This window comes from Pelophylax lessonae (assembly GCF_965119305.1).
Source record: "Pelophylax lessonae genome assembly, chromosome: 12".
Taxonomy (NCBI): Eukaryota; Metazoa; Chordata; class Amphibia; order Anura; family Ranidae; genus Pelophylax; species Pelophylax lessonae.
Window position 1 is genome coordinate 136,608,496 of NC_138779.1, and position 144,179 is coordinate 136,752,674.

Below are 144,179 nucleotides of genomic sequence, written 5' to 3' on the forward strand. Positions count from 1 at the left end.
TGGACTACCAGGTGATGTTACCAGGTAGGCCTGCCCCTTACCTACTTAAGAACTGTAAAACGATGAAGCAGGCATTCGGCGGTCAGCCTTCGTTGCGAGTGGAGCTTTTTTTTCCGGGCCGGCAGTGGCGGTGGGCATCGTGATTGATGATGGATCGCCATTGGGCGGACTTTTGTTTCTTAATTTTTTTAAAGAAAGGATTTGGCAAAAACCTGTGTACTGTTTTTTTCATTTTTTACCCTTTTGTGGTGAATGAGTAAGGGAACAATGCAGAGGCCCCCCCCCCCGCCCCATGTTGAGGGCATGTGGCCCCCCCTTTCCTGACCTGCATGCTCGGATAAGGGTCTGGTATGAATTTTGGGGGGGGGGGCACTACGCCATTGTTTTCAACATTTTTGTATTGCTGGCATTGTTTTGTTTACATTTCTGCTGTCAGTGGAGAAGCCCGCTGACAGCTGAATAGTCATTGGTTGTTATAGACGCAGTGGCTGGCTTCCTGGCCCGCTGCTTAACAACCAGCTATTCTTCACACAGAATTCAAATCAATCAATCATTTTTTGACTGATCTGAATTCTAATATTCCTGAAAGTTTGGAATTTGTTAGAAAATGAAAAAATTATACAAATTTTAATGAATTTTAACAAAATTTGTTACTGTTTAATTAGGAGATTCCGATGTATCCATCCATAAACAAAAATTAGTCCGATGATTCATCCTCCCAGTTGCGTGCCTTGTGCATGTCCCCGGGGTGCTCAGTGGTGTAATCTGTGATCAATGTGTCTGCTGAACACAGCTGAACTGAGCGATTGGTACTAGACTGCTGTGATCGTCCCAAGTGCCATGTGATTGCTCTCACCAATCACAACGATTACATGCTCACCAAATAAATAATGGTCCTGAATGGCAGCCATTCATGATTAATTATTTACTACTGTAATCTCTGTGATTGGTCACAGTGATCACATGGTGTACAGAGCCAATCACAGCAGCCCTGTACCATGTGATAGCTGAATCCAATCACAGCATCACAATAGAAAACAAGAGTAAAACAAAAGTCATGAAAAAAAGTCCTTCAACTGTTTAAAATGATTGCTGTTACAGAGATCATCACTGTAACAAGCTATCAGACAGTAGAAAAAAAAAATCCTGATCATCTTCCCATAGGACAATGTCACTGTATTGACACTGCACTACTCTGGTGACAGTATTAAAAAAACAAAAAAATGTAACAAAATAAAAAATGTAAACAAAAAATATATAATTTTTTTCCCCGCATACTGTCACCAGTCAATGTCTCAGTGTCCCAAATCACTGCCACACCAGTTAGGCCCTTTTCACATGGCCAGGTTGAAGCAGCTGGTTTGGGACAAATGTCCAAGTCTAGATGCAGTGAGCTGCGTCCAGGCTGATTGAAGTATAACTAAAGACAATACTTTTTTATTTTTAGTCTTGGATAGAGTGGAGGGAGATTAGAACACCTGTTAGGTTTTTATTGCTGTCTGTATCCCCATTAGCGAAATTCAACTATAAAGCGTCGTACACACGTAGCGATCGTCGGCCGAACGATCGGCCGTCTTTTGTCCAGGGCTGTCGTGTCTGTTGAAAACTGCAAAAGACTGCACACGAATTTTGTCGGCCAACAACAGCCGACTGCAGAAGTGATGTCATGTGATGGTTAACTTTCCTTGTCTTTTTTCTTTTCTGAGCATGCCCAGTCTTGCTAATCTGCTGTCTGTCGGCCAAAATCTGTACTGACTGGCGAACAATCGGCCGTTCTGGTGTTGGCCAACAAAAATTTTAATGCCTGCACAACAGATTCTGTTCGGCCGAAAATGCTCTGTCGGAAGCATCATACTAACAAGCCTACAATCGGCCGATCGGTCGTCGGCCGAATATTTACGGCCGACAATCGGTACGTGTGTACGGGGCTTTAGTCTTATCAGTAAAGTTAAGAAAAAAAAACATATTTTGGGTTGCCACCAGGACAGGAATAGAAGGGAAATCTTTCAGATTGGACACAAGCTCTGGTGACAACCAGGGATTCCCTGAATTTGGAGGGATTTCTGCTCACTTCCTCTTTTGGCTATGGGACAGGAAATGAAGAAAAATCTCCCTAAAGGGACACAGATGGAAAAACTGACAGGGGTTTTAACTCCCCCTTGCTCTATCCAAAATGAAAAAAAATGTCCCTTATTTCTGCTTTGAAGCAAAGTTCTACTCATTTTTCATAATTACCTCCATTGTAATATGCACCCATAGTAATCTACTTTTAAAATAGTGAAATTTGTAAAGAAAGTATCTTTTTTTAATTAAGCCCCATACACACGTACCGATCGTCGTCATACAAACGTTCGTCTTTTCTCCCCGGGATGTCGATGTCTGTTGAAAAGTGCAAAGACAGCACAAGAATTTTGTCCGCCGACTTCAGCTGACTGCAGAAGTGATGTCATGTAATGGTTAACTTTCCCTGTGTTTTTTCTTTTCTGAGCATGCCCAGTCTTGCAAATCTGCGGTCTGTCGGCTGATTTCTGTACTGACTGGCGAACAATCGTCCGTTCTGGTGTCGGCATACAAAAATTTTCATGTTTGCAAGAAAGACTCTTGTCCGCAGAATGTGCGCAGACAGCTGTCGGAGGCACCATACTAACAAGCGTACAATCGGCAGATCTTTCGTCCGCCGACGTTTGTATGACGACGATCGGTACGTGTGTACGGGGCTTTAGTCTTTCTTGTGACTTCCAGTTGTGGCTGCCTAGCCGACTACTTCTACTAGGTGCTGGGAAAAACTCTTCTGTCCCTGGGACACGACGCATCACCAATCTCTGTAAGGAGCTGATGACGAGGCTCTTTACCCATGTGATCAGCTGTGTTCAATCACAGCTGATCACATGTAAACAGGGAAATGTTGGTTATCGGCATTCCTCTCAACTGACAGCGTGGGAGGGGAGGAGAGCCGATCAGCGGCATTTCCTCACACGGGAGATCTGCACGGATAATACGGTAAGTGTAGCCCAAGCAGTGATGCCAGTCAGTGCTGCCTTTCAGTACCCATCAGTACTGCATATCAGTGCAGCCTCATAAGCACAGTCTATCAGTGCCGATCAGTGCAGCCTCATAAGCACAATCTATCAGTGCCCATGAGTGCAGCCTCATCAGCACAGTCTATCAGTGCATTCTCATCAGCACAGCCTATCAGTGCCCATCAGTACAGCCTCATCAGCACAGTCTATCAGTGCCCATTATTACAGCCTCATCAGCACAGTCTATCAGTGCCCATTATTACAGCCTCATCAGCACAGTCTATCAGTGCCCATTATTACAGCCTCATCAGCACAGTCTATCAGTGCCCATCAGTATAGCCTATCAGTGCCCATTAGTGCAGCCTCATCAGCAGTCTATCAGTGCAGCCTCATCAGCACAGTCTATCAGTGCAGCCTCATCAGCACAGTCTATCAGTGGCCATCAGAACAGCCTCATCAGCACAGCCTATCAGTGGCCATCAGTACAGCCCCATAAGCACAGTCTATCAGTGCCCATCAGTACAGCCTATCAGTGCCCATCAGTACAACCTCGTTAGCGCACATCAGTGAAGGAGGAAAATTACTTATTTTCAAAAAGCTATTTTTGTGTGAAAAAAATATCACATTGGTGCAGAGTTCCATGTCCACGCAATTGTAAAGCTAAAAGCTGAAAATTGGCCTGGGTTAATGTTGTCACCATGTATGCAGCACTCGTCTTTACACCAATTACCACTGCTGTCAGAGAACATTGCACTCTCACTTTGATAAAAGACATCCTGGAGTTTTCACTTCCAATCCTATCAAGTCCCAAATTCTAACCCAAATCCCAGTAGCGTCAGCACTGAGCACTGACACCCACAGCTCAGCATCTGCATAGGGTACGCAGGGCTCCGCACATGCGCACTACACCTCCACTTGTCCGCCGCACTGGCGAAGCTCTGCAGCCTCAGAGTGGGCGTGTCCACACATGTACAGCATTCCCATACCTTCCCTGTGCATTCCGACCACGCCCGCTCCGTCACTTCCGGGAACAGCCCCTCCTCCGCTCTGTGTGTGTGTCTGAGGCGGAAGCGGGCCTGGTGAAGGTGGGCGAAGAGAGAGAAGCAGAAGCCGGTGTCAGAATGGCAGGAGCTGACGGAGACGACTCGCTGTACCCTATCGCGGTTCTCATCGACGAGCTGAGGAATGAAGATGTGCAGGTGAGGGGGGAGCTGCAGAATGAATGGATAGAGAGAGTGCGGGGGCCGAGTATGAGGGGGGGAGCCGGGGATGGAGGTTATCACCGAGCCTTCCACCCCCCCCCCCCCCATCAAACACTTCTCCCTCTAGTGGTGCTGGTGTGGTGACCGTCCAGCTGCGGAGCGGGACACTGTGTGTGTGTGTATGTGTATATGTGTGGGGCCTTCCTCTGTGTGAGGTGCTGGGCACACCTGGATGGAGCAGAAACGCAATACGAAGGGCCAGTTCACACCTGAGCGATTTCTGGCTTGTAGCTCTAAAACGCTCAACAATTCAAATCCATTCATTTCAATGGCCCCTGTTCACATCTGAGCATTCTGTCACCTGAGGCAAAGTGCTTAGGCTACGTTCACATGTGAGCATAGCAATCGCGGGCAGAATCACTGTGATTCTGCCCGCCATCCGGAAAGCATTGCAAATCGCGGGATGCCTGTGCGTTGCCTGTAATTTGCAATAGCACCCCAAACGCTGTGCGATGTTGCCGCAATTTCCGCCTGCCGAATCGCGGTAACATCGCGCAAACAACGCATGACTCCCAAAAAAGGTACAAGAGCTTCTTTGGGGCGTCATGCATTGTTTGCGCGATGTTACCGCGATTCGGCAGGCGGAAATTGCGGCAACATCGCACAGCGTTTGGGGTGCTATTGCAAATTACAGGCAACGCACAGGCGTCCCGCAATTTGCAATGATTTCCGGATTGCGGGCAGAAACGCGGTGATTGTGCCTGCAATCGCTATGCTCACATGTGAACGTAGCCTTATTGCTTAAAGTACATGAGCTTTTTTATTTTATTTTTTTTGCAGTTTACATTCATTTTTGGCCTTATAGACTGCATTAGGAACACTTGAGCATTTTTTTCTAGCGTGCTGCTCAATCGCTCTCCACCCCTGTCCCCCCCCCCCCCCCCTCCATTTAGTGCTTTTATATGTAAAACGCTTGTAATGCACTTCTAAAACGCTTGCAAAAAGCTTTAAGGCTCCATTCACACCGTGGAGTTCTGGATTGCAGGTGGAATTGCTGTGGTTCTGCTCGCAATCACCAATCGCTGCAAAAAGTAGGAGGTGCTTGCGCTCCCCTTAACTTTCAGTGACACCCAAATCACGGTACGATTTTGCCTCTGTTGTCCGACAATCCAGAACTGCTTTTGGACGACAGGCATCCTGCATTTCTGTTTGCACAGTTTTTACTGCTATGTTGGGCGGCACAATTGCGCCGCGATTGGGGGGGGCATTGAAAGTGATAGGGATAGCGGACAAAATTTCAGCGATTCCGCCTGTAATCTGGCACACCATGGTGTTAATGGAGCCTGAGGCCTCATGCACACTGGACGTTTTCACTGCTGGTTTTTGGCTTTAGGCATTTTTTTTCTGCAGCCAGTAAATTCCCCAGCATGTTATCCTATGTGTCTATGCACACGTAGGTTGATATCAGCATTTTTTTGGCAGGGGCGTTTTCTGGCTGGAAAAAACCCAGAACTAGTGGATTAAAAAAGGAGTTTTTGAGCTGTAAAAACGCTCCAAAGCCTCATGCACACTGGGCATTAAAGAGGAAGTAAACCCTCCTCTGACACTTTTACCTATAGGTAAGCCTATGATAAGGCCTCCCTATAGGTACTGTAAATATCTCCTAAACATGTACCGTTTAGGAGATATTTACCTTACATGCAGCCAGTGATGTCACTGGCGCATGCGCTCTGAAGGAACGGCCGCTGGTGCCGTTCCTTCAGAGCCCCGTGCCGTTACAGTCGGCTCCCGTGCGCATGCGTGGGAGTGACATCATCGCGACTCCAGCCAATCAGATGGCCGGATGCCGCAGACCCGGAAGAAGGGCGACTGGACATGTCGCCCATGAGACAGGTAAGCGGGCGGCACTGCGGGGGCTTCGTTCTTGGGTAAGTATTTCATAATGAGCTAGTATGCGATGCATACTAGCTCATTATGTGTTTTTCTTTCAGGTGTTTGTTTTAAAAAAATTCGGAGGTTTACAACCTCTTTAATAAAAAAAAAAACGCCAGTAGTGTTTGCTGTAGAATGAGTTTTGCAGCGTTTTTGCATTTGCCTTTTTTTTTTTTTTTTTTTTTTTAAGCTAATGCTTCATAAACACCAAATAGCTGAGTATTTTAGTTTTTTTTTTTTAGGTTTTCTCAGAGTTACAGCATTTTTTAGACCTCTTGCACACAGAGCGCTTTAAGAAAGGAGCTGCAAAGCCAAAATTGACTCCAGGAAAAAACGGCTGTGAAAACGCTCTTTTAAAAATGTTTTTGCATTGGTGTTTATGCGTGTTTAGCTGCAGATCTCTGCCCTGTTCTATTTTCCACTCCCAAATGCATTTTCTACAGCTGAAAATCACTTCGTCAGGCGTTTTTACAGCTGTAATGCTGCTGTTCTAGAAGGCACTGGCCCTGGGTTTTACTTGTAGCTTGAAAACGCCTATGCCGCGTACAGCGCCTACAAGCCTGTGTGCATGAACACATAAGCCCCAAGCACACAGGGCGTTTTTACAGCTGCTTTTAGGAGCATCAAACATTTTTTTTTTTTTTTTGCAGCTTAAAAACGTCCCCCTGTTATTCTATGGCCTCGTGCACACACAGGCATTTAGGAGCTCTAAGTGGCATAGGCCTCTTACTGTAAAAAAAAAAAAAACCAAGGCTAGTGCATTCTGAAGCAGCAGCGTTAGACTGTAAAAACGCCTGACGCTGCTAAACACTGTATACAGCGTTAAGCCCACGTCAAGCATTTTTAAGTTGTAGTAGTTGGATTTGAGGTTGGAAAATAGAAGAGGGCAGAGAAAGGCTGCTAAACGTGGCTAAAAGCCAATTCAAAATGCCTCTAAGCACGTTTTTACAGCTGCTTTTTCCTGGCGTCAGAACTGGCTTCGCAGCTCGTTTTTTCAAATGCCTTGTGTGCATGAGGCCATAGAATAACATGGAGAGGCGTTTTAAAGCTGTAAAAAAAAAAAAAAAAGCCAGACGCCCCCAGGAGGAGCTGTAAAAACCTCCAGTGTGCACGAGGCCTTACTGCTGAAAAAATCCTCTTCAAACCCACTAGTTCTGTACCCAGCCAGAAAACGCCCCTTCCAAAAAAAATGCCGATAACAGCCTATGTGTGCATGGATACATAGGATAACATGCTGGGTAGAAAAAAAAAACGCATGAAGCCAAAAACAGCAGCTGTAAAAACGCCCACGTAGGCCTTAGACTTCATACACACTGTACACACTGCCTACTTGGATCGCAGGAAAACGCAAAACCGTGCTTTGGTTTGCGCTTTCCGGCAGTGAAAACATTCCTGTCCTGAACATTATTCTTCCATATTCAGGTTGAAGCTCCCCTAACCACAGCAGCTTCTAAACTCTAGTAAAAGCCTATGTGTAGACACACAGGCTTTTATGGCCAAAAAAACGCCAAAAGCTAAACTCCACTTTTAGAAGCTGTAGTGTACATTAACCACTTCAGCACCGGAAGATTTACCCTCTTTCCTGACCAGGCCATTTTTTGCGATTACTTTAACTGACAGGTCGTGTGACATTGTACCCAAATAAAATGTATTATCTTTTATTTCCCTACTAATAGCTTTCTTTTGGTGGTATTTGATCATCTCTGCAGTTTTTTTTTTTTTTTGCACTATAAACAAAAAGACCGACTATTTTGAGAAAAAAAACAAATATTTTTTACTTTTTCAGCCATGAAACATATTCAATAAAAAAAAATGAAAATCAAATTTTTTCATCAATTTAGACCCATATGTATCCTGCTACATATTTTTGGTTTAAAAAAATCCCAACAAGCATTGATTGGTTTACGTAAAAGTTATAGTGTCTACAGACTATGGGAAATATTTTTGGAAATATTATTTTTTTACTAGTAATGGCGGTGATCAGTGACTTATAGCAGGAGTACGATACTGTGGCAGACAAATCAGACACTGACATTTTTTGGGGGACCAGTGACACTAATACAGTGATCAGTGCTGAAAATATGCACTGTCACAGTACTAATGACACTGGCTGGGAAGGGGTTAACTGTGTGCCTAGTCTGTGTGTGTATTGTGGGAGTTGCTTTTACTAGAGGAAGACATGGATCATTGTCCCTGCTTTGCAAGCACAGGATCAATGCCTTCCCTACTGACATAACGACAATCTGCCTTGTTTACAAAGGTAGACTGCATTTCTGCCTCTGTAACGAATGATCAGTGGGTACCGACAGACATCAAGTCCAAAATGTCTTTGTATGCGAATGCCTTTGAGTTCCCTTCACTGGAACTAAGGGACCAAGTCCAACTCCACACTGTAATCCCCCCTCCCCCAAATGATTTGGACCAGTACACATATGGTCCATAAAGACATGGATGAGTGAGTTTGGGGTAGAGGAACCAACCTCAACCCGAAGGAACACCATTGGGATGAATTTGAACGGAGACTGGAAGCTAGGCCTTCTCGTCCAACATCAGTGCCTGACCTCACAAATGCGCTTCTAGAAGAATGGTCAAATGTCCCCAAAGACACACTCTTAAACCTTGTGGACAGCCTTCCCAGAAGAGATGAAGCTGTTATAGCTGCAAAGGGTGGGCCAACTCAATATTGAACCCTATGGACTAAGACAGGGATGCCATTGAAGTTCATGTGTGTGTGTAAAGGCAGGAGTCCCAATACTTTTGGTAATATTGTGTGTGTGTATAAAGGGGACTATTTTTGTCACACTGGGACAGCACATTCTAGCCTGGTAAAAGCACACCGGTGTGATCGGGGTTTTGGGTACAGAGGTGAGGACAGGTCACCTCATATGAATATACCAACTGTAAATCAGTGCAAAAATGGTGTTCTAATCATAAACATTTAAAATAAAAATCACGTGGCTGCTATCGCAAGAAAAATGTTTTCACCACATCAAAATACCATAATAAAAATTGACAGTTATGCTACTTGAAATAAAACAAAAAAACATGAGATTACTTATCCAATCTTATTGCAAAGACTAGTGCAAAAAAATAAAAGAGATCTGTGATCCAAATTTCATAAGTGATCCATAGAACTGTAACAATTCATAAGTGCTAGAATATCAAGTCCAACAAAATATATCCCAAAGTTGTGCAAAAAATGTAGAAAGTGCTTGTCCTCTCCTCCACCAATAATGGATGGCTGCTCACCTCCCGCTCTGACCCCTGTTTTACCAGCAGGTCAGAACTAGCAATTCCCCTCTGGGGATATAAGGTGTTCCTCAGTGTCTGTTGGCGTTAGGGATTCTAATAATCCTCGTCAATCCTCTCCTGGCAAACACAACCGTAGGTGTATAAAAGAGGGCGAGATCTAGTGCTCTCCATTTAAGAATGTATTGGTAAAAATCAAACCCTCACATAGACGGGACATAAAGCTGTGCAAGCTGGATACACGGGTGTAATCCCATAAAGATGCCCGTAGAGTCATGTCGGGGAATGGGCTCCGCCCCATACGCGTTTTGTCAGGCGTAGACTGTTTCAGTAGGGTTTGGTTCAGTAGACCTCTACTGGAGAGGATTATGGGAATCCCTAGCGCCAGCAAACACTGAGGAACACCTTATATCCTCAGAAGGGAATTGCTAGTTCTGACCTGCTGGTACAACAGGGGTCAGAGCGGGAGGTGTGGGGCCATCCATTATTGGTAGAGGAGAGCACAGGCACTTTCTACATTTTTTTTTTTGCACTTGTTTTGCTATTTTGCTCAGCTTTGGGATATACAGTATCTCACAAAAGTGAGTACACCCCTCACATTTTTGTAAATATTTTTTTCTTTTCATGTGACAACACTGAAGCAATGATACTTTGCTACAATGTAAAGTAGTGAGTGTACAGCTTGTATAACAGTGTAAATTTGCTGTCCCCTCAAAATAACTCAACACACAGTCATTAGTGTGTAAACTGCTGGTAACAAAAGTCAGTACACCCCTAAATGAAAATGTCCAAATTGGGCCCAATTAGCCATTTTCCCTCCCCGGTGTCATATGACTCATTAGTGTTACAAGGTCTCAGGTGTGAATGGGGGGCAGGTGTGTTAAATTTGATACCACTCTCCCATACGGGTTTCTGGAAGTTCAACATGGCTCCTCATGACAAAAAACTCTAAGGATCTGAAAAAAAGAATTGTTGCTCTACATAAAGATGCCCTAGGCTATAAGAAGATTGCCAAGACTCTGAAACTGAGCTGCAGCACAGTGGCCAAGACCATACAGTGGTTTAACAGGACAGGTTCCACTCAGAACAGGCCTCACCATGGTCGACCAAAGAAGTTGAGTACACGTGCTCAGCTTCATATCCAGAGGTTGTCTTTGGGAAATAGACGCACGAGTGCTGCCAGCATTGCTGCAGAGGTTGAAGGGGTGGGGGGGTCAGCCTGTCAGTGCTCAGACCATACGCCGCACACTGCATCAAATTGATCTGCATGGCTGTCGTCCCAGAAGGAAGCCTCTTCTAAGGATGATGCACAAGAAAGCCCACTGAAGACAATCAGACTAAGGACATGGATTACTGGAACCATGTCCTGTGGTCTATTGAGACCAAGATAAGCCTATTTGGTTCAGATGGTGCCAAGCGTGTGTGGTGGCAACCAGGGGAGGAGTACAAAGACAAAGTGTGTCTTGCCTACAGTCACTACGACACTGGGGAGCTACAGTTCTTTGAGGAAATCATGAATGCCAACATGTACTGTGACATACTGATGGCAAATATGATCTCCTCCCTTCGGAGACTGGGCCGAAAATAACGAACCCAAACACACCTCCAAGATGACCACTGCCTTGCTAAAGAAGTTGAGGGTGATGAACTGGCCAAGCATGTCTCCAGACCTTAACCCTATTGAGCATCTGTGGGGCATCCTCAAATGGAAGGTGGAGGAGCGCAAGGTCTCTAACATCCACCAGCTCTGTGATGTCATCATGGAGGAGTGGATGAGCAACCTGTGAAGCTCTGGTGAACTCCATGCTCAAGAGGGTTAAGGCAGTGCTGGAAAATAATGTTGGCCACATAAAATATTGACACTTTGGGCCCAATTTGGACATTTGCACTTAGGGGTGTACTCACTTTTTGTTGCCAGCGATTTACACAATAATGGCTGTGTTGAGTTATTTTGAGGGGACCACACATTTACACTGTTATACAAGCTGTACACCCATTACTTTACATTGTAGAAAAGTGTCATTTCTTCAGTGCTGCCATATAGCTGCGTAATTTATTCAGTTACCTGCGATTTATGAACTACGAGTATCGTTGATCACCGCAGCCTCAATGGTACTTCATCAACGCAGCAGTTCTGAATGAACTGCAAGGTCACCGATGAGCCCCCTTGTTCATTCAGAAGCCCCGAAGCTTTCAAATTGACAGCCTGCATGGAGATATAGGCTGAAAGCTACAGGGCTTGTCTGCAGAAGCCTGATCCACTGATCATGGAAAAAACATTTTCTAATGTGAATAAGCCTTAACACTGATCATGGTTTCAAAATCAAGGAAAGCAAGAAAAAACATGCCTACAAATCAATGGAGTCCATGCTGTCTTTGGTGGTGAAGCCGAGGTTCTCCCTTCACCCCTCTTCATAGAAAGCAGTTTGTGAATTGTCAAGCATGCACAGACATGCTGCGAGGTCGCTGGCAGATACCTGTGGCATATCTGCACATGCAGGTGGGCCACGAGTGAAGGGCTACATGCTAGATCTACTATTACTTCTCCTTTGGAGCTAATGGAAGTAAGCCCGGTGGACCTGTAAAGGACAATGGACTCTGTGATTAATGTCCATGAGTATCGGATATCCTGTGGATTGCATGGGGGTATCACGGAACATAAATTGAACATTCACCATGAACAGACTGGATGAGCTGGAGTTGACTGCCAGTAACGCCCCAAGTTGATTACCCTTTCATTGGATTGATCCCAGCATTGGGTCAGATGTGGTAAGTTCGATTTGCTCTCCACTATCTATCAGTATGTTCCCCTCATAGACTACACCTTAAGATAAACCTATTGGATGCAGCCCTTCCACTCTCCCCTCGCTCTTCATTCTCGGTGTACATCTCACATGTGATGCTCCTGTCATCTGTAATTATCTGAGTGAGTTGTCCCTCACTCAGGGACACAGTGAGCGGTCTCATTATGCAATGGGAACGACATTTCCCTATTGCCATCTATGTTAGGCCATACAAGGGCTAAATGCAATATGCAGTCAGCATAGAATTGTGACATTTTTTCTACACGTATACGGCTATGCTGCGCTTACTTACATATTCCACATACCTCACTGCATCTGGGCGCTATACAGTGATATTTTGTTTTATGTTCATTGTTGTCTGTTTTCTGTGGGTCACATTACGTTTGGCTGTTTGGGACACTGTAATTTTGATATACTGTGGTATTCAGAGCTAGATTTGTATTGGCTCCCTTTAACAAAAATAATCTAATAAATCTATGCACTTTAGCCATCACTACCCGTTTATCTTGTCTTATACTAACAACTTCTTTGTATCACTGGGGGGGTTTTACCCTCCAGGAGAATACAGATCCCACTTCTTTTTTTTTTTTCTGCATGACATCATCCCGGCATGGACCACATGTCAAGTCGCACAGCAAGTCAAAAGCCATTGATTTCAATTCGGCCCGTTTCCACTGCCGCGACTTGAGTTGCGGCGACTTCAAAAGTAGTTTGTGCACTACTTTTGAGCCGGCTTCAGTGCGACTTCCCTCTATAATGAGGGACAAGTCTCACTGAAAGCCGCAAACAACTTTAGCTACGAAGTCGCGCTAGAAGTAGCACGACTTCGTAGCCGCGGTAGTGGAAACAGAGCCTTAGGGAGGTTAAGGTGATATTTTAGCAGCTTAGGAATAGGGGAGAGGTTAGGACCATGGCACGTGGTCAGACGGTTACTGAAAGTGAAACGTCACCCAAAAAGGCTGGTGGGGGTTGTGGTAGGGGAGTGGAAGGTAAGGACTGCTCCAAAGTAACATGTTACATCCTAAATGTTACTGTATCATGTTACAAAAGGTGAACTTATCCTTTAAGGCCATTTAGTGGTAAAGACCATTCCCCAGTTATTGGCAGTATTTTAGGTATTTTTTTGGCACTAGAAGTACTGAACTGTTTTGGGTGGTGGTAACTGAAAGCTTTCAAGGTTACTTAAGTTTTTTTTTCCCTAACTTCTACCTGGCTTTAATAGCATTTGGAAGTAGCTTCACAGCTTTTCTAACTGGTGCTATAGCCAACTCAAAACAATAGGTGAAATCAGTATCTAAGCTTCTAATGCCATCAAGGCACACATGCTAAATCAAAATGTCTCCTTGATTTATCTTAATCTCCGTCTTGAATAGTCCTCTTTGATGTAGAAGTTTAGAAGATTAAGAAGTTCATATACAGTATATGTGATTACCACTATATCCAATTACAGGAAGAAAGTGGATTTCAAAGGATGAGTGCAGCACTAAGTAAAATCGGGCCCTTGAATCTACTCTATAAACCTCTGAATTCTGCAAGGTTTATTTCAGCTTATGCCTTGTAACCTGTGTGTAGCATACTCTTACATGAAGACTTTGGTAAGGTGGCCAGAATTTTCTATGTGCCATTCTGGCAAAGAACCTGCCCCCAGTCTTCAGGTCTGTGTGCCTACCCCAAAACCCAGAATGCACAGTGGGAGTTGGAGGAAATACTGGCCTCATATGCAACTCCTTGAGCAACTAAAAGGTTCTTTTAAAGCAACTCAGATGTGAATCAAAGCAGCTTTGAAGCAATTAAAAGCTCACTGTGTTGATTTGCTTATGAATTTGATGTAAATATACATGGGCCCTTTCAGATTCCTGAAGACCTGTACAAGCCCAACATGGTGCAGAGGTAGTTGGGAAGTGATGGCACATGTACAGCACTGAGATGTATAGTTGTACTGTATAAATGTGTTTGTCCCTTTGCTCTGGCATCCTTTTGTGAGCTTCTTAGAATGAAAAGGAAGGTCAGTTCACTAATGCATAACTGGTTGGTTGTTACTATGAGGTCTTTAGAGCGATTGTAAAGGTATTTTTTTTTTCTTTATTAACAAACCTGTAATACTTACCTGCTCTGTGCATTTGGTTTTGCACAGAGCACCTGGATTCTCCTCTTCTCGGGTTCCCCACTGGCTCTCTGGGCTCCTCCTTTTCTCGATGTGCCACCATAGGAAGCAGCTTCCTTTGGCAGCACGCATGCGGGCTCGATCCCCAGCAATGCTCTGTGTGTCCATTGATGCACACAGTGTGACTCAGCCCCACCGTGTGTCTGACACGCACAGTATGGCTCAGCCCCACCCCCTGGGGGGGGGAGGGGCCAGTAAATGTCATGTACTGACCTCTTTCTTTTCTGAACGAACACAGTGACTGGTACCAATCACTCGCTGTCTTCATAACTGAAGCATTGCAAACTGTGTTGGCTATGCTTCAGTTTGTGACTGAATAGGAAGAGCTCTTCCTGTTGATTTATTCTGCGTTCTCAATCCCCTTTCTTTGTCTCAAAATAGTGATCGACTGATATCGTTTTTTCGTTGCCGATAGCGATATTTTGTCCATTGCATATCAGTATGGGCCGATATTTTGAACATTTAAAGTTTTGCAAAATAAACACAATTTTCGAAACAAATCTGTTACTGAACATGTTAATGTTTATTTGTTAAAACTTTTAACACTGCAGTCAGTGCAAATTAAACTGCTAGAAAAAAAGCTAGACAACAACAAACAGCTAGACAGTGGATTGGAGGAGTCAGTGGACTGCTGCAGTAGTGCACTCACTGCAATGTTTTTAAATCACTAACTGTAGTCGGTGCAAAACTGCTAGAAAAAAAGCTAGACAGTGGGGAGTCAGTGTACTACTGCTGCAGTAGTACACTCTCACTGCAACAATTTTAAATCACTACTGCAGTGACTGCACTGCAGTAGTGATTTAAAACTATTGCAGCAGTGAGTGGCACACTTCTGCAGCAGTAGTCCACTGACTACAATCCATTGTCTAGCTTTTTTTCTAGCAGTTTTGCACTGACTGCAAAAAAAGCTAGACAGTGGAATGGATTGGAGTGGAGTGGACACTGGTACTATACTACTACACTTTCAATACTCTCAGTTAAAGCGGAGTTCCACCCTGGATTTTTTTTTTTTTTTTTTTTTAATACCCCCGGGACAGTCAGGGCTAGTGCATTCCACAATGGCTAGCCTCTGATCTGTCCCGGGTTGCACTTACCTGTTAGGACAAATACTTACCTTGCAAACATCTTGTCCAGCGCTGCCATCTCAGATGTGGGCAGCTTGAAGCCAGCGCGTCCTCTTCGGCGTCTTCTTCCGCCTTCTTTGGTCCCACGATGCTCTGCGCCGGCCCCGACGTCACTTCCGGGTCGCGCGCGTCATCCCTCCACAGCTTCTGGGCATGCCCAGAAGCTGTTTAGAAGGGGATGACGCGCGCGACCCGGAACTGACGTCGGGGCCGGTGCAGGCGCAATGATTCCTGGGAGCTATGACGTCCAGCTCCCAGGAATCATTGCAGAGCCAGGAAGTGACGGCGGGCCGAGGAAGGAGGAAGAAGGAAGTAAGGTAAGTATATTTTCTTCGCTACGAGGTAAGTAAAAAAAAAAAAAAATATGCGATTATCCATTTCTTTTTCAGGTGACCCGGAGCGAGAAGATGGAGGTAAGTATAAAAATAGGGTGGAACTCCACTTTAAGTAGAACAATATTATAGTGCAGAAAGAACAATATTATAGCGCAGAAAGCATAACATTTCAGCATTTTGACCAGTTAAACGGCTTCTGTTTTTTTCATATATTGAAGCCACTTCACTAAAAACACGCTCACTTGGTACTGAGAAAGGAGGAGCAGAAAGGTATCTTCTAGCATGAGAAGCACGTCTTGTGTAGCGTGCCTCATTTACTTTCCACCACTGAAGGGGATCACTACTTCTGTCAATTACTGGTTCCTTCAAATGCAGATTCAGAAGAATCCTCCACATGAAGAATCCTCCACATGAGGCCCCAATGAAGTTTTTCTACTGTCCGTTGTCTTTTTGGAAATTTTTCTCCTGCATCCTGCTCTTCCACATTAGAAACCTGCTCTTCTTGACTTTTTTCTTTTCGGCAGGAACCTCCTTTTGAATATCTTCTGTAAGCCATTGTTTTGCCTTGGCCAATACATCATCAGAAGAGAGAGGACGGTTCTTGTATTTAGGATCCAAAAGACATGCAAGCACAACATTTTTATTCTCTTCATGCTTCTCAAAAGGTTTGGCGAGGCTGTCCCTCATGGCCTGCCTATATCTTTTAATGCCACGTGTGTTGGGTCCTTCATTCTCTTGAAGAAGCATCTTCAGCACTCTCGCACATGGGATGACCGATGACACAGATGAGTCGTAATAACTCACCTCTAGTGTCACTTCTTCCTCTATGGGGAGGAGGGGCTCAATGACACTGGCTACAGTGTCCCACTGATCAGCATTAGGACAAGAATATCCTCCATATTCACCTAAATATATATTAAGAGCTTGCTTGTGCTCCAGCAATCTTTGCAGCATGTGAAGTGTTAAGTTCCATTGTGTTGAAACAGCTTTAATCAAGTGGTTTTTGGTAGGCCAAGGTCTTCTGAATGCACCTCAGTCGCTGCTTGGAAAGGATTGAATGGTGGATATAGCCTGCGCACCTCTTAAGCATGCTAATTTATGTTGGGTTTGACAGACCATAATTTACCACAAGTTGGAGGGTGTGTGCCATGCAACAGAGGTCTGACACTTCAAGTCTCATTCCAGGGTTACAGAGAGGGGAACAGTTCCTCTCCCTCTGTACAGGGCAGCCACGTGATGGGGCCAGGGAGGTGGCTGGGACCCCCTTGCGCCACCTGCAGAAGTGATTGAGTGGCTAATTAGATCACTTTTGCCTTGTACAGAATCGCTGGCTGAACCAAATGATACCGGAATGCCTGTCTGTGCAGGCATCATCCCGTTATAACCACTGAAATCGGTTAACAGTGGTTAAAATTTGTCTCTTGGGCCTTGGTTACCAAAAAGGACCATGAGTAAAAATGAATGACTTCTCTGTCCTCTGCTGTAATTTGAACATTTAAGATCGAATGCCCATTTAGTTATTCCGGAAGGTCAGGATGGTGTTTCACCTGAAGTACCTTTTATATATACCCTTTGAGAGAACATGGTTCGTGTACGAGCTTGCAAGAGAAGGGTCTGAAATGAAAAAGACAACAATTGGCGATATTCCCACCAATGCTTAAGTGAGGGCTGCTGTATAGAAATCGGATTCAATATGGATGGCAGAGTATCCTGACTGAGGATTTGGCTCAATCTTCGATGCAACTCTTTATTCCAAGCTTAAAAAACGTGTCCAGGCCACCGCAGGTGGGAATTGTGGATTGCCAAACAGAGGAGTCATTGGGTCTACTTGTGAAGAGAGCCCCATATGAGATAACAATTTATCCCAAATCTTTAAGAAAGACGTAAGAAAGGGTAGAGAAGAGGATGGACCACGGAACAATGGATCCATATAAGGGAGCGCCTTAAGGTCATAGGGGGTAATCGACTGCTATATAAAGACTCACTGCTTAGAATGAGAGTGGTGGAACCAGTTAAAACAGCCGCAGCATATTGTTATAAATCTGGTGCCCCTGCACCTCCTTTCTCTTTTGGTAGGGATAAAATTCGTCTATGTAGTCTAGGTTTGCTACGTGTAAAGGCAAATTGTATGAAAGTAAAAAAAAAAAAAAATTGGGGAACCACAATTGGTATAGTTTGAAAAAGATAGAGAAAACGGGGTATTGTGTCCCTTTTCCCATCCTCCTGAACCACGAACATAAAACCTGATCATACTTTTAAACCAATTGCCGGCTGCCAGCAGTACATGTACTCGGGCAGGTCGGCTCTGTCCCTATAAACGACATAACTGCAAGCCCATCTCTGACACAGAAAGCAGCCCCTAGGGACACATTTAACATGTGACCCCTACTGAAGAATTCAATGTCTGACGCAATGCGTATAGGGGGTGAAGCCTATTTTCCAACGTCTCTTTGCGTCCTTCCGCCTTTTGATTTCCTGTATTTCCAGCCTGCACAGCTTGATGTGCCTTGTATGTGAGTGTTTTTTCATCATTTCATGTAAATAAACTTTTAAAATGGAGAGCACTAGATTTTGTCCTCTATATTCCCCATATTTGTGCTGAGAGAGCTCAGGGGAGCACGGAAGGAATGTGAGGATTGGTGTTGCCTTGATCTGCATAAACCTACTGATACCAGGATTGCCTCTTATTCCCAGAGGGGAACTGCTGATTCTGACTCGCTGGTAAAACCGGTCAGAGCAGGAGGTGAGCACCAGCAACTTGAGTGTGAAGGAGAACACTCACACTTTTCTAGATTTTGCAAATTTTTGCCACTTTGCACATTTTATTTGGACAGTTGCAATTGACTATTAGTCTGGTTATATATTTTTTAAACACAAATGTATCACTTTTATGCGCGGCTTAGTATATTCATATTATGATTTTATATTTATGGATTTTTATCATTAATTTAAAATGGCAAAGCACTGTTATTGAGGATTTGACATTAACCCCTTGATTGCCCCTAATGTTAACCCCCTATCCTGCCAGTGTCAGTACAGTAACAGTGCATATTTTTAGCACTGATTACTGCAGTAATGTCAGAGGTCCCCTAAAAAGTGTAAAAAAATGTTAGGTGTCCGATCTGTCTGCCGTAATGTCACAGTCCGGTTAAATATTTCTGATCGCCGCCATTACTAAAAAAAAAATAGATTAAAAACAACATAAATCTTTCCCCTAGTTTGTAGACGCGATAACTTTTGCGCAAACCAATCAATATACACTTATTGGGATTTTTTTTTTTCTTTCCAAAAATATGTGGCGGAATACATATTGTAAAATAAATAGAAGCAGTGCCAGTAATGAGTACACATATAAAAATACATGCAGATAGATGCAGCCAGGAAAATCAAAATAGGCGGTATGTTAGGAGGACCCCTCTTATCTTCTGATCAGAAAGGGGGAGAATGCAGAAGGAACCAAGCCTGAACCTCTCTTGTTCTCCAGTAGCAGTGCGCCACCTTTCCTTTCCAATCTGCAGCTGCTGTAATTTTCTGAAAATGCAATGCAATATGGCTAGTTACCTGGAGTTATTCTGTTCACAGAATGTGTACTGACCACACCCCAGAAACAAAATTTCCTGCTTTTATGATTGGCTCACCAATTTTCCCAGAAGTCTACACTTAAATGCAAGTCAGATTTCAGGCATCCTCTCTGATACCAATAGCGTGGCGTTTGGGAGTCACTCCCAAAGAGAGGGGTCCTTCTAACATACCGCCTATTTTGATTTTCCTGGCTTTGTCTTACCGCTCTGTAGCAGGAGGGTAAGCGGTTTGGCTGTCGCTATTGGGTGATTCCATCTGTTCCCCACTTTGTACACCGATGTTTGGACGATTTGGATCTGCTTTTCCTCTCCTCCTCTTCAAGTACTTGGGGACTTTACTGTTTTATGATTTAAAGCGGTAGTAAACTCATCCAGGAAAAAAAAAAAAAACCTGCAAGACAAAGGCATGACCTAATATGCATCGCATACTAGCTCATTATGAAACCCCTTCGAACGAAGCCCCAACACGAACCCCCGGACACCGCTGTGGGCGCTGACATGATCCCACCGCTGTGGGCACTGTGATTGGCCGGAGCCGCAATGACGTCACTCCCGCGCATGCGCGGGAGTGATTTTCCGCCAATTCCCGGCAAGGAACTCTGAAGGTCCCCCTGGACCTTCAGCGCGCATGCGGCGCACTCGTCAGCGGCTTCATGCAGTGGTAATATCTCCTAAACCGTGTAGGTTTAGGAGATATTAATTGTACTTACAGGTAAGCCTTATTATAGGCTTACCTGTAGGTAAAAGTGAAAAAAAGCGGGATTCTACTGTTTTAAGGATTATCTATCTGCATGTATTTTTATATCTGTAATCATTACTGGCGCTGCTTCTATTTATTTTATTGTCTATATAATTATAATCTGCCTTTTTAGCTGGCTGCCTACATTTCTACAATTTTTTACTGGTTTCTTTTAGGTTCTGAGCGTAGATATCTCTCTCCCCTTTTTCGGAATACATATTGGCCTAAAATGATAAAAATTGATTTCTCTTACGTCCTCCGACAGTCGCCGCCTCTTCATATTCGTCACATATGGGGTATTAGACTTTGCTCCGAAGGAGTAGCTAGGCAACAGAATATGTTAACAATAAAGCTTTAACATATCCCACCCTCAAGGGGTGGTCCCCTCAGTCAATACCCTCCTACTTCCTGCAACCATATCTCAGTTTTAATGTCTAGCTTGTCAGGAGTGGCTGGCTCTCTCTGTGCTGGGACTTTCTGTCCCAGACTCTTTCTTCTTTTTAATATTTTGTTTGAGTTTTTCTCTCTACCTTTATTTAGCTGTTATTTTGTCAGCGTTAGTTAGTTCTTCGGACGAAGAGGATCACGCGGACTGGGTCTCGGGCTGATCCCCCTGGTCGCAGGTCGTGGGTCAGTGGCTTCCCAGTCTGCCATCGAGCGTTCAGCCAGGTAACGCTCCTGGCATAGTGAACGACCCATCCCTGTTCGGTGCAGGGATGATTGGTGAGGTGGCTACCTCACTGGACGCTGTGCGGTTTCTTAACCCCCATTTTGTGCGTCTTGAATTGCGACTCTCCCTGCCTCATGTGCAGCGGCTTGTTCGCCTGTGCGGGTCCCCCACGCCATGTGAGGTAAGTGTATTTATGTGGGGACCTGTCTGTCTGGGGGGGTGTCAGTCTGGGACTGTGTAACCTGCCTCTATTCACACTGCTTGTCTCCCTATCTCTCGGCTGCATGCTGTGGGCTGCAAGGGGGGGGGGGGAGCTGTATGACACTGTGTGTGTCAGACTGGTCAGTGTGAGAAGCTGTGTGCTGTGGGGCATGTTTTTTTTGGCATGTTTGGGCATATACAGCGATCGCTGCGGCGATCTGACATGTATTCTGATATTGGAATGTAATGTGTGTTTTAATGCACTGTGGAGCGGCGGTTTCGGCGCCAAACGACGCCATTTTTGCCTAAACCCGCTCCGGCCGCATGGTTTACATGCATGGCGGCCATTTTCTTGTAGCCTCCATAGGCTTACATAGAGCGCCCTGGCAGCATCACTTCCTCTTTCCAGGAACACCGATCGAGGCAGCAGCAGCGGCGAGGGTCTCAGGTTTTATCCTTCTGTTCTTGCTATCCATTGCCTGTGTTCAGTTTGCATATTCCCTGTGGGGGGCTCATTGTGCTTGAGTGTGGTGCGGTGGGCTGCGCTTGCCGCGCTTGCTTAAAAGGGGCAGTTAACCCTTGGTTGTCTGGCATTACAGGGGCAATGGATTCTCAGGAGGGCAAATTTCCTACAGTATTGGTGGAAAGCCAGGGGACCGCTGTTTCCCCCCCAGGGGGGGATTTAGCCACTATTGTGGCTGGCCTTGCTGCTCAGGTGCAAATGCTGGTGGCTGCTCAATCTACTAAAAGGCCCAGAGTTGCTCTTTCCTCTGATTCTGAGGGTGAAGGTGATGGGGCTGTTCTGGCAGGGGCCTCCTTATCGGGGTCCCGCTCCTCTCTTGATCTAGTGGGGTCTGAGGTGGAGGCTGAAGTTGAGGGGGTTGATAATTCTCCCCCTGGCTCGCCTGAAGAGCTTGCAATCATGGATGAGTTGATTGCTTCCATTAAGCAAACGCTGCGTTTGCAGGACGAAGTGTGTCCCCCCGCTGCCTTGGCGGCTTATGGGACGCAGAGGAAACGCAGGACGCCGCAGGTTTTTCCCTGCAATGCTGATTTTCAGCGCGCTGTTAAGGATCAATGGCGCGATCTGCGCAAACCTTTTGCGGTACCAAGTAAATTCAAGCTGCGTTATCCTTTTTCGCCTGCCACTGATGAAAGGTGGTGTGTGCCTCCTCCAGTGGATCATGCAATTGCGGTTTTGAACAAAGCCACTGCGATTCCTGCAGAGGGTTCCCCTGTTTTCCGTGATGCCACGGATAGGAGACTGGAGTCTCTTGCCCGTCATACTTATTCTGTTACGGGTTCTATGCTTAAGGCTCTGTTTGCTTCTCTCATGGCGGCCCAGGCGATCGCAAGTTGGACGCAGATGCTTAGGCGCGTCCTAGTGGCCGACTCGGCCTCGCCGGCGACCCTGGATATGGTGGATCAGATCCACCAGGGTGTCATGTATCTGTGTGATGCGGACCTGGACCTGATTCCGTTGGCTGCACGTGTGCACAGCGTGGCGGTGTTGCCGCCTGGTTTGGTTAAAATGTTGGTCGGTGGACCAATCTTCACGTAAGACCTTAGCCAATCTGCCTTATGATGGGTCTCGCCTTTTTGGGGAGTCCCTGGATGTGTTGATTAAGGGGATCACCGGGGGTAAGAGCACTCTCTTGCCCCATTTCCCCAAGGCTAAGGGGGCTTCTGGGAAGAAGCATGCTAATTTTCGGCCCCCTCAGGGGTCCTTTCCTGCCTTTCGGCCGCACTACAAGGGCAAACCGTTCAAAGGTCAAGGCTCTCAGAAGAAGCCCTGGTCTGGTAAACAGAAGTCCGGCCAATCCGGACCTGCAGCCCATAACAGTTCGGCCTGAAGGGGCGCCCTCACCCAGTTTTGGGGTGGGGGGACGCTTGCTCGGTTTTCTTCAGCCCTGGTTGGCCCGTGTGCGGGACAGATGGGTTCTGGAAATCGTTCGATCTGGTTACAAGATCGAGTTTCTCTCTCGGCCGGAGAGCAGATTTTTTCCCTCAAATCTTCAACTGTCTTCAGAGCGCTTGCGGGACCTGCACCTGGCGGTGCGGGACCTGAGGGCTCAGGGAGTGGTGGTTCCGGTGCCTCATCGGGACAGGTTTCGGGGGTTTTATTCCAATCTGTTCACCGTGCCCAGAAAGGAGGGCAAGGTTCGTCCGATTCTGGACTTGAAGGCTCTGAACCGCTCTGTGCGGGTTCGCAAGTTCCGCATGGAATCCCTGCGGTCGGTGGTGGCTGCCCTGGTTCCGGGGGAATTCATGGCCTCCATCGATTTGAAGGATGCGTACCTTCACATCCCCATATTCGAGGGTCATCAGAGGTACCTTCGATTTGCCATTGCGGAGGATCACTACCAGTTCGTGGCGTTGCCCTTTGGTCTCGCCTCGGCTCCGCGGGTCTTCACCAAGGTGCTTGCACCGGTTCTGGCATTATTGAGGGCCCAGGGCGTTTCTGTCCTGGGGTATCTGGACGACATTCTGGTTCGGTCTGCGACCAGCCAGGGTCTGGAGGAGGACCTGTCTGTCACGATGCAAACTCTGCAGGAGTTTGGTTGGACGATAAATTTTCCAAAGTCGACACTGAGTCCGTCGGTTCGTCTCCCCTATCTGGGAATGATACTGGACTCGGTGCAGGCGAAGGTCTTCCTGCCGGAAGACAAACTCAGGACTCTCCGGGAGGAAGTCAGGTCCCTCAGGGACGTTCCGAACTCGTCTCTGCGGACGTGTATGAGATGTCTGGGATTGATGGTCTCGGCCTTCGAGGCGATTCCTTTCGCACAGTTTCACACGCGGGGTCTCCAAGCGGAGATCCTGTCCAGGTGGGACGGGCGACCTCAATCTCTGGATCTTCAAATCTCGTTGAGTCTTCGCACCAGGGAAAACCTTCTGTGGTGGCTCCAGTCCCCGTTGGTGTCCGGGGGCAAGTCGTTTCGTCCGATCTCGTGGACGGTAATCACCACGGATGCCAGCCTGTCGGGCTGGGGTGGAGTTCTGGGCGTTCTGTCCGCTCAGGGGACTTGGTCGGAGGGGGAGTCTTCCCTTCCGATCAACATTCTGGAATTGCGTGCGATAAGTCTCTGTCTTCATCGCTGGACGGACCGGCTGCAGGGTTGCCCGGTTCGGGTGCAGACGGACAATGCCACGGCGGTGGCCTACATCAACCACCAAGGGGGCACCAGGAGTGCCCGAGCGGCTCGAGAAGTGGCCGACATTCTGTCTTGGGCCGAGACTCATGTCCCGGCGATAACGGCGGTTCACATTCCGGGAGTGGAGAACTGGCAGGCGGACTATCTGAGTCGCCAGACCCTGGATCAGGGGGAATGGTCTCTCCATCCGGCTGTCTTCCAGACGTTGTGCGCGAAGTGGGGTCTTCCAGATGTGGACCTGTTCGCGTCTCGCCTCAACAACAAGGTTAGAAGGTTCGTGGCAAGGACGCGCGACCCTCGGGCAGACGCGTCGGACGCGTTAGTGGCCCCGTGGCATCAGTACAGGCTGATGTACGCGTTTCCACCGATTCAGTTGCTGTCCAGGTTCCTTCGCAGGTTACACTCGGAACGCAACACGGTGATTCTTGTGGCACCGGACTGGCCTCGCCGGTCCTGGTACGCAGACCTCGTGAATCTGGCGGTCGACGCCCCGTGGCGTCTGCCTCTTCGAGACGATCTACTGTCTCAAGGACCGATATACCATCCTGCTTTACAGTCGCTGGCTTTGACGGCCTGGCTGTTGAGACCGAGGTCCTGAAGGAGAGGGGTCTCTCTCCGGAGGTCGTTCATACTTTAATCAACGCGAGGAAGTCTTCCTCGGGAAAGGTTTATTACCGTACTTGGAAGGCCTATTTTGCCTGGTGTGAGTCCAGGGGGTTTTCACCCCGCACGTACTCGGTGTCCCGTGTGCTGTCTTTCCTTCAAACGGGTGTTGATCAGCGTTTGGCGCTGGCTACGATAAAGGGTCAGGTGTCTGCTCTGGCCGTTCTGTTTCAACGTCCCGTGGCTTCCAACCCATTGGTTGGCACCTTTGTTCAGGGTGTGTGGCATCTGGTTCCCCCGAGGCGGGATCCTCTGCCCCCTTGGGACTTGAATCTCGTTCTATCTGTGTTACAACGTGCTCCTTTTGAACAGATCAGGGAGGTCTCGTTGTCTATGTTGTCCAAAAAGGTCGCCTTTTTGGTGGCGATCACTTCGGCTCGCAGAGTGTCGGAGCTGGCGGCTTTGTCCTGCAAGTCTCCGTACCTGGTTATTCATTTGGATAAGGTGGTCTTGCGACCTAATCCTTCTTTTCTTCCGAAACGAGTTTCGGACTTCCATCTTAATGGGGATATTGTCTTGCCTTCGTTGTGCACGAAGCCTAAACATCCAAAGGAGGTGAGATTGCACTCTCTGGATGTTGTTCGGGCGATAAGGGTTTACCTTAAATCGACTGAGTCTTTTCGAAAGACGGACTCCTTGTTTGTTCTTCCAGAGGGTCCTCGGAAGGGCATGGCGGCTTCGGCCTCTACCATCGCCAAATGGATCAGGCAGACCATTGAACAGGCCTATGCTTTGCAGGGGAAGGTTCCCCCTGTGCCTGTGAAGGCGCACTCTACTAGATCTCTGAGTACGTCTTGGGCCTGTCGTCATGGGGCTTCTGTAGCCCAGGTGTGTAAGGCGGCGACTTGGTCGACCGTGCACACTTTCACAAAATTCTACAAAGTAGATGTTCAGGCATCGGCGGATGCTTCCTTTGGCCGCAAGGTTCTTAGTGCGGCTGTTCCCTAGGGTCCCTTGTTGGGGACTCCTGGCTGTTGGGATAAGTTTTGTATCCCCTGGGTTTTTTGTCTTTTCCTGGGTTGTTGCTCCTGTTGAGCACTTGTTTTTTGCTGTTGCCCAGCTGGTTTCCTTCCTTTGGTAAGGTTCCTTCTTTGATGCGGAGACTGCGTTGCCTTTCGGCGCGGATGCGTTTCCCACCCCTCATGTTTGCACTGCTTTGGGACGTCCCCATATGTGACGAATATGAAGAGGCGGCGACTGTCGGAGGACGTAAGAGAAAACAGAATTTTTGTAAAATCTTACCTGTAAAATTCCTTTCTCTGAGTCCTCCGACAGTCGCCGCCCCCGCCCCTCTTTTGGGGTTTGATTGTATACTCTACTGCTATTCCACTAAAACTGAGATATGGTTGCAGGAAGTAGGAGGGTATTGACTGAGGGGACCACCCCTTGAGGGTGGGATATGTTAAAGCTTTATTGTTAACATATTCTGTTGCCTAGCTACTCCTTCGGAGCAAAGTCTAATACCCCATATGTGACGAATATGAAGAGGCGGCGACTGTCGGAGGACTCAGAGAAAGGAATTTTACAGGTAAGATTTTACAAAAATTCCGTTTTTTACTATTTATTTATTTTTTTTATTGGGAATATTTTTGTAGCAGAAAGTAAAAATTTTTTTTTTTTCAAAACCGTCGCTAATTTTTTTGCTTATAGCGCAAAAAATAAAAATCGCAGTGGTGATCAAATACCACCAAAAGAAAGCCCTATTTGTGGGGAAAAAAGGATATAAATTTTATTTGGGTACATCATCGCATGACCGTGTAATTGTCAAAGTAGCGCAGTGCTGTATCTCAAAAAAATGGCCTGGTCATTAAGGGGTTAAAACATTCTGGTCCAGAAGTGGTTAAGGTCTTGCAATGTACGTTGCATGAGGGGAAAGATAGTTCTGCACATATAGATGGGCAAGATCAGAAGTGATTCTAATACCCAAATATTTGAGTGCAGAAGAGCAGAGTTTAAATGGACAGTTACTTCTAAAGGCCTGGACAGGATGTGGTAAAAGGGACACGTTAAGAATTTCTGATTACAATTAACCTTAAAATTAGTCAAGGCACCAAAACACTGAAATTCATGTAGGAAAGAGGGCATGGAAATGTGGATTGGTAACATAAGTAGCGCGTTATCGGCAAATAGGGCAATAGGGAGGATAGTGGACATCCCTAACGGGTACCATTTTGGATTGACCAAACTAGACCAAATGCCTTCTCTGTGTCAACAGAAGGCATGCTGGTATTTTTGCTGTTTGGCTTGTCCCATAAGCAACAAAGATATTAGCATATTGTTGCATGCTTCTCTCCCTTGAACAAAACAGACCTGGTCTGTATGTACCAAAGTCGGAAGGAGGAATTGAAGATGCGCCGCAATCCATTTAGCATACATTTTTACATCTAACCCAGTTAAAGAGAACACTGCTTTGGTGTAGAACTGGACACTACTGTAGGGGGTGATTAGAGGATACTACTGTGACACCACTGGCTTTGCTTTACTAAAACTGGAGAGTGCAAAATCTGGTGCAGCTGTGCATGGTAGCCAATTAGCGTTAAGCTTTGACAAAAAAAAAGAACAGAAGCGGTTTGGTTTCTATGCAGAGCTGCCGCAGATTTTGCACTCGCTCTTCAGGCTGGGTTCACATTAGTGCCAATTGGATGTGGGGTGTTCGGTTAGAGATCGACGATGTGTATTTTCATGTTTTCTTGTTGCAGACAGAGAAGACCTATAACTTGTAAGGAAGCCAGCTACTCCTACTTAAGGAATGAGTGTGATCTTATTCTGCTTCCAGAAGATGACTTGCTGGTATTAGTAGATGTTCTCGGCACTGCTTTGGAGTTGATGACTGTTATACATAGCAGCTTCTTTGGTACATGTACCCCAGCTGGTACATTTTCCCATTTGAGAGCTTGCCGCTGCTGACAAATAGAAAATGATGATTTGTTTTAGAATGCTAGCATGGCATAGAAGTTGCACATAAAACAGATCTGGGGAAGTAAATTAAAGGAGATGTACAGCCAAAGCTTGTTTGGCTGTACATTTCCTATGGATCACAGGAGTGCAGTACGTTCAAAGATATTAAAAAACCTGCTGCCCTTTTAATTGTTAAATAACAATAAATAGATAAATGAGTAAATGAGTGGTAAAAAGGCGCTGGTATTCTTAAGTGTGACAATCTTAGATTTGTTAATAAAATTATTTGAAAAATGTGGTCTTATTTAAAAACCTACTAAAAATTCACATAACTTAATATAAATACCAGTGATACATACATATACAGTATATATAAAAATCGATATTTAAAGTGCAGGTGATATACAACTGATTATGCAAAATAAATAAGGTGCTTAGGTATGCAACCACGAATATATTAAATACCATATATAAATGTACAATATATGTTATTTAAAAAAATAGTGACTTCTATTTAAGTGCTTGAGTGTTATTTAAAGTGCTTATAAATAATTTATAGTCCAAGGCAATTCATGCAAGGGAAACTGGATATATTATTGCTTGGATCTTGGGTGCTCCGGTGATGGGGTGTGTCACTCTTTACTTCTTACCAAATTGAAGCAGGTCGCAAAGACCCCCAACGCCTGCGATCCCTTTATATAGGTGGATCAAACCTTACGAACTCCTCTTTTATAAACAGAATATACTGCTCCTTTCTCCTACTTTTCTATTGTTTAGTACTCATACGGGTGAAGGTAGAGCCCACATATAGGAAGACACATAAACAGCCAAAATAATGTAATACTGTTGGTTTAATTCAGGTACATAATAATTACAACGATTGGCTCCTTACTTTTAGTTGTGCCCTCCTGGCACTGGGCAATTCACATTGGTTGCTATGGGTAACAGGAAAAAACTCTGCGAGGATCTGCAGTACCCTCTTTAGTTCCTTTCCCCCTTTCTAGCGTGCGGCGGTCGGCGTGCGTCCCAGCCTGCGCTCCAATGCTGTTACTCGTTACTTCCGGGTTTAGCAGAGACCACAATGCATTTCTCTATGCTTGCGTCTTCAGGCGGTCAGGCCGTTCTACCTTCACCCGTATGAGTACTAAACAATGGAAAAGTAGGAGAAAGGAGCAGTATATTCTGTTTATAAAAGAGGAGTTCGTAAGGTTTGATCCACCTATATAAAGGGATCGCAGGCGTTGGGGGTCTTTGCGACCTGCTTCAATTTGGTAAGAAGTAAAGAGTGACACACCCCATCACCGGAGCACCCAAGATCCAAGCAATAATATATCCAGTTTCCCTTGCATGAATTGGCTTGGACTATAAATTATTTATAAGCACTTTAAATAACACTCAAGCACTTAAATAGAAGTCACTATTTTTTTAAATAACTTATATATTGTACATTTATATATGGTATTTAATATATCCGTGGTTGCACACCTAAGCACCTTATTTATTTTGCACAATCTGCTGTATATCACTTGCACTTTAAATATCGATTTTTATATATACTGTATATGTATGTATCACTGGTATTTATATTAAGTTATGTGAATTTTTAGTAGGTTTTTAAATAAGACCACATTTTTCAAATAATTTTATTAACAAATCTAAAATTGTCACACTTAAAATTACCAGCGCCTTTTTACCACTCATTTATCTTTTTATATTAATGCATAGAATGCATTCGGATGATAATTCTTCTACCTTTACAACCACTTTAATTAATCAAGCCAAAGTTAGAAGCTGACTGGTTACCATGCACTGCACAAGATTTTGCACTCCAATTTCAGTAAATCAACCCCTATGAGATCAAAAATGCTGTGTACCTTTCTTTTGTCATGTGTGCTTCTAACCAATAATTCTATTTGCAACACTCCAGAAAGCCTCATACGTCATTTTATGTATCAAAGAGTCAGTTCTAAGAACTGTTCTTTTACAACAGCAGTCTTAAAGTTTAGGTGTGCCTTATTAAAAAAAAAAATAGTTGGAGGTGTTGGAATTTTGAAACAGCAGCACTTTTTTCCCGGTGACATGTTGAAACAAGTGCATGGAGCCCGTGTGTGAGAACTATGCTTGGTATTGGATTTACAATTATGGGTTTTGGGGGGGTAGTATGCAGTTTTACAACTCCACTGCTCTTGTGAAAAGTATACTTATAAGCAGCTATGCTCTGCAATTCTAGGTTATTGAAATTGGAACTTTGTTCAGACGCATAGAAATGAAGGGCACAGCGATCAAAACACAAGCTCTAATTCTTCACCTTTTTAAAATAAATCCTTTTTGAGCTAGAGTTCTACTAAAAAAATAAAAAACAAAAGATCCCTTTTATGCAATAATGTATGTGCATGTTTCCCCATTTTGTTTTTATCTTTGAAAACATTCCGATTACAAACTAGTGAGGCAGAAAACCTGTGTGCTCTCAACACAGCCTCTGCTACATATAAAGTACATGTAAGTTCTACTTGTTTGGACTACAGCACACTTACCCGTTTATGTTAAGGATATGACCAGAGGAAGAGGTGTTCCTTACACCATCCGAGCAGAACTCAAAGAACCAGTCAAGGCACTGGTTGTGATTTCAATGCAGAAGAAGCAGAATTGTTCGCTCACCGCTGGAAGTGGGCTGCTGTTTTTACGGCAAAATCAAAATTTATTTTCTGTACTTGCAATGTTTTCTCTGTAGTTTGGACACAGCGCTCCATTAATCATGACTATAGGGTTATATCACCACCTGCAGGAGTAGGACTAGGCAGAACCAAAAAAAAAAACTTGGCCCATAGGCTGCCCTCAGATGGTATTTAACCCACTTTCTGCTATAGGTATTCAGTATTTTTCAAGCTAATCAGGAGTAAAGACCTAGGCTCCCTGCTGCATGCATCTTTTTCCTTTTTTTTTTTTTTTTATCGTGGGAGATTTCCAATCAACTGCCGGGATGGGTGACAGTCCAGCCAGCCAGCGAGCGCAGACAGACCGCAGTTATGCGCTAGGTCAGCTGCAATATAGCTTTAGGAACAGAGGCTGGCCCGCAAGTTTAATGTCTCGCAGGGTCGCATACGACCGGGCGCTGGTCTGAGTCGCAGCACCTCCTTGGCCGACAGCTTCCCCACTTTGGATGGTGAGTATTTCTGTCTGGAGCATCACGCGCACCATGGATCAGTAAGTACAGTCCCTCACCCTAGGTGCGGTTTGGGGTGGACGCGAGTACCCTCCAGGGGTGGTCTGACCTGCCTGCAGGTTCCCTCCTCCCATCCTCAAGTCCCTAATTTAAGCTGGGCTTCCCCCCTCGTGAATGTTCCTCAGACTTTGAGTCTGGTGGGGGTCCCAGTGCAGAGGACGCAGCGGAGACTCCTGTGACAGTCTGTCATCATTCCTGCAGCGTTTGGTGGCCATGTTTGTGTAGTCCATGACGTCACTGCAGCCATTTTCTCTTGGTCCGGTGTAGGGAACGACTGATATTTGTTTTTCAGGGTCGATACCAATTTTCTGGCTACCCCTTAGGCCGATATTAGGTGCCGATATCCTGCACATTTTAACATTTTTTTTTTTTTTTAACACTTTCCTTTTTTTAAAAAAAAAAAAAAATATTTCTCTTACGTCCTCCGACAGTCACCGTCCACTCACAAGTCTTCACCAATGGGTATTGACCTTTGCTCCGTAGGAGTAGCTAGGCAACAAGAATTGTTAATACAAAGCTTTTAACATAGACACACCCCTAGGGGCTGTCCCCTCAGTCAATACCTCCCTGCACCAGCATTCCCAACTCAGTTTGACTTTGCCTAGCTTAGGAGTAGCTGGCTATCCTGTGCTGGGGCTCAGTCTCAGCCTTCTACCCTTTCTTTGATTTTATTTCAAGTATTTTTCTCTTTTCCTTGCTAGCTGTTATTTTGTCAGCCTTAGTTTAGGGATCTTCTGATGAAGAATCATCATGCGGAGCTGGGTCTCGGACTGGCCGCCCTGCATCTCAGGGCTGATAGCCAGATGGATCCCCAGCCTGCCATCGAGCGTTCAGCTTAGGTTTTACCCTCGCACATTTGAACGACCCATCCCTGTTCGCTGCAGGGATGCTGCCTGTGAGTTGGCTACCTCACTGGACGGCATGACTGCGGTCCACAAGCGTCCTGGCTGCGGCACTCCCTGTCTGCCCTGATAGCGGTTTGTCGCTGGAATCGGCTCCCCACGCCATCTGGTACGGTAAGCACCTTCTGTGTGGGGACCTTTCTGTATGGGTGTCAGTCTGTGGCTGTGTATTACCCTCCATGTCTGTGTAACTGCGGGCTCCCTGTCAGATCCCTGTGTGGCTGCATGCCTGTGGCCTGCGAGGGGGGGGGGCCATCCTGCTCTGCTGTTTAATATGCTCTGGGTGCAGTTTTGTGTGCAGACGTGTGTGTGCAGCGATCGCTGCGGCGATCCGCCATTTTATTTGCCTGTATACTGTAACCGGCCCTGTCTCTATGCAGCGCCGTGTTTTGGCGCCATTCGCCGCCATTTTGGCGGGCGATACTTCTCATGCACATGGCGGCGCCATTTTATTGTAGCCTTTTTCCCTCTGCCGAGCGGCCATTTTGCTGGAGCCTTCCATAGGCTATATCAATCAGTCAGCATTGCATCACTTCCTCTTTCCCCGGGAACAGCGATCGGTGGCAGCAGTCTGGTGTGCTCTCTCCAGGTTTTTACCTTTCTGTCCTGTCATTCCTTGCTCAGTATTTGTCTATCCCTGCGGGGTCAGTGCATACAGCAGTGTGCGGTGGGCTGCGCTCGCCGTGGTTTTAAAGGGCCAGTACCTTTGTTGCTTTTCTGTACTGGGGCATGGATTCTCAGGATAGCAAGTTTCCCCCCGCCCTGGTGGGGGACCAGGGGGCTGCTGCACCCCCCGAGGGGGCCGATCTGACCACTGTAGTGGCTTCCTTGGTGTCTCAGGTGCAGATGCTGCTGGCTGAACGATCCGCAGGGTACGCCAGCAGCGTTCTGTCCGTCCAGGGAACTTGGTCGGAGGAGGAGTCCTCCCTCCCGATCACCATTCTGGAATTGAGAGCGATAAAGCTTTGCCTTCTGAGATGGACAGACCGGCTTCGGGGCCGTCCGGTTCGGGTTCAGACGGACAATGCCACCGCGGTGGCTTACATCAACCACCAAGGGGGCACCAGGCGTGCCCGAGCGGCTCAGGAAGTAGCCGACATTCTGTCTTGGGCCGAGACACACGTCCCGGCGATAACTGCAGTTCACTTTCCGGGGGTGGAGAACTGGCAGGCGGATTATCTGAGTCGCCAGACCCTGGACCAGGGAGAATGGTCCCTTCACCCGGATGTCTTCCAGATGTTGTGCGCGAAGTGGGGTTCCCCAGATGTGGACCTGTTCGCGTCTTGTCTGAACAACAAGGTGGAAAGGTTCGTGGCAAGGACGCGCGATCCTCGGGCAGACGCCTCAGACGCGTTGGTGGCGCCCTGGCATCAGTATCGTCTGATGTATGCCTTTCCACCGATTCAGCTGCTGTCCAGGCTTCTTCGCAGGTTAGCCTCGGAACCGCACACGGTGATTCTGGTAGCGCCGGACTGGCCTCGCCGGTCCTGGTACGCAGACCTCGTAAATCTGGCGGTCGACGCTCCATGGCGTCTGCCACTTCGAGAAGATCTCCTGTCTCAAGGGCGGATATTCCATCCTGCTTTAGTCGCTGGCTTTGACGGCCTGGCTGTTGAAAGCCAGGTCCTGAAGGATAGGGGTCTCTCCCCTGAGGTCATTCCCACTTTGATCAAGGCTAGAAAAGCCTCTTCGGGTAAAATTTACTACCGTACTTGGAAAGCATACTTTGCCTGGTGTGAGTCCAGGGGGTATTCCCCTCGATCATACTCGGTGTCGAGAGCGTTGGCTTTCCTCCAAACTGGAGTGGACCAGCGTTTGGTGCTGGCCACAATTAAGGGTCAGATTTCTGCGCTGGCCGTTCTTTTTCAACGCCCTGTGGCGTCTAATTCATTGGTTAGCACCTTTGTTCAGGGGGTGCGACACTTGGCCCCTCCTAGGAGGGACCCTTTACCTCCATGGGACTTGAACTTGGTTCTGTCCGTGTTGCAACAGGCTCCCTTTGAAAAGATCAGGGAGATCTCGTTGTCTCTATTGTCCAAGAAGGTTGTCTTTTTGGTGGCGATCACTCGCAGGGTGTCGGAGCTGGCAGCTTTGTCCTGCAATTCTCCCTACCTGGTGGTCCACAAGGATAAGGTGGTCCTGCGGCCTAACCCATCTTTTCTTCCAAAAAGGATATCGGAATTTCACCTGAATGAAGACATTGTCTTGCCTTCGCTCTGCGCAAAGCCTAAGCATCCGAAGGAGGTTGCCTTGCATTCCTTGGATGTTGTCCGGGTGATCAGAGTTTACCTGTCGTCCACAAAATCTTTTCGCAAGTCGGATTCCCTCTTTGTCCTTCCTGAGGGACCTCGGAAGGGCATGGCGGCGTCGGCTGCGACCATCGCCAAATGGATCAGACAGATCATTGAACAAGCCTATGCCTTGAAGGGGAAGGTTCCTCCCTTCCCTGTGAAGGCGCACTCTACCAGGTCTTTGAGTACGTCTTGGGCTTTCCGGCATCCGGCTTCTGTGGCCCAGGTGTGCAAGGCGGCGACTTGGTCGTCCGTTCACACTTTCTCAAAATTCTATAAGGTGGATGTTCAGGCATCGGCTGATGCCTCCTTTGGCCGTAAAGTTCTCAGTGCGGCAGTTTCCTAGGGACCCTTGTTTTCATGGGTCCTTGGTTGTTGGGGTGTTTTACCCCTGGGTTACTTGTTTTTCCTGGGTTGTTGCTCCTGTTGAGCAAGTTTTTTCCTGTTGCCCAGTTGGTTCTCTTACTGTGGTAAGGTTCCTTTCTCTGATGTGGGTACTGCATTGCCTTTCTACGGTTGCGTCTCCCACCCCTCATGTCTACACTGCTTTGGGACGTCCCATTGGTGAAGACTTGGGAAGGGGCGGCGACTGTCGGAGGACGTAAGAGAAAACGGAATTTTTGTAAAATCTTACCGTAAAATTCCTTTCTCTGAGTCCTCCGACAGTCGCCGCCCCCCGCCCCTCTTTTGGGGTTTTTGTGTACTCTTACTGCTATGCTACCAAACTGAGTTGGGAATGCTGGTGCAGGGGGGTATTGACTGAGGGGACAGCCCCTAGGGGTGTGTCTATGTTAAAAGCTTTGTATTAACAATTCTTGTTGCCTAGCTACTCCTACGGAGAAAAGGTCAATACCCATTGGTGAAGACTTGTGAGTGGGCGGCGACTGTCGGAGGACTCAGAGAAAGGAATTTTACGGTAAGATTTTACAAAAATTCCGTTATTTTTTTCAATCACTTTTATTGCTGTGACAGTAATAGGCTGTGACAGGTATCTGCTGGGGATCTGCTGTCTATAAGACCCCAAACCTCTCCTCTGCACATAAAGGCATTCAAAACGCCAAGTTTGGCTGTTTTTAACACTGTAATCTTTTAAAAAATCTGGTCCTTTTTAAGGCTCCTGTAAATTAGAAGTAATGTCATGGCATCTCTCCCGGGTTACTACATCAGAGACCCAATCCGAGCCGATTCCGGCTTTGTTCGGGTCTTTGCCCAGCCGGCGTACATGCCAGTTGGTCGTTTGGGCCTCCCGGTGGCTACTAAACGGTATACCTGTAGCAGAGAGGGGGTCATATACTAGCTGAGGACGGCCCATGGGCGTAGCTAATTTTTTTTTTTTGTTTTGCCTAGTCCTACTTCTGCAGGAGGGGATATAACCCTATAATCATTATTAATGGAGCGCTGTGTCCGTCAAACTCTGTGAAATAGATTGGTGAGTACAAAAATCCCAATTTTTTTTTTTTTTCTAATTTAAAAAGATAATGCTTTCTGGGGAAATCTGTAGAGGCTGGAATTATGCAAAAGACAAATCAGGAAATGGTTGCTTGTATGTTTTTCCACATATTATACAATCTGATTATTCAATCTTGTTTAGAGATTCTGTGTAGTGCAATATTCTGGAAATAAATTTAGTAAGAACTGGATCAGATTGCAGTGTGTGTGGTTAATAATAGTATGGACAGAAGAGATAATTGATATCCTGACAAATGTACTTTTCTTTATGGCTGTAAACACTTGCTATAATGTTTTACTCTATGATTTGCTCATTTTTATGTTTCTCCCACAGCTGCGTCTTAACAGCATTAAGAAGTTGTCTACTATAGCCCTGGCTTTGGGGGTTGAAAGAACTAGGACAGAACTGCTGCCATTCCTTACTGGTAGGTATTTTTATGTAGCCATGAGTGTTGTCCCTGCTAGATGTCCAACATAGTAAAAGAAAAATGCAGGGACAAAAAAGGGCTGCCTTAATACTACTGTTACATGGTTGAAAGTAAAAAATTGTCAAAAATGTTAATGTATTCTGTGACATTACCACTCCCCTTAACTGAAAGCACCCCTCATTAATGTGGAGGGGTGTCCACATTATTTTTGGTCATATAAGTCAGTGTAATAGTGAGGTATTTGCAACCCTTTGATCATATAATAAATGTTGGGTTATATTGACAATATCCTATATTATATTCTTCCTTTAATATCAAAAGAGACTCCGAAATGTACAGCTTTACATTTTTTATGTATTTTTTAACGTTTAAGTTTAGCAAAACAAAAATTGGTGGTTCAGGGGCATTACTTAACATTACTCCAATGTGTCCCATGTGCTGCTGGCTCTTGGTTTCCTTTAACCCAAGACTCTCTGTAATCTGTCTAGTGTAGAGGTTAAAAGCAGTGGCAGGCACTTATAAAGAGTTCCCAACTATGCATGCCTTTTCACACATCTCCTTCTTTCATAGAAGCCCATACTACAACTTTTTTAAATGAATCACAATCTATTAATGGAGGACAGATGGGTGATTAAAAGGTCTGTCTCCTCTATTCATAGAATGTTTCATCCATAGAAAGCTTTAGTATGGCCTCTGTGAATGGAGGCGCAAGATGGGCATATTTGGGCATTCTTGATAAGTGTTTAACAGCTCCCTGTCCCTGGATGAGACGAAATCGGAGGAGAAAGATTTCAAGAACACCAAGAGCCAGCACCACAAGGGACACATCAGATTAATAGTTAGTCTTGTCATCTTGTACTGACTAATATATATATATATATATATATATATATATATATATATATATATATATATATATATATATATATATATATATATATATATATATATATATATATATATATATATATATATATATATATATATATATATATATATATAAATATAAATTTTTTTTTTTTTTTTTTGTTTTGTTAAATTAGTGCTTTTAAGCTCAACCGTACAAAAATGGTTTTGCAAAAAAAAAAAACCCAGCCAATTTTTTAAAAAGGTTGTAACATGTAGCAGCTTTTTGGTTTACAGGTAATTGAAAACTCACCAGTATATTCAGTCAGTGTTTTAATGGTATCGTCTCTAAATTCTATGAATACACTTTTAATAATATGACTTAATTTGATAGGTTCTACAGATTGTGTCATATTTAGTAGACTGTCTTCCTTAGACAGAAGGTGGAAAGGCCGCACACTGGAACCCAGCCACTATAAAGAGAGGTAAAGATATGGCTTCAGCCTCTAGAGCAGGGATCCTCAAACTACGGCCCTCCAGCTGTTGCAGAACTACACATCCCATGAGGCATTGTAAAACACTGACATTCACAGATATGACTAGGCATGATGTGAATTGTAGTTCCTGAATCACTGGAGGGCCGTAGTTTGAAGACCCCTGCTCTAGAGGAGCATAGGCAGGAGTAGTTCAGGCTGAAACCAAAGCTTTACCGCTCTATATAGTGGCTGGGTTCTGGTGTTTGGCTTCTCCACCTTCTGTCTTCTGAGCTATTTCAGCTAGTCTGGATGTGCTTGTTTGAACTTTGGCACCCGACCTGTACTTTGGACTGCAGGGGCAGTGCTTTGAATGGCGCTCTGTTTTTACGAAGATTTACCCCTCTTTATGACCAGGCCATTTTTTGTTTTTGGCGCTGCGTTACTTTAGCAATTGCGTGGTCATGCAATGCTGTACTCAAACGAACGTTATAACTATTTTCCCACAAATAGAGCTTTCTTTTGGTGGTATTTGATCACCTCCTGCATTTTTTAATTTTTGCGCTGTAAACGAAAAGACTGAAAATTAAAAAAAAAAAAATTTAAAATCAAATTTCTTTATAAATTTAGGCAAATATGTATTCCGCTACTTGTCTTATAGTAAAAAAAATCCCAATAAGCGTTAGATTGGTTCACACGAACGTTATAGCGTCTACAAACTATAGTGTGTGTATTTATACTGCAATATGTTTTTATAGTAGTAATGGCAGCGACCAATGACTTATAGCTGGACTGTGCTTTTTCAGACAGTCTAAAACGAACTGACGCTTTGTGGGAACCAGTGACACTAATACAGTGATCAGTGCTAAAAATATGCACGGTACCTGTACTAATGACACTGGCTGAGAAGGGGTTAAACATCTAGGGCGGTCAAGGGGTTAAATGTGTGCCTAACCAGTGTTTGTGTGTACTAAAAGGAATAGTAGTGTCCCATTGATGGTATCAGTGGGAGTAATAGTGCCCCATTGGTATCAGTGGGAGTAATAGTGCCCCATTGTTGGTATCAGTGGAAGGAATAGTGCCCCATTGTTGGTATCAGTGGAAGGAATAGTGCCCCATTGTTGGTGTCAGTGGAAGGATTAGTGCCCCATTGTTGGTATCAGTGGAAGGAATAGTGCCCCATTGTTGGTATCAGTGGAAGGAATAGTGCCCCATTGTTGGTATCAGTGGAAGGAATAGTGCCCCATTGTTGGTATCAGTGGAAGGAATAGTGCCCCATTGTTGGTGTCAGTGGAAGGATTAGTGCCCCATTGTTGGTGTCAGTGGAAGGATTAGTGCCCCATTGTTGGTGTCAGTGGAAGGATTAGTGCCCCATTGTTGGTGTCAGTGGAAGGATTAGTGCCCCATTGTTGGTGTCAGTGGAAGGATTAGTGCCCCATTGTTGGTATCAGTGGAAGGAATAGTGCCCCATTGTTGGTGTCAGTGGAAGGATTAGTGCCCCATTGTTGGTGTCAGTGGAAGGATTAGTGCCCCATTGTTGGTGTCAGTGGAAGGATTAGTGCCCCATTGTTGGTGTCAGTGGAAGGAATAGTGCCCCATTGTTGGTGTCAGTGGAAGCAATAGTGCCCCATACTTTGACGCAGTAGTGGGCTTGAGCACGATATGGCCATATGGTGGGACCAAACCCCCATTTTTATTTATGGATTGTCTTCAGATTTGGTAGCAATTTCTTTTGCATTTGCGCGCTATTCTTTTTTAAAAATAGTGCCCCATTGTTGGTGTCAGTGGAAGCAATAGTGCCCCATTGTTGGTATCGGTGGGAGGAATAGTGCCTCGTGTTTCTAAGGTATGTGGCGGTTTTTATTCCCTGCAGGGAAACAAAAACCGCCACATGTATCCCCACATGTATCCCCACATGTATCCCCACATGTATACATATGCACAGCTCTGTCCTGTCTTCCTCCTCACTAGAAGTGATGCCGGAAATGACCTTTCAGGTTACAGGTAACGCTATTTCTGGTTGCTCTAGGATATTGCACTTTGCAGACAATCATTGATTACTGAAGCTTTGTTGCTCTTCTCCGACTGTTACTTCTCGAAGTAGACATTTTTACGCCCTTTTTTTTTTTTTTTTTTTTTTTTAAGTTTGTGTAGTTTCCTACATTATTATCTCTATGATGACGTTTGGCAAATATTTGTAAAGAAAGCTTAGTTGTTTGTGGATTAGGTGGTAATCTTGTTTCTATGGAGGCTGCAGAGAAATACTGCTACCCTCTGTGTGGAAACAGGGTTCTCTTTTCAGCAGCTCTACATGCCCCCTGCAGGGTTGGAGCCAGTCGGGAAAGCTTGTTCTTTTCTGTTTGGAGAGCTTTGGGTCTAATTCAGGAGGGGTGTATTGGACCATAGCAAAGAGAACACGGCTTACACACTGATGGTCATAGTCCCTGTCCTGCAGCCTGCTGGTGGGGACGGGCCTTTTTTCTCTGGTTGTGGCTGCTTAACAGTGTAAGACTCTGAACATGACTGTTTTACTGCATTTGGAATGTTTTTACAGCATTTAGGCCCCAAACACAAAAACATAAATAGGCATTAAATATGCATAGAATAAAAAAAAAATTTCTTGTGACTGGGGAGCTGCATGAAAGGTTTACAGCCTGTCATAGAAGTGAATGGCTGTACGACCCTCTGTGTTTACCCACGCATGTGCGTATGGCATATTTTCCTGAAGGTGACACTACAGTGTTCAGGAAAGCTGATGTAATGCAGAAATGTGAATAGAATTGTATCAATTCCATCTTTGACAAGCTGTATAACAGCCCATTCAGACTGGCGCGATCCGACTTTGTGGGGCGCCCTGTGAAGTCTTTGGCGCGACTTGCAAGGACTTCATATAATTGTAGTCAATGCAAGTCTCCTCCAGGTCACCCCAAAGTAGTACAGGACACTTTTTCTAAGTCGGAGCGGCTTGTGTCGCTCCTATTAGAACGGGTCCTGTGCTAATCAATGGCAAGCGACCGAGCGCGATTTGTCAGGCTGACAAGTCGCGCTAGTCTGAATGGACCCTTACCCACCTGCAATTTTTTTTTACACAAGGCATATTTGTCTGTATATGTCTACATTTACCCTTTTTGAGGGCTTATTTAGGCTTTAGAAAGGGGAAAAAACTTTGGCTACTGGTTCTAAACTAGTATTTAATTTTTTTTTTTTTTTTTTTTTTTTCTTGATGACCTGAAAGTTTGAGATTTGAAGTAATGAAGGATGGTGAGAGGGGTAATACATTTTCATGATACTTGATTACCTATTCAGTGTATGCTAATGGCAGTGGTACTTTTAAGAGTCTGCACTAAATTGTTGTGGTTTGGCTTCAAATATTTGCTTTACTAAAAGCTGAATGAATAAGGCCCAGTTCACACCTAAGTGTTTTTCAGCTCATTTTAACGCCAAACAAGCAAAATCCCATTCGTTTCAACAGCCCCTGTTCACATATGAGCGTTTTGTCGCCTAAAGCAAAAACGAAAAACACCTGAAGCTCAAGAAAAGTACACGATCCTCTTTTTTTGGCAGATTCGTTTTTGTTAGATGTCAATGCCTGCCTCCAAACACCTGCAAAATACTCCTGAAAAAAACGCAAAAAAATAAAATTGAAAAGCCTAAGGCTCGGCTCACACTATGGTGACACAACTCCTTACTACTTTGGGGGTGACTTGTGCATTACCATGCACCACGACTTCGGAGCAACTTGCATCGACTTCACATAATGGAAGTCTATGCAAGTCGCTCCGAGGTCGCCCCGAAGTAGTACAGGACCATTTTTCTAAGTCGGAGCAACTTGTGTCGGTCCTATTAGAACGGGTCCTGTAGCAGTCAATGGACCGCGAGGGAGCGTGACTTGTCAGGCTGACAAGTTGCGCTAGTGTTGATAGAGACTTAACGATACGTATATAAATATTTTTGTTTATAAAGAGAAGAATGTGGTACACTTGTTTACATGGTGTGTTGTTAATTCCAGACACTATATACGATGAAGATGAAGTTCTTCTGGCCCTCGCTGAACAGCTGGGAAGCTTTACTTCTTTGGTTGGTGGACCTGAATTTGTCCACTGTCTTCTTGTAAGTATATACGCGCTTTGAAAACCTTTAACAGTAACAAAGTTAACTCTTCAGCTTGATACAGTTGTATTTAAGTTCAATATATGTTCTCCTAAAGGAAAACTGTCACAGTCCTATGAAGCAACTGTTGGTGCCCTGAGTGTACAGTGCTTGGCATGCTAAAAATCATGCTGATGTCCTGTTTCCACTTCCCTTCTTTTGGAGAGAACCTGCCATTGTGATAGATGCATGTCTGCTAGAAACTTTCCCTGTCTTACTGAATATGTGGTTAAAAAATCTATCTGACTTATTTCAGCTACCAAAGGATTTTTTTTTTTTTTTATCTTTAGCTAAATTACATACTTAGGTCCTGGACTTCTGTTAATCACTATTGCCGTTAAACAATACAGAGTGGTGAAGGGCCCACCTGTATCTGTATTTAGATCACAATCTTTAGGTTTTACCTCTAGGTAAGCCTATATTAAGTTAGTGTAAATATATCCTAAACATGCACTGACCTAGCAGCCAGTTACGTCACTGGCACATACACTCTGAAGGAGCGCCGTTTTTTCAGAGCACTGTGCTGTGACTGGTGGCTCCCGCACACATGCTAGGGAGTGACGTCATCGCGGCTCCGGCCAGTCACAGACCAGGAGCCGTGAACCTGGAAGGAAGACTGGGTCTAGATGGATGCATCCTCCAGGGATGGCATCGCTGGAACACTTCATTTTCAGGTAAGTTCACCATAATGTGCTAGTTTGCGATACATACTAGCACGTTTTGCCTTTGCCTTGCAGGTAAGTAAAAAAAAAAAGTGCAGCGGTTATAACTGCTTTAAAAAGCAGCAGCAGATCACCCAGTGTTCTACTCCAAGGGTCTCCAAACTTTCTAAACAAAGGGTCAGTTTACAGTCCTTCAGACTTAAGGAGAGTTGGCGGAAGTAGATCCTTTTTCCAACTCATTGATTATGTTTTTGAATAGTTTTTATCTGATATGTTGGTGTTCTCTTTCATTTGGGAGTTCCAAGTTGCACTTCGTAAATGGCTATACAGCTAGATAAAACAAAACTGTATCTGCCTTCATTTCAGATGCAAAGCAATCAAATGTGATTAATATTAAAGTGGGTGATTCGTTTCTATACCAATTATTACTGTTCTGATTGATAGAAAACATAAACCAATCATATGGTGCATGGAACAGTCATACTAGACAGAATCTAGAAGCAAGTTGCCTACAAAGTGGGAACCTACTGACCAAGGTGGATAGCTTTTGAACTGTAACTCTTAACCATCTAGGTAAAATATACACTTTGCAATAAACTGAGGCTTTGCCTTTGTTGTTATCACCTAAATACTAGTATACATATTGTAATGAAAAGCTGTATTGTCTGCATCCCTTTAGAAGTAGAATTCAGGCTTTACATTGGCAAAATTGATGTTTTCCCATTAGAGAGACCTTTGGGATTTTTGATTTTGTGGTAAGGGATGCAGGGGCGGGACATTATCGCTTCATTCTTGTGGTTTGGAGGCTGCTTATATTTGGTGTTCAGCTTCCTCATATTATCCCTAGGTCCAGCAATAAGATTTTTTTAGCTTCATCCCTGTTTTTGACTTTCTATGATGGTGAGAACCAAACCCTTCTAGGTCTGCATTTTAGCTGCTCTAAATTGGTGCCGTTCTACAGCTGTGTCTGGGCCTCTTTGGTTTTAAACCATATAAAACATATAAAAAGTTGTTTATTTTAATAGGGCCAATATTAGACTTGCTTTATATTATCTTTATTTATATTGGTGTCACATACTCTGCATACCAGAACTCAGAGGGTGGCCCAGCTCTGTCCCAGTCAAGCTCTTTTCTGCTCCAGCAGTGCGGTCATACCTGGTGACTGCATTATCAGAAGGCATGGAAGTTATCAAGCTGTAATAGTTGTAGTTGCCTGGGCACACCCCAATCGCCCTGTGTGGCGCAGATTCCCTCTGTTTAAACCCCTAAAATTTCGGCAAAGGCTCATTAAAAAAAAAAAAAGTGGTACCAAAATAAAATAAAATTGTAAAGAATACAAAATTAAAAATTACTGACACCTTCAGTATATGTACATACATATATATACACATATACACGCACACACATGTGTTTGAGCTTTAAGGTGCACACCCTAATGCAATAGACTGTGCACACCTATGGTTATGCCAAACAGTTTGTATGTTTATTTAACTGTATATTTACTTGTATGATTGGAGTTTATTGCTAGTTACAATTACTGATATCTAGTGGTTAGTATTAATTATAGACACATTTTGCAATTAAAAAGGTTGTAAACCCACTCTTGTAACTTGTACCCATAGGTAAGCCTATGATAAGGCTTACCTATAGGTACTGTAAATATCTCCTAAACATGTACCGTTTAGGAGAGATTTACTTTTCATGCAGCCGATGGCGTCATTGGCACATGCACTCTGAAGGAACGGCCACACGTGCCTTTCCTTCAGAGCCCTGTGCCGTGAACGGCGGCTCCCCGCACGCATGCGCAGGAGTGATGTCATCAACCCTCTGGCCAATCAGATGGCCGGAGGACACGAACCAGGAGGTAGGACGGCCGAACATACCGGCCGTGTCGGTGGTGAGCCGGTGGCAATGCGGGGGCTTTGTTCTATGGTATGTTTTCATAATGAGCTAGTATGCGATGCGTACTAGCTCATTATGCCTTTTTGTCTTTTAGGGTGTTTTTTTTTTTTTTTTTTTGAGTTTACAATCTCCTTTAAGATTGGTACATCCCTTAATCACGTTCATATTTGTATCACACTGTGAGTTTTGAGCAGGTACTATTCAGTGTGAAGCCAAGACATACTACAGGATTTAAAAAAAAAAATCTTCCACTGTTGCGCAAATTGCGCTGTTTGCTGAATTAAAGCAGTAAGGCTGTATTTACACCTGAGTGTAGCATCTGGGCTTTTTATGAGCGAATTTGGCACATTTTCTTTCGCTTTAATGTGGCGTTTTTGCTCTTTGGTTATTTTTTATTTTTTTTTGTTATTAGTCAGTAGATTAAATATTATCTGTTTCATCATTTGTTGCTATGTTCATCTATTTCCCTGGGTCAGTAAAATGTGCCAAATACTGCTCAAAACACGCAAAAGCACATAACACGCAAATCGCGCATTTCTATATACTTATGTGGGAATAAAACGTGCCAAAAACGCACAATTCTGCCCGATTTGAGCTACAAAAAAAGCTCCAGAACTTTTTTGAGCTTCGGGCATTTGGCTTCAGGCGACTTGAGTGGAGATGTGAACCATCTCCATAGCGAAGCATTTATTTTCTCCAGCATTTTGTAACTTTGAGCTTCAAGCTACAAAACATTCATGTGTAAATGAGGCCTAAGGACACTGACATTAACAGCGGGATGAGAACTGGGTGGTGCAGTAGGTCTGCAGCTGATACACAGGCATACTACTGAATAAAGTGGTAAGGCACACTACTGGGGGAACAAATGGATGGGGACACTGCTGAGGGGTGTAAGTGAATGGGGAGATTCATGTAAAACCTATTTCTTTCACTTTATTCATTTATAAATTAATCTTTGCTTTTTTTTCAGCCTATAAATATTTGTAAAATAATGTAGCCCTCATACTGTTATATCTGAAGTAATTACAATGCATATAAGACCTCCTTAATCACAATTTGAAACAGTGGTAATCTAGGAATTTAAAAAAAATAAAAAGAAAAAAAAATTCCCCCATCAAGGCAATATCCTAATGTGCTAGTATACATTGCATATGAGCACATTATGAAAGGCTTATCTTAAAATAAAGCCCTCAAGCGGTGCGCTGTCAACGCTGCAGAGGTTTCCACCTTCATAGGTCTTCCTTCTGAGTTCGCAGACTCCAGCTGTCTGGCCAAGTCGCGTTGACGTCACTTGTGCTGGAGTCTCAGCCATGGCACACAGCTCTGAAGGATGGCACGGGTAATGCCATTCCTTCAGAGCGAATGCACCAGTGACCTCATTGGCTGGTACTGGCTAGAATATCTCCTAAACGGTGCACGTTTAGGAGATTCATTTTATCTACAGGTAATCCTTGCTTTTATTTTCACCTACAGGGAAGCTTATAATAGAGGCTTTACTGCCGCTTTACCAGATGAGGTCCAACTTTTTGGGTGTAGGAAGACTTGAAGCCTCCTTCAGCTTCTCCTATAGCCTCCTTAGATCTAGTTATTGCATGCTTACATCATCACTTATTAGGCTTCTGACTCCTATTATTTGCTGATGAGGTTTCAACACTACATTCTGCTACCTGATGCTTGAAGCTGTCAAATGAAGACGATTGTATTGCGTTCTGACTGTCAAGGATTTGAGAGAATTTCTTCCCTATTTCAGCCTAGTCCATCAAGAAACATGAAAGTTGTTCTTTGACTGATGCCTTGTCCTTTTTTGTCCTTTGTTGGCTTCAGCTACAAAGCTTGCATCTGGCTCCCCACTTCCCTGCCAATCTACTTTGTGCGTCAGCAAGTAAAGCTGCCAAAGTCTTAGATCTCTTCTGAGCATTTTCCGCCTTGTGAAATGAGCGGCCTGCAAGCATTGCGGATATTGAGACATTAGGTGCCATCTGGGGGGCCCTTCTCTCCTGGCTGCTGTCCCAAACTTGTGTTCAATTTGGCAGCTCTTAAATATTTTTATCAACGTCACCAGCTCAGTTGAAACTCATTTATGTAGGTTGGGAGCAGATGCTGCTTGAACAAAACAGGCCGCACCAGGTGGTCTTGTAAGTATACACATAATAAGCTTATGGTGCAGCAGGATTTATAGTAATCAGTGGCTGCTCAGAATTTATGTATATTCTGTGAAAGTGGCTCAAAGTTCCCTTAAAAGACAATCTGTGCTGAGACAAATATAGAGGTCTCCGCAGCCAACCTCTCCCTATGAAAATGCTAATTACCTGACATACTGCTCTGGTATCATCCATTCTCCGAGTCACTGGGGCAAGTATGTAGACCAGGATTTCTGCCTTCACTAGCTGCATACTTCTGTGTCAGTGATTCTGGAAACATTGAATCCAGATGCTGCCAGGCAACATTTTCAGCAGGAGGTCAGCAGTAGCCGTCTTATTTCTCTGTTTTCTTTTAACTCAAATGTATGGAAATGGCACATAATTGGCCTGTATTCTGAGCTATTTCTCCTTTGTTCTTTTGATTCCTGTCCTGCATCCGAATGTAGGTAAAGGCCCGTACACACGTACCGATCGTCGGCATACAAACGTCGGTGGACGAAGGATCTGCCGATTGTACGCGTGTTAGTATGGTGCCTCCGACAGATGTCTGCGCACAATCCGCGGACAAAAGTCTTTCTTGCAAACATGAAAATTTTTGTATGCCGACACCAGAACGGACGATTGTTCGCCAGTCAGTACACAATTCGGCCGACAGACCGCAGATTTGCAAGACTGGGCATGCTCAGAAAATAGAAAACACAGGGAAAGTTAACCATTACATGACATCACTTCTGCAGTCGGCGGACAAAATTCTTGTGCTGTCCTTGTGCTGTCTTTGCACTTTTCAGCAGACACCGACATCCCGGGGAGAAAAGAGGAACATTTGTAAGCCGACCATCGGTACGTGTGTACGGGGCTTGAGAGCAGGAACATGCCAACATGAGATTAAGCAGCTGCAATGCTTGTTCCTTTCAAAAATAGATTTCCCGCAGCAGATTATAGGCTATACTCCTTGCCTTTTTAATAAGCGTAAAGATGGTATTTTTATGTGAAAATGTTTTAAAGGTGTTTTGAGTAAACTCTTGTATGTGTGGCATTTATTCTTGATCACACAAAAGCCCATAGACATCACTGGCCTCAGCAGATCCTCCAACTAATGGGTCCTGTTATTTGGCTAGGTTTGGTTCTTCTGGCTTATGGAGATAATGGAGAGGATGCTGGTGCCTGTTGAGCACATGGACATGTTTTGCTTGTGTGGCATGTTAAAGCTGGCATGTAACCATCAATCCGAAAGCGTTTAGCACTATATGAGGCAAGTGCATGTAATTTGTTAGGTCTGCACAAGGGCAGAACTTATTTGTTGGTAATCAGGCAGCTTAGCCTGATTATGAGCAGAACTGTATGCCCATGTAAAATACAGATAGTGGTTACCACCGTTATGTATTAAATAAAATATTTTTTAAATGGCATGTAACAGTACATTATTTTTTTGTTCACTTCCTGTAAGACATTGCAGTCTTTGGATAGCAGTATCCAGAAGTTTCAGGCAGCAGCCCACTGGCATTTCACAAATCATCAATTTAGTCTAAAGCCTCATACACACGCATCGATTATTGGCCGGGAATTTTCGGCCAACATCCGATCGGCCGATTTTCGGCTTGTTAGTATGATGCTTCCGACAACCGACTGCGACTTTTCGGCCGCAAAAAATCTGGTGTGCAGGCTATAAAATTTTTGTTGGCCAACAACACAATGGCCGATTTTCCGTCAGTCAGTACAGATTTCGGCAGACAAAAATCTGATGAGCAAGACTGGGCATGCTCAGAGAAGAAAAAACACACGGAAAGTAAACCAGCACATGACATCGCTTCTGAAGTAGATTTTTGTTGGCCGAGAAAATTCGTGAGCAGTCTAGGCACATTCCAACCAACAAAACACCACTCTGGACAAAAGTCGGACGATCGGTCGGCCGATAATCATTGCGTGTGTACAAGGCATTAGTCAGGAAACAGTTAAGGAGAGCACAGAGAGATCATTGTCCTGCTGCATATTCACTATCCAGTCTACTGGATGGTGTCGAGGTGACATCACTGTATTGTTTGGCGATAATGCTGAGAGAGGTGTACCTGTCGTTGATATGCATTGTGGCAGTGGTGTGTGTGAGTGGTGAATGAACAACACTGCAGATTTTTCTGCAGCCAAGCTGGTTACACACATACTGTACGTATTTCAGCTTTAAATACATGGTAAAGACTAAGGGTGTGAGAGGAACATCCTGGAGAATAGTAAAAGGGGTTCTGTTGAGTGCAAACTAATATATTAGACACTGGAATTCCATTTTAGGGTTTTATGCCAAACAATCCTCAGTTAAATACTTTTTTCTTTTCTGTCTTGTAAGTGCTCTTTTGTTAGGCTGCTGTAGTTCATTACTGTGTTCTGCCTCCAGTAATTCATGTCTTTAATATACACAGCCTCCATTGGAAAGCTTAGCAACTGTTGAAGAGACAGTAGTTCGTGACAAGGCAGTGGAGTCCTTGAGGAAGATCTCTCATGAACATTCTCCTGTTGACCTTGAAGCTCATTTTGTGCCACTAGTGAAACGTCTAGCCAGTGGAGACTGGTTCACATCACGTACATCGGCTTGTGGGCTCTTCAGCGTATGCTATCCAAGAGTTTCTAGTACCGTCAAGATGGAAATTAGGCAGTAAGTCCAACTTGGATTTAATCAGTTTAAAAAAAAGAAAAAAAAAAATTATTTGTATTTTTTTGATATGCCGCTTAACATAAAAATGTATTAGGAAACACTTCTGGCTGGAATAGTTTACCAAAATCTCATGTATGTATGCATATATTTGTGTGTATGTATGTGTAGATGTATATATAAATGATTGCATTTTTTCTTTTTTTTTTTTTTTTTTTTTTTTTTTGTATGTAGACATTTCCGCAATCTTTGCTCTGATGACACTCCAATGGTACGACGTGCTGCTGCTTCAAAGCTTGGTGAATTTGCTAAAGTACTTGAACTGGAGTATGTGAAAAATGATATCATTCCACTCTTTACCAACCTAGCCTCGGATGAGCAGGTGAGTGATGGATCATGCCATATGGATAGATTTTCATAGAATATTGGAGAATTAAAAGATAATGAAAGTTTTGAACATTCTCTGTATGTACCCTGCATTTGTTATATTGATGTACTAAAAACATTTTTCCCTGATATAGTACCTGTCAGTAGGGATGTCCTCAGGCGTGTTTAAAATCGTACCCGCCAGTGACTGCTTCCTGGGTGGGTACGATCCAAACACGCCTGAGCCCATTCCTACCTGTCAGGTGATTGCTTTCAGAGTATGAGGTATATTGGACGTTTATATTTTTAAACTCCACTACAGAATGCCTTCAGGTCTGATTTCACAAACGGGACATTTACATGTTAAGTGATCAAATAGGGTATCTTATTCATTTATGGGCATCCTTTTTTTTTTTCTTCTATTTTTTGTTATGGGTATGATATCAAGTATCTTTTTGTTGAATTTGTGTTGAGTGTTTTTGGCTACATTTTTAATGTGTGTAATGGCTCTTTCACACGGTCCACCTCCGTAGGCGGATCCATGCTGCTCAGCAGGGATCGATCCGCCGATCCCCGCTGAGCCGGCGGATGACAGCTCCGTTTCCGCTTGCAGTGCGGAGATGGAGGTGTCACAGCCCCCGCTGCTCTCTATGGGGGATCGAATGAAAGCGGACCGCCTGTCCGCTCTCATCCGATCCCTGAACGGATGGAAAAATAGGGTTTCCATCCGTCCGGATTTCATGGACAGGATCGGATACGGATGGCAGTGGGTGTCAGCGGAGGTGTCTCCGCTGACATCCGCTGCCCCATAGAGCTGCATGGAGGATCCGATCAGATCCACCTAAAAAACTGACAGGCGGATCTGATGGGATTGCCCGTGAGAAAGAGCCCTAAGAGTGTCTTCACCTAATGTGTAGGGAGGGATATTTTAAGCATTAGGAGAAACAGTCAATCAACAACAATTAAAGCATAGCTTTAGTCAAAATGTAAAATCATATATTTCCCTGTTGTATTTCAGTTATCTCTAGCCTAAATCTCAATATTCTTAAAGTTGGCAAACTTAAATTGTGCATATCCCCACTCACTTAGTTCCTTTAAGCTCAGTGACCTATTCACTATGCCCTGTTAGTAGGCACTGTTGTGTCACACATTTCACAGACCCTGCTTTCTGAACTACAAAGGAGGCGTTTTTGTTGAATGAGTCCATGCAGGTATGCTTGCAATGCTACCATTGTATAAACCAGTCAGCCGTAACTTTGACTGAAATTTATGTGAATAATCATTATTATCTTGTTACAATGGCATCTGAAAGTCAGTGGGATATATTAGGCAGCAAATAAACATATTGTCCATAAAGTTGATGAGTTGAAAGCAGAAAAAAATGGGTATCGCCGTTTGCTGTGTATGGGGCTGCTTAGTAGCAGACTGGTCAGTGTGCTCTTGCTATCCACAGCTAAAAGTTCCTACAATGGTTATGCCAGCATCAGAACTGAACCACTCAGCAATGGAGGTGACCTGGCCCCACAAATCACATTTTCTTTTACATCATGTGGATGGCCAGGTGCATTGCTCACCTGAAGAAACGATGGCATGAGGATGCAGAATAGAAAATGGGCAAGCAAGTGGAGGCAGTGTGTTGCTTTGAGTAATATTCTGCTGTGAACCCTTGATCCTTCCATTCATGTGGATGTTACTTTGACAAGTACCACCTACCTATACATTGCTTTTGGCCACGTACACTCCTACATAGAAACGATATTCTCTAATGGCAATGGCCTCTTTGAGCAGGATAACACGCCCTGCTACACTGCAAAAACAGTACAAGAATGGTTTGAGGAACAAAACAATGAGTTTGAGGTGTTAACTTGCCCTCCAAATTCTCCAAATCTCAATTCATCAAGCATCTGTCAGGTGTGCTGGAAAAAGAAGCCCAATTTGTGGAGGCCCCGCCTCAACCACACAACCAACACAAGACTGAGGCTTGGTTTACACTACTGTGATGCGATTTTTAACTCCCATTTGCAGTGTGACTTTGGTTGTGTTTTTGATGTAGTTTGCGCCTGTGGGATCAAATCACACTATAAATTGCACCAAAGTAGCTTGTGAGCCTTTTCCAAAATCGCACCACACAGTTTCATTGATGTGAATAGGTGCCATTTGAAAGTAGTGGGATTTCTCTTGTCATGAGATTGTGCAACTCAAGTCATATCTGAAATCTTACTAGTGTGAACGAGGCCTTAAATAATCTAACTGACAGCTTGGTGCCAGATACCACAGCATACTTTCAGAGGTCTAGGAGCATCTATGCCTCAGCAGTTCATGGCTGCTTTGGGGGCAAAAAGGGGTAACCTACTCAATATTAGATGGGTGGTCATAAAGTTATGGCTGATAGGTGTATATATAGTCCTTAGAAATTGAAAGTAAAGTCGCAAAGCATGCAGAGAGTCCATGAAGTGGGCGAAAGAGATGGCCAGCAGAGAGTCCACACTCGCAATATGAAAGGAGATTTTTCAAGTACCCCCTTATGCTGGAGTGTCAAAAATAAGTATGGTTTGTATTGCTGTTAAAATGATGATATAAAATGAAAGTGTATGCTGTGACCATAGAATTACCTTACAGCGTAAAATGTTGTTCTAGTCAAATACGAACTAAGCCTAAACCTTCTCCCACCCCCATTCTAAGTCCTATTCTAACTACCCTGTAAAGAAAAGATGTCTGTACTTATATTGAGGACGCTCCCGTCTAGTCACCTTATTGGGTCCCAGTGCCAGCTTAAGTGTAGTTTAGGGACAGCCGACAACAGCTGCGCTATAGTAAGCATATGGGTGCACTCAATGTCGGCGATCTTCTCTACTCTGAACCTGGTCATTGAAGAGATAATGTGACCGGACCAGAGCGCCCTCAGCAATAGGGTAAGTATAGATTGCTTTCCTTTACAGGGTATTACGAATAGGCTTAGAATAGGGGTGGAAGTAGTTTGTTAGTATTTTATTGGAATTGCACTGTAAGCAGAATAGCCAATGTCCAGCTACAATTCCCATGATTCCCCACTTTATTTTTTTTAACTTGATGCATAGATTTGTGTTGCAGACCATTGGTACCATTCGGCTAGCATGTCCCTGAGTGAAATCACTGCATCCAGAAGCTGAGGAAAGCTGTGTATTGGAATGAAAACAGTGCCTCAACAATTTGTGTTTTTTTACTATTGCATATTAGGAAGACTGGTTGTAAATCTGTATGAAATAACATTGTTCTCCCATAGCGAACATAAAAAATCCTCATCTTATCTACGATTTTTTTATTGCTGTAGGACTCTGTGAGACTATTGGCTGTTGAAGCCTGCGTTAGCATTGCTCAGCTTCTTCCAGAAGAGGATCTTGAAGCTTTGGTGATGCCTACTCTTCGACAAGCAACTGAAGATAAATCTTGGCGTGTCCGCTACATGGTGGCTGACAAATTTTCAGAGGTAGTGAAAAATATACAGCTGAGTGTGAGGATAATGCTTCTATCACCAACCAGCTAATGTCCTATAAATGTTGGTGTTTTTTTTTTTTTTGTTTTTTTGGTAAGCTGAGCTCCCACAGATAAACTAATGTATTTGATAAAATATTTGTTAAAATATTTTTAATCAAACAATTCAGCCAAGCGCTCACTCCGAAGGGGAAGACCGGCGTGCTGCTCTCCTCAGGCAGGGAACTCCAACATGGGTGCATAAAAGAAAAGGAGGCGCAAACACCTAGTGCATTACCTGTGGTCACCGTTTAATGGTGGTTGTTTCCATGTGACCATGGTAACAGGCAGAGGTGGGTCTCACACTGAGTCGCTCACCCGGCCCACGGATGTGACACAGCACGGGTCTTGGAACGCAGAGCGAGTGGCGTGCGTTCCAGGACCCGGAAGTAAGTCTACCCGAAGAGCGTCTACCCAAAAGAGTATTAGCTATTACTAAGTCTGCTCAGCTTTGGTATTCTACAGAGTGCTGACACATGAGGACAGCATGTTTTGTTTCAGCAGCAGACAGGGATTTGCCTTTGATGCTGCCTGAGCACAGCTCTTCTTACTGTATGTAGTTGATGCTACTACAGTATGATACAAAGCAAGAAGAATAACTTGGTTATGGAAATAGTTTATTTGGGTCAGCTTTGCCCAAACTAAAGTGAAAAGAAGCATGGACCTAAATGTAATCCGCTTTAAGGACAGGTGTGATAGTTGCTACCTTGAGGGTAAGTTCTTAGTAGCTGACATCTTATTTTCTTTTCAGCTCCAGAAAGCTGTTGGGCCAGAGATCACAAAGAATGACCTTGTTCCAGCATTCCAGAATCTCTTAAAAGATTGTGAAGCAGAAGTTAGAGCTGCAGGAGCGCACAAAGTAAAAGGTAAGCCAGGCGTTACTAGATTGGCTCTTTTGGAATTAAATCTTATTTTTTGCTTTAACATACAGTATGTTCTTTTTACTGCTGAAACTGATGCTGAGATAGTGTATCGGGCAATAAAGTGGTATTCACCACTGAAGCAAATATTTAATATATTGCAGCTTACAATTTAATAGATGCGGTGGCTGAATTGGTATTCTATTTTGGCTTTCTTACCTTTTTCACCTGAACTAGCCAGTTATTATTTTTCAAAAGAACAAGCTCTCCTGCAAAATGTATAAATTAGTGATGGGAAGAAACCATTTAACACTAGCAGTGGTGCTTACAATGATCAGCTTTTAAAACCTTTTATCCCAAAAGGAAAAAAACGATTTGCTGTAACTGCTTATGAAGTATTAGCTGGAGTTTGGCTTCAGTTTTAGTATCTAAATCTGCTAGTACATCGAACAGTGTTTCCCAACCTTTTTACCTTCAAGGAGCACCTGGCAAAAAATCCTTGATCTTCGGGAACCCCTGAACTAAGGTTTACATCTACAGCTCATGGAACATTTGTATGATCAGCAAGCTGTAGATATAACAAGAATTATTTTTAGAAGTGGCATTAAACAATAGAATAAATATTAAAACATGCCTCCCTAATGTGAAACTTGTTTGCTTTTTTTGCACAGATGCTCAATTCTGAGTCAAACTGGAGATGAGCAGTATACAGGGATACAGGAGAGAACAGTATTAGGGAGGGAGAGAGAGGGGAGGTGCACATGGGGGCCAGGAGAACACAGCACAGTACAGGGGGGCAAGAAGTAAACTGGAGGATGTGTGGTACTGGGAACTGTAGTGGTATACCTCATGCAGAGTAGCTCAGGGAAGCTGCTGGATTGCAGTCGTATCTCACACTGATTCCTGCCCACCCTTCTCTCCCGAGTGATGTCCTGCGCAGGCTCCTGGGATGGACAGGAGGAGAGGGCCAGCTGGAAAGACTCTGGACAGTGATGTCAGTTGTTTTCCCCTGCACTATAAGGGAATGTGATCTACAGTTTTTCCTGCTTCTGATGAATAGTAGATCGTGGAGGACCCCCCCCCCCCCCCAAATGTAGCCACTACATCTAATGATTGGTAAACTTCTATATGTTTTTGGTTTAATGCTGCGATATGATTTACACCTAAAGGCCAAAAAAAGCAAGAATGTAATATCCTTGCTTTTTTTTTTTTTAAATAAATTACCTACTGAAAAGTGTAGCTGCAGCTTTCTTTCATTGTTTAACTTTTCTTTTTCTTGCAGCAGTTTGACCTTTTGAAAATAGTGCCTTTTGGTGGTCATTTTTAAAATATACATGTATCTCATTCTATTTCAACATATTTGTGTATATTTGAGTTTTTCTCTTTTTTTCTTAGAGTAGCGAAGTCGAGATTTTGTGGTTCTTTGTGTTCCTGTTTAGAGAGATTCTTTCTTGCATTCTCTTTCTGTCCTGGCTACCATAGTCATCCACTTTATCCAAAAATGTTGCTGGAGTTGGGTTTTACTGTTTTCTATAGTCAAATGCTTTTTTTTTTTTTTTCCCGAAGTGTGCTAAGTGTTTTTAATGTGAATACAGTTCAGAATAGATGTCATTGATCTCTGACGGCTGGCTACAAAGAAAATGTATTTTATTTTATTTTTCCTAGAATTTTGTGAGAATTTGCCCTCTGATGGAAGAGAAGCAATAATCATGAACAACATTTTACCCTATGTAAAGGTAATTTTTCCTGTGCATGTAAAAATCAGCATTTTTTTTTTTTTTTTTGCTAGAAAATTACTTAAAACCCCCAAACCTATATTTTCTTAAAGCAGAGTTCTTGGAGAATAAAATAATGGCTTTTGCAATTTTTTAATGTCACATAATATTTGCGTGGCCAATTTTTAAATGCAAATTGTCAGGTAAAAATACACTTTAAATTTAATTTCAGTAAAATAAAAGATGTCAGGTAAATAGATATCAAAACTTGTCAAGATTTTAGTATTGTGCACACCTAAGATTCTAAAGTTGGCCATACATTATATAATTTTCTTATTCAATTTCCTTTTAGATTTACCTTCAACTATGTAGTGCAAGGGCCTGCCTGATTGCATACATATTGAAAGTATTTAGGTTTGACTTCATATTATATGGTTTTAGTAAATCTAAAGGGAAAATTGTATAATGCTCATGCCAGCCTAACTCTTCACTATGCTAGCCAAAGCTAGAAGGTTTTGACTGGAGATGGGCTTTAAGGTAACGTGCAGCTTCAGTTTATAATATTGCACACATTACCATCTGATTGTGCATTCTCCCTTGTTGGCTACCAAGGAATTTCATAAAATTCAACCCCAATGCATTTAGTAATGACTTGACTACATCCCAAAAAAAACTACACTACATCTCTCTTTTGTTCAATGATGGAAACAGCTCCTGATTCTTCTTAACCATTGGGTTATTCTGCCCCCCCCCTACAGAAGTAGGACAGTAGGCAGAAAAAAAATTCGGGGGATCGCAGTACTAGGCTACTTGGATGATTGCCTTCTGTGAGCGGCGTCTTTTTCTGCTCTGGTGCAGAACCTGGAAATCACAACTCTACGGGAGATCGGCTGGATTTTGAATTTTTAGAAGTCTACCCTGGTTTCTCATCCACAAAGCTGGACTATTTGGGCCTGACTCTGGACACGGCCATAGCCAGAGTGCTCCTTCCTCTAGACAAACTCCAGAAATTTCAGGCTACAATTCGCCTCCTGCTGTCCAGCAAATTGTCAGCCCTCCAAACTTGCATGCGGGTGCTGGCCCTAATGGTGTCTATCTTTGAGGCGGTTCCGTTTGCACAGTTCCATATGAGGTCCTTGCAAAAGGAGATTCTGACCAAATGGGACGAAACTCCGCAGTCTCTGGACAATCGGATCTGGCTGAATCAGGAAACAAAGGAATCCCTGAAATGGTGGCTTCGCTCGCCGACACTTCAGCTGGGCAAGCCCTTCCTCCCCCTTGAATTGGACAGTGGTCACCGCGGATGTCGGTTGGGGAGGCATCCTCTGCAAGCATATTCTGCTCAGGGGATCTGGACGATGGGAATTATGTCCTGGAACTCCGAACGATCAGACTGTGTCTGGATCATTAGACAGATTGTCTTCAGGGATGCCCAGTGCGAATTCAAACCGACAATGCCACGGCTGTGGCTTATGTCAATTACTAATGCGGCCGCTTCTGCGCTTATTTGATGGGGGTGGATGTCCTAAATGGATCCCTGGTTAGGGACCATTTTGATGCCTTCTATTTTGGGACCCTCCCTGGGGGTCCCGAAGACCGCATGGTGCGCCGTGGGGGCTGCCATTTTGCTGTGGTTCATGATCTCGGTATTCCTATTAGTTTGTATGGGCAGCCATTTTACGTATTTCTCCATTGAGACTGTATTGTGGCCATTTTCTTGAGGTCCGTGAGCTGGACAGACATGCAGCACATGAGAGGCAGAGCTTCCTCTTCCTGTGCAGCTCAGTGTTACTTTTGTTTTCTGCACTTTTCAGACTGGACGTTTTATCTCTGGGCTCTGGTATAGTTTTCTGGGGGCTCCCTGTTGGTTTTTTCCTCCTCCTGCTCTATTATACAAGATATAATATACTAATCATTGTTGGGGGTCCGCAGTATTAGCGGTGGGAATTATTTATTGCAAATGGAGTCCCAGGATAGAATTTCACCTGCAGACCCCCTGGAAATGACTGTGAGACCCTCCGGTTCACAGTTGCAGCCAGAAATCGCAGTTTTTTTTTTTTTTTTTTTTTTTTGCAAAGCCTGATTTCAGAAGTGGAATTTGTCTGTTCTGGTGTTGCCCGCTGCAAACATCCTCCGCCCTCACCTCCATCGGCAGGGTCCTCTGACTCTGAGATATATTTGGGTGCCGCAGACCACCTTGAGGGGGTCAGTGTCTTCGTATTCTGACGGTGAAAAGGACCTGTCCTCCTCAGCCGCCGCGCACACGCGCATTGGTGGGATCCCTGATAGTTTCATTGTGAAAAACGTTAAAAATGGCTGAACCCCCAGCGCCAGGTAAGCAGGTGTCTTTTTTGGCTCCCGCAAATCCCATAAGTCGTGCAAGGTGTTCCCTTGTCCGGAATTTTTTCACACTATTGTGGATGAAACGTTCTGATAGCGCAGACTGCCACTGAATAGGTGAAGTTACTTAAAAGTAACTTGGAAGCTGAACGGCTCCCCCCTGCGGTGCTGGAACTGATGGACCAAGTGTGCTTAAGTCCTGGTGTTCACGCGTGATACGTCCCTGGATGTAGCCCCGTTAGTGGCCAGGGCGTCGGCAGTGGGGATTGCTTTTAGGCGCATGGTGTGGCTAAAGAGCTGGTCTGCTGACCAGGCTTCCAAAAAGGCCTTGACTAATCTTCCTTTCACAGGGGAGAGGCTGTTTGGATCCTCTCTGGATGAGTTGATCAAAGGCCTCACTGGGGTAAGAGTACTCTTCTTCCTCAATCATCTAAGGGTAAGGCACTAGGTGTTAGACGGGGGTCGTCTTTTGCTACTCGTAGGCGGCCAGTTCGTACCTCCGGGTCGCAAGCAATGGTACTGCTGTTCAGGTCTTCTGGGGGTTTCGAGAACACCTGCTCATGTAAATCGGAAATGGACTATGCCGGCTCTGCAGATGAATCTTCATCTGCGTGATGGGGCACCCTCGCCCATTACTGGGGTGGGGGGATGTCTTCGTTTTTTTTTTTTTTTTTTCCGGAGCTGGGTTCCTCACAAGTATGTTTTTATAGGGGCTATATTTGTTTTTTACGTTTTTATAGGGGATTCCGCTTTGGTGAGGGTCTTCCCTCCCTCGGACAAGCTGCAAAAGTTACAGGGCACTATCTGATTGCTGTTGGCAGTCTGTCTTTTCTGCAAAATTGCAGAGGCTCAGGGAGATAGTTTTTTTTTTTTTTTTTTTTTCCATGAGCCACTGGGCAACTTGTCTGCAAGATTGTCCGGTCCGGATTCAATCGGCCTATGCTTTGGCTTATTGTAATCATCAAGGGGCAATAAGTGTGTCTTGGCGGCCCGGGAGTGGTTCCTTTGCCCGTAGGTTTTTTTCATCTTCTTTGTGTCCGGTGGGGGACACCCAAGGTCAATTTGTTTGTTTCTTGCCTCACCTAGACTGTTCAGAGGTTCGTAGTCAGATGCTCTGGTGGCTCCTTGGGGTCAGTACTAACTGATTTATGCCTTCCATACTTTGGATCTCCTGCCGGGACTTTCACGCAGGATAGAAGTGGAAGGAATTCTGGTCATTTTGGTGGCCCCAGACTGGTCTCGCCAGTCTTGGTACGCAGATCGTGTAAGGTTGGTCGCTGATGCTCCTTGGAGACCTACTCACAGGGAAGATCTGCTGTCTCAATGCCCAATCTTTCATCCTGCTTTACTGTCACTGGCTTTAATGGCATGGCTGTTGTAAGCCGAGTGTTGAGAGATAGAGGTCTTTCTAACTCAGTGATTCCCTATGAGTCTATGAATAAGGAAGAGCTGCGTCTGTCGAACGATAGCCAAAACTGGATTTTTGTAAGAACTTACCGTAAAATCCTTTTTTCAGAAGTTTATCGACAGACGCAGCACCCGCCCCTCTACTTCTGAGTTATGGGGTTTTTGCTAACACTGCGTGCAACCAAACTGTTTGAGAATAGCAGAGCCTGAGGTGTTATGCCTGCTGCGACAGCCCCCATAGGCGTGTACAAGTTTTTTTTTTTTTTTTTTCCCACCTAGTGTCTATCCCTAGGAGGGGCATAACCTTATTAGTCTATGAATAAGGAAGAGCTGCGTCTGTCAAACTTCAGAGAAAAGGATTTTACGGTAAGTTCTTACAAAAATCCATTTTTTTTAAAATTAACTTGTTATGAGTAAAGATCCGCTTTAACCACATGCGGACCTCCCCACGTACATTTACCGTGGCAGGACGGCCGCTCTGTGCCTAGTACCTACCTAGTACGTGATCAGACACTTCCGGGTCTGGGGCACGCATGCCGCTGACCTGATGTCCGCTGGCGCCTGCCGATTAGACAGTACAGAGGGAGAATGACAGTCTACATACAGTGGCTATAAAAAGTCTACACAACCCTGTAAAATGTCAGGTTTCTGTGATGTGAAAAAAAAAAGACTCAAGATCAATTATTTCAGAACTTTTTCCACCTTTTTAATGTGATCCATAAACTGTACAACTCAGTTGAACAACAAACTAAAATCTTTTAGGTGGAGGGAAGTAAAAATAAAAAAAATTAAATATGGTTGCATAAGTGTGCACACCCTAAACTAATACTTTGTTGAAGCCCCTTTTGATTTTATTACAGCACTCAGTCTTTTTGGACAGGAGTCTGCGAGGGCATCTCTTGTGCACAGTCCTCTTCAGATCACCCCACAGATTTTCCATCCGATTCAGGTCTGGGCTCTGGCTGGGCCATCCAAAACTTTCATCTTCTGGTGAAGCCATTCCTTTGTTGATTTGGATGTGTTTTGGGTCAATGAAGTTGCTCTTTATGTTCAGCTTTCTAGCAGAAGTCAGAAGGTTTTGTGCAATATTGACTGCTACTTGGAACTGTTCATAATCCCCTCTACCTTGACTAAGTCCCCTGTTCCAGCTGAAGAAAAACAGCCCCAAAGCATGATGCTACCACCACCATGCTTCACTGTGGGTATGGTGTACTTTTGAGATGTGCAGTGTTGTTTTTGCGCCAAACATATCTTTTGGAATTATGGCCCAAAAGTTCAACCTTGTTTTCTCTATCGCTCATTGACAGACTTAGTCCTCGGTGATACAGCACCTTCGGGTTATGTTGCCTCCACAGGAGTAGGACTAGACAGGAAATAAAATGCTCTGGCCACACCCTAGGGGCAGTCCCCGAGGGTATATCCTCTCTCTCTCTGCCACAGCAAATCAGTTTTTTTCTGTCTAGTCAGGAGTAAGGACCTAGATACCTTGCTGGGATCTTCGGTCCTGGCAGGATTTTTTTCTTAAAAAGATTTTTTAGACAGCTTTTTTTCTCCAGTGTTCCTGTGAGATCTTCAAGCAAGAAAGCTGAACTGGGCGACGGGCTGGATGTTGAGATCCGGTGGTCACCCCAGTTCAGCCTACGAGCGCGTGCAGGCCATAGCTCCGCGCTGGGTCGGCCGCGACATAGTCCCACTGGAGGGACTGACCCTGCGAGTTAAACGTCTCGCTGAAACGCCAAGGACCATGAGTCACGGCGTCCGTATTGGTCGACAGCCCTCCCGCCCCGGTGGAGAGGGGTACTGTCAGGAGTTGGTGCCCGCCTGGTTCCGGTATGGTGAGTAGTATGTTCCCCCTTTCCCCTGACGGGTCTTGTGGTGAACGCGGGCCCCTCTCTGTATGGTAAGGATGAGTTCCCCTCTATCCTATAACATGGCACAGATCCCCCTACTTTGAGTGTGATTTTTATGTGCAAAAAGCCAGGAGGCTTGGTTTGGGAACTGACAATCTAATTGTAAATATGTTTAAAAGATTGTAATCAGTGGCAGTACGGTAATCTTACTGTGATAATAGAAGTATCCTACCAGTCAGAAGCCACGGACATGTAGACTGCTTTTCAAGTCAAGTCTCCAGCAATAGCAGGCCTTCCGACGGCCATGCGGTCCGCCAGGGTCCGGTACCGCCGACCAGGCTAAATCCCCATGTAGAGAAGGTGTTGTGATGCTCTGCAGTCACGCCGCTATTCGGTACAACCGCCGCCATTGTTTGCTAGATCGCACGAGGCCGCCATTTTGTCGTAGCCTCGTGTCTCCAGCATGGGGGCGGCCATGTTTGAGGTGACCCAAACACCTCGTGGAGCTAGGGGAGGCGCCGGAAGGCGTGCAGAGGGGCGGAGCCGCCTCCTTTCTTCCTGGGCAGCCAGCCAAAAGACTTCCTGTTTGTGAAGACAGTGCTGTAACCTGTTGCAGTGAACTCTGAGCATCAAGTGGTGAGCCTGGGGGTCTATCTCTCTCTCTCTCTCTCGATCGATAGGGATCCCTAGCAGGTAACACTGAGGGGCTTTTGTGGCGCTGGGGGTCTGGAAAAAAAAAAAAAAAAAAAAAAGTTTTTTATTTAAGTTTGGATTGTATTTTCCGGGTAGTTACTGGAATAATCATGGACCCTGCCACACAAGTACCCCCACCTGTTTCCCTCCAGGGGGCCACAGCAGTTTTGGAGTGTATGGTGGCTCGGGTGGAGGCGGCCTGTCAGGGACGGGGGTCAAGAAAGCGACCCCCGCCTACCCCTATATTATCTGACACCTCTGACTCAGATTCAGAGACGGTCACTGCAGCTGCAGGTCCCTCTGCAAGGGCTGTTACCTCAGGTAAAGCTCCCTCAGACAGTGAGGAGGACGTTCATTCTTCCGCCATAATTCAGGAAGAAGCATTGGTGGACGCACTAGTTGTGGCAGTGCGGGAAACCTTAAGACTTGAGGTTTTACCGGCAGAGGCAACTGAAACAGAGATTCCCTTTGGTACTAACAAGCCCATCAAAACGGTGAAGGTTTTTCCTGTACCCAAGTGTTTTGGTAATTAAAGGAGAATGGGAGCATTCTAAACGTACCTTTACTATTTCCAAGCGTATTGCTAGACGCTATCCGTTTGAGGAATCCCTCATTAAGAAATGGACGGTACCACCAGTGGTGGATCCACCTATTTCCAGGCTGAATAAAGCCACGGTTATTCCAGTGGAGGACACTTCGTCCTTTAAGGATTTGGTGGATCGAAAGATGGAAGCGGAGTTCCGCACTATCTTCTCCCTGATGGGGTCAGCATTTAGACCAGTAATTGTTATTGGTCTAGTTTCCCAGACACTAACGGAATGGGCGAGATTGGTACGCCAAGACCTAAGGGGAAAAGATATCCCCCAGGGAACATCTGATTTGATGGAACAGATTATACAAGGGCTACAGTTTGTCTGTGACGCAGCCTTGGATGCTACCCCCCTATTAGGGCATGCATCTATGTCAGCGGTAATCCTCAGACGTGTGCTGTGGTTAAAATGCTGGTCAGCTGACCTAGGTTCCAAAAAGACCTTGACGAATCTTCCCTTTCAGGGGAATCGCCTATTTGGGGCCACCCTAGATGAAATTATTAAGGATGCCACTGGGGGCAAGAGCACTTTCTTGCCACAGGCTGCTAAAGCTAAGGGACCTCGCAACAAGCGAGGACCTTTCTTTACCGCCCATAAGGGGTTCGCACGCCCGGCTGGAACAAGCGGGAAAGGCAAGACTCCTCCAGGAGGGTTCAAGAAAGGCTGGTCGGACAAACAGAGGACCGACTCAGCCAAACCCGAAGCAAAGGATTACACAGCCTGAAGGTGCGCCCCCACCCGGGTTGAGGGTGGGGGGACGTTTTCACCGGTATTCAGGACATTAGATCGAGCATCGACTACTACTACCGGTGCGATTCTTCCCTTCCAACATTTAAGTACTACAGGGAGCGGTAGTCACCGTTCCCTGAACAGATCTTTTCCTTTACCTTTTTCTAAGATTAGTCTCAATTCCCCACAGGAATCGGATCTGGTTGACCAGACAGACCAAGAAGCCTCTAGCCGGGTGACTTCAGTCCCTGAGATTCAACCAGGAGAGATCACCGTTCCTGATAGGAATCAGGTGTCGCATAAATGTGTGGGAACAGAAAACGACCAGACTTTGTCGGATGGTCGGGGCCAGATAGCTCTAGGGACGCCTGGTTCAAATCCCGTCAGTGCCAGTGGTCCTAGAAATTCTAGGCTGGCCTCGTCAAGCCGGCCTGGCCGACTTGGACTTGCTAGTCGCGGACGTTCCGTGGGAACTGCGTCTCAGGGAGTATCTGCGGTCTCGAGGACCAATCTACCATTGTGCTTTACAGTCGCTGGTTTTGATGGCCTGGCCATTGAGACCCAAGTACTGAAGGACAGAGGGTTGTCAGCTTCAGTCATTCCTACCCTTATTAAAGCAAGGAAAGCGACTTCCAGCAGAGTCTATTATCACACATGGAAGACTTATATCGCATGGTGCGAATCTTTAGGATTTCCTCCACGTACCTATTCGGTGACTCGAATATTGGCCTTTTTGCAAAAAGGGGTTGAGCAGAAGCTAGCCTTGAGCACCATCAAGGGTCAAGTTTCAGCATTAGCAATTTTCTTTCAGAAACCTTTAGTTACCAAGTCCTTGGTGCGGAATTTCATCCAGGGGGTGCGGCACCTGGCTCCACCAGTCCGCGCGCCCTTACCGCCCTGGGATCTTAATTTGGTTTTGTCGGTTCTACAGAAACCTCCTTTTGAAAACATCAGGGAGATTCCCTTGCTTACTTTATCCCAGAAGGTGGCCTTCTAGGTGGCTATCACTTCTGCACGCAGGGGGTCAGAACTGGCTGCTTTATCATGCCAGTCCCCATACTTGGTGATTCATAGGGATAAGGTAGTACTCCATCCTAAGCCATCCTTTCTTCCTAAGGTGGTTTCAGATTTTCATCTGAATGAAGATATTGTACTACCTTCCTTGTATCCTCAGCCCAATCATCATCGGGAACATGCGTTGCATTCCTTGGATGTGGTTCGGGCAATCAGGGTATACCTGAAAGCTACAGAATCATTCCGTAAGACGGATTCACTTTTTGTGATCACGGATGGCCCCAGAAAGGGGTTGCCTGCATCTGCATCTGCTGCGACTATTGCCAAATGGATTAGACAAGACGGTGGTACAGGCTTATTCTATTAAGGGTCAGAGTCCTCCGTTCCCTGTTAGGGCGCACTCCACTCGAGCGCTCAGTACTTCCTGGGTCTTTCGCCATCAGGCGTCAGTGGTCCAGGTATGTAAGGCGGCCACCTGGTCGTCGGTACATACCTTTACAAAATTTTATAAAATTGATGTCATGGCATCGGCGGATGCCTCATTTGGCCGCAAGGTTTTGCAGGCCGCAATTTGAGGAGACCGGTGGTCTACCTCGAGGGTTTTTTTCTGTTTGAAAATTTTTTTGTTGAGTCTCATCATTAAGGATGAGCATTGTAAACTTCTAGTTGGCACCGGTTGGGCCTTCTAGATTTGGATTTGATTTCCATTTTCCCACCCCTCATTTGTGATACTGCTCTGGGACGTCCCGAAGGTGCTGTATCACCGAGGACTACGTCTGTCAATGAGCGATAGAGAAAAATGGATTTTTGTAAAATCTTACCGTAAAATCCTTTTCTCTTAGCTCATTGACAGACGTAGTACCCGCCCCTCTGTTTTGGAGTTGGGTTGGGTTAAATTCTCTAAACACTGCTTTTGTGACATAACTGATTTGCTGTGGCAGAGAGAGAGAGGATATACCCTCGGGGACTGCCCCTAGGGTGTGGCCAGAGCATTTTATTTCCTGTCTAGTCCTACTCCTGTGGAGGCAACATAACCCGAAGGTGCTGTATCACCGAGGACTACGTCTGTCAATGAGCTAAGAGAAAAGGATTTTACGGTAAGATTTTACAAAAATCCATTTTTTATCAGACCATAACACATTTTCCCACATGCTTTTGGGAGACTTCAGATGTGTTTTTGCAAAATGTAGCCAGGCTTGAATGTTTTTCTTCGTAAGAAAAGGCTTTTGTCTTGCCACTCTACCCTATAGCCCAAACATATGAAGAATACGGAGAATTGTTGTCACATGTACCACACAGCCAGTGCTTGCCAGATATTCCTGCAGCTCCTTTAATGTTGCTGTAGGCCTCTTGGCAGCCTCCCTGACCAGTTTTTTTTCTGGTCTTTTCATCAATTTTGGAGGGATGTCCAGTTCTTGGTAATGTCACTGTTGTGCCATATTTTCTTTATACGATGACTGTCTTGACTGTGTTCCATGGTATATCTAATGCTTTGGAAATTCTTTTGTACCCTTCCCCTGACTCATACCTTTTAACAATGAGTTTCCTCTGATTCTTTGGAAGCTCTCTGCTGACCATGGATTTTGCTGTAGGATGCTACATCAGGAATGACCTACTAGAACTTTATTTGGGTTAATCAGTCACTTTAAATGATGGCAGGTGTGTACTGACTCCTATTTAACCGGTTGCCGACCGCCGCACGACTATATACTGCGGCGGTCAGCCCCGGCCAGGCAGAGTGACGTATCGGTACGTCACTCGCCTGTCACTGACTTGCGAGCCTATAGCGAGCGGGCGCGCGCCCGCCGAGGCGCGCGCCCGCCGCGGCTCGTTCACAGGCAAGTCAGTGCGTGTGACCGGCGGACTCGATGTCCGCCAGTCACACTGCGATCGCTCCTGTGAAGGGAGAAAGACAGAGCAGCTTGTGTAAACAAGCTGCCTGTCAGTTCTCCCTGTGTAAAAGTAAAGATCTGACCGTTCTACTATGTAGAACGGTTGATCTTTGCTTTTACACCAATAGGAATGTCCCTACACAGTAGAAAGCACGCCCCTAGGACACACTTAACCCCTCCCTGTCCAATAAAGTTAACCCCTTCCCTGCCAGTGTCATTTTTGCAGTAACAGTGCATATGTATAGCACTGATTACTGCAGTAATGTCACTGGTAACCCCAAAAGTGTCAAAAATGTCAGTCAAGGGTCCGATCTGTCCGCCGCAATGTCGCAGTACCGAAAAAAAAATCGCAGATCGCCGCCATTACGCGTTAAAAAAAAAAACACCAAAAATGACAAAAATCTTTCTCTTTGTTAGTAAACGCGATAACTTTTGCGCAAACCAATCAAAATACGCTTTTTGCGATTTTTTTTTACCAAACATAGGTAGCATAAAACAAATTGGCCGAAAAATGTTAAAAAATTTTGATTTTTACTTTTTTTTTTGGGGAATTTCATATAAAAAAATGTGAAAAATATTGTTATTTTTGCAAAATTTACGCTCTTTTTTTGTTTATAGCGCGTGATCAAAAAATCGCACAGGTGATCAAATACCACCAAAAGAAAGCTCTGTTTGTGGGAAAAAAAGGACGTCAAATTCGTTTAGGTACAGCGTCGCACGACCGCGCAATTGTCCGTTAAAGTCACGCAGTAAAAAATCGCAAAAAAACCCCTGGTCCTTTAGCAGCCAAATCCTCCGGGGCTTAAGTGGTTAAAGAGGTTGTAAACTCCGTAAAAATTTTTTTTTTTTACAAGCTGAAAGATAAACATATAATGAGCTAGTATGCATCGCATACTAGCTCATTATGAAATACTTACCTTAGAACGAGCCCCCGCTGTGCCGTCCGCTCACCTCTATGAGGGGCGACATGTCCAGTCACCCGTCTTCCGGGATCGCGGCATCCGGCCATCTGATTGGCCGGAGCCGCGGTGACGTCACTCCCGCGCACACGCCGACAGTCACGGCACGGGTCTCTGAAGAAACGGCACCAGCGGCCGTTCCTTCAGAGCGCATGCGCCAGTGACGTCACTGGCTGCATGTAAGGTAAATATCTCCTAAATGGTACATGTTTAGGAGATATTTACAGTACCTATAGGTAAGCCTTATCATAGGCACACCTATAGGTAAGTGTCAGAGGAGGGTTTACTTCCTCTTTTAAAATGAGTTTGTGATTGCTTAATTCTGAACACAGATACATTCCCAGTCAAAAGATTATAACTGTAACTATAACTTTGTTATAAGCCCCTGATGTAAACCCCTTTCCTGCCAGTGTCATAAACAGTTACTTTTTTTTAAGCACTAATCACTGTATTAGTGTCACTAGTCCCCAAAAAAGTGTAAAGTGACAGGTGTCCCATTTGTTCACCACAATATGTCAGTCCCGCTATAAGTCACTTTTTTATTGGATGTGTTTTATAGCCAAAAAAAAAAACCCAGAGGTGATGAAATACCACCAAAAGAAAGCTCTATTTTCGGGGAAAAAAGGACAAAAATGTATTTTGGTTGCAGAAGTCTCTTCAGGGGTGCCTTGGCAAAGTGCCTAAAAATTGCCCCAAACTTGTATACAAGCTGGTGGGTGGATGAAATCTGCTTTTTAGTTACACAAAGCCACAGGTTTTCATTTTACACCATTACAACCTTCTAGCTGCCAACCTTCTAACGGTCAATGACATCATCAGTTGAAAGGATGATTCCTGAAAACCATCCATTTATCTGATGTGTGCCATCAAATATACTTTAAAACGGAGTTCCAGTAATTTTTTTTTGTTTGTTAAAAGTCAGCAGCTACACAAAGTGTAACTGCTGACTTAATAAACCGACACAACGGGGAGAAGGCCTTAAAGCGGAAGTTGCACTTTTGGGTGGAACTCCGCTTTAATACAACAGAATGCTTCTGACTCGCCTCTGCCTCAGTCTCCTCCTTCCTTTTAACTTATCTACAGTTACATAAAGACACACTAATGCTTGCTTGCTTCTGCTTTTCTTTTTGCTATGCCACTACATATGAGATGTCACTGATAAACCTACACTCGTCTGATCCTCTCTGAATGCTGTAGAAGTGACTGGCTGCATCACCTCAGCAATCAGAACTCCTGCTGGTGGCATCACAAAAAAGTAGCTGGGTGCATGTGCATCTATCAGACCAGTCATAAGAGAGAGCGCACGTTTATTAGAACAATTTCAAACATAGTAGTCAAAATATTCAATTATGCTTTTAAAAAAATAATTATGGGTTAAAGTTCTACTTTATCAGGCATGATAGCCATTTAAATATGGCTAAAATATGTAAACCTCATCAACAGACAGTGGTCTGACGTACCACAAAGTTCACTTTTTAAAATGTATTTTGTAAAGAGTGTCAGCTGAGCCAAAAGTGACATGTTTGAAATGTCTGTGATATCTGTTTGAGATCATTTATCTGATGGTGGTCTAATTGTTTTGGTTACCCAAGCATTAGATGTTCCTGGCACTGCTCCCATTTACCTCTTGTCTTTCTATATAGCCAAGGTATTAACACTCCTACTGTTTTACTATTTAAAGTTTAAAATAAACCAAACCTCTCAACCTTTTTTACCCTGGAGGAACCCTTGAAAATTTTTTAGGAACCCCTAAAACCATTTTCTGAGCTTCCACTCACAGTTCCTTTGTGTAAATGAGGAGTTGTAGGTATAATAAAAAAACAAATCATTACTTTTTATATTTTTAAAAAACCTTGAAATGCATTTTTGTTTACTGATGGCACTAAATTTGCTTTGTTCAGTGTGTAATAGCACGTTTTCAACAGAAAAATTCATTTAGAAATTGAATTTAGAAAATTGTAGATTTTAAAATAGACCCTTTTACAATAAACCCCAGTGTTCCAGACTGACAATCATGGCTGTCTTTTTAAAGCAGTGGGGATAACTAAGTGATCAGCGGTGTTTGATCACTCAGATCTCAGCCTTAGAGCTGGCAGGGGACAGATGCAGCATTACCACCTAAGTATGATTAAAAAAAAAAAAAAAATTCTTATACTATAAAGTTAAAGCCCAACACCAACATGAATACTTCTGCTGTTCTTTATTTTACAATGGGCTGTGTGGCATGGATCTTCCAGTGGGGGGCATGGGAGATGAGATGGGTGTAACTGGGCATACATCGATCTCCACATGCAGCAACATGTACATTTGACAGATGGGCCTCTGCTGCTACTGTGACATAATGAGCAAGGACCCCGAGCTTATGGCTACACCATCTGCTAGAGGGAGCTAGTTACCCCCATTCAAACATGAGATAAACAGCAATGGTGGCCAGTCGCAAAACCTAAGGGTTCCAAAACCTTAGATTAACCTGAAGAGTTAAAACTAATCATAACCGCTATGTCAGTTTTGCAGGCCTTAGAAATCAAGACCAGTAAAAAACAATAGATGCTGCTAATTTATGTCGGATCTAGTTGAGAACTGCTTACATTTTTTTTTCTTTTATATATTTACAGTCATAATTTATCTGTCCTTTTTTTCTCTTTTCTAGGAACTGGTATCTGATACAAACCAGCATGTGAAGTCTGCACTGGCCTCTGTAATCATGGGATTATCCACAATTTTAGGCAAGGAAAATACAATTGAACACCTCTTGCCTCTCTTCTTGGCTCAGTTGAAAGATGAGGTAGTGTTTAATTTCTCAGTTTAATTTGTAAAGTCCAAAGATTAACCTGTGAATCCACATTTTTGTGTTACCTGTGTATATCATCTTAGTTCCTTTTTTAAGATTTGAAAATTATCATCTTCTGACATTAATGCCCCTTTGTCCTTTGTGAAAGGGAATGAAGTGTACGGTTTCAAAAGACTTTTCTGTTAAAATTTTCAAATTTAAAGCAATACATAGAGCAAACAAAAGGGAGGAAGAGGATTTTGCTGTTAGTCAAAAAAGAGAATTGGACCCCTCTGTATTTGGTAAAGGGGGTATTTAGTCCAGCCCTTTTTAAAACTATACATGTAAAACTGATCTAAACACGTTTTTTTTTTTTTTTTTTTCTTTTGGATAGAGAGGGAAGGGGGAAATTTGCTTTTATTTATCCTGGTAACCATAGTTGTCACACAACTGAAAGTGAGAAGATTCACCAGAACAGGGGACGTCTTCTAGTGTGACCTTTTTGCGAATTGTTGAGGCTCTCCTTCACTTTGGAGAGATTTACTTATGAAATGAGTGTGAGTGACCAAAAACTACTCTTTTCAAAACGTAGTTTGGTTCAGGTATACTTAAATGTTCACGCTTAACTTGTGCTAATGCATCTAAAATGGTTTTCTGCAAAGATATGGATAGCCATACTTGTTTATTACATATACAACTTTCCTTCATTTGTTTGTTGCTGGTCTATTATTTCTCTATACAAATCTATCTACAAGCTTTCTGACTGAACATGATAGTCTTCAAAATCTTCTGATTGGTAGCCAAAGACTTTGTGACCTGGGGTGCCTAGGTTGAGAACTGAGTAGCAGCAATTTGTGTGTGTATATATGTAATGTAATATATAATAATTTGGGCTAGACGAATATGTTTTTTTCAGGGCCAATACCGATATATTGGTCACAATGTATCAGTATCGGCTGATATTCTGCACATTCAATCACACATCCAATGCAGAGGGACCAGTGCCCCCATCGATGCAGCAGAGGAACCAGTGCATGGGGATTAGAGTCCTGCCTGATAACACAAAAAGCAGGGTTCTTCTGCTTACCCGGCGCGGGCACTGTCATACGAAGTCCCGCCTCCTGGACATAGAAAGTCTCACTAAATTTTCACATTAAAAAGGTATTAAACGAAAAAGCAAACCTTTTACTATATTGCAGATTATGAATTCGTCGATGTGGCGGCTGCATTGGTTTATGATTTAGGTTTTCTTTCTTTTATTTTCACCTTGGTTTGGCCAGTAAGTCTGTTTTTTCAACAGAACATGCTTTCCTGCAAATGTAGCAGAGCGTTGAGGCAAACCATTTAATAGTGACAGGGGTGCTTACAATGATCAACTTTTATTTATTTAAAATCTTTATCCCAAAAGTAATACTGTTGCTGTAACTACTAAAGTGTTAGCTGGAGTTTGCCTTCAATTTGTTAGTGTAACTTAAGTGGGGTACACACTAGTAAAAAATTTCCCGTCCGAGGTAAAATCTTACGATTTTCGGCTAGTGTGTACACAACTTTCAGCAGCCGATGCCGACATTTTCAACGAAAAAAAAAAACGGAGGGACAAACACCAAAATTTTTATCGTCTGTCCCCAGACTACCAATTTTCGTTTAATGTGTATGCAGTATGTCCGTGAAAAATGGGATACGAAAGACCGTGCATGAGCTGAAGTTGCTGACAACCCGGAAGTCTGGGAACAAGTGTCCCAAAAAAAAAAAATCGGACGAGAAATTTCATGAACATTTATGCACTGTCAACTAAAAACGGTTGTGAACGCTGAGCAAGAGTGAAAAATCAGGATATTTAGTCCGATTTCCGTCAAGTGTGTATGTACGGGCCTTTAATCTGCTAGTGCGTCTTAACATTCCCCATCCTCCAGACTAACCATGCTGCTGTCCACAAGTTCATCTTCATCAGGAGTGGAGACACTCTAAAACAGGAAGTATTACCAGGTGAAACACAGAGGGGAGGCTAAAAATTAATGCAGCCACCACATCTAACGATTAGTAAGCTGCAATATATTACATTTTTGGTTTTGGGTTTAATACTGCTTTAAGCTTAAAATAATAATTTCTTTATGTACTCTGAGAAGTTGAATGTCGCCAAATGTCACCAAATATGAAGCCTTGTATGCATCAGCTGATTTTAATTATAAATCATTATATAGTGATAAAGGCTGCATAGATCAGTTCTGTCCAGCTGATGACCTTCCATCTGCTTTCCTGCTGTAGTAATCTCTGCAGGAGCAGCAAGATTGTAAATGCTTTTGAAAACCTACCACTGCTGCCACCCTGTACAGAAATGCAATGTCATGAATAGCTGCCTACCCTACTTGTGCATGAGCTGCTTCTTTTTTGTAACAACACAAACCTACGTGCTTTCATGCACAAAAAGGCATTTTGGTTGGATGTTTTTTTAGTAAAATATGAATCGCATAGTATTATGGAATGTTGTAGATGTTTTCCTTATAGCAAGTCTGTGTGGAAGCTGCTTGCTTTTACTGTGAGTACTTCATTTTCAACATAAGATACCATTCCATTAAAGTGACCCTGTCTCACCTACAATACAGTGCAAAAAATAAATGTAACAGAACGTTGTGCATGCTTGCCTTTTTGCTGGGTGGTGATTGACCTCAGTCTTGAACAGCTCAGGGGGTTGCCGTTGTCTGACACTTTGGAATGTGACAGCTTATTCTGCACAGCACATTGTGATAACCACCCATCAACTGCCGCAATAATGCACAACACTGTTCTAATACATTGACATGGTTATATCTCGTTTCTTATTTCAGGTTTCTGTTAAACTTTGCGGCTTTACAGATTACTTTGCAGCTTTACAGACTATATTTAGGCATGAAGTAAACTAGCTTCTTTCTCCATCGACGGACGCAGCTCCTGATATTCATAACCATTGAGTTATACTGCCCCCTACAGGAGTAGAACACTAGGCAGAAAAGTATTGGCTACACCCATGGGCAGTCTCAGGGGGTATACTCCCTCTCTCTCTCTGCTAAAGCCACTCTGTTTTTTTTTTTTTTTTTTTGCCTAGTTTCAGGAGTAAGGACCTAATTCCTTTCTGGGATCTTTGGTCCTGGCAAAAATATTTAGATAGAATTTTTTTTTTCTCCTGGATTTTTTCCTGGGATCTACAGTCAACTGCCGGACTGGGCAACGGGCTGGATAATCTAGATCCAGTGGTCATCCTAGTGTGGTCAGCGAGCATGCGCAGACCTCAGCTCCGCGCTAGGTCAGCCTTTGACGTAGCCCTACTGAACAGGCCTCGTAAGGTCGCATATACCTGGAGGGGGGGGGGGTTAGTCTCAACCTGGATCACAGCGTTCCTCCTGGCCAACAGCCCCCCCCCCCCCATTTTGATGGAGAGGGGTTCTGTCTGGAGCAGTGCTGGTATGGTGAATAGATGTCCCCCCCTCATTTTGTGTGCCTAGGGGGTGCTTTCTAACTCTGTGGGGGTTGGGCTCACTGGATGAACACACAGACCCGAGGAACACAGGATCCCTGTTTTCATCACTGACAGGACAGCGGTCTGCTGTGTTTACATCAGCAGACCACTGTTCTATCGTTATGGGGAGCGATCACGGGCCGCCGGACCCGCTGACTGCCTCCCACTCTAGCCAATCGGCGCGTGCGCACACTCACACTACCTGATACACAAAGCTACGTACATAGAGCCTGCCTTCCGCAGTAGAATTACGGCAGGTGGTCGGCAAGTGGTTAAGATAAAGAATCTTTTGACCACTTGCAGTAATTGTTGTCCTGGCTATGCTTTTAAGTTAATTCAATGATTCTTTGAATGTAAAATACTTTAAAAAAAAAAGTTGAAATATTTAAATGCTAGCATACCGTATATGAAGAGAGATGACTAGCGCTGGCTAATTGTAAATCACTGCAGGTATAGCCATGTTGAATATGAACACAGGAACGCTGCATTCAGGAAGGGTGACTAAATATTGTAGCAGTGGTTACTTTTGGGTATGGAAGTATGATGTAATCTGTTGCTGCTGTGGTTTATAATTTAATGGGAATAAAAAGTGAAATGTGAAGGAACTGTGCTATACGAAAAGTCTTTGTTCAAGCAAACTATCATTTTCCATCCTTAATTCTTTTGAACTTTGTTCCCCAGTGCCCAGAAGTACGGCTGAATATAATATCTAACCTAGACTGCGTGAATGAAGTGATTGGAATACGGCAGCTTTCTCAGTCCCTCTTACCAGCTATTGTTGAGCTGGCAGAGGACACCAAATGGAGGGTGCGGCTGGCAATCATTGAGTATATGCCTCTGCTTGCTGGTCAGTTGGTAAGTACCTGCTACACACAAACACCCAGGAAAAAAATTAATAAAATATAATTTGGTTGGGGTTGGATTTTAGAGAACCTGATGGAATCCCGTGCAGGCATGGGAAGAAGATGGCTTCTATTGTCTGCTTTGCAAGCTTGCTAATCCCTCTGGTACCATGACTTCTGTATTTATTGGCAGGTTTCCATCATCATCTGTACACCAGCAGACATCTTAGAAGAAGATTAAGTGGCTTTACAGAGTTCACTAATGCAGTACCACTACAATATACTGTCACTAAACTTTTTCTAGGGAGTTTAGAGAGAGGACGGTACTTAAAGTGGTTGTAAACTTCAGACATGAAATATGAACAAAGTATTTCTCTCTGTAATGTGGATTTGTCTTGATTAAGAGCAAATGTTATTTCTGTCTGCTGCCTCATTTCTCCATCAGCATGAGTCACTTCTGACAAGTTTTCCTGACGCCAAGAGAAAAATGGTAACGGGAGGGAGCTCCACTTAATTGACCGTCTCGGCTCTGTTGCTGTTGAGAGAGGATGTGTCCACTTCCCTCAAATCAGCTCTTACAGCTCTTTCAGTGAGGAGAGCTCTCCGTCCCCTTTTTTCAGACCGCTTAGACAAGCTTTAAATAAGTATCAGTTCATATCAGCGCAGCTTTCTATCTATTTTAAATAATAATGCACTTTGAACGAATGTAGAGAGGAAAAAAATGCAGATAAGCAGGTACAACTTATGTAGAAGGATTTATTTAAAGTGGAGTTCCACCCTAATTTTATACTTACCTCCATCTTCTCGCTCTGGGTCACCTGAAAAACAAATGGCTAATCGCATTTTTTTTTTTTTTACTTACCTCGTAGCGAAGAAAATATACTTACCTTACTTCCTTCTTCCTCCTTCCTTGGCCGCGGCCCGTCATCACTTCCTGGCTCTGCAATGATTCCTGGGAGCTGAACGTAATCGCTCCCAGGAATCATTGCGCCTGCACCGGCCCCGACGTCAGTTCCGGGGCGTGCGCGTCATCCCCTTCTAAACAGCTTCTGGGCATGCCCAGAAGCTGTGGAGGGATGACGCGCGCGCCCGGAAGTGACGGCGGGCCCGGCGCAGGGCATCGTGGGACCGAAGAAGGCAGGAGAGGATGCCGAAGAGGATCGCGCTGGCTTCAAGCTGCCCACATCTGAGATGGCAGCGCTGGACAAGACTTTTTCAAGGTAAGTATTTGTCCTAACAGGTAAGTGCAACCCGGGACAGATCAGAGGGTAGCCATTGTGGAATGCACTGGCCCTGACTGTCCCGGGGGTATTTTTAAAAAAAAAAAAAAAAAATCCAGGGTGGAACTCCGCTTTAATCTGGGTGTATCACCTGAGGCTAGTCACTTCACTGGGTTGTCACTGATGGAAAAGTATGCCAACTTCTCTCTCAATCGCATTAAAGATAAATCAAAGCCAGTAATAGATTAACCTCCCCTACGTTGTAATGTGTTAGTTGTTGGCTCCTCACAACAAATTTTTTGTCTGATCGAAGAATGTCCGAGTAGCAGGTGAGGCTCAGAAAATGGTAAAGGTTATATGGAAAGGTTTACAACCACTCTAAAGTGTGAGTATAGTTGTTTGCCTTTCACAGATTCAGGTTTGTGGCCATCCAGAAGATGACATAAGCAGTTGTAGGGCTTTAGCCAGCAGGATAATATGGCGATGTACATGTTTTATGCACTTCTTGCTCTCCAGTTCTGTGAAGACATCGCTAGACGTTGTCCTGCTCATGTGCCCCCTTGGAAGCGATCTGTGACCACTGTGCCCACTGGATACAGCAGATGACAGTTGTAGGTACAGGGCTGCTGTGAATGGCTGTGACCACTGATGATGATGTGATCACTTTGACCAATCATGGGATCATAAGAAAACTTTCATGAATGGTTTTCATTCATGACAGGGTTGCTAACTATTGTGCTCTGTGATTGGGCATAGTGATCACATGGTACCTGGGATAAAAACAGTTGCCCTAAACCAGGTAATAGCTGTGGCCAATCACAGTAATCAAAATAGTAAACAATGAGTCATGAATAAAAGCCATTCATGACTGCTAAATCAATTGCTTTTATAGTGACCATCAGTGTAAAAAAAAAAAAAAAAAAACACCCTGTCACCTTTTCACTATGGGGACACTGCACTATACTGGTTGACAGTATGTTAAAAAAAGTGTGTTTGTATATGTATAAGAAATATATATTTTTATATTCATTATTGTGCAAAAGTTTTTAGGCAGGTGTCAAAAATGCTGTAAAATAAGAATGCTTTCAGAAATAGAAGTTTTAATACTTTTTTTTTTTTTTTTTTCATCAATTAACAAAATGGAAAGTAAATGAACGAAAGAGAAATCCAAATCCAATCAATATTTTGTGTAACCACCCTTTGCCTTCAAAGCAGCAAGGTACACTTGCACTAAGTTTTTGAAGGAACTTGGAAGGTAGGTTGTTCCGAACATCTTGGAGAGCTAACCACTGATCTTCTATAGGTAGCTTCAGATCCTACTGTCTCCATGTAATTGCAGATACTGTGAAGGGAGGGGATGGCCTTCACCTGCCCTCCCCTCCAATGTGCTCCCAGGGCTCCTCTCACTGAGCTTTACTGAGTGTAACTTTAGCTCCTGCCCCCATGCTTTCTGAAAGTTCAGACAATCTGTAAAAATTCTGCACTTTCAGTGGCTGTAGAGAAGACTGCAGATAGACAGGTACATCTTATAATGGAGGATTTGTTTCATCTGCGTATCACCAGAGGCCAGTAACCTCACGTGTGTGTGTGTGTGTGTGTGTGTGTGTGTGTGTGTGTGTGTGTGTGTGTGTGTGTGTGTGTGTGTGTGTGTGTGTGTGTGTGTGTGTGTGTGTGTGTGTTTATACACTCATTTTAGTACTGCGCTTTAGCCAAAAGACTACAGTGTGGTACGGTAGTTCTGGGAGGGCATCCACAGACGTGCTTTGTGCACTCTGTGACCGAGCTGATCACAGATGGGAGTAAAGGTTTCAGTCTTGGCAATTTTCTTTTAACGTCCTTTGGCTACGCATTCCTTGGTTCACATCTTTGTTTTCCTCCGTGGGACCTCAATTTGGTACTGTCGGTTCTTCAGAAAATATTTGTGAAATTCCTCTGCTTACATTGTCCCAGAACATGGCTCTCTTGGTCGCAATTTCTTCGGCAGGCAGGGTGACTGAGCTGGCAGCTTTGCCTTTTCGTGGTGCTTGCCCCCTTGTCAGTCGTTCCTTCCTAAGGTTGTCTCTGGGTCATCTGGATGAAGACATGTTGCCTTCCCTGTGCGCTAAGCCTAAATAACATAAGGAGATTGCATTGCATTCTCTGGATGTGGTTCGGACGATCAGGGTGTACCTGGCGACAACCGACTCGTTTAGTAAATCAGACTCACTTTGTCCTTGCGCACGGACCTCACAAGGGTTAGCCGCATCTGCTGCGACCATTTTCAAATGTTAGTGCAGGCCTATTCAATCAAGGGTCAGGTTCCTCCTTTCCCTGTTAAGGCACATTTTACGCAGGCGCTTAGTGCCTCCTGTGCCTTCAGGCGTCAGTGATGCAGGTTTGCAAGGCGGCCACCTGGTTGTCTGTGCATACTTTAACTTTCAAATTTTACAAAGTAGATGTGTTGGCATCTGGGGATGCTGCTTTTGGCCGCAAAGTTTTGCAGGCTGCTGTTTGAGAGGACTTAGTCCTGTTTGAGGGTGTATTGTTTTCAGGTAAGCTCCAGTTGTTCCTGGTTGAGCTCCATGTTACCTGGTTGGCTAGGTTTAGCCTTTGGGAATTTTTTCTGCTGCGTTTTTTCCCACCCCTCCTGTTTAATGCTGATTTGGGACATCCCAATGGTCAAGAAGATTCTTGAGCTGTGTCTGTCAATGAACGAAAGAGAAAATGGGATTTTTGTTTCACCGTATAATCCTTTTTTCTGATGTTCATTGACTGACACAGCACCCACACCTCTATTGAGTTGTTATTTTTCTTGAAACTGCTTGCAACAAAACTGAATGCCTATAGCAGGAAGTGATAGTATACCCCCTGAGACTGTTCCATAGAAGTGGTAAAGCTTTTTCCTGCCTAGTGTCCTACTCCTATAGGGGGCAGCATAATCCAGTGGTCAAGACAATTCTGGAGCTGTGTCCATCAATGAACATCAGAGAAAAAAGGATTTTAAGTTAAGACAAAAATCCAATTTTCTCTTTCGATCATTGGACACAGCTCCTGATCATCTTACTATTGGGTTATACTGCCCCCTACAGGAGTAGGACATTAGGCAGATAAAGAACTTGACTACGCCTATGGGCAGTTCCAGGAGGTATACTCCCCTCTCCTGTCTGCTGCTTCAAGGGGTATTTGTTCCGGTTCCAACTCTGGAACGTTTTCAGGGGTTTTATTCAAACCTGTTCACGGTTCCGAAGAAAGAAGGCAAGGTGCGTCCAATTCTGAATCTCAAGCCCCTTAACTGCTTTGTGCTGGTACAGAAGTTCAGAATGGAGTCTATTGGCACGGTGGTGGCATCCTTGCATCATGGGGATTTCTTTGCCTCTATCGACATCAAGGACGCTTACTTACACATTCCAATATGTGTCTGTCCCCAAAGCTTCCTCTGCTTTGTTGTGGGAGAGGAGGATTAGGAGTTTGTGCCCTTACCCTTTTAGTCTCGCCTCTGCTCCTCGGGTCTTCACAAAGGTGTTGGCTCCGGTGCTGGCTTTGTTACGCCAGCGGGGGATCGAAGTGCTGGGCTACCTGGGCGACCTTCTCTTGCGAGCAGAGTCTCCTACTGTTCTGATGGACAACGTGGGCATCACTATATGGACTCTGAGGGAGTTCGGCTGGCTTCTGGTTCCTTCCACAAAACTGGACTACCTGGGTCTGACTGTCTGTGGACTCTGCTCTAGCCAGAGTGTTCCTTCCTCTAGACAAACTCCAGAAGTTGCGTTCTGAGATTTATCTCTTGCTGTCCAGCAGATGGGCGTCCCACCAGACTTGCATGAGGGTGCTGGGCCTGGTGGTTTCTACCTTTTTTGAGGCAGTCCCGTTTGCACAGTTCCATACGAGGTCCCTGCAGGGGGGGGGGGGGGGGGCGGAATCTTGGCCAAATGGGACATGTGTCCAAAGTCTCTGGAAAATCAAATCCAGCTGAGCCAAAAAACAAAAGTCTCTGATCTGGTGGCTTCGCTCTCCAGTTCTTCGCCAGGGCAAATCTTTTCTCCCCCCTGTATTAGACAGTGGTCACCACTGATGTCAGCCTGTCTAGGTGGGGTGGTGTCCTAGGTTGGAACTCCGCTCAGTAGGCTTGGGACACTGGAAGAGTCCAGATTCCCGATCAATGTCCTGGAACTCAGTGATCAGGCTGTGCCTGAATCACTGGACGGATCACCTACAGGGGTGTCTGGTGTGAATCAGACAATGCCACGGCCTGTGGCTTATGTCAATCACCAGGGTGGAACAAGACATGTATTGGCAACTCTGGAGGTAGTTGTCACTTTTCAGTGGGCAGAACGTTTTCATTTCGGCCCCTTCCACCATACACATTACAGGGGTGGAAAAATTGTCAGGCGGATTATCTCAGTCAGCAGGCGTTGGACCAAGGGGAGTGGTCCCTTCATCCGCTGTGTCTGGTGGGGCACCCCGATGTGGATCTGTTGGCATCTTGGCTCAACAGGAAGGTGCACATGTTTGTGGCACAGTCACTGGATCCGCTAGCAGACGCCACAGACGCGTGCTGGTGGCCCCCTGGGGCCACTATCATCCGATTTGCGCCTTCCCTCCTCTCGAGCTTCTGCTGAGACTCTTGCACAGGATCGAGTCATTCTAGTGGCCTCGCCAGTCTTGGTACACGGACCTGGTGCGGCTGGTCACCGACGCCCCTTGGAGACTACCTTTTGGAGAGGATCTGCTGTCCCAACGTCCAATCTTCCATCCTGCTTTGACGGCTTGGCTGTTGAAAGCCAAGTACTGAAGGATAGAGGTTTGTTTGGGTCGGTGATTCCTACACTGCTGAAGGATGAGCCCCCACCAAGAAGTTAGAAAAGCAGTGTGGGATTTTAAAAAAATTGTTTTTGCTCATGCTTTGATGAAAGTTGATCTTAAGTTAGAAAATTAAGTCCTGCTAGATTGCTTAATGCTGGCCCCTTTGCAGGTATAGCTATGTAAAACATTAAAAATATATACAGGTTTTCAATCCAGTCTTACCCTTCTCTACACAGCCTCTGTTGTCCTGTATTCTCAACAGTGTGCCAATAATCAGCCAGTCACTGAAGCCAATTAGCCAACAACCTAGAGGTTTACTGCTGCTGAGAGGGAAAGTAAGCAACAGGAATGAGACTGTGTGGAGGGAACGCAGATTAGGAACGAAGAAAACAAAAGCCGAAGAGGTGACAAGACACTCTGTTGCCAGGATGACAAAAAAGATAAACGTACAAGGATAGTGTCTGATCTCCTGGAAATTTTCTCTCCTTCTTTCCTCCCTCAGAAGCAGCACTGTGAACTTCAGCTCTGTAAAGCTTCTGTCAGCCTTCTATAGCTGAGCCAAAACATATAATCAAGGCTGGAAATTGCAGAAAGTGAAATGCAGTTTGAGACCCAAGGAGAGGGAAGATTTTTCAATAAGGAAATGACAGATCTGGGGTTCAGGAAAATGGCAGCCCCTCAGCAAGAATTAACGGGCAGTTTGCAGGACCCACTCATTTGAATAGCGTACTATTAATTTGAACTGTACGTTTCCTTAACGAACATTAATTGTTATTAAATGGTTATGGGTAAAGTTTTGCTTGAAGGGATACTTTGTCTGATTTATACCCAATATTTCTTTGGATGCAATAATCAGGCAATATATGGCCACCTTAAATTACTACAGCTTTGGCTTTGTTTTCAGTAATGTTGGTTATGTGTTATATCTAAACTGGTTCTCCCATTTATTGTTTTCAGGGTGTTGAGTTTTTTGATGAAAAGCTGAATTCTTTGTGCATGGCTTGGCTTGTTGACCATGGTAAGTGTTTCAGATGTGCCAAGATAATGTTATTAATTATGTCTCTGTCTAAGTTCCTGTGACCAATTTAATCAGTCTGCAATTCTTATCATAATGAGCCTTAACGGGAACTGCAGTTGACATCACTGTTAGTTTGGATTTCACAAAAGCTCTTTGATTTTGGCAGTTTTCTACGATAAAGCCATATTGCAGCTCTAGGATTACTGATTTAAATGGTTGGAAATTTCCACTCACACAAGTTTATAAATGGAATGGTTACATTTCTTAGAAAACCGATTCAAAAGATTGTTTAGCTAGAAGAGTAAGGCGTAAAGGTTTACGTATTCTATTTTATGGACTTGTGGGCAAGAACCAAGTATAGCAACCAATCCTCTTGCAGTGGATCAGAGTGCTATGAATTAGGTTGAAACTAGTTGCTATCGATTACTGAACTTTGCTTTTTTTATTTAAATTTTTTTTACCCTTCCCACTGCTTACCTATGTAAGGCTCTGGGTGGGTGTTACTGTGTAGCTGTTTGACATACATACTTTAATACAGCTCACATATTAGGTATGCAAATATTACTGTTGATGTGCTGTGTAGTCTGTATACAATTCAGAAGTTAGTTGCGTTGTTGTGCTGGAGCCTGACAAAACCACAAACCAATTTTCATAGATCATGGATGCATCCAGTAAATGTTGCAATTTCTAGAAAATGTATGCAGTGTTATAAATGACATACTGTACATTAAAGCCCTCCAACATTCTGTTATGCCTACATTAGGCTATGGGAGAATAGTTTGTTCTTTCAGACTGTACAGAAAAAAAGGCAAAATTTCTATTCACATAGCACATCTATAAGGATGTTGTGTTTTGTCTGCAGAAAAGGTTTTATGGAATTTCTGCTATCACTGCTCACTGTTCACTTTTTTTTCTGCTGATGCTTTATTCTATAGTGTGCGTTATAACAAACCCTTTCATCAAAGACTTTAGTAGTTTGTAACTGAAAATGCACAGACCACGTTGGTGATTCTACGTTCTCTGATTTAGACAGAACAGACTTATTTATAAGAAACGTAGCATTGAGCTTGGATTAGCTAAAACCAAAGAAGGTACAGGATACTTTACAATGAATATGGCATGGAGTTAGAGCTGCACGATTCTGGAAAAATTGACTCACATTTTTTTTTTTGCTTTGAATAAAGATCACAGTTCTAAATGTTTTTATTTTAAAGATTTACAACCCGTGAACATTAGGTTATCAAACAAGATGGCAAAAATATAAGACACAATACTCTTTGCTTCAATCAAATTTAAAGAAATGTAATGAAAAATAATGTAATGTGTAAAGAATTAAAAAAAAAAAAAAAGAAGAAATTACAATTAAAGGAGTTGTAAAGTCAGGTGTTTTTTTTTGTTTATCTTAATGCATTATATGCATTATGATAAAAGCCTTCTGTGTGTAGCAGCCCCCCTAATACTTAACCTGAGCCTGATCTTCCTCCAGCAATATGCACTAGTCCTTCGGCCTTCTGGGGCTCTCACTTCTGATTGGCTGAGACATAGCGGCGTCATTGGCTGTCAAAGTCTGTTAGCCAATCAGGAGAGGGGGGGGGTGGGGCAGAATGGCAGCTCTGTGTCTGAATGAACACACAGAGCTGAAGCTTGGCTCGGATGCCCCATAACAAGCTGTTTGCTGTGGGAGCACTCGACCGGAGGGAGGGGCTAGGAGTAGCGAAGAGGGACCCGAGATAAGGAGGATTCGGGATGCTCTGTTCAAAACCAACTGCACAGAGTAGGTAAGTAGAACATTTTTGTTTTTTAACGAGACCTTACGATTACTATTAGGGTTTTTTTTTTTTTTTTTCCTTTTTTAGTAATTACCAATCTATACTGCAACTTTTTTGTTTACACTTCATATGTCAGCAGTGGTACAAAGCATTAAAACGTTATTTTACAAATGATATAAATTTTTTATTTTTAATTTTGCGCTTTTTTCAATGTGAAATGTGTAAATGTAAAAGGTGTAAAAATATATAAATGAGCAAATCAAACAAAAAAAAGTTTTCATTATCAATAGTTTATAAAATAGAAGTCAATTAAAAGAAAAATAAATCAGCGTGAAAATAAGTGGAGAAGGAGAATGAGTTTTTTAAGGCTGAGTAAATTAAGGGATAAGGGGTTAAACCGAGAAACCATTTAACAAAACCACCCCCCCCCCCCCCAAAATGGCATGACAAGGTTAAACCGACTTAATTTGCAGTTCATCCCTTTGATCTGTAAATGATTAAATAGAAAGATACAATGTTTATTTCTCTATCGCTCATTGACAGACGTAGTCCTCGGTGATACAGCACCTTCGGGTTATGTTGCCTCCACAGGAGCAGGACTAGACAGGAAATAAAAATGCTCTGGCCAAACCCCAGGGGCAGTCCCCGAGGGTATATCCTCTCTCTCTCCGCCACAGCAAATCAGTTTTTTTCTGTCTAGTCAGGAGTAAGGACCTAGATACCTTGCTGGGATCTTCGGTCCTGGCAGGATTTTTTTCTTAAGATTTTTTAGACAGCTTTTTTCTCCAGTGTTCCTGTGAGATCTTCAAGCAAGAAAGCTGAACTGGGCGACGGGCTGGATGTTGAGATCCGGTGGTCACCCCAGTTCAGCTTACGAGCGCGTGCAGGCCATAGCTCCGCGCTGGGTCGGCCGCGACATAGTCCCACTGGAGGGACTGACCCCGCGAGTTAAACGTCTCGCTAAAACGCCAAGGACCATGAGTCACGGCGTCCGTATTGGTCGACAGCCCTCCCGCCCCGGTGGAGAGGGGTACTGTCAGGAGTTGGTGCCCGCCTGGTTCCGGTATGGTGAGTAGCATGTTCCCCCTTTTCCCCTGACGGGTCTTGTGGTGAACGCGGGCCCCTCTCTGTATGGTAAGGATGAGTTCCCCTCTATCCTATAACATGGCACAGATCCCCCTACTTTGAGTGTGATTTTATGTGCAAAAAGCCAGGAGGCTTGGTTTGGGAGCTGACAATCTAATTGTAAACATGTTAAAAAGATTGTAATTAGTGGCAGTATGGGTATCTTACTGTGATAATATAAGTATCCTACCAGTCAGTAGCCACGGACATGTAGACTGCTTTCCTAGTCAAGTCTCCAGCGATAGCAGGCCTTTCCGAACGGCCATGCTGTCCGCCAGGGCCGGTACCGCCGACCAGGCTAAATCCCCATGTAGAGAAGGTGTTGTGATGCTCTGCAGTCACGCCGCTATTCGGTACTAACCGCCGCCATTGTTTGCTAGATCGCACGAGGCCGCCATTTTGGCGTAGCCTCGTGTCTCCAGCATGGGGGCGGCCATGTTTGAGGTGATCCAAACACCTAGTGGAGCTAGGGGAGGCGCCGGAAGGCGTGCAGAGGGGCGGAGCCGCCTCCTTTGTTCCTGGGCAGCCAGCCAAAAGACTTCCTGTTTGTGAACACAGCGCTGTAACCTGTTGCAGTGAACTCTGAGCATCAAGTGGTGAGCCTGGGGGGTCTATCTCTCTCTCTCTCTCTCTCTCTCGATCGATAGGGATCCCTAGCAGGTAACACTGAGGGGCTTTTGTGGCGCTGGGGGTCTGAAAAAAAAATTTTTTATTTAAATTTGAATTGTATTTTCCGGGAAATTACTGGAATAATCATGGACCCTGCCACACAAATACCCCCACCTGTTTTCCCTCGAGGGGGCCACGGAACCCGCCGGTGCACAGAGTATGGATGCATTTACAGCAGTTTTGGAGTCTTTGGTGGCTTGGGTGGAGGCAGCCTGTCAGGGACGGGGGTCAAGAAAGCGACCCCCGCCTACCCCTATATTATCTGACACCTCTGACTCAGATTCAGAGATGGTCACTGCAGCTGCAGGTCCCTCTGCAAGGGCTGTTATCTCAGGTAAAGCTCCCTCAGACAGTGAGGAGGACGTTCTTTCTCCCGCTATAATTCAGGAAGAAGCATTGGTGGACGCACTAGTTGTGGCGGTGCGGGAAACCTTAAGACTTGAGGTTTCACCGGCAGAGGCAACTGAAACAGAGATTCCCTTTGGTACTAACAAGCCCATTAAAACGGTGAAGGTTTTTCCTGTACCCAAGTGTTTTGGTAATAAAATTAAAGGAGAATGGGAGCATTCTAAGCGTACCTTTACTATTTCCAAGCGTATTGCTAGACGCTATCCGTTTGAGGAATCCCTCATTAAGAAATGGACGGTACCACCAGTGGTGGATCCACCTATTTCCAGGCTGAATAAAGCCACGGTTATCCCAGTGGAGGACACTTCGTCCTTTAAGGATCCGGTGGATCGAAAGATGGAAGCGGAGTCCCGCACTATCTTCTCCCTGATAGGGTCAGCATTTAGACCAGTAATTGTTATTGGTCTAGTTTCCCAGACACTAACGGAATGGGCGAGAGTGGTACGCCAAGACCTAAGGGGAAAAGATATCCCCCAGGGAACATCTGATTTGATGGAACAGATTATACAAGGGCTACAGTTTGTCTGTGACGCAGCCTTGGATGCTACCCCCCTATTAGGGCATGCATCTATGTCAGCGGTAATCCTTAGACGTGTGCTGTGGTTAAAATGCTGGTCAGCTGACCTAGGTTCCAAAAAGACCTTGACGAATCTCCCCTTTCAGGGGAATCGCCTATTTGGGGCCACCCTAGATGAAATTATTAAGGACGCCACTGGGGGCAAGAGCACTTTCTTGCCACAGGCTGCTAAAGCTAAGGGACCTCGCAACAAGCGAGGACCTTTCTTTACCGCCCATAAAGGGTTCGCACGCCCGGCTGGAACAAGCGGGAAAGGCAAGACTCCTCCAGGAGGGTTCAAGAAAGGCTGGTCGAACAAACAGAGGACCGACTCAGCCAAACCCGAAGCAAAGGATTACACAGCCTGAAGGTGCGCCCCCACCCGGGTTGAGGGTGGGGGGACGTTTTCACCGGTATTCAGGACATTAGATCGAGCATCGACTACTACTACCGGTGCGATTCTTCCCTTCCAACATTTAAGTACTACAGGGAGCGGTAGTCACTGTTCCCTGAATAGATCTTTTCCTTTACCTTTTCCTAAAATTAGTCTCAATTCCCCACAGGAATCTGATCTGGTTGACCAGACAGACCAAGAAGCCTCTAGCCGGGTGACTTCGGTCCCTGAGATTCAACCAGGAGAGATCACCGTTCCTGATAGGAATCAGGTGTCGGATAAATGTGTGGGAACAGAAAACGACCAGACTTTGTCGGATGGTCGGGGCCAGATAGCTCTAGGGACGCCTGGTTCAGATCTCGTCAGTGCCAGTGGTCCTAGAAATTCTAGGCTGGCCTCGTCAAGCCGGCCTGGCCGACTTGGACTTGCTAGTCGCGGACGTTCCGTGGGAACTGCGTCTCAGGGAGTATCTGCGGTCTCGAGGACCAATCTACCATTGTGCTTTACAGTCGCTGGTTTTAATGGCCTGGCCATTGAGACCCAAGTACTGAAGGACAGAGGGTTGTCAGCTTCAGTCATTCCTACCCTTATTAAAGCAAGGAAAGCGACTTCCAGCAGAGTCTATTATCACACATGGAAGACTTATATCGCGTGGTGCGAATCTTTAGGATTTCCTCCACGTACCTATTCGGTGACTAGAATATTGACCTTTTTGCAAAAAGGGGGTTGAGCAGAAGCTAGCCTTGAGCACCATCAAGGGTCAAGTTTCAGCATTAGCAATTTTCTTTCAGAAACTTTTAGCTACCAAGTCCTTGGTGCGGAATTTCATCCAGGGGGTGCGGCACCTGGCTCCACCAGTCCGCGCGCCCTTACCGCCCTGGGATCTTAATTTGGTTTTGTCGGTTCTACAGAAACCTCCTTTTGAAAACATCAGGGAGATTCCCTTGCTTACTTTATCCCAGAAGGTGGCCTTCTTGGTGGCTATCACTTCTGCACGCAGGGTGTCAGAACTGGCTGCTTTATCATGCCAGTCCCCATACTTGGTGATTCATAGGGATAAGGTAGTACTCCATCCTAAGCCATCCTTTCTTCCTAAGGTGGTTTCAGATTTTCATCTGAATGAAGATATTGTACTACCTTCCTTGTATCCTCAGCCCAATCATCATCGGGAACATGCGTTGCATTCCTTGGATGTGGTTCGGGCAATCAGGGTATACCTGAAGGCTACGGAATCGTTCCGTAAGACGGATTCACTTTTTGTGATCACGGATGGCCCCAGAAAGGGGTTGCCTGCATCTGCCGCGACTATTGCCAAATGGATTAGACAGACGGTGGTACAGGCTTATTCTATTAAGGGTCAGAGTCCTCCGTTCCCTGTTAGGGCGCACTCCACTCGAGCGCTCAGTACTTCCTGGGCCTTTCGCCATCAGGCGTCAGTGGTCCAGGTATGTAAGGCGGCCACCTGGTCGTCGGTACATACCTTTACAAAATTTTATAAAATTGATGTGATGGCATCGGCGGATGCCTCTTTTGGCCGCAAAGTGCTGCAGGCCGCAATTTGAGGAGACCGGTGGTCTACCTCGAGGGTTTTTTTCTGTTGAAAAATTTTTTTGTTGAGTCTCATCATTAAGGATGAGCATTGTAAACTTCTAGTTGGCACCGGTTGGGCCTTCTAGATTTGGATTTGATTTCCATTTTCCCACCCCTCATTTGTGATACTGCTCTGGGACTTCCCGAAGGTTCTGTATCACCGAGGACTACGTCTGTCAATGAGCGATAGAGAAAAATGGATTTTTGTAAAATCTTACCGTAAAATCCTTTTCTCTTAGCTCATTGACAGACGTAGTACCCGCCCCTCTGTTTTTGAGTTGGGTTGGGTTAAATTCTCTAAGCACTGCTCTTGTGACATAACTGATTTGCTGTGGCGGAGAGAGAGAGGATATACCCTCGGGGACTGCCTCTGGGGTGTGGCCAGAGCATTTTTATTTCCTGTCTAGTCCTGCTCCTGTGGAGGCAACATAACCCGAAGGTGCTGTATCACCGAGGACTACGTCTGTCAATGAGCTAAGAGAAAAGGATTTTACGGTAAGATTTTACAAAAATCCATTTTTTTCTCTTTCAGCAGCTGAGCAATGTTGTTGATAAACATTGCTGGCTGCCTTTTTTTTTTTTTTTTTTTTTTTTTAGACAGCTGTCAGCAGTTGGATGGCTCTGCACTTTCTACAATCTGAATCGTGGAAATGCTGGATTAAGATCGTGGGGGGTCGAATGGAGATCACAATCTTTTAACGATTAATCGTTCAGCTCTACATGGGGTTGAAGCAAACAAGATGTGTTTTCCATTCATATCTGCCTTTGGTCCGGAACCAGGTGGGCGGGGATATGGATGGTAGCAAGGCGAGGAGGTTCGGCTCTCCCTCAGGGTTGGGATGCTTGTAGGAGGCTTTAAGTTCCTCTGAGGAAAAAAGTTTGTCCTGTAGAAACGTGTTGCAGTTTGAGTCCCGTCTGTTTTGGGAGGAAGAGTATAAAAGCTTTTGTTTGCCCAATGTCTTCTACGTATTCTACTCTGTGTATACACAGAGATATTGATGGAAGGATCCTTTCATCATAAAGGGGGATGCGGGATTCTGTAGTTTTCCAAAGGTGGCAGAGGATAGATTTCTTTCTATGTTTTCGTGGGAATTTTAGTGGTTGTGCAGGAGGAAGAAAGGCAGATCATCGAAGATGTGAGAGTTCATACATTTGTGGGTCAGTTCTCTGCCTTTGCACCAGTAGGTATGGAGATGGAGGGGCATACTGCCTTTCAAGTTACATCACCAGCATTTGCTGGAAACATTTGGGTAGTGCTTGTGGAGGTTGTTGGAGTTCTGTCCTATCGGGTTTAGACTTTATAATTGGTTTCTTGTAATTTGGTACTTAAAGCGGTAGTATCCCGCTTTTTGACACTTTTACCTACAGGTAAGCCTATAATAAGGCTTACCTGTAGGTACAAATAATATCTCCTAAACCGGCACGGTTTAGGAGATATTTGCAGTGCATGCAGCCGCTCGCGCGAGCGGCGCATGCGCTCTGAAGGTCCGGGGGGGGGGGCCTTCAATTATGTTTGCCGGGAGCTTGCCAGAAAATCACTCCCGCACGCATGCGCGGGAGTGACGTCATCGCGGCTCCGGCCAATCACTGCGCCGGAGCCGTCTCTTCCGGCCAATCACCGCACCGGAGCCGCCGAACCCGGCGAGGGATCATGGCAGCGCCCGCAGCGATGTCCGGGGGTCCGTGTCGGGGCTTCGTTCTAAGGTAAGTTACACATAATGGGCTATTATGCGATGCATACTAGCTCATTATGCCTTTGTCTTGCAGGTTTTTTTTTTTTTAGGGTTTACAACCGCTTTAAAGGATTTTCGGGTGAAGTAGGGCGTGTCTTTGACTTCTGGTGATTTTTTTTTTTTTTTGTTTCTCGATCTCTTATAAAATAGTGAAATACTGCAATAGTTATGCCCTACTAAACGGAAATTTTAAAATTAAGGATTTTTTTCTTTTAAAGTTTATGCCATTCGAGAAGCAGCAACCAATAATCTCATGAAGTTGGTGGAAAAATTTGGCGCTGAATGGGCCCAAAATACCATTGTGCCAAAGGTTCTGGCCATGGCAAATGATCCAAACTACTTGCATCGAATGACAACCCTTTTTTGTGTGAATGTAAGTATTCTCAATTTCTGCAGTTTTATGTCTTCTAACTATATTCAACATATTTTTAGATTTTTTGGTTTCTGATTCCAAAATAACACTTGAAAGCATTCTTTCTGTTTATAGAATGTAGTGGGGCATACAGTAAGCACATTAAAAACGAGCAAGAAAAAAGTGAATGTACACTTTCAGTGACAGCAAGGGCACACATCTTGTTTTCTATCTGGATGAGTAGTGGAGGAAAGTTCAGCTGCTCATGGGGAATCTTAACTGGTGTAGCGGTGAATGAGTTTAAGCGGTTCTAAAGTGTTAGTGTGCTTTTGTTTTCTATCTTAATTAATTTTCTGGATTAAGGTAAAACACACTCCACTACTTGAATCCCCCCCCCCAAAAAAAAAACACTTGCCTGACTCCTCTGTCCTGCTGACTCTGAGAGCAATGGAAGCCATAGACTCCTGCTGCTGTCAGGTCAGTGTACCTCCTCCTGTGAGTAGTGAGAGGGGGCAGGACTGTGTGTTTTTTATAGATGTGAACAGCCTGGCTAGGGAGAACACCCATAAGGGTACCCCTTCATCACCGTGCTTACTGAGGGGGCACCTGGAGGAGAAAAGGCACGGACAGCGCCAGCAGGGTGCTTCAGAAGAGGCAGTAAAGGACAGCTGTGTGCAATATCATTGCACAAAGCAGGTAAATATAATTCCTTTATTTCATCTACAAAGAAAAAGACTTTATCACTTTAAAGTGGTTCTCAAGACTGAACATTTTTTTTACCTTAATGCATTCCCTGCAGGAAGGTAAAAAAATTTTTTTTCCAGTGCAAGCATCACCCCTCACCCCCTACATACTTAGAGTCCTATCCTACCTAGCTACACTGGTGTCTTTCTCTCTTTCCTCACAGGATAGAGAGGCAGGAGCGGGATCCATTGATTCCTGCTGCTGTCAATCAAATCCTGTAAGCTGGGTGCAGTGTTAGTCTATAGACACAAAGCCCAGCTAGGGAGCGAGCTGGCAGGTGTGCCACCATAGGAAGTGGATACCTATGGTGACACACTGAGAAATGGAGACGTGGAGCCGCCTTGTGCAATACCAAAACACAGAGCAGGTAAAAATAGCATTATTTAAAAAAAAAAGTAAGCCTTTACAAAAGTTTCAAAGCTGTTTAATCCTGTTTCTATTTTTTTTTCTTTTTACCATTGCTATGCACCACCCTCAAATCACACACACACACTGTGTGTGCGCAATTTTGATGTAATGTCTGTTTTATAGTTATTATTTTGTTAAGGATGCACCGATATATCAGCCCCTAAAAATAATTGGCAGAAAATAGGGTTACCGGCGTTGTGCCGTTAAGAAGGTGCGCTGAAAAACATGCGCAATCTGCAATTTTACCATGTTTACGGTTCATAGGTCATGTGACTGAAAAAAATGCGACACAGTTGCGTTTTTTGGTGCTTTTTTTTTTTCTGTGTTTTCAATTTTCAGTTTCGGTCTATAATTTTAATTTCAGTGCACCACTAATTTTTGTAATTCACTCATCTTACAGTTTTTTTTTTTTTTTTGATCATGTAAGCAAATACAAAGAGAAAAGCATCACATCATAAAGTAATTGTGGGGTAGATACAATGCCTTGAAAAAGTATTCATACCCCTTGAAATTTTCCTAATTTTGTCATGTTACAATCAAAAACCTAAATGTATTTTATTTGGATTTTAAGTGATAGACCAGTGATGGTTAACCTTGGCACCCCAGATGTTTTGGAACTACATTTCCCATGATGTTCATGCACTCTGCGGTGTAGTTGAGCATTATGGTAAATGTAGTTCCAAACATCTGGGGTGCCAAGGGTCGCCATCACCGATGGACCAACACAAAGTGGCACATAATTGTGAAGTGGAAGGAAAATGAAAGCCCTCTTTACTCTGATACCCCTAACTAAAATCTAGTGGAACCAATTGCCTTCAGAAGTCACCTAATTAGAAAATGGAGTCCACCTGTGTGTAATTTAATCTCAGTATAAATACAGCTGTTCTGTGAAGACCTCAGAGTATTGTTAGAGAACATTAGTGAACAAACAGCATCATGAAGGACAAGGAGCACACCAGACAGGTCAGGGATAAAGTTATGGAGAAGTTTTAAGCAGGGTTAGGTTATAAAAAAATATCCCAAGCTTTGAACATCCCACAGAGCACTATTCAATCCATCATCTAAAAATGGAGAGTATGGCTCAACTGCAAACCAACCAAGACATGGCCTCCTAAATTGACAGGTCGGGCAAGGTGTGCATTAATCAGAGAAGCAGCCACAAGGCCCATGGTAACACTGGAGGAGCTGCAGAGTTCCACAGCTCAGGTGGGAGAATATCTCTGCAGGGCAAGGATTAGTCGTTTACTCCACAAATCTGGCCTTTATGGAGAAGTGGCAAGAAGACAGCCATAAAGAGAGTCCTAAGAAGTTTCGTTTGTGAGAAGCCATGTGGGGGACACATCAAACATGTGGAAGAAGGTGCTCTGGTCAGATGAGACCACGTTTGAACTTTTTGGCCTAAAAGCAAAACACTGTGTGGTGGAAAACGAACACTGCACATCACCCTGAACACACCATCCCCACCGTGAAACATGGTGATGGCAGCATCTAGTTTGGGGGGGGATGCTTTCCTTCAGCAGAGACAGGGAAGCTGGTCAGAGTTGATGGGAAGATGGTTGGAGCCAAATACATGGCAATCTTAGAAGAAAACCTGTTAGTCTGCAAAAGACTTGAGACTGGGGCGGAGGTTCACCTTCCAGAAGGACAACGACCCGAAGCATACAGCCAGACCTACAACAGAATGGTTTTCGATTAAGGATCTTCAAACTACAGCCCTCCAGCTGTTGTGGAACTACACGTCCCATGAGACGTAAAACACTGACATTCACAGACCTGACTAGGCATGATGGGAATTGTAGTTCCTAAACAACTGGAGGGCCAAAGTTTGGAGACCCCTGGTTTAGGTCAAAGCCCATTCATGTGTTAAAATGACCCAGTCAAAGTCCAGACCTAAATCCAATTGAGAATCAGTGGTAAGACTTGAAAATTGCTGTTCACAAACACTCTCCATCCAATCTGACAGAGCTTGAGCTATTTTGCAAAGAAGAATGGGCAGAAATTTTACTTTCTAGATATGCAAAGCTGGTAGAGATATACCCAAAAAGACTTGATGCTGTAATTGCAGTGAAAGGTGGTTCTACAAACTATTGACTTAAGGGGGCTGAATACAAATGCACACCACACTTTTCAAATATAGATTTGTAAAACATTTTGAAAACCATTTATCATTTTCCTTCCACTTCACAATTATGTACCACTTTGTGTTGATCTATTACATAAAATCTCAATAAAATACAATTACATTTTTGGTTGTAACATGACAAAATGTGGAACATTTCAAGGGGTATGATAACTTTTTTAGGGCACTGTATATGAAATGCCAAATTGTTACCATCAGGAATAACAGTTCAATATTCTGCTTCATAGAGGTGACTAATACAGCTTTGTAGTTCTGTCCTTTATGCATCCTCGTAAAGCAAGAATATAAAGTTTATACTCTTTGAAAAACTACTCATCAGTTTAAACCCTTCACTATCCTGCTACGTAACATTTTCATTTTGCTGCTGAAAAATCGATTTGAATTTGGAGAAAGTTTACAGCAATATTCAGTTTTGTCTTTGAATCATCACAATCTGTTTAGTGTAGCAATGCTTGCAATGACATTTTTACACAGAGGATTCGGTGATATGACTTTTCCTATCATACAAAGATGGTGGCTTTTAGATCACCAGCACCAAAGGTATTAGTCAAATTCCATTTTGGAACGGGTCCATCTTGTAATGCTGCTAACATGCAACACCTCATTTTTGATATGTGTTGTACTTTTTGGTTTAAAAATAAATATGTCAATTTTAATAAAATAAAATGTTATTTCTCCACGCCTTTACATGTAAATAAATAGATAATGTGGCATGGGCTTATCCTGCTAATGTATGGTACCTGTGTCTGTAGGCCCTGTCTGAAGCATGTGGCAAGGAGATCACCACCAAGTTGATGCTTCCTATCGTATTAAAGATGGCAGCTGACCAAGTAGCTAATGTTCGCTTCAATGTGGCTAAATCACTACAAAGGATAGGACCAGTCCTAGATAGCAAGTATGTATCCATTGTTCCTCTGTAAGCCACTGCTAACTCTACCACACTTTATCTTACATTATATTGATTTGTTTATTTCAGCACCTTACAGTCCGATGTAAAGCCTGTACTGCAGAAGTTGGGTCAGGATGAGGACATGGATGTGAAATATTTTGCACAGGAAGCAATAACTGGTAAGTTTACTGAGCAGGTAAATGCCTTTCACTATCATGTGTTCCACATTATTAAAGCTCAAACACAAAAGCCACTAATGACCTTAGCTCTGTATTCATTAATCATTACAGCTGAAGAATTGTTTAATGAATAGCACCAGGGAAAGCTCTTATTGTGAATGAAGAGTGTCCTGTCTGGTAATTAATGCTGTTGGGTAGAAACGCTCTTTATTAATTGAAGAGGCAGACCTTTCATTCATCTACCCAATTTTCTGCTCGTAGAGCACTTTTCATTGTGGGAACTGATAATCAGGGCAGCTATCAAAAATGCATCCGCTTTAGGTCTGGGCCCCCCTGGAGCTGATCACACATTCCTCAAGGCCCACCCACTGGCCATCCCTCCAAGTTCTTCAGTGCACCCACTTTTATTTTAATATTTTTGCAAACTAATATATCCTCCACTCCCATGACCTCCTCCTTCTCCACTCCCATGACCTCCTCCTTCTCCACTCCCATGACCTCCTCCTTCTCCACTCCCATGACCTCCTCCACTCCCATGACCTCCTCCTTCTCCACTCCCATGACCTCCTCCTTCTCCACTCCCATGACCTCCTCCTTCTCCACTCCCATTACCTCCTCCTTCTCCACCCCATGACCTCCTCTTCCAATCCCATCTCCCCCCATCCCATGTCCTCCTCCATCCCTTGTCCTACTCCTCCTCCAGTCCCATCTCCCACATCCTCCTCCTTTTGCAGTCCCATCTTTGCCATCCCATGTCTTCTTTCTCCAATCCCATGCCCTCCTCCATCCCATGTCATCCTTCTCCAGTTTCATCTCCCCTCTGTCAGTCCTCTCTCGGGGGTCCTCCCACTGTAGTCGTTCAATCCCTTCTTTGCCCTCAGTACAGCCCAGATTCAGTCCAGTGTAATCCCTCCAGTATGGAGAGGAGTGTAGAGGGTATGACTATGGCAGAATGAGGGAAGGATTTATTTGAATGGCAGTCTGTGGGGAGACTAGGGAATAATGTTGGGCAGATAAGGGTCCGAATGATGTCCGTCAGCTGGATATATGAAGTGGTCTGGGGGTGATGCAAGCTGGGGGGAGTAGAGGGCTGAGATGTGGTCAGATATTTAGAATAAAAAAACTACACACACAATACATAATCCAAAATTGGTACTCAAAGAAAACATCCTACTGTTTTAAGATGTAAATGTATATCTTAATCCAGCACTCTGTTTATGTCCAGATGATGTGAAATTAATTTGACAATTCATTTACCCCTGTGTTATCCAAGTTCTGAGTCTGCACAATCAGAAGTGTAAACTAACCACATAAACACAGGGTTACAAAACAGAGGGTTACAGTGTCTTGCAAAAGTATTCACCCCCTGGCATTTTCCGTGTTTTGTTGCCTCACAACTTGGAATTAACATGTATTGTTTGAGGATTTGCATCATTTAATTTACAGAACATGTCCATAACTTTGAAGATGTTTTGAAGTGAAGCATAACTATTCACCCCCCTAAAGTCAATACTTTGTAGAGCCCCCTTTTGCGGCAATCACAGCTCCAAGTCGCATTGGATAAGTCTCTGAGCTTGCCACATCTTACCTCTGGGATTTTTGCCCATTCCTCCTTGCAAAACTGCTCCAGCTCCTTCAAATTGGATGGTTTGCGCTTGTGAACAGCAAACTTTAAGTCTGACCACAGATTTTCTATTGGATTGAAGTCTGGGCTTTGACTAGGCCATTCCAACACATTTACATGTTTCCCCTTAAACCACTCAAGTGTTGCTTTAGCAGTGTGTTTGGGGTGATTGTCCTGCTGGAAGCTGAACCTCCGTCCTAGCCTCAAATCACGCACAGAGTGGTACAGGTTTTGCTCAAGAATATCCCTGTATTTAGCACCATCCATCTTTCCCTCAAAAACGTGCCATTTTGTTTTTTGCTGAAAGTAATGGCTTTCTTCTGGCCACTCTGCCATGAAGCCCAACTCTCTATGGAGCGTACGGCTTATTGTCGTCCTATGTACAGATACTCCAGTCTCTGCTGTGGAACTCTGCAGCTCCTCCAGGGTTACCTTAGGTCTCTGTGCTGCCTCTCTGATTAATGCCCTCCTTGCCCGGTCCATGAGTTTTGGTGGGTGGCCGTCTCTTGGCAGGTTTGCTGTTGTGCCATGTTCTTTCCATTTGGTTATGATAGATTTGATGGGGATCATCAAAGATTTGGATATTTTTTTATAACCTAACCCTGACTTGTACTTAACAACATTATCCCTTACTTGTTTGGAGAGTTCCTTGGTCTTCCTGGTAGTGTTTGGTTAGTGGTGCCTCTTTCGTAGGTTTTGCAGCCTCTGGGGCCTTTAAAAAAAGGTGTGTATATGTAATGACAGATCATGTGACACTTAGATTGCACACAGGTGGACATCATTTCACTAATTGAGACTTCAGAAGGTAATTGGTTGCACCAGATCTTTTTATGGGCTTCTTAACAAAGGGGGTGAATACATACGCACATGCCAATTTTCATTTTTCGATTTCTAAAAAATAGTTTTATGTATATATTTTTCTCATTTCACTTCACCAACTTAGACTATTGTGTTCTGATCCATTATATAAAATACAGATTAACAAAACATTGAAATTAAGGCTGTAATGTAACAAAATAGGTAAAAAGTCAAGGGGGGTGAATACTTTTTCAAGGCACTATATATTAACGGTCCTAAATTACGTTCAGGGCTGTGTGCCATCTTGGGAGATATTTTATCACAGCTCTTGATTCTCCTCCTCTCCTTATCCTTGCAATACCTACAAGACAGATTCTAAGAAACTTTGGCAGCTTTTCATTCAAGGAGACTTTGCTTAGAAAAATCTCAGCTCCCTCCTCCCTGTAGTGTGAGCAGCCCAGCCAGCAGTAGCTACAGTGCGCTCCGCCTTCCTTCAGCACACCACACTGGTGATCAGAGGAGGAGGGAGGGGTTTGAGTCAGAGATCAGTGCAGGAGACGAGGAAGAGGAGAAGAGAAGGGGAGAAGAGAAGGGGGCTTTGGAGATTCTAAATACATACACTGCCAGCTCTCTGTCTCTCCAGCGTTCACTGGAGCGCCGGACTGTGGAGAGCCAGGAGGGGCTTGCTCAGGCTCTCAGCAGATCACAAAGCAATCTTTCCCGAACCTGCACCTACTGAATGACGTCAGCAGACAACTGACTTTAGCCCACTATAAAAAAAATCATATGAAAGAAAAAGACTTTAAATGGGCCAAATATAGAAGGGATGTCTACAAATTGAACACAAAATTACATAAAAAGACATTTATTTAATCAAAATTGGACAAATACATAAAACTTTATCAAGAACTCCAATTAGGAGTAATCATACAAAATGCCACATTGGTGATTATGGGCATAATAGAAATGCAGTCTAACGGTCCCTAGTAAGCTGGCGCGTTTCGCAATAGGGCTTCCTCAGGGCACAAGAGACCAAGAAAACCAGCATTCTACAAAATTGTACACATAGAACCTGTTCTAACAATTGTCCAAATACATTTTTTTCAAAGATCATATACACAGAACAAAAGTAAATGTAATTACTAACCCAGTGGGTCACAGGCATGACAGAAACATGTATCCCTGGGCAGGCGTCGGGGTTACTATACCAGGTAAATAGAAGATGTATGTCTCTAGCACAATGCACTAAGGTGTTAAAGTATCCCCCACAAAATTGGGGGGTGGTGTAAAATACCAGATCACCTATTGGGGCTGTATAGTATTCACTCCAGCCCTTCAGGTGTAGGTACTCTTTGTTGGAAATATAATTATTGTAGATCTAGAGGGTATAAATGGATGTAATAAAGGAGCCAAATAGTGTAACCTATAATTATAAGTAGATACCTACTTATCAAGACCGTAGGGTTCCAGAAACCATGCAGCCCAAACAAAACGGGGAGTTGGTATGTATTTCCCCGATTCTCGGGCACCGGCATCCAACAGCACAATGCAGTAAAACCCCTAAGGAGTCATGGAATAGTATCGAGTATCACCCTTTTGTATCACAGAAAAAAGTTCCATAATCCCTCTCCAAGTATTACTCCCTCCATGTAAAATTTGTATTCAATTTAGCCCACTGTCTGGCTGAAAACGGGTCACATGTTTGCAGAGTGAACTCCACTCCACTCCTATGATCCCTAGAGCAGTATAACCAAAATTGCTTTAGTTATACTTAACTAATGTACGATCCTGAAGGCCTTTTTTTCCTTTTTTTTTTTTTTTTTTGTCTGTTTTTGTAAAATATAAAATTCTTTGTCTCCTTTTGCAGTTCTTGCTTTGGCATAAGAGGATGCCAGGACCATGCCCCCGCCCTACTGTTTGTTGAGTGTGTAGTAGAATGATTGTTTTGGAACCGCAGAACAACCTGTCAAGACCTCAAGGATACAAAACGGCAACTACTGTTGGAAGACCACATTCTCTGCACATGTGCCTCTTCTAAAAGACTTTTTTTTCCCTTTTTAACTATTTTATTTATACATTTCCAATTTCATGTCTTCTTGGCATTTCTACTGCAGAAGTCTCATTTGTTACTGGTGGTGGTTAGTTTACTAACACAGCGTTTAGTGGTTTTTTAGCAATGACAGAAACGTGTTCTGATTCCTGTATCGGAGTTGAGGATTTTTTTTTTTTTTTCCTGAGGCAATATGAGGGCTGATCTAGATTTAAAATTTGGATCCAAGATGTCTTTAGAGGTCAGCCAAATCTGTATTTGGAAAGAAGACTGCTAGCCAGTCATGGATAAATTTAATGAAAAACAAAATATACCATTTTATAAATCATTTGCTTATTTCTTCTGTGTCTTAAACAGACTTGGTAATTGGCAGAATACATTTTTAGAATTCTTTAGTATTTTATCAGTTGAGCATTTGCATCAAATGCAATTTCTAGATGCTCAGTCAGGAATCCACTGTCACATATTCAATTATTAATGAGACCTTGCTATGAGTGCTCCTACCTGCCTGAAAAGCAGCTTCAGTTCCACCAAAGCAGTAGGCTTTATAATAGTATAATGTAGAAGATTGTGTTCTGCTGCAGACGTCTTCTCTAATCTTCCATCTCAGGGTGCAGACTCTGGGTGATTGCTGGCTGTTCCATAGCTTTCACTTGCAGAATCGCAGGAAAAAAGGGTACACTACGCAATGAGTAAAACCCGTCTGTGTTTCTGACAAACAGGTAGAACAGTTTGTATATTGAAGAGTTTAATAAACGCGAACAAGTATTTTTAACAGTGATTGGCTTCCTCCCTTTTTTCCTGTGAGTCTGTGGGTGGTTTTGAAGGGGGATGTAACATCAAGGAGTTTGAGGTAGATCGGACTGGGTTTCAGTGCTGTTAATTTAGTAGGTAGGGCCAGGATTGAAGAGTGGCTGGCGCCGTAAAAGGAAAAAAGCTGCTATCAGACTGGTAAAAGCATTCTCTGCGTATTTTGCATACTAAATCTGAGATTTTGGATATTCTAATTGCAAAGAAGGGGCAGGAAGAGGAATGAAGTTTAAAAGTGTTGGTAATATCCATTACTTAACGTGACACTCCGTCTCAACACTGCTACAGAAAGTCGGGTTAACTTAGGGGGTAACTGTGAACACCATAAAGCTTAACTATATAACAAATGTGAGCACATGATATTGATTACTTAAGAGTATTGTTTGACCTAGCTTTTTAGATTGGTCTCGACTGTCTTTTAGAAATGGGGCTGTTACATACAACTTCCACTGAACCTGTAACTTATTTTAAAGATTACACAAAGTTCCTCCTGGGACCTCCTTCCCTTTTTTTAACTTTAATTTCCAGAGTCACTGGAATGAAATGCAATGGTTAATCCTTGTGTGTATTTGGCATGATGCGGGTGTATGCTTACAGACAGAAGAGCAACCCTTGTCTTAAAAAGTCTGCCTCCTTGATGGCATTCCTTGTTTGTGTTTTGAGCTGGTCCGCTTCGCATCACATTGCCTGAACAAATGTCACTCCTGTTTTTAAAAATAAATATTTCTCTGCAGGCAATGAGCGTGCACCTCAATCATCTCAGAAGAGCATTTTATTAAAGTGTGAAGTTGAACTGAACTGTCTTGTTTTGGGTCCCTCTTTTAAGGGATAGCTCGATGTTGACTGTAGAAATTGTAATGTAAGTGCTTGACAAAAAGGAAATAAACAATTACCCTTCAATATTCATTTCTTATGTTGTAAAATATTTGGCTATTGGAGTCCTGGTATTCCCCTGTTCTGTGGTTTTCCTCTGTTCTATGGTTTAACTCATGGGTGTCCAACCTTTTGGCTTCTCTGGGCCACATTGAGTGTAGAGAAATTTTCCCGGGCCGCATATAAAATATATACTATAGTTAAGGTATATAAGTAATAAAACGCTGCTGCGCCCTTCCCGCGCTGCCCCGCGCCCCCCCCCCCCAGCACTAATTTAACACTAGTGGATGATCCCCTCCGAGGCAGCCTCTGCCTAAAGTTAGTTGGAAACCTCTGTGGCCGTGCCCCTGACTCGACTTCCTTCCTCCCCAGCAAAAAAGAAAAAACAATTGTCAGGGGGCAGTGGGCCGCATTGCCTGTGGTTTGGGGCCGCAGGTTGGACATGCCTGGTTTAACTGTTATGTTTGTTAACCCTGGGACTTACTTTGTTGTCCCAGTGCAAAGACATTGCAATTAAACAAACTTTTTTTTATTGATACAGACATCTAATATTTCAACAATCATTTGTAGATAAGCTTAAGGTGGCCCTTTTTAGTAGGTTCAGATGTTGTCGATCTGCATGAATAAGTCGTAAATGTTGGAATTTACGACTATTATTTTTCAGAAAAGCTGTGTCTTTTATCCTTAACCACTTGCCGACTGCCGCACGACTATATACTGCGACAGTCAACCCCCTACAGGCAAAGTGACGTAGGGGGCGAGCGTGCGCCGCCGGCATGCTCCTGCCCCCGCTCATTCCCTGCCTAGCCTGCGCGTGTGACCGGCGGCTCCGATGTCCGCCGGCCACTCGCGATCTCCCTCAGGAGTGGGAGAAAGACAGACGGCTGATGTAAACACAGCTGTCTGTCATTCTCCTGAAGTAATGACAGAGGCTTATGCGATCCTGCTATGTAGGATCGTATGTCTCTGTGATTACTTCACTAGCCACACCCCCTAACAGTTAGAATCACGCCCCTAGGGACACACTTAACCCCTTGATCACCAATAAAGTTAACCCCTTCCCTGCCAGTGTAATTTTTACAGTAACAGTGCATATTTATAGCACTGATTACTGTAGTAATGTCACTGGTACCCCCAAAAATGTCAGGGGTCTGAACTGTCTGCCACAATGTTGCAGTCCTGCAAAAAAAATCGCAGATCGCCGCCATTACTAGTTAAAAAAAATAAAATAAAAATGACACAAATCTTTCCCGTAGTTAGTAAACGCAATAACTTTTGCGCAAACCAATCAAAATACGCTTGTGATTTTTTTATTTTTTTACCAAAAATATGTAGCGGAAAAAAAATTGGCCTAAAATGTTAAAAAAATTTAGATTTTTACATTTTTGTTTTGAGAATTTCATATAAAAAAAAAACGTGAAAATTTTTTTAAAATTGTCGCTCTCTTTTTGTTTATAGCGCAAAAAATAAAAATCGCACCGGTGAACAAATACCACCAAAAGAAAGCTCTGCTTCTGGGGAAAAAAAGATGTCCATTTCATTTGGGTACAGTGTTGCATGACCGCGCAATTGTCCGTTAAATTAACACAGTGCTGAATCGCAAAATAGGGCCTGGTCTTTGAGCAGCCAAATCCTCTGGGCTTAAGTGGTTAAAAAGTAGTCTCTGTGCTCCAGTCAAGTGACATTATTTATGCTGAACTAATGTCGGCAGCCTGCTGCAGGTGGGGGGAAGCATTTCCCAAATATCCTCTTCCCCAGGGATCAGACAGCAACATAGTAACTTTAAAACAAGTCAAAAGGAGAGAGCCTGCCCCAGGGGGTGGATGTGTTGGATGATTGTGAAAGCAGCCAAGAGCTGCAGGACTTTTACATGATTGTCCAGGAAGTAGATATTGATCCTGGATGATGTCCGAACAAATATATTGCTATCCTTCTGGAATAAAAAAGCACATGAAAGCATTTTCAGGTGGAGCACTGTGATTTCCAAGCAGTATCCAATATCTATAAGTAGCAAACATGTAGCATGCATGCACTTGCTATACAAATATATTTACAGTATATGATGCTAGATCCACTTTAATTGGAATGCTCCAGTATAAATTCAAGTGTGAAAAGAGAAGATTGAGTTTGGTGTGAAGCAAGAGAGCACATCAACAAATAATTCAATCCTTTCTGAAATTGAGTTGCCTTTGAAATTTACCGTATTTATCGGCGTATAACACGCACTTTTTCCTCCTAAAAATGGAGGAAAAAGCAGCAGTGCGTATTATACGCCGATATAAAAAAAAAAAAAAAAGCCAGGAAGCATCGCCGAGAGCAGAAGGGGCAGGCCGAGGAGAAGGAAGGACAAGCTGTCCTAAGAGCAGAAGGGGGCGGGCCGGGCCGAGGAGAAGGTTGAACGAGCGAGCGCAGTCATCTGAAGTCCTGCCTATGACAGACGTCGCACGTCTCGGCAGAGGAGGTGGGACTTCTGATGACTGTGCTCGCTCGTTCTCCCTTCTCCTCGGCTCAGCCCGCCCCTTCGGCTCCCGGCGATGCTTCCTGGCCTTTTTTAAAACTGATTTGGATAGTTCCAATGGCGCTTGCGAGGCTGCATATATGGCCACTGCGCTTGCGAGGCTGCATATATGGCCACTGCTGATGAGGCTGCATTCATGGACACTGGTGATATGTCATTTGATTTAGAAAAAAAATGTTCTGAGTTCAAAGCGGTTTATTTTAAATTTAAGCATTTTTCCTGAAATTTCTCTCCAAATATTGAGGTGCGTGTTATACGCCGATAAATACGGTACACACTAGCATGAAACCACAAATTCACTTGCTCTTAAAAATTCCTCTTGCAGCGTATGCTTTAAAAAGTATAAAAATAATATTTCAGAGAGTATCCACAATGCGGGTGCGGAAAAAATACCTTGCGTCCATTGGTGGGAGATGCCAATCCACCATACGGACGTGGGTCCTCGCACTCGCAATGTGGAAAGTCAAAGAAATAAATGGGAGGGCTTGCGGGATTTTAATGGAGTCATACAAATCAGGATATAGAGACAATCATATAGAAATAGAAAATGTATTTCTCTGTCGCTCATTGACAGACTACGTCTGTCAATGAGCTAAGAGAAAAGGATTTTACGGTAAGATCTTACAAAAATCCGATTTTTCTCTTACGTCCTCCGACAGTCGCCGCCACTTCATAATCTTCACTAATGGGGTAATTGACCTTTGCTCCGCAGGAGTAGCTAGGCAACAAGATTTGTTAATATCAAAGCTTTTAGCATACCACACCCCTAGGGGGTGGTCCCCTCAGTCAATACCTCCCTGCTTCCAGCATTCTCAACTCAGTTTTCAATTGCCTAGCTTAGGAGTGGCTGGCTGTTTCCTGTGCTGGGGCTTTCAGTCTCAGCCTTCTTTCCTCTTTTGGATTTTATTTCAAGTATTTTTCTCTTTCTTTTACTTAGCTGTTTTTTTCTCAGCATTAGTTTAGTTTTCTTCGGATGAAGATGATCATGCGGAGCTGGGTCTCGGTCTGGCCACCCTGGATCTCAGGGCTGTGTGCCAGGGGTTTCCCCAGCCTGCCATCGAGCGTTCAGCTCAGGTTTCCCTGGCATATTGAACGACCCATCCCTGTTCGCTGCAGGGATGCTGCCTGTGAGGTGGTGGCTACCTCACCGGACGCCATTTGCGGTTTCGCACCACAGTCCACTGCGTCCTGGCTGCGACACTCCCTGTCCTCAGTACAGCGGTTTGGTCGCTAGAGAAGGCTCCCCACGCCATCCGGAATGGTAAGTAAATTTCTATGTGGGGACCTGTCTGTTTGGGTGTCAGTCTGTGACTGCATGTCTGTGTAAGTGCTGAGCTCCCTGTCAGATTCCTGTGTGGAATAGCTGCCTTTCTGTGGGCTGCGGGGGGGCTCTCCCGCTCTGCTGTGTGTGATGTATGGGGCAGACTGGTCTCAGACATGCTATGCGGCGACCGCTGAGCGGCCCGCCATTTTTTTCTTGGCAACTGTGATGACCGGCCCTGTGTGTTACAGCGCGGTGTTTTGGCGCCAAACGCCGCCATTTTGGCGGCGATCGCTCCTGCGAGCACATGTCGGCGCCATTTTCTTGTTGCCTTGATTCCCTCAGCCGAGCGGCCATGTTTGTGAAGCCTTCATAGGCTATATAGGGCGGTCAGTCATTGCATCACTTCCTTCTGCTCTGGAACAGCGATCGGTGGCAGCAGCCTGTGTGGTCTCTCCAGGTTTTTACCTTCGATTCGCCATTGCGGAGGATCATTACCAATTCGTGACGTTACCCTTCGGTCTCGCTTCGGCTCCACGGGTTTTCACCAAGGTGCTTGCGCCGGTCCTGGTGTTATTGAGAACCCAGGGCGTCTCTGTCTTAGGATATCTGGACGATATCTTGCTTCGGTCTGCGACCAGTCAGGGCCTGGGGAACGACCTGTCCACCACGATGCAGACTCTGCAGGAGTTTGGTTGGACGATAAATTTTCCAAAATCAACGTTGTGTCCTTTTGATTCATCTTCCCTACCTGGGGATGGTCCTGGACTCTGCTCAAGCGAAGGTCTTCCTGCCGGAAGACAAGCTCCGGACACTTCAGGACGAGGTCAGGTCCCTCAGGGATACTCAGTGCTCGTCCCTCCGGACATGTATGAGATGTCTGGGTCTAATGGTCTCGGCTTTCGAGGCGATTCCCTTCGCCCAGTTTCACACGCGGGATCTTCAAGCGGAGATCTTGGCCAAGTGGGAAGTCCACAATCTCTGGATCGACAGCTTTCGTTGAGCCGCCACACCCGAAGGGGTCTTTTGTGGTGGCTCCAGTCCCCGGCGGTGTCGGGGGGCAAGTCTTTTCGTCCCTTGTCGTGGACGGTAATCACCACGGATGCCAGCCTGTCGGGCTGGGGTGGTGTTCTGGGCGTTCTGTCCGCCCAGGGAACTTGGTCGGAGGGGGAATCCTCCCTTCCGATTAACATTCTGGAATTGCGAGCAATAAAACTTTGCCTTCTGCATTGGTCGGAGCGGCTTCAGGGCCGTCCGGTTCGGGTTCAGACGGACAATGCCACAGCAGTGGCCTACATCAACCATCAAGGGGGCACCAGGAGTGCCCATGCTGCTCGGGAAGTAAACAGCATTCTGTCGTGGGCCGAGACGCACGTCCCGGCGATAACGGTTGTACACATTCCGGGGGTAGAGAACTGGCAGGCGGACTATCTGAGTCGCCAGACCCTGGACCAGGGGGAATGGTCCCTTCACCCGGATGTCTTCCAGATGTTGTGCGCAAAGTGGTGTCTTCCAGATGTGGACCTGTTCGCGTCTCGTCTGAACAACAAGGTGGAAAGGTTCGTGGCAAGGACGCGCGATCCTCGGGCAGACGCCTCAGACACATTAGTGATGCCCTGGCATCAGTATCGTCTGATGTATGCCTTTCCACCGATTCAGCTGCTGTCCAGGCTGCTTCGCAGACTGGCCTCGGAACCGCACACGGTGATTCTGGTGGCACCGGACTGGCCTCGCCGGTCTTGGTACGCAGACCTTGTAAATCTGGCAGTCGACGCTCCGTGGCGTCTGCCGCTTCGGGACGACCTTCTGTCTCAAGGGCCGATATTCCATCCTGCTTTACAGTCGCTGGCTTTAACGGCCTGGCTGTTGAAAGCCAGGTCCTGAAGGATAGGGGTCTCTTCTCTGAGGTCATTCCCACTTTGATCAAGGCTGGAAAAGCCTCTTCGGGAAAAATTTACTACCGTACTTGGAAAGCGTACTTTGCCTGGTGTGAGTCCAGGGGGTATTCTCCTCGCTCATACTCTGTGTCGAGAGTGTTGGCTTTCCTCCAAACTGGAGTGGACCAGCGTTTGGCGCTGGCCACAATTAAGGGTCAGATTTCTGCGCTGGCTGTTCTTTTTCAGCGCCCAGTGGCGTCTAATTCATTGATTAGCACCTTTGTTCAGGGGGTGTGACATTTGGCCCCTCCTAGGAGGGAACCTTTGCCTCCATGGGACTTAAACTTGGTTCTGTCCGTGTTACAACAGGCTCCCTTTGAAAAGATCAGGGAGATCTCGTTGTCTCTGTTGTCCAAAAAGGTTGCCTTTTTGGTGGCGATCACTTTGGCTCGCAGGCAGAGATGTATAGTAACGAAGTAGAACTACTTAAGTACTGTACTTAAGTACCGAAATGCGGTATCTGTACTTTCCTAGAGTAGAATTTTTTTCTCCTACTTCTACTTTTACTTCACTACATTTTTTCGATGATTTCGATACTTCTACTCAAGTATTTTTTTTTTGTGCTGCATAGTTACTAGTTACTTTTAAAAAAATTACCACTGCCAGAACAGTAGATGGCAGGTTGCATAAAGCTCAAAAAAATGTGTATAATGTCATTTATAAATCAGCGCATACGAAAATAAAGGCTGTGTATAATAAAAGCTGCTATACCAAATCTTTCCAATAAAAAGAAAATATGAAACAAACAAATGGTGCTACAGCACTTAAAGTGCATCAAACTACTAACAAACACAGGTTAATCATTTGAATAAATCATTTGAAATAATAAAAACAATATGATGTTCAAACTTTTGACTTCTTTCTTTAATAACTACATAACACAGTACTTGTACTTCTACTTTCAGTACTTGAGTAGAATTTTTTTTTCAAAACTACTGGTACTTTTTACTTTTAGTACTTAAGTAGCAAATTTTTTGAAAAAACTACTTGCAATACTTAAGTAAAAAAAATGTTGAATACTTTAGTACTTCTACTTAAGTAACTTTTTCTGCGAGCACTTCCACTTCTACTCAAGTAATTTTTTGATCGAGCACTTGTACTTTTACTCAAGTAGAAATTTCGAGTACTTTATACAAGTCTGCTCGCAGGGTGTCGGAGCTGGCAGCTTTGTCCTGCAGCTCTCCCTACTTGGTGATTCACTTGGATAAGGTGGTCTTGTGACCTAACCCTTCCTTTCTTCCGAAGAGGATCTCTGATTTTCACCTGAATGAGGACATTGTCTTGCCTTCGCTTTGCGCGAAGCCTAAGCATCCGAAGGAGGTTGCTTTGCATGCCTTGGATGTTGTTCGGGCGATCAGGGTTTACCTGTCATCGACTAAGTCCTTTCGCAAGTCGGATTCCCTATTCGTCCTTCCAGAGGGACCTCGGAAGGGCATGGCGGCGTCGGCTGCTACCATCGCCAAATGGATCAGACAGACGATTGTGCAAGCCTATGCTTTGAGGGGGAAGGTTCCTCCCTTCCCTGTGAAGGCGTTCTCTACCAGATCTCTGAGTACGTCTTGGGCCTATCGTCATCAGGCTTCTGTGGCCCAGGTGTGTAAGGCGGCGACTTGGTCGTCCGTTCACACCTTCTCAAAATTTTACAAAGTGGATGTTCAGGCATCGGCAGATGCTTCCTTTGGCCGTAAAGTTCTTAGTGCGGCAGTGCCTTAGGGTCCCTTGTTGGGCTCTTGGCTGTTGGGGTGTTTTTACCCCTGGGTTACTTGTTCTTCCTGGGTTGTTGCTCCTGTTGAGCATGTTTTCCTGTTGCCAGGATGGTTCTCTTTGGTAAGGTTCCTTTCTCTGATGTGGGTACTGCGTTGCTTTAGGTACGGCTGCGTTTTCCCCCCCCCCACCCCTCATGTCTACACTGCTCTGGGACGTCCCCATTACTGAAGATTATGAAGTGGCGGCGACTGTCGGAGGACGTAAGAGAAAACTGAATTTTTGTAAAATCTTTTTAATCTTTTTTTAATTCTGTTATTTGGTCACAACAAACATTGATTTATAAAAGAAATGCTCACAAGGAGAATTCCTGCATTCATTCAGAGAACATATGATACAAAAGATAAACACATGTTACAACAGATGGGACATGGAAGAATAGATATTTCCAAAAAGAACCCAGAATATCCGGTAAGCTGGTAGCAGAAGAGGTCCATGTCCATCCACAAGACTTTACATGGTAAACTTCTTCAGAAGTTTGTTTTATAAAGAAATATAGGTACTATAGATACAGATAAAACGAATAACAGCGTCAGTGACATAGATAATGAATACATTGTATATCAGCTCATTGTTTCCACCCCAATAACCATCACCAGTGCAAAACCTCACCCCATGCCAAAAAAAGCTACAGGTGGAAGAGTAATTGAAGGGAGCCCTCAGCCATATAAAGGGTCCCCCAGGCGAGTGTGGTGGCATGCAAGAAAAGACCAGCCCAATGATGAATAAATGTAAAGGAGAATGGAAGAAGATAGTGAAGGAAAGGTTCAAATATGCACAGGTACATAGCCCACCTGTAAATTGTCAGAGTGTGTGGCTCCTATATCCTCATATGTCCTCTGAGATTTAGGATAAAGTCAGGAAAATGACCAATAACATGATGAGATGTCAACATCAGTTATGTCCTATATCTAACAATAAAATATAAGGTAAGAAAATTGTTACCAGGATGCCTATGATAGGAATACATGATAGAATTGGAGTAATAATAAACTCCTACTATATATATATATATATATATATAGTCCTTAAAATGGTCAGAGAGCCAATATACAGGGCCATCGGCTAACTGTGTGGCTTGGACATCTGGCCGTTTGTAATGGTAATCCGTGCCAGTAATAGCAGACAGGGGTTATAGTTGTCTTCAAGTACCACAAGAATGAGTCTAATGTTCCCACATGATAGCAATATATGGCTAAGAGACAGTAGACCTGTAAAGGAGTCCATTACCTGGTGTCCGAACCGCACTGCAATGATGGCCGTCTGTATCTGTCATGACGCTAGGGCAGCGTCTTAAATCGCGCCACAATCCGGGCATCCTCCAATCCCGAAGGACCGGAAGTCATGCACCGGATCCGCTGTCAAAGTGCGCACGCGTAGTATGCGCCCACGCACTGTACGTCAACAGGCCTAACAGAGCGGAGCTCCACAGCCAGACGAACCAGAGGAGGCGGCGGCCACAGGCAGAACCTGCCCACAAGACTGCCGCCCCCCCTCCTGACAGCGCACACTCGCCTATTGGACCATGCATGGCCATAGAACGCCACCCAACAGTGGAAGGCAGGGAGAGAGCAGTACACAACTGTGATGTAGGGGGAGACAATGAGCCGAGGAACAAAGTACAAATGCAATAGTAATGGCGAATATCGAACAATCGAAAAAAAAGCAAAACGAAAAAATAATAATACATTACACCAACACCCACTAATCATTGTATACAAAAAACCTATATAAGGTAATACCTCAAGTTAGAACATGGGGGGGGGGGGGCGTCCAGACACACTGTGCTCTCAAATCAGTTTCTTGCTGCCTAGTTAAGGAGTAGAACCTAGGTTTCCTGCTGGGATTCCGGTCGCAGTTTTTTGTTTCTTTTAAGGTTTGTTTATTTCTCTTTACTCACTATCGCTAGCTAGTGTCAGGGGGATCATCCTGGTGAACTACAAGCGACAGCTGGGCTGGAGTTTTGCACTGGATAATCTAGATCCTTTTGTTCTCCCAGCCTGGCCAACGAGCATGAGCAGGTTATGGTCCACCCGGGCCTCGCCATGACGGTGCCCCGATGGATGGGGATGAGCCTGCACGCTGATGTTTCGCTGGGACGCATCGACCTGGAATGCCCTGAGTTGCAGCGTACCCCTCTTGGCTGGCAGCACCCCCTCTGAGGGTGGGAGGCGAGCTGTTTTGCAGCGGAGCCCATCCGGTCCATGGTATGGTGAGTGATGCAACACCTCTGTGTCCCTGTAGCAGACCTCTGAGGGGGAGCTGTGGGCCCACTCCTGGGGATAACAACTGTTTTCTCTGAAAGATCCCCCATGCCTATAAGGACAGTACCTGCCCTCCCCGCTCCCACTGGGGACGCTATAGTTGGCGTCTGACACCTGGGGGGGTTTTGAAGATGTTCCCTTGTCCTGGGGGTCCCTTTAGGTGGATTCCCGTGGTGGCCTCATCCCTGGGTTCCTGAGTGCATGGCGCCATTTTCGGCCACCATCTTAAGTGTGGACATAGGCCGCTCTCTGTAAGGGCAGCGGCCATTTTCCCTTAGCTTCCTATACCTTTTTTATTGGCACCATTTTTTTGTAGCCTGCGGCTACACAGGCGGTGTTCAGCCTCTAGTGGTGATGTGTCACATCCTGTCAGATGTTTCTCACTGCTAAAGACTGACTGCAGACCGGCTGCTTCTCAGGGGTGATAAAGAGGTTTTTTTTTGTCCTTTGGGCATTCCCCGGGCACACTTTGCTCCTGCCGACCTTTAAAGGGGGACTCCGGATATAGCCCGGTACAGCGGATCGTGCTTTAAAGGGGCAGTACACTCATTTTTTTCCTTTCTTGCAAAATGGAGTCCCAAGGCGAAAATTTCCCCTCTGATTTTGTTTGGGCATCCGGGCCCAAATGGACTTTCACGATATTGTGAATGAGCAATGGCGGCGCATTAAGCACGTGCTAGTGGTGCCCAAGCGCTTTCAGGGCCGTTACCCCTTTGCTGACACGGTTTCAAATCGTTGGACGGTGTCACCTAAGGTAAATCGCACTGTTTTCCGATTTGAACAAATCTAATGTGGTACCGGTGGAAGACTCCCTGGTGTTTAAGGACCCGGTGGACAGGCGAATGTAATCCCTTTCCCGCCACCTGCACTTGTTGGTGGGCTCGATTCTGAAACCTGTTTCGTGTCCGTCCTGGATGGTATGGCTGAAGTGCTGGTCGGCGGACCAGACTTCTAAGAAAACCTTAACTGATCTTCCTTTTTTGGGTGAACGCCAGTTTGGTGACTCTTTGCATGAGTTAATCAAGGGCCAGACAGGGGGTAAGAGTACTCTTCTCACTGAGCTTTTTCGTGCCTCAGGGGCGCAGGAAAAAAGGCAAACGGTTTGGAGCTTCCGGAGGGAACAAGAAGGCTTGGTCGGGTAAGCCCAAGGCCAGCCAGTCCGGTTCAGTGGCCAAGTCCTCCTCTGCATGAAGGGATGCCCTCACCTGGTTCAGGGGTGGGAGGACGTCTGCATTACTTTCGGGAACCCTGGACGTCTCTGATTCAATACAAGTGGGTTCACGATCACAAACTGATTCGTTCAGGGTACAAGATAGAATTTCGAAGATAGAATTTCGGTCTCGCCCAGCTTTCTTTCCATCAAATCTCCGTCTGTTTCTGGATCGATTGAAGGATCTCAGAGAGGTAGTGCAGGATCTCCTGGCACAGGGCGTAATTGTCCCGGTTCCTCAGCGGGACAGGTTTTTATTCAAACCTGTTCACGGTGCCCAGAAAGGAGGGCAAGGTACGTCAAATTCTGGACCTCAAATCGCTGAACTGCTTTGTGCGTGTGCAGAAGTTTCGGATGGAATCCATTCGGTCAGTGGTGGCTTCTTTGAATCAAGGGGATTTTCTGGCCTCCATTGAATTGAAGGATGTGTATCTGCACATCCCTATCTACGAGGGTCATCAGCGGTATCTCCGTTTCGCGGTGGTGGAGGAGCACTTTCAATTTGTGGCATTAACCTTTGGTCTAGCTTCCGCTCCCAGGGTCTTCACCAAGGTTTTGGCCCCGATGCTGGCTTTGCTATGCAGAAAGGGGATTGCGATCCTCGGGTACCTGGACGATCTCCTGCTGAGGGCAAGCTCTCCTGCCACACTTTCAGACGACCTGGCATTCACAGTTCGGACACTTCAGGAGTTCGGGTGGACCATCAACTTCCAGAAGTCTGCGCTGACCCCGTCAGTGCGTCTGAATTACTTGGGAAAGATCTTAGACTCCTCTCAGATGAGGGTCTTTCTTCCCGAGGAAAAACTTCAGACCTTGCAGGGTGAGATCAGGCTGCTGAAGGACAACGATCTCTCCTCCCTGCGGACTTGTATGAGGTCCCTGGGGCTGATGGTGTCCCATTTGCCAAATTTAACACAAGGCCTCTACAATCAGATTCTTGTCAAGTGGAACAAGGACCCACAGTCCTTGGACAGAATGTCTAAACCAGCCTGTCAGGCTGGGGTGGAAGGCTGGACAATCTCTGTGTCCAGGATGTGTGGTCAACGGAGGAATCATCCTTAACGATCAATGTCCTGCAGCTCAGGGTGATCAAACTCTGCCTGCTCCATTGGACGCCTCGACTGCGCGGTTCTCCGGTTCGGGTGCAATCTGACAATGCCATGGATGTGGCTTACATAAATCCTCAGGGGGGCACCAAGAGTGTCCGGGCAGCCAGGGAAGTGGCCGAGATTCTGACTTGGGCCGAGGCACATGTTTCGGCTCTCTTTGCAGTTCACATTCCAGGTGTGGAGAACTGGCAGGCGGATTACCCGAGTCGTCAGGTTCTGGATCAGGGGGAATGGTCCCTGCATCCGGAGGTTTTTCGCCTCTTTTGTGTCCGATGGGGAACTCCGGAGGTGGATCTGTTCGCGTCTCTTCTGAACAACAAGTAGAGGTTTGTGGCTAGGGCTCGAGATCATCTGGCCAACGCCACAGACGCACTGGTGGTGCCTTGGAGCCATTATTGGCTGATTTATGCCTTTCCTCCGATTCAACTGATGTCACGGTTCCTCCACAGGTTGGCGGTGGAAAAGGTGCTGGTGATTCTGCTAGCCCCAGAATGCCCAAGCCGGTCTTTGTACGCAGACCTAGTAAAGATGGTCGTCGAGCCTCCCTGGCGGGAGGAGAGGATCTGCTGTCTCAAGGGCCGATCTTCCATTCCGCTTTACGGTTGCTGGCTTTAACGGCATGGCTGTTGAAGGCCAGGTGTTAAGGGACAGAGGTCTTTCTGATTCTGTGATTCCTACCTTATTGAGAACTAGGAAGGCGACTTCCAGAAAGATTTATCATCGCACTTGGAGAATGTATATTGCCTTGTGTGAATCGCAAAAGTTGCATCCTCGCTCGTTTTTTGTGGCGAGGGTCTTAGCCTTCTTGCAGAGAGGAGTAGAGCACTGCTTGGCCTTAGGCACGATAAAAGGTCAGGTGTCAGCATTTGCCATTTACTTCCAACGTCCCTTGGCGACTAATTCCTTGATCCGCACCTTTATTCAAGAGGTGCGTCATCTGGCTCCGCCAAGGAGATCCCCTTTGCCACTGTGGGATCTGAATTTGGTTTTGTCCATTCTTTAATGACCTCCCTTTGAAAATATTAGGGAAATATCTCTGCCCTTGTCTCAGAATGTTGCCTTTCTGTTGGCTATCACTTCTGCCCGTAGGGTGTCTGAGATGGCGGCTCTGTCCTGCCGTTCGCCTTATTTGGTCATTCGTAGGGATAAGGTTGTTCTTCAACCTAATCAATCTTTTCTCCCTAAGGTGATGTCTTCTTTCCACCTCAACGAAGATATTGTGTTACCTTTGCTCTGTGTTAAGCCCAAGCATCCCAAGGAATTTGCCTTGCATTCGCTGGATGTGGTTCGGGTGATCAGGGTTTACCTGTCAGCCACAGAGTCTTTTCGGACATCTGATTCTTTGTCCTTCCTGAGGGATCTCGCAAGGGTTCAACTGAGTCTGCTGCGACACACTTTTACGAAATGCTATAAAGTTGACTTATTGGCATCTTCGGATGCCTCCTTTGGCCGCAAGGTTTTGCAGGCTGCTGTTTAGAGACTTGGTTTTTTTCTCTTTCTTTGGTGGGTAAGCTCCTGTTGGTATTGGTTGAGCTTTTTGTTGCCCAGTTGGCTAAGTTTTTAGCCTTGGAAATACATTAACGGTTTTTGGTTGCGTTCTTCCCACCCCTCATGCCTACACTGCTTTGGGACATCCCAGTAGTGAAGAAGCGTTAAGAGCTGCGTCTGTCAAAGGACGTAAGGGAAAATTGGATCATTTTGTAAGACCTTACCGTAAAATCCTGCCCCTCTTTTTTGGGGTTGGTTGTGTCGTCTTTCACTGCTTGCTACAAAACTGATTTGAGAGCACAGTGTATCTGGGGTTATGTCGTAAGGGGCAGCCCCTATAGGCGTGTCAAGTGAAAACTTTTCACTGCCTAGTCTACTCTTGTAGATGGCGCATTAACCGTTTGACTGACGCAGCTCTTAATGCTTCTTCACTAAGGACTCGGAGAAAAGGATTTTGCGGTAAGTTCTTACAACAATACAATTTTTAACTTAGCGTAAAATACATTTGTATGATGTTCATTGACGGACACAGCACCCACCCCTCTGTGGAGTTGTTAGTCTCCTGACACTGCTTGTAACAACAAAACTGAGTGGCTATAGCAGAGAGAGGTAGTATACCCCTTGGGACTGCCCATGGGTGTAGCCAGAATTCTTTTCTGCCTAGTTTCCTACTCCTGTAGGAGCAGTATAACCCAATCCTTATGAATACCAGGAGCTTTGTCCGTCAATGAACATCGGAGAAATGAATTTTACAGTAAGTCAAAAATCCAATTTTCTCTATCATCCATTGACAGATGCAGCTCTTATGTTTCTTATACCGTTGGGTTATGCTGCCCTCTACAGGAGTAGTACTAGGCAGGAAAAACAGTTTACCACTCCTACGGGGGCTGTCACTATAGGCATAACCCCACACACCCTGCTCCAGCATACCAGGTTGTTTCTGCCTAGTGAAGGAGTAGGACCTAGGTTTCTTGCTGGGACTTCGGTTTCAGTTTTTTTTTATTCATTTAAAAAATATATCATTTTTAATTTTCTTTACTCACTTCTGCTAGTTAGTGTTCAGGGGGATATTCTTTTAAAAAATATTTTATTTTTTTTATTTTCTTTACTCACTTCTGCTAGTTAGTGTTCAGGGGGATTTTCCTGGTGAACTACAAGCGATAGCCGGCTGAGGTTTCGCACTGGATAATCTAGATCCTTAAAGTCTCCCAGCCTGGCCTACAAGTGTGAGCAGGTTATAGTCCCGCACTAGGCCTCGCCACCACAGAGCACCAGATTTAGATGGGGACGAGCCTGCGAGTGGATGTCTCGCTGGGACGCGACATGCTGAAATGCCCTGAGTCGCAGTGTACCTCTCGGCTGGCAGCACCCCCACTCCAGGTGGGAGGTGGTCTGTCCGGAGCGGAGTCCAACCCGGTCCATGGTATAGTGAGTAAATGCAACCCCCCATATCCCTCAGTGGTCTGGAGGGGGGGAAAACATGGGCCCACTCCTGGGGATGATAGGACCGGTGCTTCCTAAAAGATCCCCCTGGCCTGCCAGGATGCCTGGCCTGGTGCCTTGCCCCCCTCCCCTCCCCCTGCTCTTATTGCGGTTTTTACCTGGGGGGCGCTATTGCTGCGGCACCGGGCGCTCTGGGGGTGAAAATGGTACCTTTTCCTGCTGGGTCTTGTTGTAGATCCTCTGTGGCCCTTGACTTGGGGTCCCCTGACCGCATGGCACACCGTGGGGGTTGCCATCTTTAGTGTGGGCATAGAATTTCTCCCTATTGACTTGCATGCTGCAACCATTTTCCCTGTGCTTCCCATAGACTTGCATTGGCAGCCATTTGTGTGTAGCTCTATGGAGCTACACAGGCAGCGTGACCTTTCACATTCTATCCAGGCTGATGTCATATACTATGACTTTCACTCCCCTGCTGCACAGATCGGCTCTGGAGGTTTCTCAGTGAGGTGGTCAAGTACTGGGGTCTCTGTGGGCATATGCCTGCGTACTCTATGTGCATATATTTAAGGGGGACTCCGCATACCGTGGTGACCGGTAGTGGGAACTGCGCTCAGCGCTCTTAAAGAGACAGTACACCTGTTTTCTTTTGAACTAATTATGGAGTCCCAGGCAGTGGTTTCACCCTCAGACCCCCTTAGTGCGACTACCAGGCCTTACAGATCGCCGCCGCTGGCCGCGATTTCAGCAGCACTGGAAAGCCTGGCGACCAAGGTTGATTTGTGATGAAAAGGTTTCGAATCGTTGGGCGGTACCGCCTGAGGTGGATCGTCCTGTATTCAGGTTGAACAAATCTACTATGGTGCCTGTGGAAGATTCCCTGGTGTTTACGGACCCGGTGGACAGGCGGGTGGAATCCCTTTCCTGCCACCTTCATGTGTTTTCATGTGTCATTTTTGTGTCAGTTTTGGTATCAGACGGTTACGGAATGGGTAAAGGGTTTTTAAGGGGAACCTAGATGCTGGCCTAGTTTCCCCGGAGCTGATGGACCTTTTGGACCAGATGGCCCAGGCCTGTGTGCTACATCCTTGGATGCGGCTCCCCTGGTGGCCCGAGTGTCGGCTGTGGGGATTGCCATAAGACGCATGGTGTGGCTGAAGAGCTGGTCGGCAGACCAGGCTTCCAAGAAGACCTTAACAGATCTCTTCCCTGGGAGAGCGATTATTTGGCGACTCCCTGGATGAGTTGATCAAGGGTCTAACCGGTGGGATGAGAACTCTTCTTCCTCAGTCCTCCAAAGGTAAGGCACCCCGTAGTAAGCGGGGGCCTTCTTTCACCGCTCATAGATGTTTTTTTTTTTTCGTGCCTCAGGGGCACAAGAAAATAGGTAAACCGTTTAGGGCTTCTGGAGGGGCTAAAAAGCCATGGTTGGGCAAGACCAGCCAGTCCGGTTCTGCAGACAAGTCCTCTTAAGCATGAAGGGGCGCCCTCACCCGTTTCTGGTGGTGGAGCGATGGCTGCGCTTTTTTCAGGAACCCTGGACTTCCCTCATTCAAGACAAATGGGTTCGTAAACTGATTCGTTCTGAGTACAAGATCGAATTTCAGTCCCGGCTGGTGGACAGGTTCTTTCAGTCAAATCTTCGCCTGTCTCTGGATTGTTTGAAGGGTCTCCAGGACGCAGTGCAGGATCTTCTTGCTCAAGGAGTGATTGTACCGATTCCTCCGCAGGAACGCTTTCAAGATTTCTATTCAAATCTGTCCACGGTGCCCAGGAAAGCGAGCAAGGTGCGTCCAATCCTGGACCTCAAGGCTCTGAACTGTTTTGTGCGGGTGTTGCTGTTAGCAGCCAGGTATTGATGGATAGAGGTATTTCTGATTCTAGGATTCCTACACAGAAAATCTACTTCTAGGAAGCTCTATCATCATACGTGGAATTCCTACATCTCATGGTGTGAATTGCTAAAGGTTCATCCTCGCCTTTTTTCGGTGGCTAGGATTTTGACCTTTCTTCAAAGAGGGGTTGAACAGTGGTTGGCTTTGGGCACTATCAAAGGTCAAGTGTTGACTTTGGCTGTATTTTTCCAACATCCTTTAGCTAGGCATGCCTTGATTCGCACCTTTATACAAGGGGTTCGCCATATGGCTCCTCCGAGGCGATCCCCCCTACTTCCGTGGGATCTTAATTTGGTATTGTCTGTTCTTCAAAAATCTCCTTTTGAGAACTTTAGGGAGATTCCTCTGCTTACACTGTCTCAGAAGGTTAGTAAAACGATTAAAGACAGCGCTACCAGGCATAAATAATCACAATAATAATAGATAATAAAGTGTACCAGTGCTAAAATCTCATATATAAAAAAAATCCAATTCCTACGATAGTGTCAGATAAATAAATAATAATTAATAAAGTGCACAAATAAATTAAATTAAAGTGCATTCATCGTACATTCATAGTGCACAAAAAAACATGCAAAAGTGCTGGATACTGTGCAGTCCAAAATTAATAGTCCACTTGAAATCGAGCTAAAGTGCTGAAATAAGTGCTTGAAGTGCTTCACACACGTGCCAAGGTGCTTTCAAGGGAACCCCTTTTGGGGATGCACTCACCAGACTAAAGCCTCGTACACACGCAACGAATTTCCGCCAACCGGTCATCCGTCTTTTGTCCAGAGTGGTGTCTGTTGGTTGGAATGTGCTCTAGACTGCACACAAATTTTCCCGCACGACAGAATTCTACTTCAGAAGTGATGTCATGTGTTGGATTGCTTTCTTTGTGTTCTTTCATCTCTGAGCATGCCTAGTCTTGCTCATTAAATTTTTCCCCATCGAAATCTGTACTAATTAGACGAGAATCGGACGTGTTTTGGCGGTCGACAAAAATTATATAGCCTGCACACCAGGATTTTTTAGACCGAAAAGTCGGAGTCTGTTGTCGGAAGCACCATACTAACCAGCTGAAAATCGGCAGATCGGTCGTCGGACGAAATTTCCTGGCCAAATTTCTACTCGTGTGTACGGGGCTTTAAAATATGATCAAGCCTTTAAGATGCAGTGATTCTCCACAGTGCCAGTAGGGATGGATGAGTTAACATAGCCTCCAACACACCTCCAGCTTTCTCTATGTTTTCCTCTTGGTAAAATGCTTTTATACTTTTGATCAAGACATTTACATCTTCAAGCTGCCATCTTCTGGTACTTTGTGTGCCTTTTAAATTACACTGGTCTGCTTACTTGCTGTATCACTACATATCCAAAGGGTTGTAAAGTAATTCTGGCCCTATGAATGACACCGCGGGAATGGAACTCTAAGGAAAGAGGGACAATGATCACGTACACAAGTGTTCCTCTTCTAACTTAAAACCAGATGGACTTAACAGGTTTGCCTTCCTTTCATTAAGTAGCTGTATCTATTTTATGACTTTTAAAAGGGGGGGGGGGGGATTTATTAAAAGTTAAGTCCATCTGGTTTTAAGTGTAATTTAAAAGGCACACAAAGTACCAGAAGATGGCAGCTTGAAGATGTAAATGTCTTGATCAAAAGTATAAAAGCATTTTACCAAGAGGAAAACGGAGAAAGCTGGAGGTGTGTTGGAGGCTATGTTAACTCATCCATCCCTACTGGCACTGTGGAGAATCACTGCATCTTAAAGGCTTGATCATATTTTAAGTCTGGTGAGTGCATCCCCAAAAGGGGTTCCCTTGAAAGCACCTTGGCACGTGTGTGAAGCACTTCAAGCACTTATTTCAACACTTTAGCTCAATTTCAAGTGGACTATTAATTTTGGACTGCACAGTATCCAGCACTTTTGCATGTTTTTTTGTGCACTATGAATGTATTATGAATGCACTTTAATTTAACTTATTTGTGCACTTTATTAATTATTATTTATTTATCTGACACTATCCTATGAATTGTTTTTTTTTTTTTTTATATTTGAGATTTTAGCACTGGTACACTTTATTATCTATTATTATTGTGATTATTTATGCCTGATAGCGCTGACTTTAATCGTTTTACTATCCTTTCTTGGTTTTTACCTAAGTGAGCAGCAGCTGCAGGAAATAGTAATTTATATATCTTTTACTTTAGCGCGGGTTTTAACAAATTTCGTTTTACATGTCTCAGAAGGTTGCCTTTTTGGTGGCTATTACTTCTGCCCACAGAGTATCTGAATTTGTGGCGCTGTCCACAGAGATAAAGTGGTTCTTCGACCTAATCAGTCGTTTGTGTCATGCTTGTGGCTGTCAGTCTTGCTTGCTATGAATCAGGGGACTTGTAGTTCTGCAACAGCTGGAGGGCCACAGTTTGCATATCCAGGGGTAGTATAGTCCAGTGTTTCTCAACCTTTATTATTTTTATTCAAGCCACCATTTAAAATCCTGCACAATATTGAGGAAACCCCTTCTAAAATGTAAAAAACTAAACTAATAGTTTTACATAACACAACAACATCCACACACACAGGACACCCAACATTTGCACTTTTGGTATTGACTATTATTCCAACGGTTCTCTCTCTCACTTAGCTAATGTGACCCTAGTGCTGATGGAGGGAGGCAGGGCAGGGCAAACAAGTATGCTCTGCAGGTGCCTGACATACCCCTTATCAACTGATGACGTAATTGGTTAAGCTGCTGCTGATTATTCACACAATTCCCCCATCAACAAACAGTGTTGACAGGGGCATCTCTCCCGCTGAGCCATTGTGCTCTCCTGGCAGGGTTGCTATAACAGCTGCTAGCAATAAGTGCATGTAAAGTCATGCAGGCTGGTTGTACCCAAGTGGATTGATTGATTTGGGTACATTCATCCTGTCCATACATGGTTCGAATCTTGTCTGGTTCCTGCTGAATTGGCCGAGATTTGAACCCTCTATGGCCAGCTTAAAAGGCAGGCTTGATACACCCACTGGCTAGTATACAGTTTTGGGGACATTTTAAGCATTTTCCCAAGGCACACCTGAAGAAACTTGAGGGCACCCTGGTTGAAAAAGGCTGGTATATTCTTTGAACTGACAGAGTAGATGTCTTTCAGAAGCAGTGGCCATTTACAAGACCCATGGTATGGAGGTGGTATAGGTACAGTATAGGTCTAGTAGAAATGTTGTGCAAGGGTTGTGTACAGTCCCTATATGAGAGGTGGAGTTGGTGTCCTGCTCTCGACAGCTCAGTCTACGCCAAAAGCCCAAACTTTTCTTGGCAGTGTAATAAAAATCCACAGTTTATACAGTACAGGGCTGTGGCTTTGGATTACACCTACCAGGCGCTCCACAATAGAGTCTATGGGCTTGCTTAGCTATCTCTCCTGATCCCTGATTGGTCATTTGCTCTGCTATTAGGAAAGGAGGAGTGGGGAAGAATCGGGGGAATCTCACAAAGAGCCTGCAGCAGGGGAAGGGATTTTACATAGTCTACTCTGTTTCCAAACAGTGGTGCTTATAGGGGATTGCACAATACTGCCAGGCACCAGCCTACATAAGATTATGTGAACCCTTACCTTGTAAAACACCCCATTCAGTTTAAAATAGAAATGAAAAGCAAAACGTGTGTGTGTGTATATAAATATATGTGTATATATATATATATATATATATATATATACTAAGATTGAATGTCACTTGTAACCCCCAAGTGACATTCAATCTTAGTTCTTAGTACAACATTCTTTTACAGTTATAACAGCTTTTAAACGTGAAGCATAGCTTGACACAAGTGTCTTGCAGCGATCTACGGGTATCTTTGCCCATTCGTCATGGGCAAAAGCCTCCAGTTCAGTCACATTCTTAGGCTTGTGCACTGCAACTGCTTTCTTTAAGTCCCACCGGAGGTTCTCAATCGGATTTAAGTCTGGTGACTGTGATGGCCACTCCAAAATGTTCCAGCCTTTAATCTGCAACCATGCTCTAGTGGACTTGGAGGTATGCTTGAGGTCATTGTCCTGTTGAAAGGTCCAACGTCTCCCAAGCCTCAGGTTTGTGACGGACTGCATCACATTGTCATCCAATATCTCCTGGTACTGAAGAGAATTCATGGTACCTTGCACATGCCGAAGCTTCCCTGTACCTGTAGAAGCAAAACAGCCCCAAAGCATGATTGACCCCCCGCCATGCTTCACAGTAGGCAAGGTGTTCTTTTCTTCATAGGCCTTGTTCTTCCTCCTCCAAACATAGCGTTGATCCATGGGCCCAAACAGTTCTAATTTTGTTTCATCAGTCCACAGAACACTATCCCAAAACTTCTGTGGTTTGTCCACATGACTTTTGGCATACCGCAGTCGACTCTTCTTATTCTTTGGAGACAGCAAGGGGGTGCGCCTGGGAGTTCTGGCATGGAGGCCTTCATTACGCAGTGTGCGCCGTATTGTCTGAGCAGAAACTGCAGTACCCACATCTGACAAATCTTTTCTCAGTTCCTCAGCAGTCACACGGGGACTTTTCTCTTACGTCCGACAGTCGCCGCCTCTTCATATTCGTCACTAATGGGGTTATTGACCTTTGCTCCGTAGGAGTAGCTAGGCAACAGAATATATTAATATCAAAGCTTTTAGCATATCCCACCCCCAGGGGGTGGTCCCCTCAGTCAATACCTCCCTGCTTCCTGCATTTCCAACTCAGTTTCTAATGCCTAGCTCAGGAGTAGTTTGGGCTGTTCCTGTGCTGGGGCTCTTAGTCTCAGCTTCTTTTCTCTTTTTGATTTTATTTGAAGTTTTTTCTCCTTCTTTTACTTAGCTGTTTATTTTCAGCGTTAGCTAGTTTCTTCTGATGAAGATGATCGTGCGGAGCTGGGTCTGTCTAGCCACCCTGGTTCCCAGGGCTCAGGGCCAGGCAGGGGCTTCCCAGCCTGCCATCGAGCGTTCAGCTTAGGTTTTGCCCTGGCACATTGAACGACCCATCCCTGTTCGCTGCAGGGATGCTATCAGTGAGGTGGCTACCTCACTGGACACCATTGCGGTTTCGCACCGCAGTTCAGCTGCGTCATGCTTGCGACACTCCCTGTCCTCAGTGCAGCGGTTTGGTCGCTGGAGCAGGCTCCCCACGCCATCCGGACTGGTAAGTGTAACTCTATGTGGGGACCTGTCTATTTGGGTGTCAGTCTGGGACTGTGTGACCCTGCATGTCTGTGTGGCTGCTGTGCTCCCTGTCAGTTCCTGTGTGGACTTGCTGCCTGTGTGTGGGCTGTGAAGGGGGGGCTCTCCCGCTCTGCTGGGTGTCATAGTGAAGCAGTCAGATTTTGGGCATGCTGTGCGGCGATCGCTGCGGCGATCCGCCATTTTTTTTAGGCAAAATCATGGTGGCAGGTCCTGTGTGGTACTGCACGGCGTTTTTGGCGCCAAACGCCGCCATTTTGAGCGGCGATCGATCAGCCACATGTCGGCGCCATGTTCTATTTGCCCAAGGATTCCTCAGCCGAGCGGCCATGTTTGTGTAGCCTTGCATAGGCTTCATAGGGGCGGTCAGTCTTGCATCACTTCCTTTTGCTCTGGGACAGCGATCGGTGCAGCAGCCTGTGTGCTTTCTCCAGGTTTTTATATTTCCTTTTTTCCTGTATTCCTTGCCCAGTTTCTTGTCCCTGTGGGGGTCAGTGTGTTCAGTGGGTGCGGTGGGCTGCGCTCGCCGCGATCTTAAAGGGGCAGTACCCTTTATTACTTATTTTGCTGGGGCATGGATTCTCAGGATTGCAAGTTTCCTCCCACCTTGGTGGGGGGCCAAGGGGCTGCTGCTTCCCCCGAGGGGGCTGATCTGGCCACTATTGTGGCAAACTTAGCTGCTCAAGTGCAGATGCTGGTGGCTGATCGATCCACAAAACGGCCCAGGGCCCAGGGTGTCTATTTCCTCTGATTCAGAGGGCGATGGAGCTGCTATAGCTGGAGTGCCCTTCTCAGGGTCTCACTCATCCCTAGACCTTGTGGGGTCTGACGGGGAGGCTGAGGTGGAAGGGGTTGATACTTCTCCCCCTGGCTTGTCTGAAGAGCTTGCACTCATGGATGAGTTGGTTGCTTCTATCAAACAAACGCTGCATTTGCAGGAGGAACCATGTCCTCCTGCTTTGATGTCCTCTTATGGGACGCAAAGGAAACGCAGAACATCGCAAGTTTTTCCTTGCTCTACGGAATTTCAGCGCGCGGTGGATGAGCAATCTCGCAATTTAAAGAAGCCTTTTGCTGTGCCGAGTAGGTTCAAGCTGCGTTATCAGTTATCAGGTTCACCTCAGGTGGATCATGCGGTGGCGATTTTGAATAAATCAACTGCGATCCCTGCTGAGGATACCCCGTTGTTCCGGGACCTGACGGACAGGAGGTTGGAATCTCTGGCCCGTCATGCTTGTACGGTTGCTGGCTCTATGCTGAAGCCTATTTTTGCTTCCATTATGGCAGCCCAGGCTATTGCGGATTGGACGCAGGTGCTCAGGCGCACTCTGGTGGCTGACTCTGCCCCGCCGACAACTTTGGCTATGGTGGATCAGATTCATCAGGGTGTCATGTATTTCTGTGATGCGGACTTGGATTTAGTCCCTTTGGCTGCGCGTCTTTCTAGTGTGGCGGTCTTGAACCGTCGCCTGATATGGCTGAAATGTTGGTCTGTTGACCAGTCTTCCCGCAAGACTTTAGCTAATTTACCCTACGCGGGATCTCGCCTTTTTGGCGAATCTTTGGATACCCTGATAAAGGGTATTTCTGGGGGTAAGAGCACTCTCTTGCCCCAATCTCACAAGAATAGGTTTGTTCGTGGTAAGAAGAATGCCTCGTTTAGGCCCTCTCAGGGGTCCTTTCGTGCCTTTCGGTCGCACTATAAGGGCAAGCCCTTCAAAGGCCAAGGCTCCCAGAAGAAGCCGTGGACGGGTAAGCAGAATTCCGGCCAGTCCGGATCCGTTGCCCATAACAATGCGGCCTGAAGGGGCGCCCTCACCCGTTTCTGGGGTGGGGGGGACGTTTGTTCGGTTTTCTTCAACCCTGGCTGGACCGCGTTCGGGACAGGTGGGTTCAGGAAATCGTTCGATCTGGATACAAGATCGAGTTTCTCTCTCGGCCGGCGGGCAGATTTTTCCCCTCCAACCTTCAGCTGACTCTGGTGCGCTTGCGGGATCTGCACCTGGCGGTGCGGGACCTGCGGGCCCAGGGAGTGGTGGTTCCGGTGCCTCATCGGGACAGATTTCGAGGGTTCCATTCCAATCTGTTCACTGTGCCCAGAAAGGAGGGCAAGGTACGTCCGATTCTGGACTTGAAAGCTCTGAACCGCTTTGTGCGGGTTCGCAAGTTCCGCATGGAATCCCTGCAAACAGTGGTGGCTGCCCTGGTTCCAGGGGAATTCATGGCCTCCATCGACTTGAAGGATGCGTACCTTCACATCCCCATTTTCGAGGGTCACCAGAAGTACCTTCGATTTGCCATTGCGGAGGATCACTATCAATTCGTGGCGTTGCCCTTTGGTCTCGCCTCGGCTCCGCGGGTTTTCACCAAGGTGCTTGCGACGGTTCTGGCCTTATTGAGGGCCCAGGGCATTTCTGTCCTGGGGTATCTGCACGATATCCTGATTCGGTCCGCGACCAGTCAGGGCCTGGTAAACGACCTGTCCATCACGATGCAGACTCTGCAGGAATTCGGCTGGACGATCAATTTTCCAAAGTCAACGTTGTGTCCGTCGGTTCGTCTTCCCTACCTGGGGATGATTCTGGACTCTGTTCAAGCGAAGGTCTTCCTGCCGGAAGACAAGCTTCGGACACTTCAGTGCGAAGTCAGGTCCCTCAGGGACAATCAGTGCTCGTCCCTCCGGACGTGTATGAGGTGTCTGGGATTGATGGTTTCGGCCTTCGAGGCGATTCCCTTCGCCCAGTTTCAAACACGGGAGCTTCAGGTGGAGGTCCTGGCCAAGTGGGATGGGCGTCCGCAATCTCTGGATCTGCGGCTGTCGTTGAGCCATCTCACCCGAAGGGGTCTTTTGTGGTGGCTCCAGTCCCCGGTGGTGTCGGGGGGCAAGTCCTTTCGTCCTTTGTCGTGGACGGTGATCACCATGCATGCCAGCCTGTCGGGCTGGGGTGGTGTTCTGGGCGTTCTGTCCGCCCAGGGAACTTGGTCGGAGGAGGAATCCTCCCTTCCGATCAACATTCTGGAATTGCGAGCGATAACTCTGTCTTCTGCGTTGGACGGACAGGCTTCAGGGCCGTCCAGTTCGGGTACAGACGGACAATGCCACAGCGGTGGCCTACATCAACCACCAAGGGGGCACCAGGAGTGCCCGGGCAGCTCGGGAAGTAGCCGACATTCTGTCGTGGGCTGAGACGCACGTCCCGGCGATATCGGCAGTTCACATTCCGGGGGTGGAGAACTGGCAGGCGGATTATCTGAGTCGCCAGACCCTGGACCAGGGAGAATGGTCCCTTCACCCGGATGTCTTCCAGATGTTGTGCGCGAAGATGGGGTCCCCAGATGTGGACCTGTTCGCGTCTCGTCTAAACAACAAGGTGGAAAGGTTCGTGGCAAGGACGCGCGATCCTCGGGCAGACGCCTCAGACGCGTTAGTGGCGCCCTGGCATCAGTATCGCCTGATGTATGCCTTTCCACCGATTCAGCTGCTGTCCAGGCTCCTTCCCAGGTTGGCCTCGGAACCGCGCACGGTGATTCTGGTGGCACCGGACTGGCCTTGCCGGTCTTGGTACGCAGATCTCGTGAATCTGGCGGTCGACGCTCTGTGGCGTCTGCCACTTCGAGAAGATCTCCTGTCTCAAGGACCGATATTCCATCCTGCTTTACAGTCGCTGGCTTTAACGGCCTGGCTGTTGAAAGCCAGGTCCTGAAGGATAGGGGTCTTTCCCCTGAGGTCATTCCCACCTTGATCAAGGCTAGGAAGGCTTCTTCGGGAAAGATTTACTACCGTACTTGGAAGGCTTACTTTGCCTGGTGTGAGTCCAGGGGGTATTCCCCTCGCTCGTACTCGGTGTCGAGAGTGTTGGCTTTCCTTCAAACGGGCGTGGACCAGCATTTGGCGTTGGCCACGATTAAGGGTCATATTTCTGCGCTGGCCGTTCTCTTTCAACGCCCTGTGGCGTCTAACTCTTTGGTTAGCACCTTTGTTCAAGGGGTGCGACATTTGGTCCCTCCTAGGAGAGAGTCTTTGCCTCCATGGGATTTGAACCTTGTTCTGTCTGTGTTGCAACATACTCCTTTTGAAAATATCAGGGAGATCTCGTTGTCTCTGTTGTCCAAGAAGGTTGCCTTTTTGGTGGCGATCAGTTCGGCTCGCAGGGTGTCGGAGCTTTGTCCTGCAAATCTCCGTATTTGGTGATTCACTTGGATAAGATGGTCTTGCGACCTAACCCGTCTTTTCTTCCGAAGAGGATCTCGGAATTTCACCTCAATGAGGACATTGTCTTGCCTTCGCCTTGCGTGAAGCCTAAGCATCCGAAGGAGGTGGCTTTGCATTCCTTTGATGTTGTTAGGGCAATCAGGGTTTACCTGTCATCGACAAAATCCTTTCGCAAGTTGGATTCTCTCTTTGTCCTTCCTGAGGGACCTCGGAAGGGCATGGCGGCGTCGGCTGCGACCATCGCCAAATGGATCAGACAGACCATTGTGCAAGCCTATGCTTTGAAGGGGAAGGTTCCTCCTTTTCCTGTGAAGGCGCACTCTACCAGGTCTCTGAGTACGTCTTGGGCCTATCGTCATCAGGCTTCTGTGGCCCAGGTGTGTAAGGCGGCGACTTGGTGGTCTGTTCACACCTTCTCGAAATTTTACAAAGTGGATGTTCAGGCATCGGCAGATGCTTCCTTTGGCCGTAAAGTTCTTAGTGCGGCGGTGCCTTAGGGTCCCTTGTTTGGGCCCTTGGCTGTTGGGGTGTTTTTACCCCTAGGTTACTTGTTCTTTCCTGGGTTGTTGCTCCTGTTGAGCACGTTTTTCTGTTGCCCAGTTGGTTCTCTTACTTTGGTAAGGTTCCTTTCTCTGATGTGGGTACTGCGTTGCTTTGGGCGCGGCTGTTTTTTTCCCACCCCTCATGTCTACACTGCTATGGGACGTCCCCATTAGTGACGAATATGAAGAGGCGGCGACTGTCGGAGGACGTAAGAGAAAACGGAATTTTTGTAAAATCTTACCTGTAAAATTCCTTTCTCTGAGTCCTCCGACAGTCGCCGCCCCCGCCCCTCTTTTGGGGTTTTGTTTATGTACTCTACTGCTATGCTACTGAAACTGAGTTGGAAATGGAGGAAGCAGGGAGGTATTGACTGAGGGGACCACCCCCTGGGGGTGGGATATGCTAAAAGCTTTGATATTAATATATTCTGTTGCCTAGCTACTCCTACGGAGCAACGGTCAATAACCCCATTAGTGACGAATATGAAGAGGCGGCGACTGTCGGAGGACTCAGAGAAAGGAATTTTACAGGTAAGATTTTACAAAAATTCCGTTTTCTCCACTCTACGCTTCAGGTGGCGCACAGCAGTCAAAGTCAGCATCTTCTTTCTGCCACGACCAGGTAGCGTTTCAACAGTGCCCTTTGCCTTGAATTTGCAAAAGATGCTTCCTATGGTGTCTCTTGGTATGTTTAACATCTTTGCAATCTTCTTATAGCCATTGCCCTTCCTGCGAAGAGTAATCACCTCTTCTCTTGTCTTCCTGGACCATTCTCTTGACTTCACCATGTTTGTAACCACACCAGTAAATGTCTAGAAGGAGCTGAGTATCACAGTCAGTTTAAAGCTGCCTAATTGGTGCTTATTAGGCTTTATTGCTGCTCCCTGACATCCACAGGTGTTTTCAATACCTGATTGAAAACACTTCAATGAACCTCTGTTCTTCAGAGTGGTAGTCTTGAAAGGGATTGAAGAATTCACAAAAGAAACATTTACTACTGTATTACAAAACCAATTGATGTCATTTTAGTTGCATATGGTTCTTTAAGAAGTCCTTGTAGGATTTCATTCTGAATGCACGCATAGGCAATTCCAGGCATTTTAAAAGAGGAGCGTTTACATGCAAAAAAACAAAAAAAAAACATCACTGGCATGTTCAGAAAAGGAGCTTTTGGGCAGAAAAAATGCTTGACATGCCTTACCGCTAGACTCGTTTACTGCTTAAGCATTAATTTTAATGGCCAGAATAAATTTATATTTTGGCCGATGGAATCCATAAACCGCTTGGTCCAAGCAGGACCAATGTAACTACAGTATGTAAAAATATACTATACTTGGAATTTATATTAAAATAGTTTAATGAAGATATGGGCAATGGAAAATTCTGTCTGAGTATTAATTAAATCTGTCTTCTCATGATTTATTGTAGGTAAAGTTCAGGTCATATTTTTAGAGCCCTTATAGAAATGAAGATACTTTATTAGGATTTATGGAATTTTTCTTACAACTGTTATTTCCTGTTTGGTTTTATGAAATTAATTCAAAGGGTAGAATGAATATAGCATAACGTACACCCATATGGGTGGCTAATGCCCTTTATTGGTGACTGTTAACTAAAAGCCTCTACCTGCTAAGTAATATATAGAGATTAGGAATTGAAAGTGTCATGATCTATGCAGATATGCTATGTCCATGAAGCTCCTGGGAGTACAAACTATTTTATGTAGCATAGTTGCAATCCATACCATTAAGATACTGTAATTAATCCTGTATAATCTTGACACAGGGAGCAGTAGTTGCCTGTAAACCAAAATTAAAGTTAAACCCAGAATAATGGTAATATATCCACATACACCAGTTCAGATATGTGCTACAAATAATAAATGCAGTGTTCCAAAGTCCACAATCTTTCTGTTGAGATTTCTGTATGAGATTGCCCAATCACTTTGTGAATATGGAGGTGTATACCGTTCTGACTCCCCCCCATAGTGACATGGCTGTCCGGGATTGGCTATTGAGAGGGAGGCTTGACATGCACGCAGGCGCCATGTTGGATGGGCATGGTGTGTTGTTTAATTTAGAAGTCACATCAGCTGTTATCTCTGAACATCAAGACTATAAATATAAGGTATGTAGATTAAGACACCAGGCTAATTCCTTTGAGGATGTTATTTTTAAGGAAATGCGTTAGGAGTATCATGAGTGCCTATCTTTTCTGAATGCTTCTTACTACCTGTGAAATTGTAAGTATATTCCTTTATCTTCCAATACATTGCCCATACGGTATTATGCTATGGTGTCCTTTTGGTTTATCCCTCTCCACAATCCCATGAGTGGGGACTCCTAGGCATTCCCGTGCGGACTGGTTCGGAAGATATTCATCACCACCTGTGATCCAGAGACGCTGCTGAGGTTCCTGCCTATTCGGTACCGAGGACATCTACATATACAGCGTGTATGGCCCATTTGCTGTACAGTGCTTTGGGTCCATACCATCTGGTGAGCACATCTTGATTCCTTTATTCCTTTGGTGTGGGATTTATCGTTTGTTGCAGTTATTTCACATGCTGGAGTCAACACCTTTTTCAAGTCAGTTTACACTTTATGGACATTCTGGACTTATATTTTTTGCATTTTTTTGCATTTTGGTTTGATTGTTCACATTTTACTTCGTGCACATTCACTCACAAATTTTTAGCGCTGCACTATTTTTCTTGATAAAAATATACTATACTTGGAATTCATATTAAAATTGTTTAATGAAGACATGGGCAATGGAAAATTCTGTCTGAGTATTAATTAAATCTGTCTTCTCATAATTTACTGTAGGTAAAGTTCAGGTCATATTTTTAGAGCCTTTATAGAAATGAAGATACTTTATTAGGATTTATGGAATTTTTCTTACAACTGTTATTTCCTGTTTGGTTTTATGAAATTAATTCAAAGGATAGAATGAATATAGCATAATGTACACCCATATGGGTGGCTAATGCCCTTTATTGGTGACTGTTAACTAAAAGCCACTACCTGCTAAGTAATATATAGAGATTAGGAATTGAAAGTGTCATGATCTATGCAGATATTATGCTATGTCCATGAAGCTCCTAGGAGTACAAACTATTTTATGTAGCATAGTTGCAATCCATACCATTAAGATACTGTAATTAATCCTGTATAATCTTGACACAGGGAGCAGTAGTTGCCTGTAAACCAAAATTAAAGTTAAACCCAGAATAATGGTAATATATCCACATACACCAGTTCAGATATGTGCTACAAATAATAAATGCAGTGTTCCAAAGTCCACAATCTTTCTGTTTAATTGAGTTTCATTCACCACATAAGCAATGTCCTTGGAAATAGATCCACCACCTTTAGCCAGGCGAATAAACCACAGCACCAAATGAGTTGTAAAATCCACATCAAATATGCTCGAACTGTGTTGTCTACCATCGCCTTCAGAAAGACTCACTCACTAGATGGGAGAGACCTCAAATTTTGAAGATAAGATGCACATTTTCACCTATAACTCCAGATCTCTTATGGGAAATATACATTCAAAAAAAATGATTCAATTATTTCAGAAAGGATCTCTTTTCCATCATTCCAACTCCATCTCTAGGCATTCTTTCAATGTGGGAAGGATATAAACATAGCATATAGTCCAATAGTGTAATACTGCTTTATAAATATAAAAAAAACAAAAAAACATTTAATTTGGCTTATGTTACATCAATGCATCAAGCACTATTATAAACAGCATGCAAGTATGGAAAGATGGCCATCCGCATAGGGTCCCCATAGGATAGCATCACCTTCAAATAGGAATCACCTGCATCATGCTTACGTTCCTATTAAAGGCATTAAATAAAATGCATAGAGCGAGGTTAGGTAGGTTATGTGATGTGCTGGTTCATGGTACCCACCCTAAGAGAGTAAGGAAAAGCCTGGGAATAACTGCTAATAGAGCTGAAAGCAGACAGAATTTTCATTTGGTGGTTGGCTCCTATGTGGATGACAGTCTTTCTATACTTGCATGCTGTTTATCATAGTGCTCGGTGCAACTTATATAATGTAAGTACAACTATATGTTTATTTCTTTTTTATAAATATAAAGCAGTAGTACACTATTGGATTATGAGATTGGTAATGGTTACGCGCTACGGTGTGGACAAAATGGCTGCTGCTGCTGCTGCCTACCTCACACATCCCACGTAGTGGGGTATGGAAATGTATTTAAAGAACCGGTATAGGTGGCCCTGCCTATATAATATGTGCAATCCTCATGAAAAAAGTAATATAAGGGATAAACGAAATGTAAAAATGTGTATGTGTAGTCCTATTGCACAAATCCCATATGAAACAATGATAAAGTGCAAACATGAAAAATGCTTAAATATTATAATAGTGATCAACACTTATAAACTACTAGATACACTTTGTAATGTTAAATACAGTGCTACAGAAAAGTGCTCTCTGTGCAGAAATGTGCAAAAAAAGTGCATTGCAATTATCGAATGCTATAAAGCAAGCTAATAAGTAAAAAAATGCATAGAAAATGGTAAAGTGATACAGTTCAAAAAGTATATTCTCCAAGGTGCAGCATCAGTCTCTTGGTGATAAAACAGGAGGTGAATCCACTCCTGCTCCCCCCTCAGCTCCACACTCACCAGAAGACTGAACCCCTGCAGGGGTCCAATGCGCCAACAAATGGTATAATACACGATCGTATATATCTCCTCCTCCGTCTCACCGAGTCTGTTCAATGGGAATTCTCCTCACAGGGTATAAGGATAAGTGTGAATCGGTAGCAAATGCATTTATTTTGAAACCAAAAAACACACTTACAGCAGTACAAAGAATACAAGCAGTCTGCGATGGACACTGTGTCCGAAACGCGGAGCGCTCCATGAACCGGAAACTCGGAAGAGGAAGTGACGTGATGACTCTCTAGTCTCCCCCCCTATATGTTTCGTTAGAATGACATCATCAGGAGCAGCCTGGAGACTCGGAAACCGGAAGTGACGCAATGACATGCTAGTCTCTGCCCTATGCGTTTTGTTAGAATGACATCAGGAGAAGGAGGCTGCTTCAGATGATGTCATTCTGACGAAATGCGTAGGGTGGAGACTAGAGCATCATCGCATCACATCCGGTTCTGATTTTCGGGTCAGTGGAACGCACCGCATTCCTGGACATAGCGTACTTCACAGACCGCTTGTATTCTTTGTACCGCTGTAAGTATGTTTTCTGGTTTTAAAATAAATTCATTTGTTACATATTCACACTATGAGTTGCCTCTCTTATCCATATACCCTGTGAGGAGAATTCCCATTGAACAGACCTTAAAATAAAATGTCAGCGATAGCAGCTTGCAAACAGGGTGAATATACAAACACCAACATAACATAAAATAAGGTTGCAGCGCTCAAATAATATAGAGTGACAAGTAATTCAAAATACTAATGTGAAAGAAAGAGGTGTATGACAATTCAGTCCGTTACAATATATAAAGTCCTTTAAATAGATCCACAGATGTGCTGATATTCAGTGCCAATATAATTAAAACAGACACTCCTCGACCAGTGATCCTTCACCAAGATTTGAATGCGCACTCACCAGAACTATATGCTGCCTGGTTAGGACAGCAAATGCATTTTAAATGTAGTGTCAGATCTTGAGCAAAGCCCGATATAAGGGGGTTCACACCAGAGGATATCTCCTCCTTCAATACTCCAACAGGACAGGTGCACAAATCAGCAGACATGGGAGAGAAAAAATCTTCTCATGGTATAGTATTTATTTAAAATAAAGCATAACAGGCAACTCTAAAAGCTGAATAAAACATCCAATATTGATCCATACAATGCAGACATCAGTGAAAGCACTTACATAGAGCCACCAGACTCATACTCGTGGATATGAACCTCTGGCATGTAGCACTGCTCTACGGCCATTTCACGTTAATACGCTTCCTCAGGAGCAGTAATGATACATGGCAGGGTTCCTGTTTATATGGGATGTCCTCACCTGCTTCACATTCTCCTAATGGGGATGCTGTGGGTAGCTGGGGGATGTCATTTCCTGTTCTGCCGCCAGATTGGTGACATCACTTCCTGTTGTGATACTAAACGAGAGGAAAAGAGGGAGGCGGCCAGAATGTCATTTCCGGTTTCGGCGCCATCTTGATGATAGCACTTCCTGTTAGTCATTGGAAAACAATGTAAAACAGCGGCCGGAGTGTCATATCTGGTCCCGCTGACTCCTAGATGTACGTGACTCCAGTATTCTTTATATAAACAGGAGGACTTAATATCCACTGTAACTATATGGATGATGGTTAAAAAAATATATTGGGAATCAGGTGAGGAGTCCCAACATAAAACATATCAAAATACATGTAAAAAAGAAACCAAAAATATATAAAATCTATATATATTATTAGAAACAAATGGAATAACCAATATATATATATATATATATATATATATATATATATATATATATATATGTAGAAATAATATGCACATATATAGAACGAATATGCGTGCAAAATCTATGATAATAAATCCATATATATATATATATATATATATATAAGAAATAGAGGAAGTCAAATATAAAATACAGTCATCCAGAGTGGGAAATGGCTACTGCTTCTAACGGGTATCAATGAAGCAGTTTACATCCCACTCTACATTGAGTCCTATCTGGGCATAACATTTTATTTCATGTAGCTATTTCATCTCCATTTGTGAGATCTTACACATCCGGTGAAAGCCCCTCCAATGTGGTTTTAATTTCGCTATTCCCACAAATTTGAGAGAGCTTGGATCTCTGTTATGACATGTTCTATAATGGAGAGAAAGGCTATGATGTCTATAGCCTTTTCTGATATTATAGACATGTTGCCTTAGTCTATCTCATAATCTCCTAGTTGTCCTGCCTATATACTGTTTGTGGCACGGGCAGTCAAGGAGATAGACTACGTGAGTAGATTCACAAGATATGAAGTCCTCAATAGTGTACTCCCTATTGGTAACAGTCAAAGAGAATTTGTTGAACAGACCTGGTGAGACAGAGAAGGAGATATAGGATCTTGTATTATACTATTAGTTGGTCCATCTGACCCCTGCAGGCGTTCAGTCTTCTGGTGAGGGAAGGGGGGGGGGGGCATGAGTGAATTCACCTCCTGTTTTTATCACCAAGAGACTGATGCCGCACCTTGGACCTTGCACCTTTGAATGCAATTTTTACTTATTAGATTGTTTTATGGACTTATTTGAACATTGCAGTTTTTTTGCACATTTCTGTAGCACTGTATTTACCATCACAGAGTGTATCTACACTAAACAAAATTATAAACGCAACACTTTTGTTTTTGCCCCCGTTTTTCATTAGCTGAACGCAAAGATCTAAGACTTTTTCCATGTACACAAAAGGCCTATTTCTCTCAAATATTGTTCACAAATCTGTGTTAGTGAGCACTTCTCCTTTGCCGAGAAAATCCATCCACCTCACAGGTGTGGGATATCAGGATTCTGATTAAACAGCGTGATTATTGCACAGGTGTGCCTTAGGCTGGCCACAATAAAAGGGCACTCTAAAATGTGCAGTTTATGCCACAGATGGCGCAAGTTTTGAGGGAGTGTGCAATTGGCATGCTGACTGCAGGAATATCCACCAGAGCTGTTGCCCGTGAATTGAATGTTCATTTCTCTACCATAAGCCGTCTCCAAAGGCGTTTCAGAGAATTTGGCAGTACATCCAACCGGCCTCACAACTGCAGACCACGTGTAACCACACCAGTCCAGGACCTCCACATCCAGCCTCTTCATCTCCAAGATCTTCTGAGACCAGCCACCCAGACAGCTGCTGCAACAATCGGTTTGCATAACCAAAGAATTTCTGCACAAACTGGCAGAAACCGTCTCGGGGAAGCTCATCCGCATGCTCGTCATCCTCATCGGGGTCTCGGCCTGACTGCAGTTAATCGTAACTGAATTGAGTGGGCAAATGCTCACGTTTGATGGCATCTGGCACTTTGGAGAGGTGTTCTCTTCACGGATGAATCCAGCTTTTCTTAGATCTTTGAGTTCAGCTCATGAAAACTGGGGGCAAAAGCAAGTGTTGCATTTATAATTTTGTTCACTATAGTAATTTAAAAGTGTTGATCACTATTATAATATATAAGCATTTTTCATGTTTGCACTTTATCATTGTTTTCATATGGGGTTTGTGCAATAGGACTGCACATACACATTTTAACAATTCGTTTATTCCTTATATTACTTTTTTTACTTGTTTCAGATTTTTTTTTTCATGAGGATTGCACATATTATATAGGCAGCGCCACCTATATCTCTTCTTTATATACACTATTGGATTGTATTTTATGTTTTTATCCTTCCCCATTAAGGGAATTTAGGCAGTTGAGTTGGAATGAAAAATAGATTCTTTATGAAATAATTAGAAGATCTGGTGATAATGGGGAAAAGGCAAATGTGACTTGTGAACAATTACTCCTCTTGCACATGATACTCCTGTTTGAGCGTTTACTTTTTCAGACTTATCTTTGTATGTATTTGCACGTATTTACATGCATTTTTGCAAATGATCAAAAACGTATTCTCACGTTCTTGTTCTGCACAATATGTAGATGGGCATTTACGCACAGTTGTGTGTAAATGCGTGCATTTTCACGCATGAGGTGTAAAATTATTGACCAAAAAAGCAGATTTTTCTATTTTTAAATGTATTTATTTATTTTTTTTACTGAAGAATGCACGGTGAATGTTTCCGCGCCTAGGTGCATATGCACATTACAATTATTGGGCTGTATTTTAGTTCAGTAAATAGAAAAAAAGGTGTACTGAGCTCTTTCAAGCTGCAGTGTGCAGAAAGTTTGTCAATTTTGCAACATTATATTATTTACTAAGAAAAAAAGGACCACATTCATATTTCTGTGCTTTAAAGAGGTTGTAAACCTGAAAAAAAATGTTTTCTTCTTTTTGCAACCTGTAAGAGAAACACATAATGAGCTAGTATGCACCGCATACTAGCTCATTATGAAATACTTACCTTAGAACGAGCCCCCGCCGTGCCATCTGCTTACCTGTATGACGGGCAACATGTCCAGTCATCCGTCGTCCGTCTTCCGGGATCGCGGCATCCGGCCATCTGATTGGCCGGAGCCGCAGTGACGTCACTCCCGCGCACGCGCGCGACACCCGACGGTCACGGCACGGGGCTCTGAAGGAACTGTACCAGCGGCCGTTTCTTAAGAGCGCATGCGCCAGTGACGTCACTGACTGCATGTAAGGTAAATATCTTCTAAACGGTACATGTTTAGGAGATATATACAGTACCTATAGGTAAGCCTTATCATAGGCTTACCTATAGGTAAAAGTGTCAGAGGAGGGTTTACTTCCTCTTTAAAGTGTTTTTTCTGCCCCCAGAAAAAACTTAAGTCAGCAGCTTTACATACTGTAGCTGCTGACTTTTAATATTAGAACACTTACCTGTCCTGGAATCCAGTGATGTCAGCACCCCAGCCGATGTTTTCATTGTTTTTCAATGTTATTTGATGTTTTGGTGCCACCGCCGCCACCATTGCCAGGATGTGAACCCAGCAGTTAAGCCTTGCGACTTCAAGGCCAGTTCCCTACTGCGCATGCGCATTCTGAATGGTGCAGCTGCCGGGGCGAAGGAGGAGGGGGCTGTACTAGTGACTTACTTCGCCAGGACCGAGTCCACCGGAAGTAGGGACGGGTACCTGTCAAAAACAGGTACCCGCTTCCCCCGGAAAGGGGCCAAATGTGGCACCGGAAGGAGGGAGCAAACAGATAAGTGGAAGTTCCACTTTTGGGTGGAACTCTGCTTAAAAGTATGCTGCCAGCCTATTCAAAATGAATAGGTTGCTTTAACACACAGTACTTCTTAACACACAATTTCACGTCATGTCAACACAATCTAGTGTGAATGGGCCCTAAATTTGTATTTGTGCAGCATGTGAAACTAATAGACAAGTGAATTGTATGCCAAAGTCAGATCAGGCCAACAATCACCTATACTGCGATATAAGGCTTACTTGAATCTTGTAGTATGCCTGTTCTAACCTGAGTTCTTCTGTGTTACTGTAGTCATGCCTAGAACAAACTGTACAGCACTGGTTTGCTTTATTCAGAATTGCTGGAGGTTTAAATGCCACCACACAATGGAAGTCATGACGCATTATTCCATGCCTACAGTGTTCTCCTTCAACACCTGCTTCTGCAGTACTATTTATCTCTTTTTTAAGGTTGCGCTCTTAGACCAAGGAAACAGTGTACTCATTGTTCCAATATAATGATGCCACGGGTGAGGCAGCAAGTCAAGGAACAAAGTCACATTTACCTGGGGTCTAATGATCTGCACAGTGACAATACTGTCTCTGCATCTGTTAGTAAAACTTGTCCTGTTAATTATGAAAGCATCAATGTGGAAGATGCTATTTATTAAATAAAATACTTAGGGTGCATTCACACCCTGCTTGCAATGAGATGCAAGAACCCCAGTGTGGGTTCCCACAATTAGCATCATGTAGGCAGCCCCATTGAAAGCAATAGGAGGCTGCCAGCTCCCACAACTAATTGCACCCACTGGCATGTAATCGCTCATGCAGCAATCACATGCGAGTGATTGGCCCTGGATGCAGATGACGTGATCACTGCTTGAGAAATTACATGCCAGTGGGCAAGATTAGCTATGAGAACTGGCAGCCTCCCTATGCTTTCATTGGGGGCTGCCTACTCAGAGTTAATTGCGGGGACCCCCGCTGAGGTTCTCCCATCTCACCACAAGCAGGGTGCTTTTGCAGATGTAAATGCACCCTTAAAGTGCATGTTACCCCAACATTTCATATTCCTGATATATGTCTGTGTTACCATGTACTTGTTTGAAAAAGTAGACTATTCTCTTTGTATTGCTTTCTTCGTGTGAAATACCTGGTGAACCTGCCAGTCCCCCTGCTTTCCTAATTCAAACTGATCATGCTAGGCATGGAAGCATATAATAAGATAAAAATTCAGCGCAACTGTATAAAATAATATAATAGAAAGCTGCTATGCACTAAAGGATCAATAAACCAAAAGTCCCAATAACAAATATATAACAAAAAGTGCAGCGCTATCAAATATGGATTATGAAGAAGATATCGAGGAGAGCAGTCCACAGGTGAAAATTATGGTGAAGCATGCACAAGATATAAACATTCAGTGCTCTTCAATGTGCTGGTAATCCTCCACCCAGTCTCATTAGCCTCTCACCTCACACTTAGCCCCTGTGTCACCAGACGGGCTAGTAAGACAAACTTTATCCAAGGATATCACAAATATAGATCAAATCAGTATTCCTCTTCATCAGAAGATAAGGCTCACAGGTAACAGATCACAGGTCCATAAAGCGGGTCACAGGTCCATAGGAAAACAAAGGTCCGGACATAGTGCATTACCGCAATAAATTACTTTATTGAACATAGCATAAAATCATAAAAATTACCTTGTAAAGCACTATACAAGTGCATGTGATGAGCAGATTGTATTACACACAGCGGTCTCGACCGCAATGGATGGCGGGTGACGTCACCGGCCCCTCCCCCTTCGCACGCGTTACGTCACCGCTATAGCTGAGGAAGTCCCGTGCAGTGGGACGTAACGCGTGCGAAGGGGGAGGGGCCGGTGACGTCACCCGCCATCCATTGCGGTCGAGACCGCTGTGTGTAATACAATCTGCTCATCACATGCACTTGTATAGTGCTTTACAAGGTAATTTTTATGATTTTATGCTATGTTCAATAAAGTAATTTATTGCGGTAATGCACTATGTCCGGACCTTTGTTTTCCTATGGACCTGTGACCCGCTTTATGGACCTGTGATCTGTTACCTGTGAGCCTTATCTTCTGATGAAGAGGAATACTGATTTGATCTATATTTGTGATATCCTTGGATAAAGTTTGTCTTACTAGCCCGTCTGGTGACACAGGGGCTAAGTGTGAGGTGAGAGGCTAATGAGACTGGGTGGAGGATTACCAGCACATTGAAGAGCACTGAATGTTTATATCTTGTGCATGCTTCACCATAATTTTCACCTGTGGACTGCTCTCCTCGATATCTTCTTCATAATCCATATTTGATAGCGCTGCACTTTTTGTTATATATAAGGCATGGAAGCATGTCCTTCCAGTGTGATCCGTTTTCTTCCTTGCATTCTAATTTGGAACACAACCTGCCTACATGCCTATACTCCACTGCCCAGCTAATCACTGGGAAGAACAGTGTACTGCTGTATTTCTGCCTCCTGCTGACATGAACCTCCTGCAGTCTACACCACCACCTCTCTAAGTCCTTTATGCAGCTGAGAACAAAGGTCATTTGATTACTTATAAAAAAAAAAAAAAAAACTTTTTTTTGTTTGACAATTGACAGGAGGGCAGACTAAAACTGCAGACAATCTATAATAGGAAGCAGATGTACAAATGATGATGGGAAGAGTAAAGTTAATGAGAAGAGGGATGACCTTATCAGTGTTTGGCTTCTTGACTAGTATTCATGATGAAACTTTGCTGCTGCTGTAGCTGGGCTTTAACAGTAAGGCTAAAAAGCATACTGGTATATGATTAGATGCTCGTAATTGGAGTCTGCAAGGGGGGCAAGTGCCCCCCCCCCCCGGAATCTCAACTTCCCCTTTAAAGTGGTTGTTAAGCCACTTAATACCATCCTGTCTAGTCTGTTTATTAATCCTGTGTGCCCATGCCCGTTTCTTTGTATGTGTTTTAAAAAAATAAGCCGTTCTTTAACAGTTTTCTGACCGCCACTTACATGATCCGCCAGCTCTCTCCTCTCCCCATCTGACAGCTGCCTGCAGTGGGCAGGGCCGAGGATTCCCCACTAATGTCTGTCAGGAGGGGAGGAGGAGAAGCCGAGAGGAGGAGAGAGGCGGCAGGTCACGTGAGCGGCGATTGGCGCTCTAAAAAGTAGCAAAGAATGGCTTATTTTTATAAAACAGTCTGTAGACAGGATATGAAACTACATCAGCAGGAGGGGAGGATGTGGGCACTGGCACAGAAGTAGACAGGCAGGGAAGGAGGGGGGAAGAGAGGTCAGTGGATGACAGGAGGGCTGCAGATAATAGAGGCATGTAGCCTGAGCACAGTGTCAAAGTTCAGCAGCAATGGTATACCGTGTTCAGTGAACAGAGGGGAGGACATAGCCAGGTATTTTAGGTGATAGAAGGGGTCAAATTACACAGCACATGCACTGTGCTGTATAACATGCTTTAAGGGAACAGATCAATCATTTTTTTTTTTTTTTTGTAGCACTGCCCCCGTAAGGACTGCCAGATTTCACACCTGCGGGTCGCCCTGAGTTACCAACAGCAACCTCGACATGAACAGTTTCTCTTTTCCTCCTCTGCTCGTTCCAAAAACCAGTCATGGGGTATTTGGTTTTGTGTTTTATTATAAATTAGGGATGGGAGCAGGGAATAGTGGGATACTCCGAATTAACTATGCAAAATGTAAGAGGATTTCTATCTTCATGTACAGCCAGGCTGTTGATTCACCCTGCATCTAAAGGTAAATTTGAATTACGTCTCTTTCCTAAGACGGCTTGGTGAACTATTAATTGTCTTCAGGACACTCTCCTCAGCATCCTCTCTCTCTTTACTGCTCTTTACCCACCTTTATCAGGCCCCTTGACACGTGTCCCTGTACTCACGATACTGTTTTTCCAGGGTCTCCAGTGTCTCTCCTTCAGTCAGCTCTCCTGGACCTCTGGGTTCAGCTCCTCTCATTCATTCCTCCGGCCCTCAGGACGACCTCCTGCAACCATGTGCCACTGCTACAGATGCAGTGTAGCTCCACTTTAACAGATATTTTCTCGTCAAGGTTTGTCAGTGAAGTTAGTGAAGAATTTACTGCCTTTTGGCTATTGTGGCTATTTTGATCCCTCCCCTATAATTGTAATGATCCCTTGGTGATCGGTTCATTCCTGCATGTCCAGTTTGCTTTTGCCTGTATATGTAACACAGCAGAGAATGTAAGGTAACTTTTCTTCTGATAAAGAGACATAAAAGCATTTGTGGTGTGCCAAGAACATTACTTCTAGATTATCAATGACTGGAAAAATGTCTGATCTGCAGACTCTTAGTTTAAATTACAGCACCACAATGGAAGATTCACAGTGCCCCATAATGCATTTGAGATGAACTTGGCATCTACAGAAGAGAGAAAATAACCTTTGTATAGTTGTGTAACATGCTTATGTCAGCATGGATAGGTGCTTCTTTTTTTCCATGGGCACGGTTTTTTAATTTGATTTCAATTACAGTCTATTTTGTTTTCCCCTACCCACTGTTTTTGAAATGTTCAACCTGGACATATATCCAAAATATACCTAACAAGAAGTCTGGCTGAGTGAGCTTCCAGGGATGAAAGCAGGATTGGTTGCATTGCACTGTGCTGTCATCATAACATGTTTCAGGCATTTTAGGTGTGAAGGAGGAGTTTAGGCAACTCTCTAGGAGGTGGGACAGCATGGAAAACTTCCCCAGGATTCATATTCCACTGAATATGCTGGATGTATACAGATGACTAAATATCAGTGTTTACCTTTGGCTGATTTGTGTGGATAAGGTTTATAAATCACAAAAGTGACCTAAAAGAGTTACTACAATCTGTACAGGACATACCAATTGTGTATTTGACTGCTAGATCTGATGTACTGCATTATATTTAGGAATATCCCACAAATATACCTTTTACAAAGAATTTTTATAAACATACATATCCTACACTAGGTGTGCCCAAAATATACATTCAGGATTTTGTACAGATTTGTTTGTTGTAACAATGTGTGAGTAAGTAATTATCTCTCAGGGAACTGAATGCAATGCAAACAAAATAGATCTTCCCAGGTGTACGACTGAATGCCACCCATTCTCTGTTCAACCATTTGGTTGGCTAGCCAATCAGTTTGGGGTCTGACCCCCTAACAGTTACTGACCATCATACTGCTAGCTGGACCCTACTGTGTTAATATGTTACCATTTATCTGTATTACTGGCTTAATATTGCACTCATCATTCTTGTAAATTGGATTCTTGCTCAAAATAGAAATTCCTTAAGGCCTTCTATACACTTCTACTGCAGTAAAACATGCGTTTTACTTTGCATTACCATAGCGCACAAACCACCGCCTTGTAGTGCCTTTAATTTAAAATAGCACCCTAATGCACTGTTATTCTATCGGGCAGCTCAACCCCACTACAGTCTATAAGTATATAAATATGGGCATTACAATCCACTGCCCACTAGTGGACTTTAATTGTGTTCCCTCCTGAACGTGACCAGTCACTGGGTCACCTATTGTTCTGTGCATTGCTTTTAGAGTTTCTACTTGAGGAAAAATTTTGTAAATGGATAAATTATTCTTACTGCAGTCATTCCGGTCATCCCTAGTCCTGCTATGGTAAAATATTAAACTGAGATGTGTTCATATACCCAGTCATGTGGAGAGGAAATTGAAAAACAATGAAGTGAACACAGGCTCATACCACCATCTTTAGTAAATCAGGGCAGAGTTCACTTCACCTCCTCAGTAGATAATTTTTCTCCACCTAGAGCAGGCTTCCTTAACCAGGGTTCCTCCACTTTGAGCAATGAGCAATTTCAACATCAACACAGCAGCAGAGAAGTTTCCACTTACATCATTGATCGTTTTAGCTATCTGTAAGGATGTAATTCTTCCCAATGAGCAAAAATAGAAGGAGCATTCCTCCCAGTGACCATCACACGAATGTATCATGAGTTGTGGATATAGTCATTTTTAGTAGGGGTTCCCTATGACTGAAAAGTAAATTGTAGGGTTCCTCTTTGTTGAAAAGGTTGAGAAAGGCTGACCCAGAGTATGTTCCACTGGAGGGCACCCAAGAAAGTCCAGCAAGCGCCAGGACCACCTCCTACAGTTGATTCAGCTGTGGGATTAAGATACCACCAGTGCAGAGCTTGCTCAGGAAAGCCAGCAGGCAGGTGTGAGTGCATGCACAGTTAGTCGAAGACTTTTTGGAGGATGGCCTGGTGTCAAGAAAGGCAGCAAAGAAGCCACATCTCTCCAGGAAAAACATCAGGGACAGACTGATAATCTGCAAAAGGTACAGGGATCAGACTGCTGAGGACTGGGGTAAAGTCATTTTCTCTGATGAAACTTCTTTCCAATTATTTGGGACATCTGGAAAAAACCTTGTCCGGGTAAGAAAAGGTGAGCGCTACCATCAGTCCTGTGTCTTGCCAACAGGAAAGCATTTTGAGACAATTCATGTGTGGGGTTGCTTCTTAGGCAAAATTGTGAATGAGCCCACTCCCTTGGCTAAGAACACAGCCACGAAGAAAGAATGGAACAAAAACATCCTCCGAGAGCATCTTCTCCCAGCCATCCAAGAACAGTTTGGTGATGAACAATGCCTTTTCCAGCAAAAGTGATAACTAAGTGGCTTGGGGAACAAAACATCGACATTTTGGGTCCATGTCCAGGAAACTCCCCAGACTTTAATCCCATTGAGGACTTGTGGTCAATCCTCAAGAGGTTGGTAAACAAAAAAAACACACAAATTCTGACAAACCCCAAGCATTGATTATGTAAGAATGGGCTGCCATCAGTCAGGATGTGGCCCAGAATTTAATTGTCAGGATGATGCCAGGGTAAATGACAAAGGTCTTGAAAAAGAAGGGTCAACACTGCAAATATTGACTCTTTGCTTAAACTTAATGTAATTGTCAATAAAAGCCTTTGACACTTATGAAATGCTTGTAATTATACTTCAGTATACCATAGTAACATCTGACAAAAAGATCTAAAAACACTGAATCAGCAGACTTTGTGAAAATTATTATTTGGGCCATTCTCAAAACTTTTGGCCATGGCTGTACATTATTCTGTTTTCCAGCTTACCTGACCTCCTTTTTCTATTGTGGCTAAATGCCCTAGCAGTATTGATGGGATGTAGGCTGCAGAGAGAAGTTACTGGATGCATGACCGCTGATTAATATAGCGCCCTGTCCTTAGGAATATGTGGGCGTTTGACACACTGTAATTATTGCTTCTTTTTCTGGGTTCTTTATCTTTAATAATAAACAGGTGACATCAGTAGCACTACAGGGGGTTTAACCAATGTGATGCAATACTTGTTTTGCTGGCAGCATGAACTGTTGATTCACTGCTGATAACCATGCTACAACACATCTGTGAAAGCAACCACAGGGGGTATTTATCAATTTTGTCACACAGAAAGGCGACGCTAAACAT

The 144,179-nt window shown here is 44.6% G+C and overlaps 1 protein-coding gene across 1 annotated transcript; it reads left to right on the forward strand.

Annotated features, from left to right (window-relative positions):
• The first annotated feature begins 4,031 nt into the window (after positions 1-4,031).
• On the forward strand, positions 4,032-98,651 carry PPP2R1B (protein phosphatase 2 scaffold subunit Abeta). Its single transcript, XM_082274212.1, has 15 exons — positions 4,032-4,219; positions 35,937-36,027; positions 41,359-41,459; positions 48,615-48,847; positions 49,079-49,226; positions 52,521-52,676; positions 53,472-53,586; positions 55,246-55,316; positions 69,420-69,554; positions 73,714-73,887; positions 80,834-80,894; positions 89,357-89,511; positions 93,535-93,677; positions 93,759-93,850; positions 98,140-98,651. Exons 1-15 carry the CDS (start codon positions 4,142-4,144, stop codon positions 98,154-98,156), a joined length of 1,770 nt encoding a protein of 589 aa, XP_082130338.1. The 5' UTR covers positions 4,032-4,141; the 3' UTR covers positions 98,157-98,651.
• The last annotated feature ends 45,528 nt before the right edge of the window (positions 98,652-144,179 follow it).

Excerpts from the sequence above, each read along its gene's own strand:
- PPP2R1B (XM_082274212.1), top strand. The coding sequence starts at position 4,142 with ATGGCAGGAGCTGACGGAGACGACTCGCTGTACCCTATCGCGGTTCTC. Across the intron at positions 52,677-53,471 it reads TGGCTGACAAATTTTCAGAG|CTCCAGAAAGCTGTTGGGCC; the intron begins GTAGTGAAAAAT and ends TTTTCTTTTCAG. Across the intron at positions 89,512-93,534 it reads CAACCCTTTTTTGTGTGAAT|GCCCTGTCTGAAGCATGTGG; the intron begins GTAAGTATTCTC and ends CTGTGTCTGTAG.